This window comes from Pholcus phalangioides, unplaced genomic scaffold (genome assembly GCF_987345545.1).
Source record: "Pholcus phalangioides strain wild (caught in Gottingen) unplaced genomic scaffold, Ppha-v1.0 ptg000021l_1, whole genome shotgun sequence".
NCBI lineage: Eukaryota > Metazoa > Arthropoda > Arachnida > Araneae > Pholcidae > Pholcus > Pholcus phalangioides.
Window position 1 is genome coordinate 5,953,573 of NW_028301614.1, and position 136,749 is coordinate 6,090,321.

General features: G+C 35.2%; 3 protein-coding genes across 4 annotated transcripts; 2 read left to right on the plus strand and 1 right to left on the minus strand.

The window, feature by feature from the left end:
* Positions 1 to 10,898: 10,898 nt before the first annotated feature.
* On the minus strand, positions 10,899 to 70,565 carry muskelin (muskelin 1). Of its 2 annotated transcripts, XM_089249139.1 has the most exons (21): positions 70,485 to 70,561; positions 66,232 to 66,301; positions 63,523 to 63,665; positions 62,909 to 62,997; positions 59,729 to 59,838; positions 58,621 to 58,758; positions 58,415 to 58,469; positions 57,109 to 57,189; positions 56,884 to 56,946; positions 55,691 to 55,803; positions 54,471 to 54,584; positions 51,335 to 51,492; positions 50,609 to 50,783; positions 49,387 to 49,507; positions 46,076 to 46,143; positions 45,881 to 45,954; positions 42,711 to 42,825; positions 25,708 to 25,785; positions 22,094 to 22,258; positions 20,503 to 20,554; positions 10,899 to 13,669 (listed from the first exon to the last, which is right to left on the minus strand). In XM_089249139.1, the coding sequence occupies exons 1-21, from the start codon at positions 70,559 to 70,561 to the stop codon at positions 13,548 to 13,550; spliced, it is 2,181 nt and encodes a 726-aa protein (XP_089105265.1). In that variant the 3' UTR covers positions 10,899 to 13,547. The 2 variants fall into 2 exon arrangements, with proteins under 2 accessions (XP_089105265.1, XP_089105266.1); XM_089249140.1 differs by lacking the exon at positions 66,232 to 66,301 and having other exon boundaries at positions 13,435 to 13,669; positions 70,485 to 70,565.
* Positions 70,566 to 70,796: 231 nt separating this feature from the next.
* oaf (BRICHOS-like domain-containing protein out at first) lies at positions 70,797 to 81,881 on the plus strand. The gene is made up of 4 exons (XM_089249082.1): positions 70,797 to 71,260; positions 74,538 to 74,672; positions 77,625 to 77,808; positions 80,402 to 81,881. Exons 1-4 carry the CDS (start codon positions 71,042 to 71,044, stop codon positions 80,674 to 80,676), a joined length of 813 nt encoding a protein of 270 aa, XP_089105208.1. The 5' UTR covers positions 70,797 to 71,041; the 3' UTR covers positions 80,677 to 81,881.
* Positions 81,882 to 103,734: 21,853 nt separating this feature from the next.
* Positions 103,735 to 104,238, plus strand: LOC149070539 (uncharacterized). Its single transcript, XM_089248880.1, has one exon. It carries the CDS (start codon positions 103,735 to 103,737, stop codon positions 104,236 to 104,238), a length of 504 nt encoding a protein of 167 aa, XP_089105006.1.
* The last annotated feature ends 32,511 nt before the right edge of the window (positions 104,239 to 136,749 follow it).

Here is a 136,749-nt window from a genome sequence, read left to right on the forward strand (position 1 = left end):
AACACTAGATACTCGCTCAGACTGTTAGGCACACACTAACAGTACAACTCACTAGGTAATGAGTAGTAGTAAATTGCCCATGGCGATAGACCTGAGTTGAGCTCGGTTTGAAAGAAAGAAAATTATGGGCATTTGTAATTATGGTTAGCTATGGCAACTGGCAACTCTAGCGATCAAAGAAATTAGAATATCAATATCTAGGACAATGTTTCTCAAAGTGTGCGTCGTGAGTGGCTCCTAGGGGCGTTGGGGTGAACTGTTGATTTGTGTGCCTATCGATGCTTGGAAGTGGTGTTTTCATAACTGAAAATATGTACTAAACTGTGAAACTACAGATGAACCATGAATTGCGTAAAGGAGCCGCGGGTGACAAAAGCTTGAGAACCTCTGTTTTAGGAGATTGTAACAGTGTTATTGGGATCTCCGGCCAATTTTAGATATTGGGCGGTTCAACAGGCCAACCAGTTCACGATACTATCCTCATTTCGTGTCCATTTACATAGAGGAAAGGTCCCAGAATTCTTTGCGTTATGTTCAGTGGAGGTTACCAAAATACACTCATGTCCATAAATTAAGGATAATGCCATCTCCGGCAAGTAAAGGTTCATAAACAAAACAAACGTTACTTATTCATAAAGCCCATTTATTAAACAAAAGATAAAGAACGAAAACGATGGTGTATGTATGATGCCATTCATAAAAACTACGATTTTCGCTCCCTGGAGCAATTGTAAAAAATATCTCCTTTACAAAAATTTACTATTAAATGGTTGGTATGATGGTTAATACATTGTATGTCTCCCATGCGATGAAATACAGTCCGTACAACGCTTAGGCATGCTGAGTATCAAATTATCGATCTGATCTTGGGGAAGATCACTCCACTTCCAGGACGGGCGTTGTCATCCATAAACACAAATTCTGCGCCCATGGCACCCCTAAACAAACGTACATGTTGTTCCAGAATGATGTCCCGATAAATATGGGCTTTCATGGTTCCGGTTTGAACATGCAGATCTGTTCTGGAACCCAGTATAATTCCACCCGAAACGAGCAATGCTGCACCACCGTAACGGTGTCGTTCAATGATGCTGTGTTGGTGGCAACGGGTACCTGGCGTTCTCCATATGAAAGTCAGACGTGAATCAGACTGCAAGTCTGCGAGCATATAGACCAATATCTCTCAAACGTCTGTACACGGTTTGCCTTGAAACTGTGGTACCCGTGGCTGCAGATAGCTGACGAGACAGGTCGGATGCTGTGCTCCGTCTGCTTCTTTTGGCAGTTACTGCCAAATACCGGTCTTCATTCGGCGTTGTAACTCGGGGGCAACCTGTACTGTAACGTCTACTGACATTTCCGTTATCTTGGAATCGGTGCCAAAGCCTAGAGATGACACTTTGGGCAATTCCAAGTTCCTCGGATACTTCCATCTGAGTACGCCCACATTCCAGGCGGCCGATAATTCTACCACGTAAAAAATCATCCACATGCGTCCTCTGTGTCATAACTATTCGCTTATGGCACTGAGCGCCTTACAGAACTCTTGTGAACAATTTTACTTCTTTGCCACCATTCCTTCTATACCCCCCATCTTACACTCTAGTTATTGTGACGTACTATCGGCATCATCTGGTGGCTTCCTGAAATTTGCATATCATTCTTGCAGATGGGTGTGATAATTCTACAAGTGAAATTATTACTTTAGATTTCGATTTCCGTGTGATTCTGAATTATCCTTAATTTATGGACATGAGTGTAAATAGCTTACCACATGAACTTTGACAACTTATCGCCAAACACCAGGGTTGATTAATCCCTTCACATTCAGGCTTATGGCAACAAATTTGGAGATCTCTATTTGAAGTATCAGCGACAAATTTTGCAAAACTGATTTTATTGTTCCCATGTTAGAAATAGAAGCGGGGGGGGGGGGGGAGGGGTACGGCCTAGGCTGGGGCAATCGGGTTGGCTGCCCCAAGCGGAATGAGGGCCTCACAAAAAATGTACACTTATTTTGCATAATGTTTTCTTTTTTAAGCCCCCCCCCCCCAAGAAAATGTCTGCCCCTGGTCCCGAGTAGGTACGCTACGGCCCTGGGGAGAAGAGTACAATCATGGCTCCCACATGCTAGTGCCGGCCCCCCATCCCCTCGAAAAATTTTGTGCACCTCCCTTGAGAAAAGAGTATGGTGTATTATTTTCAGTAAAAAAAAGAAACCTCTTATGGGAAGAAAAAATTTTTGAATGCCCCCACACATGAGAAAATCCTGCATACGCTACGGCATTTGTATATGCAGTAAAACATCGCTACAACGATAATCGATAATATATATATATAAATACATCTACAATATTTTTTTTCAAATCTTGTTCGGAGTTGCCAGGTTTAATGTTAAACTCTCGGTATACCGATATCCTCTACTATGATAAACCCCTCTATAATGATAATTTTAGGAGATTTTTGAAGTCGCTACAATATTTTTTAGATTTTGTTCAAAATCGTTTTGAATTTAATTTTAATTTCGTCACTTGTTCCCGTTCTTCTGAAGGCGTCTAATGATATCAATATTTTGCACTAAATAAGAGATCACCGAAAGCTAAAATTATTTGTATTGCTACACTCTGTGCACGACACAAAAGCACTATGCGGTAAACTTCTTTACAGGGACAATACACATACATCTAATTGATCATTGAAGGGAAATCTTTTCACTTGCTACAATGATAGGAGAGGAGATATGATCGAAGTGTTCAAAATTTTCAATGGGATGGATAGGATGGACCATGAACTTTTAGTACACCGCCAATCGACTGCTTTTACAAGGGGACACCAGTATCGATTGGTGAGGAGCAATGCAAGGCTATGGTGTCGCAGGGAATTTTTCTCTAATAGGGTTGTTAATAAATGGAATAGCTTACCCCCGGAGGTAGTAAATTGTAACACAATTGACACGCTTAAAAAGAAATACGATAAACATGTTGGGGTAAATCGAGAAGCAATCCATACTTAGAATAAGACAACCATAAGTATTGTTCCGGGTAATTTTCCACAAGCCTTCGGGATTGCAAAACAAGAAGCGGTTCGATGGACAAACACAGATTTATTTACAGAACAGCAATTTACACTTATTTACAAGCTAATCAGAGAGTTAACAACTTTCTGACAAAGTTTAAACGCAACTGACTTCAGCAATAGAGTCTGTCTATTCGAGTCTCTTTTAGCCTGTCTAGCCTCTCTGAGTCTCTCTCAGTCTGCCATCTTGTGAGCGCCACGGTATTTATAACTCGGATAGAAACTTCGAGAAAAAGAACATTCCACAACATTCTATTTCACAGTTTCCTAGTCGGCGGCGCTACCGTATGGAGGGGCGGGACTTTCTAGATTTTTCTCTACACGCCCTGCCAGTTCTCCGCCAATCGCATGTCTCTGCGCCTAGACCAAAACCGGTAACATCGATATTTCTGATTTCGACATTTTGAGAGCCATCGAACGAATCGCGCCATCTATCGTCGAAAGTTCGTAACATTGCCCCTCTCTTAGAATTGTTTGTCCCGACAATTCAGTCCGGCGGGTTGTCACTGTGGTAAGGGGCCAGTCTGTTGAAGTGGACCACCTTGCACTTCGAGGATGGCGTCTTCTGGATCCGAGCTACGACGTCGTTCAGTCTCTTAACGACGCTGTAGGGTCCTTCCCATGACGTCTAAAGTTTCGGACACAATCCTTTCCGGCGCTTCGGGATCCAGAGCCAGACGAGGTCCCCTTCCTTGAAGTCATGAGACGGGGCCCTCGCATCCTAGCGGTTCTTCATCTTTTCGAGGCCGATGTCGATCCGGTGCCTGGCGATTCGATGCATGTCCTCGAGGCGCTCCTGGAGTCCCTGGACGTGTTCTTCCGGTAGAAGAGCAGCATCTATCGGTCGCCGGAACATCAGATCACCTGGCTGGCGAAGGTCCTCTCTTATCGACGATGGCGAGTATTCGGTGCTCACGTGAACGGTCCTCGGTAGCGGTCGCAGGATGTTCGGGGCGATTCCTTTGCGGGCGGCGCAGGCGTCACAATTCTTGCACCACTCGTGCACATCGGTCCTGGATTTGTCCCAACAGAATCGTTCACGGACCTTCTGGAGAGTCTTAATCACGCCGAAATGTCCACTGGTCGTGCTTTCGTGCAATTCTTTCAGCACTTCTTTCATACGGCTCCTTGGCAGGACGAGTTGCCACCGGAACGTCTTTCCATCCTCCGACTCCCATCTGCGGTACAGCACGCCATCTCTCATCGCTAGAGAGTCCCATAGCGCCCAGTATCTCTTGGTCGTCGGACTGGAAGAGGCGACGTCTTACCATGCTGGTTTACTACCGGTGGATTCTTTCAAGTCCATTATCGGCCGTATGTCGGGATCTTCTAGTTGGGCCTTCCTGGTGTTCTCGTCGCTCCAAGGATCGTCACTTGAGACTTGAGATGTTATCTGTCTCACCAGAGGGTTCACCGGTCCGCACTCCTCTTCTGCCTTGGGACAACGACGACGGTTCTGTGGACCCGGTCCTCTCGTCAGGGCATCGGCATTTCCATGCGTTTTTTCTTTACGAGGCTGGATCGTCCTCTTCCTGCCATCTGACCCTCGTGAGAGCACAGTTCCGGTCCTGCCATTGGTCTTCTTTGCATCGACGATGCACACTTTTTCTGCCCCGGGAATGTCCATCACTTTCCTTGGAGGTACTTCATTACGACCACATCCGAACAAGGCGATTCGTTCCTTCGGCGTGTGCAACTGGTCGTTCCTCATGTCCAAGGAAAATCGGTATCTCCTCAAAAAGTCCACTCCGATGACGCACGGATCCCTTATGTCTGCCACGAAGACGGTGTGTTGGTAGGTGACCGTGGCGAACTTCAGTGAGACTCTCAATTTTCCGCGCAGTCATTTTCTCACCCGTGACTGTCTGCATCGTCAACGATGGTGGTACGTAGAGAAGTCGTTGTTGGAATTTCCGAGCCAGGTCCGTCCTGACGATGCTCACGTTGGCTCCGGTGTCGATGACCATCCTGCACGGCAGTCCATCAATCTCGCCTCTTACGTGGAGTCCGTGGTCTCCTCCGTGCAGCTGTGAGACGTGGTACACTCGGCATGGTGCATCTTCCGTACCGGTAGCTGTGACTGAGCATACGCTCCGCAGGTGGCCTTTTTCCTGGAGTTTCCAGGTTCCCAACGACTTCTCTCTTCGGTTCCCACGATCGTTCTTGGCGCTCTTTATGAGATCTTTCAGCTCTCTGATGATTTCCGCCGCGGCATCCTCAGTAACAGAGCCTCGGGCCACTCGTCGCTCTCCCCTCGAAGCTTGACTGGCTGCCTCGTACTTCATGGCGTAGACAAGAGCACTTCTCACGTCTTTGTACTCGCCCAGACGCAGCGCCTGCTGGATGTCGGGGTCTTTGACAGAGTCGACGAAGGCTTGTAGGGTCAATCCGTCCCTGATGTCCGGCGGGCAATCGGGATATGCCAGCTGCGAGAGTCTCTCAATGTCCATGGCCAATTCTTGCAACGTCTCACCCACTTCCTGCTGCCGGGTCTTGAGCTGAAGTCGGTGAAAGTCCTTAAGGTAATTTTCTCCAAACCTCAGCTCGAGTGCGCTCGTCAGGGCTTCATAGCTGGATCGGTCCTCGACTGCGAGCGTCTGAAGCACCTCGGCGGCTTCATCTCGGAGAGAGGCAGCTAGGTGGAAGTCCTTGAGCATACAGTCCCATCGGTTCGCAGAAGCGATCATCTCGAACTGGGTCCTGTAGATCGTCCACGAAGTACTGCTGTCATACGTCGAGGGCTTGATGTTCGGCCGATTGACGTCAGCTATGGCTGGCAGGACCTAGTGAGCGTCCGGGAAAAGCTTAGCTGGCTCTTGAATTTTCTTTTCCAGCTCTAGTATTCGCTTTGAAAGCTTCTCGTCGACCGCGCTCACCCTCTCAGTGACGGAGTTCATCTCCTGGGAAAGCTCTTCTTTTACTTCAGCGACGGCAGTGGCAATGTCGTCCTTTACTCCAGCGATAGCAATGGAAATGTCTCCCTTCCGCCGGCGACATCTTCTCTGACTTCAGCGATGGACGTATTGACAGCGGCAATGGAGTTTGTGACATCGTCTTTGACGGCAGCAGTGGACGTGTTGACATCGTCTTTGACGGCAGCAACGGACGTGTTGACATCGTTGATGCCTGATTTCATTTGGCCCATCACAGAAATCAGTAGATTCAGCTGTTCCCACATTTCATCCATGTCCTCTCTGAGTCTCCCTCAGTCTGCCATCTTGTGAGCGCCATGGTATTTATAACCTGGATAGAAACTTCGAGAAAAAGAACATTCCACAACATTCTATTTCACAGTTTCCTAGTCGGCGGCGCTACCGTATGGAGGGGCGGGACTTTCTAGATTTTTCTCTACACGCCCTGCCAGTTCTCCGCCAATCGCATGTCTCTGCGCCTAGACCAAAACCGGTAACATCGATATTTCTGATTTCGACATTTTGAGAGCCATCGAACGAATCGCGCCATCTATCGTCGAAAGTTCGTAACAGTATTCTTTATGGGCATTGTATAATATTTTATCTTGTGTATATATTGTTTATAATTTGTGTTAAATGCATTTTTAATTGGGTTGCTGTTTTGTTTTTTTTTTCAAATATATGACATCCATATTTTTATGGGCATCTTTTTCTCAGCCACCTCGTTGGGCGTTTTGCCTGTTGTGGCGTTGTTTTTGTATTTGTATAATGACCGCAAAGTTTTGAAATAAATTGATTTTCACAATTGAATTTTTATTTGAATATACAAGAAAGACATGAATAGAGAGATTACTGAAGTTTTTTTTTTATTTATTTATAATCTTTGGCTTCAAACATAAACATAAAAATTACATAAACTATTTGAGAAATGCATAATACAATTTGAAACAACAATCCAGCATTTAAATATTCTTTCAAAAACATTTTTAGAATGATACAGCATAGCAGACAACTTTAATATTTTTCCCAGACACACACACGTGCAAAATTGCTTAGGTATTAATTTACTATACATGGGTAACTTTTCAAAAACAGTGAGGAATAAATTTAATAATCTTCAGTTATGTAGATTGAATACCAAAACATTTGAATTTATAAATGAAAAAATAGTAGTTTAGTAAAGAGAGCCTTCATAAATGATCAAAGGGTTTAGTAAAATTTCAAAGTCATTCCACAAAAAAGAAAAAGATTCTCAAATCGTTAAGTGTAAAAACCAAATATGAAATACAAAAAAAAAAAAAATCGTAAGGAAAAATAACATGTAAAATAAAAACAATAAATTTTCTCATACATCAATATGGAAAAAGTCTTTGATGCAGCTTCGCTAATTAGAGAGAACAGCTAATGTATGATAAAGTGACTGGCCAAAAACATGCTATGGCGCAAATCCCGGTGGCTTAATGAAATGTCATTAAGTTTTGCACTCGACTCTAATCATCATTTTGAAAACCCTACCCTTATACTTGGAACAGTGACACACAATTTAAATTTAAATAAACAACAAGCATTATATTCAAGACTTATATTTGTTGATATGCAGTGGCACATCCAAATATGAGAGTCTCGACTTTCACGTTATCAACTTACAAGTAAAAACTCATTCAACACACATAAGATTGAGCACTTTCAGCAAATTGGAAGCCAACAGCAATTGCTGGACTGAGGTGTATGATGCATTTATTTTTATTTTGTAAGCAAAACTAATTCTATTCTGTATGATAAGAGTATCAATATTTTCAGGGTGTGGAATGAATTTAAAATAATCCTCATTTTAAAATGAGAAAGTTTGCTTCAAGATATGAGTAATTTGAAGGAGCAAACTAAACTCATAAACACAATGCATTACTTAACCCCCTTACGTATGGGCTTTTGGCAACAAATTAAGGCAGTGTGAAGTGCAACTATCAGAGGTAAATCTCAAAAATTGGTATTTTGTTAATACACAGTAAATGAAGACATAGGAGACAGACTTGGACACCTGGGGGTGGGGGGCATGATGATGACAATGCCAGTTCATATATGAGGGGTTCACAACCACAGTAGACTAAGTCCATTTATCTTTATTATGGGTAATAACAGATTTAAGTCTTTGATTGGTAATTAATTCAGTTTGAGTGATGTAAAGAAATTCAATATATCAAAATTCAATTAAAACTGTCATTTTTTAGTGCCCTGCTTCTACAAATTATATAAAGCAGGGTTTTAGAGTTTACAAAAACTTTAAGATGCTATTATCCATAACAAAGATAAATAGACTTGATCTATTACGGTTGTTAACCCCTCATATATGTATATACCATATTTTAACGTATATAAAGAACCTTTTTGTTTTTGCTGAAAATTGGGTCCCAAAAATAAGAGGGGTTTCTTATTCATCGATATTATTATAGATATATCTTTTCAACTTTTCTTTTTGAAATTTTAAGCCCAAAAAAAAAAAATCAGGAGGTTCCTCATACATGTTGAAATATGAATGGTATTTCAACATGATATTACATATGGTACATTAGATAGGTCGGCTCTGCCTTTGATCCCCCCTTCCAGTATCTCCACCCATGACTGAAGGGGGAAAAGATTTGAGAGGAATACAATTTTTTATTATTTCTCTTTTCTTTCTTGGTCACCCTTTCCCTATATATGTATGTAATAGTATATTTTTTTACTCGTAAAACCATAGCAAGGGAGAAAAGGAAAAAAAGTAATGCTGAGGTAAAGGAAAATAAGGAAGGGGGGGGGAACAGTCCTCATTTATAGGGTTACCAATGGAGACCCGATGGAAGGGTGAGAGTACTGGAAAACATTTCTTTCATTTACACAGGGCCAAGATATCTTGTTCCTGTATACTGGAAGGGTTGATTAGATCAAAATTTTTCTTGAAAATAAAAAAGGTATTTAATTATAGTTTATTGTACTCAAGTTGATATACTTAATCAAAATCAGCCAACTGCACTATAAGCTAACTGGATAGAGAACTTAATAATCTCATACATCCACAGTTTATCCCATCTAAAAGGAAAAAAAAATCCTATTTTATTAACAGAAGTATCGAAAGTAAATGCTACTACACCGGTTTTACATCTTGGCAATAAAAAAAAAAAGTAAAATCAGCAGTTCATTATGTCCTCTCAAAAAAGATACATCATCTGATAGAGATACATCATCTGACAGAGATGCATATGCTTTTACATTAACTGTTACACCAAGTATCTAAGACATGCAGTGGCTTAGACCCTTGCATTTTTTTAGACATCTGTGAGACAAAGCCTTCTTTTGCTTACTGACAAAGTCTGTTATCAATTATATTACAATTATCTATTATACAGGCAAAGTTCTATTACCAGCTGCTTGTAACATGATGTCATGCAAGAAGAAAGTATATATAATTTGAAAAGAAACAAAACAAAAGCTATCAACAAAAAATTAAGTAACACTTCCTGAATAGACAGTTAAATAATGAGTGAATTTTGATTTGGAACATGGATAAATTCCCATATAGATCAATCTCTCAAAATAGATGATGTGACTCCCCCCCCTTCCCCAGAGAGGTGCTGGCATAGATTAGGGGGATTGCAGAAAAACCATAGGTATCCAATGAGTTTTCTAAAGATGGACATAGAATTTTTTTTTCTCACTAAATACATGGGCAGAGGCAAAAACCTAATCATAACTCTGAGAACCTTAATTATTATCGAGATACAGTTGTGGCCAATCCGTGTCCAGCATAAAAGATGTTTCAATTTTATTTACCTATAACTCGATCATTTTTCATTAATTTTTTTTCTTATTCACCTAATTAGTGCACAAAGATTTTTTTCCTAAATATGACTTACTCAGAGACAATGTAAAAATTTAAATTTTGTAACTTTTTAAGAAACAATTTTTTTAAAAATTCTTAATTAACATGTTCAGTGTTGAGCAATTTTCATTGTTTTGGCTGGATACATTTATTTATTGGCTCTTCTCAGCAAGATGGATCTTTGAACTTTGTTGTAAAAGTTCTTATTTCAGCTGAGGCAATACAATAAGAAAGATGAACAGAGGAGCAAAAAACAACACAGTGTCTTCAATAATGTGTGATGTATTTCTGATTCAGTGCACAGCCTCAAAGCAGAATGTTTTGCATTGTTCTGCAACAAGCCAGCGGCCAACTGTAAATGTTCTGTGGTAAAAATTCCCATGATAATGTTTTCTACACTTTTCTAAAAATTCTTCAAGACTAATCTACAGAATTGATTGTTCTGTGACATATGTCAGATTTTGGCATATTCTGCTTTGGGGTTGCAGAGTGAACACAGATAACTATTTTATATTGAGTTGCCATTGGAAAACTCGAGACGGTGGCACTTGAAGTATGGATCATTTTAAACTGTACATACTTTTGGAAAAAATAAAAATTCCTTAAATAATTTATACACAGATGCATATGAATATATATTTGAAATCAGTATATATTTTGCTTCTGATTTGTTAATCAAGTCCTTACTTGATTAGGAAAGATAAATTTCATATCAGAAATGAACATATGATATTAAAGCTGTACCACTTGAAATCACATTGAAAACTTCAGAGATTTGCTACTGTGTGCAATGATAAATATAGGCATAAAAAATCATTATATAAATTTGATACTCGCATAAATCAACACAAATTTGGGAAAGTTATTGTTTCATACAAATCAAATGACCAGCCGCTATTATTTTTTAAAAGTCAGCATGAACTTTGTAAAAAGAGTGTAAAAAGTGTTTCAGTTTTGCTAAACTTATGATAGTTCACAAATAGTGAAATGTGTGATCAAAATTATAAATATGATTTAATTACTATACAAATTTAAAGACAAACACATAAATTATAAAAAATGTCAATTTGTTTATTTGGACAACTGATAAAATTTATACATTTCACACACTTTTTTTTCAGGCTTTGAGATACTAAAAAAATCCCAGTATAAAACAACTTCTTTATATGAAAATATGTTTTGTATCAATCGCTCAAGAAATACTGAATTTTACACTATATGAAATACAGTTGTTCAAATTTCTTTATGGACATTGAAAATACTATGATAAATGTATATGAGTGACGGGTTTGAAAAACTGATCCAAGTAAAAAATGAAAACATTATTAAATAAAATGTAAAGGTGTTAATGAAAATTCCCTCTAAAAAGAAAATTCTAAACACTAATGTTAGTTACTGATCATTTTCAAAACAAATAGCATTTCGTCCAATTCTAGTTACAGAATATGCAGCACATCATTGCAAATAATGTGTAATACATGTTTTGTCAATATTTTTTTTTTTATTAAGTGATTGTTATAAGTTCATATTTTCTTTCGCCACATCTTTACTCTCACTTCTGTACTCAAATTTTCATTGACTATAAACATTTTGTGAATTCTCTCCAACCACAGAGATATTAAGTATTTTTAATATTGAACTGATTCCAGATACAAAAAAAAAGTTTAAAATACAACCTCTTAACACTCTCTTGATTTATTTTGATTCATATAAAAAAACAAACCAGCCTATAATGACATTTTTTGTTTTCTTTAGTATGATTTCATATGTTTCTAAGATATACAATATAAAATGCTAGTACCATATACAAAAATTTCTCTGTTCACAATAGACATATAATGGGTCAAGACAAGTTTTTGCATAAGCAAAAGCTCTCGGGGGCTCTCTTTCCAAAGCAGCTGCAAATTTTAAAAGCCTCTTTACAGGATATGTAAATCCTTTAGTTGTCAATCTTTGAGTGCCACACATACATGAATGTTGGAAGAAGGAGGTCAAAGTAAAAAAAACCTTGAGTGTACAAAAACTAAAAAAAAAAAATTATGAAATTTAAATTTGGCCAGACATCAAGTATCAGGTTTTCTAGCAAAATAATTAATTATAATGATTTTTCATTTGGATCCATGCCCCTAAACAAAACTTCGAATGGAATTTTTTTCACAACGTATATCCTCCCCAATTTCTAAAATATCTTTATTTAGAAAGATTTCTTTTATCTTTTTTTTATAAATATTTTTATTATTTATGTTTCTTTTTATACTTGCATTATTGTAATGCTATAACACTGTACCAATCATATTCTATATAATTCATACATAAATAAATTACTGTTGTAAACGCAAAACTATTAAACAACTAAGTGCAACATACAAAAATTTACATGGTATATATATAATGGGTAAAACACAAAATATAATTCCAGTTTTCAAAAGCAGAGAAGCATTTTTTTGTTTATATGATTAAATACATATTCATCATACATTGACCAAAATATATAAAATTTTAAATAAAAGACTAATTTAAATTCAATTTGAACTTATTTAGAATTATAATTGAGCTACCCAGATTGAAAATTTTTTGCTGTAAAACTTGCAGGTGAAAGAAATGAAAAACATTGACTTCAGTATTTTGCAAAGATTTAGAAACTATTTATATAGCTCAAACTATTTGGAAATCTCAATTTTGAAGAAAACTCACAATTCGTTTTTGTGTTGCTGACAAGTGTGACATTTAGATACACTGACACACAATTAGCCTTAAATTTATTTTTCTTTCAAAAAATGCATAAAAACTTCAGTATGGACTTGTATTAAAAAAAAACCACTTGCTATTAACATGGAAATTTTTGACCTAACATATAAATAATAATCCCTAATTAACAAAACGACTAGGAACTGCAAATAATTGATAGCAGTTTCATTACAGAATATGTAGTGAAAAATATAACAAGAAAAATTGTAACAAAAGATTTACAGGAAACAGCACAAAGATTAGTCCAACACAAAAAAGGGGGGGGGGCATAAGAAAATATACATGCAAATAATATGTATAAATATGTATATATGTACACAGAAAAAACCATATCATAACTAGTAAAATTACATAACATAAGTGCAATAAAACTCATAAAATCATTATATTGCAAATAGATTGTCATTTATGGACAGCGATAGTTTAACAGGTCGACAGGCTCTGTTCACAAAAATTATATTACAAAGCAGAGTGCTGAAAAAAATTTTTTTTTCATCAAATAAAAAAATAAATGAAAACCGCAGATTTTAAAATTTATACTAGAAACTGTAGCAATTTTTTTAATAAATACAGACAGCCTCCCAGAGGCAATTTTTGATTATGTAGATTTTATGTACGAAACATTTTTTTGTAAATACATTTGTACAAACTGTTGAAAATATGTCAAAAAGCAAAACAACAACAAGAAAAATTTAATTTTAAAAACTTCCCCCATTAAGATATATATATATGTCCACATATATAATGTACATCAATACATTCAATCATTAATCATTATTGTTTCTTCTTCTGTAAAGTAAGTGAAGGTAAACAAAAACATGTTCAAGGCACACATACCTTTTTTGTTTAATTACAGCAGACACATCAACTTAATAACCAACACATAACAAAAAGATATAATGTTCTACCAGGGAAAAATCAAACTTGTAGCTATGAAAACCAAACAAACTAGTCACTCATAGATTTATCAAATCTACAAGATTGCCCTTGGGCTGAGTCATGTGTTCTGGAAAGTACTCCACAAGGTGGTCAAACAGCTGGCTACGTCGCTTGAATACTTCATCTACACTTAAAGCATCTAATGATAGAAAAATCATGTATTTCTAAAAAAACCACCCACAAATAAAAATCAATTAAAAGTTTACTGATACTTATTGTAAAAGATACATAGAAATAACACACTGATATTAGAACCCCTGAACTTTAGTTTATTTGCCTCAGTTAGCTCAGCAAAGTAAATTCCAAAATACTAATGTAGAAAAATTGTCTGTAATGACATAGAGGGTGTCGCAAAATGACATCTACAAATTTTGAGGGGTACTAGAGAACATTTAAATCAATGTTTCCTAAAGCTGGCAATATCGTCCCCCGGGAGCGGTAAAAGCTGTGGGTCTAGTATAAGATTCTATGGGTTGGGCTGAGTTGAGGGGCAGTGAGGGAAAAAAAAACCTTTGAAGTAATGAGCAATCAAATAAAAAGTTTGGGAAACTATGATGTAAACAAACCATATCCGTACAGGAATGTGTGACCACAAATACAACCTTAAGTTGTTAGAAGATACCAGATACAGAAATGACAGTATAGTCAGCAGTGGGAAAACATTAACAGTAGATCCATCTACATGTTGGATACATTAACTCTAGAGCTACTGGAGTGTTCTTACCCGTAGCCTCGTAGTTTACTGCAGCCATCCGTAGAAACAACAGACAATCTGCAGCAGTTGGCAACTCTGAAATAATATACAATGCCCACAAAGAATACTTATGGTTGTCATATTCTAAGTATGGATAGTTTCCCGATTTACCCCAACATCAAGGAAACATTTTATTTTCTAGATATTATGCTGAGGTGAACTCGGAAAGAAGGATATCCTGGGCTGAGAAAAAGCTATCTATCTCTCTTTACCCCAACATGTTTAGCATATTTTCAAACGTGTCAATTGTGTTAGCAATTACTACCTCCGGGGGTAAGCTATTCCATTTATTAACAACCCCATTAGAGAAAAATTCCCTGCGACACCACAACCTTGTATTATCCCTTACCAATCGATACTGGTGTCCCCTTGTAAAAGCAGGCAATTGACGGTGTACAATTCATGGTCCATCCTATCCACCACATTGAAAAATTTTGAACATTTTGATCATATCTCCCAGACACCTGTGTTCATCCAATGTAAACATATTCAAAAAATCAAGTCTCTCTTCATAATCATAACTCAAGCCCTGTGTGCCAACAAGGACATGCGTAGCTCTTCTTTGCACCCCTTCAACCAAGTCTATGTCCCTATGTAGGTATGGTCTCCAAAACATTACAGCATACACCAGTCCCAGATGAACTAAGCCTCATAAAAGCGGAAGAATGACTTTAGGAGAACGCGAAGAGACCATTTTAAAAATAAAACTGAGCATTCTATTTGATTTTTTGACCACCGCTGAACAATGTTCAGAAAACCTAAGCAACTCCCCATCGCTTTGATTCCCCACTACTCCCATTAGCTTCACGTCATCTGCGAATTTGTTAGCAATCCTATCCATACCCTGATCGAATTTATTGATAAAAGGGAAAAAGTATGGGCAAAGGACACTTCCTTGAGAAACTACACTTGTGATGCCTGTCCAATCAGAGAATTCCCCATTCCCCATAACTTGTTCTGACCTATCTCTTAACCATGAATAAATCCAATTACACAAATTGCCCCTAATCCCAATCTCGGGAAAACACCTCAAGAGTTTACCATGTTGGACCCGATCGAATGCCTTCTGGAAATAAAGATAGACAACATCAACATTCTTGCCCTTACCCAAAGGCCTAAAGCTTTGCCTTAGTCACGTCACGTGATCATAGAAGCAGAGGAGGTTAGTTACACATGACTTCCTCTTCCTGAACCCATGCTGATTATCTGGCAATACATTATTCTCATCTATCCACTTCACCAATTGCCTTTTTATAATAATTTCCAAAATTTTCAAAAGGGAGATCATCAAACTTTCTGGATGATAATTGGACACAGTTTCTCTGCTATAACTTTTAAATATTAGAACAACATTAGCTAGCTTCCGATCCCTTGGGATGATATCCTCAGCAACTAAATCTTGGCGACTGGCATCAACAATTCATTAGCACATTCCCCGAGGACCCTGGGATAGATATCATCTGGTCCTGGTGCTTTACTTGCACATATATTTTTTACAAGATTCAGGACCTTCACGTCTTCCACTTGAATATCGTTGAAGATTTTATCACCCCATGCAATACCTGCATATTGAATATAGTTATCTCCATTCAAAACCTACGCAAAAAAGTCATTGAAAGCCCTTTACACATGGCTACATTGCTCTCTACCCTAGACCCTCCTATCGAGAGGGAGGCCAACTGTTCCCTTACATCCATTATTGACGTATATTTCTTGTTTTGATACAGATGTATTTAGTTTTTCTTATATTATTTTTAGTTTATTTTTCTTAAGCCAGGTACTGATTTTCAATAGGTCAACTTTTTTTTTATTAAATTTGCAATTTCAATATCTTCAACATACAATATTGTATTGTGTGTTAATGATGTTAATTTACCATTTATGTAAATGAAGAACAATATCGGGCCGAGAATGGATCCCTGGACACACACACACCTTTTTTAATTCTAAGAATGCACTGATTTCATCCATTTTAAACTGTTTGTTTCTTGCTAACTACTAAATTACTTTAAAGCATGAGTTCTCAACCTATGGGCCGTTTTGTGTTCTTGCTGGAGTTGTCATCTGTCTTCCATATTTTGAAATGAAAATAATAAATGCTTGAATTTTTATGTTATGTAAGTATCCTGATGATCAGGAAGACCTTTTCAAATGGGAGACAGATTAGCATTCACATCTCAAAAGTTGGAAAACTGCAGAAAATCGGCTTCACCCGACCACCACCACTGTGCCGTCAATGAGGTTTAAACATGGATCCTCACAAAGACAGCCCAGAATGATGACCGCACATCTGCTTGGGCTCTTGAGCTATGAGGCGTGGTCAAGATCGGATGTACGACCCATCTCGGAAACCCCTGTGAATAAAGTTTGGGTCATGACACATAGGTGAACACCCAGAATTTTCTCATGGGGCATTTAAAATGGTTTTTTCTTCTAGGGATGGGAGGAGGGGTGACGTTTTTCCTTCAAAATAACACTATAATCTCGGCTTGGGGAGAGTTAGAACCCCAAAAACTAGCACTTTGTGTGGGTGAATAAATTTAAATAACCTAATAAATTTATCATAATGCCAATAGTCACTACCCACAGCTTTTAGTGGATTTGTGCGACAATTCTCGGAAGCCCTTGTGAATCAAGTATGGGGCTCCTTAGCTTTGACACCCGACCCAAACTTGATTTAAAGGGGTTTCTGAGATGGGTCGTATAAATCCACTCACAGCCAGAGATTCTTGAGCACAGACTATAGATTTGCTAGGACTTCCTGGATGAGCCTTACAAATCCACTTTCAGTCCTGCTATAAATGCACTTGTGTCACTGGTTTTACTAATTTTAAAGAACAAATAGTCCCATGAGTCATGAAGAAAATCTTGTTGTTGATTTTGGGTCACGGCTGCAAAAGGTTAAGAACCCCTGCTTTAAAGTAATATGTTTTAAATCAGCTCAATATGTTTACACGTATACCAGCTGATGAAATTTTTTTTGTGTTTCTAAATTCAGGCCTGTCATTTGGGGGGACCGGCTGAAGCCCCCAGGCTTTAGAAAATACACTAGAAATGGTGTATATATACATATATGCACAAATATAGATATATACATACATTGATTACATGTTCTTTGTTCCTCCCCCCTGGAAAAAGATGAAATGACGACCGGTCTAAATTCACAGTCAAAAGCTCTTTTTAAATCCAGAAAATTGTTATAGAATATTTATTAAAGTTGAACCCAGTGTGTAAGTGATTGCTTAGCTCTAACATGGACATTTAAGCATTTTTATTCTTCTGAAAGCCATACTGGTTAGAAGCTAAATAGTGCTAATAATAAAGAAAACCCGCGAGCTGTTCTATTACTTTTGAAAAGATGGGAAGAATTGATATGGTATATAGTTTAGTATAAGTTATGTCTCTCCTGCTCTATAAATTGGATGTACTATGGTATACTTTAAAACACTGTAAAAGAGTCCTTCAGTTATACACTCATGTCCATAAATTAAGGATAATGCCATAATAAAGGTTCAGAAACAAAACAAACGTTACTTATTCATAAAGCCCATTTATTAAACAAAAGATAAAGAACGAAAACGATGGTGTATGTATGATGCCATTCATAAAAACTACAATTTTCGCCCCCTGGAGCAATTGTAAAAAATATCTCCTTTACAAAAATTTACTATTAAATGGTTGGTATGATGGTTAATACATTGTATGTCTCCCATGCTATGAAATACAGTCCGTACAACGCCTAGGCATGCTGAGTATCAAATTATTGATCTGATCTTGGGGAAGATCACTCCACTCAGCAAGCAATGCTCTCCGAAGTTCCGGTACACATGTAGGAGGTGGTTGACGGGCTGCAACTCGTCGGCCAAGCATGTCCCACACATGCTCTATCGGATTCAAGTCAGGTGAGAATGCAGGCCATTCCATACGGGTTATACCCTCAGATTCAAGGCATTCGTTTACGATGTTTGCTCGGTGAGGACGGGCGTTGTCATCCATAAACACAAATTCTGCGCCCATGGCACCCCTAAACAAACGTACATGTTGTTCCAGAATGATGTCCCGATAAATTTGGGCTTTCATGGTTCCGGTTTGAACATGCAGATCTGTTCTGGAACCCAGTATAATTCCACCCCAAACGAGCAATGCTGCACCACCGTAACGGTGTCGTTCAATGATGTTGTCTTGGTGGTAACAGGTACCTGGCGTTCTCCATATGAAAGTCTGACGTGAATCAGACTGCAAACTAAACCTGGACTCGTCGGAAAACATCACACAAGCCCACTGTGACGATGTCCACATTGCATGTTCTCTACTCCAGCCTAATCGCTGCCGAAAGTGAGTTGCCGTGAGCGGAACACATCTGACACGCCTGTGAGCATATAGACCAATATCTCCCAAACGTCTGTACATGGTTTGCCTTGAAACTGTGGTACCCGTGGCTGCAGATAGCTGACGAGACAGGTTGGATGTTGAGCTCCGTCTGCTTCTTTTGGCAGTTACTGCCAAATACCGGTCTTCATTCAGCGTTGTAACTTGGGGGCGACCTGTACTGTAACGTCTACTGACATTTCCGTTATCTTGGAATCGTTGCCAAAGCCTAGAGATGACACTTTGGGCAATTCCAAGTTCCTCGGATACTTCCATCTGAGTATGCCCACATTCCAGGCGGCCGATAATTCTACCACGTAAAAAATCATCCACATGCGTCCTCTGTGTCATAACTATTCGCTTATGGCACTGAGCGCCTTACAGAACTCTTGTGAACAATTTTACTTCTTTGCCACCATTCCTTATATACCCCCTCTTACACTCTCGTTATTGTGACGTACTATTGGCATCATCTGGTGGCTTCCTGAAATTTGCATATCATTCTTGCAGATGTGTGTAATAATTCTACAGGTGAAATTTTTACTTTAGATTTCGATTTCCGTGTGATTCTGAATTATCCTTAATTTATGGACATGAGTGTAGATGGCACTATAACTGAATGATAAAAATTTGGTTTTTTATTACACCCACGTGATAATGGTAGATTATTTTCCTCCTCTCGGGGGTAATTTGGTCATATCCACTTGATTTATTAATCTTAATTCTGATAAAATCTCATTATCGTTAATTTCGAAAAAATATATAGAGTTGTTATAATTTGTTATTGTTTGCCCATCTTTTGCTCCAGTTCTATTGGATTCTGAAAGAAGTCATACTTTTTCCAACTATATTTTACTTTAAAGCTTGATTTCTCTACATCCAAATTCATTTTTACACAACTCTCTGTGGCTTCCTCTTAACCACTTGTCATGCCCCCCCCCTCCTCCATTTAATTTCATCCGTGGCTCCCAGTTGAGATTATAGCATGTTGAGATTAATGCCTCAAGTTCCATTAAATGATGTCATGTCACAATGTGTGTGTGTACTATTCTTGAATGCTCACATAGCTGCACAGAGTTTGATGTAAAAGCACAATCATTTAGCGGTCCCATACATGTCTGCTTCGGTACCTTTCTCTATAAAGTTGTATAGAGAGGTATGTTTATTCACAAAACAAGAACAAAGAAAAGGCAAATACACAGAAAAATATGAAATTACTCAGTATGAAAGAAGGAATTTTATATATTTAAGTGCACTTGCATTTTTCATTATTTTTGTTTTGTGATGGTAAAGGATTATTTACTCTTCCATACAGGTATGGTTTATCGATCTCAGCAAAGCATACATAAGAGACATTTCTATCACATATGGTATTTATAGACTAATACTTATTTTTCCTGTGATGGCAGAAGGTTGGATAAAAAAATCACAAATCTCTGAAGCTCCATGAACACCACAACCTACCATTTTTCAAGAACACAACACTATGCATTTCCAATATGCTTTCTATGTGAATATGATTCATATATACGTCTTTTCCACCATCCTTTAACATTTGTAGGTGCAATTTTGAGACATGTTTTTTAGACTAAAAAACTCACAAAATCTTGGGAAATTTTGAATTTATTCATGAGGTTAAAAAACTGTTTTGACAATGATTATGAAACAGGAACATTTTCAAGATTTCAAAAGTGATGAGTCGTTAATCTTGTCCTCATTTTTAATCAAGGAATCAGAAAATTAGAAAGAAAAAGCATTCGTGTTTTAAAATTTCTTTTAAATGTTTATAAAAATTTTTACACTAAAAAAATATACAAGAGCATAGACACAGCTGAGATGCCTAAACTTACCTTCTACCTCTTGCTCTTTTTCTTTGAACAAATTAGAGGCCATGAGTTGAAACTAAAAATCATGTGAAGCAAAAAAATACTCAACAAGGTTTAATACAAAAGAGTTTTTACACAAACTGTTTTCTAATAAAAAATAACATAATTTACATATAACCTTTATACTTAACCCAAGAATTTATTTCTATTTTTCCAGCAGTTTTTTTTCATTTGAAACAAATTTTTCTGAATATCATATTTTGTCAATATATACTTCATATTGAAAAAAAAAAAATATATATATATATATATACGATTTATATATATCGGAAGTATATATATATATATATATATACTTCCGATACAAAATTTTTTTGACTGAACAAAGTGACTTCGGAATAATATGGGAATCAACTGTATTTGATGAAAGGAAAAAAAAAAGTACTACAGTGAAACCTTGCTATAACGATACTCAATATAGCGTACCGATGAATCTTTATATACTTTTTTCAAATCTTTTTTTTTCCTTTGATGTTCAAATTTTTTCCAATAGAATGATATCCTTTTTTGTGATAAATCCCACTTTAATAAAATGCTTCCATATTATGCATGTTGAAAAAAATCACTATCTAATTATTTTTAAACTTTAAACTGCTCTGTCTATAGATGATAATAATATCTTGCTCAATACCTTTCTGATGATTTGAGGTACAAGGAAAAAAGGGGGAATTTTTTCTTGCCCGTTAGGAACAGAATAATTTCAACAATTTGCACAACCAAATGGTTTAACACTTTGCTAGTGTTTGTTCTTCTTAGGGAACCTAGTGACATAAGTATTATTCACTTCCAAAAGTGAGAATGAAATTGCTACTGTAGCTACTTTCTGTATAAGATCCAAACATATAGTGTGGCAGGGTCCCCAGAAAAATCTGCTTGATCATTTTTTCCTGACCAAAACTCAAAAATTTCACAGACTTTCCCTGACCAAAACTCTGGAAGAAATATAATTCAGAATCTTAACCTTTTCCGAATTTCAAACTATGGTTTTTCGAGTTTTTCTCCCCCCTTCATAGAACTTTCTCTTGACTTTTATCAAATATTTGCCAAATTTTTCACATTTTCTATGTCCATTTCTCGTTTCTCTCATTTTCCAGGTTGCCAGGAACCCTGTGCAGTAACCTAATTTACAAGGTGAAAAAATTCCAAAATGTAAGCGATACCAACGATCAAAGAAACACTATTCAGTGATTGAATTTTTTTCATGAATTTTTTTGAAAAAAGTGCATACTGTTAAGAATTTGATAGTCTTTCTACCATGGTTGTCCTGCCATCACTACAGCTTTACTGTTCATTATCAGTCACTGCAATAGTCAGCCTACTGAAAAACCATTTTATATATATTCAGGATGAGGTTCTAGTGGAACTTTTCTAAATGAAATTAATATTCTGGTGAAAACAAAAATACAATGTTGATCATTTGAGCACCCAGGACTAAATCCCTGTCGTCTTGTAGGGCCGTCATCTAACAGAGATCCAAAATGTTGGAAATTGTTTAAATCATACAAAAGAAACTACCCATTCAAGTGAAATTTAATTTGATCAGCATTTTGCTCACCTCTCTTTCTTCTTCTGGATTATTATGGTTCACCATTAGAGACAGTTCAGTTTGTAGATAATGCAAAGCAGATATGGGATTTTTTTGTGTGATTTCATGAAACTTGAGCTGGCGTATGAGAAGGAAGCATTGTCTCAAAAGAGCTTTCTTAGTAGGACGGCACAACTATAAATATGCAATACTGAATTATGAACAAATATGAATAACTGTATTTTGGAACATACAATTTCCTAATCAAACCTTTTAACTAAAAAAAAATAAAAATAAATTTACAACATAGGAGATTAATAGAAAACACACCAATGCCAATCAGATTTAAAAAAAAATTATGTATACAGTAATACTTCAGCCAACAAACATTTTTATTGATATGGATGTATTGCATTAACATAAACAGCTAAGCTGAATTTTAACACCAATCATAATCAGAGTTACTGTCACTTGTGCCCTGGACCTGGCGCTTGGCCACAGAGAGGAACAGGGGGCTCGGGCTCAATAAAGCTGGAAAGGACATCAGAAGAGCTCATCGGAATAAATTGTATATTGTATAATAGAAATATTTAAATCTGTATATACTTTTTTTTTTATTTTTTTTTAAATAATGTGTTTTTATATTCAATGTTCATGTATTTTATATTTTATATGCATAATAAAGCACCCGACATCGCCCAGCCCCTCATCCGGGCAATGGCTAAAATTGACAATGGTCGATAGAGCCTGGGCGGTGCACGGAATGAAATGAAATGTCACTTGTGCCCGATTAACTAATGTTCACCTCAGAATTGTTTTCCAGATCTCTTTCTGAAAGTTTTTAACCATTTCACGTAAAATGAAAGATTCAGCCAATAGAAAATATATTTAAAAAAAAAAGGGGGGGGGGCATGTTTTCAGAGCACACACTTTTTTAGTGCAAGACTTTTAGCATCAAACTGAACAGTCTGGACATTCTAAGAACTCATCTTTTCCATCGGCATGCATTAGGCACAGAAATGAGCTGATAAAACCACAAATGGATGGGGACACCTATGAACTCGACTGGGTTGTATAAACACCATCATTAGTAGACTGGTGTTGGTTGTGTACATAGTGCAAAATAAAAAGATGTCTTCAGTATCTCATCCCATAAATTTTCATTTATCCAACTTAGATGCTGTTAATTTTAGCCTTCTGTAAGATTTTATCTTTTTATAACACTCCTTGGTGTTTTAAAAAACTTATCTTTAAATTTTGGGCAAATTAAAAGCTTTCCCCATAGAAACCTACAGAAAATCACATTTTGGTTTATGAAGATTTCAGCTATAATGAAGAAGATTCCAGAACAAGTTATCTTCGTTAGCCAAAGTATCACTATACAGCAAATGTCTTTCATAAGAAAAGCTCAAAATTATTGTTATACTCTCTATCGTTGTTGTTATACTATACAGGGTGATTAATAATTCCCTCTGGGGTTTCGGAATGCTATAGTGGAGAAACTATGACAAGTGCAGCGGAGGAGAGCCTTGCACTGAATACAGAAACAATTCAAGTTTATTTACACACCTTACAGGTGTTCGATGCGCGAACCCTTGCTCACATGGCATATATCAATTCAATAATCCAGTTCTTGCCATACTCCTCCTAACATGGCACGATCCAGGGTATAGACAACATGTGTGATGCATCCCCACAGTTCTGCTAAATCATGCGGCAAAGGGGGAACGGACAAAAGATCTCTGACATAGCCCCACAAAAAAATTCTCATGATGTTAAGTTTGGTGAGCAAAAAAGGAAGCTCGTCCAATCCAACGATGAGGCAATTCAGCATCAAGGTACCCATGCACATTCCATAGGAAATTGGGGGAGGGGAAGAGCTTCATCTTGTTGAAAAATGAAGTCATCACGATGTTCCTGTTATTTTAGCATATCCAGGTACACTGCAACACGGTAACAGTTCGCTCTGTAAAAAAATGGCATGTACACATGTGGGTCAAACTGCAATTTAGAAAATTCTAACACAAAGAAAGTTTTTTGTTTGCTTATGAATGCCATTTTACTTCACTAATTGCTTTCAGTCGAATGCGTACTGCCATCTACGGTAACTGGTGTTATAAAAAACGAATTGTTTCTGTATACAGTGCAAGTCTCCCCATCACTGCACTCGTCAAACCTTCCCTCACTACAGCATTCTGAAACCCGGAGGGTATTATGAATCACCCTGTATATCCTACTCTTCATTATAAGCAAATTTAATATTTTTGCTAGGTTGAGTGATATATTGTAGCACATCCCAGATTCATGCAAATTATTTATTTATTCAATATTGCTTGGCCGAGGTCTATAGAAGGGAAGGCAATGGTGAAATTTGATAGAAGACACAGTTACAAATAAAATTGGAAACTGTTGGACAATCAATAATGATGATGGGAAATTGTTCCAATCGGTTATTCTTTGAGGAAAGAAACTAAATTTGAAACGTTTATTAGATCACTTCGTTCTAATAATTAACAATTCAGCAAGATACCCATCTGAAAATGTTTCATTGCTCGCAATCGACAATTCTCCAAAATGTTTTTGAATAGAGATGGCTTCCTTATTTTCAAAACTTAGATGACAGTTGATCAATTAAAATTTTTAATTTTTATTTCTTTGCTCAATCCCATGGCTTTAGGTAGCCATCAATTATTGCATAATTATGAAAAAGAGCTTCGCATATCAATTTACAAAAAATTTTGCAATAGATAAATGCCCAAAAATTAAATTAAACCAATGGAATATGGTGAAAACTCACTTGCTTAACTGTGAAAGCCTACGTCAAGTGATAAAAATTTTTGGATAATTCATGCAGCCAAAATTTAGTTAATTTGGCCATTCTTTGCTTTGCAATTGTCCAAAGTTCTTTGACTAACATTTAATTCTATTGAGTTGAAGAGTTCTTCTCCCAAAAACATTTTCTTTTTCTTTCAAAAGTACTGTTTCTTGCATATCTGCATTTACCAAGTCTATCTGCCTTAAAAAATCTTAATTTTCTTTGAAATTTCAGACCTAGGTGATAATTTCCTTATGTTAGAAAAATATCAATTAGCCGAGCTTCAAATAAGCAATGGTCATATATACATCCATACTTTTATGGGTATTTTTTTTAGCCACCTCATTGGACAGTTTGCCTGTTGTGACCTTTGTAATTGAGGTTCAACTCCATTTTTACCAGATCTAATGAATTAACATTTAAGTGAAAAATGAAAGTTAATGAACAAAACACATCAGCTTGAAAAAAAATTTGTAATTTGTGATTTCTTATTTCAGCAATTCTTACAACCAATCCATTAATAATTATAAGGATAAAAAATTATTTTTAAATATTGATATATTAATTAATTGATGTTTGATTTAAATTAACTACCTAATTTCAAAATATTTAGTCTAATATATATAGAAATGATAGACATTTTGACTTATTTTGTTCACCAACTTGTCCCACAGCTATCATTGACTTTAATTTGAATACTGTTTTTTTTTAAGAATCCGAGATATTGCATGAAGTAAATTCCAAAAATATATGCATCTAAATGTTAACATCAGTGATATTGATGCTAACCACTGCCTGATGCTTGTGAATATGAAATATATTTACTCACATGTAAAGACCAAAAATCATCTAACCGCATCTTTGGCGAATTTGATTTCCCAGGATTTCCTCCAAAAAGATAATGAATCTACAGATTATAAATAAAACACCCATTTTGACAGATTAATTATATGGTAATAGAATGTAAATAATACATTGAATTATAACTCATTGAAATATATATATCTTGTCAGAATAATTTTTCACCTTTTTCCTCCATGAATATTTTCAAGATGATTTAGATCCATACAAAAGACTTAATATAATAATCAAAACAAGAAAGTAGTTTTCATTTCCGGTCTACAGCTGGGGTCCATCTATATGGACGGATGCCTCCAGGTGACATAGGCCACACGCCATACCCACTTTCCCGTCCTTCTAATTAGGAAATGGTACTTGTATTCAGAAAACCTGCATTGAAGCAGCCAAAACTGAACCAATGCTCTTCGCCAGCAGCGGAGGGTGCGGCCGCCTTTATCGCGAAAAGAAAAAAAACTCATACATGAAAAAAAAAAAATTTCAAATGTTTCGAAGAATTTCAGAATGATTTTTTTTCTTTTCTTTTTGTGCCTTCTCCCAAAATTTTTTGCACTTGGTTCTCCCCCCCCCCCCCAAGAATGGAATTGACAGGGCTCCAGCCCTGGGGCCATGGCTGTAGCGAGCCTTCTCGGAGCCAGGTGCATACTTTTTCATGGGGGCTTCCTTAAAAGGGTTATGCTTAGAAAAGAAGGAGTTAGTCCCCCTTCTATTTTTATTTTGCAGTATGAAAACTGTCAAAGATTTTAAGAAATGTGTAAAATAAGTGTAAATTTTTTTTGTTCTGAGCCCTTTGGCTCAGGTTTCTGGAGCATTGTCCTGGATGTCCCAGCCTAGTTACGAGCCTAGGACAGTTACCATCATTTTTAGTTTTTCATGCTATGAATCCATTATAGAAGGACCCGTGAAAAGTCTGGTTTCGGGGGCCCGCTAAAGATCCCAGGCTAGAAGCCCTTCTCCGGTATGTGGGGGGGGGGGGTATGGATCTGCTTATAGCCCACTGAGCACCCTTCCCCCCTCCGATAAACATGTCACTAGATGCCACGGATGGGCTGTAACTAGGAGTGAAGATTATTTTTTGTCGGTGGGAGGGGGAGGAATGTTTCCTCGACTGAGATGCCACAAGATATTTAAAATTTATGAGTCCTACGAACGTAAACGGTATGTAAAACTTGCGGTCACTGGAGGGACAAAAAGGAATTCATCCGTAAAAAAAAAGTGACAGTGAAAGGAGAAGAGAGAGAGAGAGGAACATTATTAAAACCTTGAGAATAATTCTTCATTTTGAAATAAATACAATTTTGAATAACATAAGTAAGAAGTACTACATACTTTTTAGAAATTCCCCGATTTAATTTACAATAGAACATAGAAAAAATTACAGTAATTTTCAATAAATAAGTCGCATCCTGAAAAATGGCTGGAAAAAAGTTTTTGTGGATCGCCACTTTTTACATGTCACAGCTTCGCATAAAGGCCAAAACACACTGTACTGAGGTGACGTGATTATTCCGATGATTCCGTGATCATTAACATGTGGAAAAACGTTATCCATGCGATTTTTTATATTTTTTTCGCCAATGGGGTGGGGGGCTTGATCCCATTGGCCCGATACAAGTTTACGCCGATGACAGGTTCCAAGTACTTCCCTGTGAAAAATCTGGGTCTTCGCGAAAGATCTGTCCAAAAGCCCGGTCCAAAGATGTGTAATCGGAGAGACAGGATCATTTTAGTCGTTTAGGGAAGAATATGCAATTTTTTCACCCTCTCTCCACTGACAAAATTTGGTCGAAACAGTATTTTTCATTCCTCCCCCCCAGAATTAGCAGCTCCCCTCAAGATTTGCGCCTGTGAAAACTGCCTTCTTCCCTAGTTCCGGCCCTGGCTACCCAAGTGTGCTGGGGTACTAGAAACAGAGCTGCACCTGGGGGAGGGGTCAAGTGTCCAGGGTGCCGGACTAGAGGTTGAGAGCAAATTTCACCCTCTAACCCCCTTCAACATTACTGGAAATATTAAAAATTTTTAAGGGTGCTGCAAATATAAATAGTTTGGGAATTTCTGATTTGTAAGGAGGAAATTCCATATTTCTAGCATTAGAATGCAATGGTGCTCGGCTCAGGGACTTTGAAATTTTCCATTCATTTCTTATTTTCTTTTTTTTAAATATTAGTTTTATTTTACTATTATTTATTTGATTCCTTATCACAGGCGCCAGAACTTGGGAGCGGAGGATATTTGAGCCCCACCCCCAATAAATTTTGTAAGGGGGCTGAGCCTCCCGCCATTAATTTTTGGAAAAACAATGCAATGCATCCTCAGTTTCCAGCATATGCACTTGAGTCCCGTATATATGGGATGGCCAGCAACTTTCAGTGCCCTCCTCCACCCAATGTTAGTTTCCTCATGTCTGCGTCTCTATTGTGAGGGCTCGAAAAATTTTACAGGCCTTCAAACTTGTTAATAAGCTTATTCGTTGTTCACTTTACCTCCTTCCACTTTTTTTCTGTTGTCTCATGTCCCCTTCCCCAAGGGTTACACTCAACAAAAGGAGGAGAGATGCTCTTGAGTTTACCTACAGTACAAGCAAGAGAAAGCATCTCCCCCCCCCCCCACTTGCGAGATAAGACTACTATTGTCAAAGAACAAGTGGATTGAGATTCTAAAGAAAAGTAAAAAAATAACACCAAATTATATAAATAATAAATTTACACCTTTCGTTCTTCTGCAAGAATCAACTCCACCTATTTACTCCCTAGAATCGATTAATCTCCCTAAAACGAAAGAAACATTTTTCATATCTTATCCCTAAATTCTATAACTCTTTGCCTGATCAACTCCTTAACAATAATACTTCATTATTAGTATTAAAAAAAAAATTAAAATGCTACCTGTTTCAAATAAATAATATTGAAGAGTTTTTTTTAGGATGAATTTCCCATCTATTTCATCTTTTCCTCAAATGAAAAGAAAAAAATTTAATTTTTTTCCCCTTACTACATTTGGACTTACTTTACATTTTTTTAAAATTAACTTCTTCCCCCTTACTTATTTTTTTTTTTTACAATCGTAATATTATCACCACATGCCTGCGGCCACCATGACCTATCATATTATATTGGGTTTAGTTTTTTTTTTTTTTGTTTTGTTTTTACTTTCTGTTCACTCATGTTCTGTCAATTATTTTTTATTTATTTATTTTTATGTTTATAAGTTTCATATCAAATTGCAAATTGTGATTGCCAGTAAGGGCCATTTGGCTCCTTGGTAATTTTTTTCTCCCCTTTTTTCTGTATTTCTCATTTCTGACTAATAAAGTATTGTATAAAGTTAAAAAAAAAATTTGAGCAGATGACTTCTATTTAGAGAAATTTTTTGTCAAAGTTTTTTCTGAGCCAAGTGTAAGAAACAAATCCACCCATTTTTTTGGGGGGGGGGGGGTTCAGGCCCATGGGCCAGATACAAGTTTACGCCTACATCCTCCATCGTTATAATTGAACTGCTAGAAATTTTCAGGGGTTTTACGGCTGGTCATAAATATCAGAAATTCCAATCACTCACCAGTTATTCTACTTTGAAGTAATGTGGCCTGGGGGTGTACCACCTCCGATTCTTAATAACCAATCATCCATACGTAAGAATCATGTTAAGAATCGAGCTCCGAATGCAACCACGGTGTGATTGTTAAAAGTTATTCTTAAGGTCACGTGACGATGGACAGGCCGATAAATTTCCCTTTTGGGGAATTTCGCCATTGGCCAATCAGCGCCCAGCTAAAAATTAACAACAACTTGTTGTTGACAAGATGGAGGAAAAGAAATTTTAGAGCGATGCTAGCCTGAAAAAAATGGCGGAGATTATTTCATCAAATGTGAATACGGTTTTGAAGAAATGATAAATACATAATATTTTTTTAACATGTTGCAGTAAAAAACAAACATATCCATACTTAATCATCCAATATGATTCGAATCAAAGATTCATCCCACGTTCACTGGGATGGATCCCTGCCAGCCTCCATGAAGAGGGGCCATGCTATAGGGCCTATATGTTATGGTAAAAGTGATAAAGAGCTGTTATTATATGAATAATCACCGGCCATTTCGGTAAGTTTGATAAATTTTGCTCATATATCGTGAATCCATCACATTTGTAGGTCATTATGCATAATTGTCAAACCATGGTTAATGTGATGAATGAGTCATCGTTGTGTTTACATTACGTATGTAAGTGAAGCTAAATTATAAGACTAACAATAATTTTTATAATATGTTTCATGTTTCTTTAAATTAATTGTCATGGTGAAATGAACGTGGTACTGTGCATGTATTGCATAGCTGCTTCGTGGTCAAATATCAATAATAGTGATCAGATAATACATCAATATTAAAAATGGTCATCGCTTTTGTAATGTTGGCTTTTTCACGTACAACGAAGCATGTGAAAAAAAACATGCATCAGCAGGTTAATAATGATTTTTAATTTATGTGCAATTATATTTCCGCCGATTATAGTTTTATCTCACATATTTTGTGGGATAAATTCAGTTTTCTCTCAAGTTTTAAACTAATAAAAAATTTCAAATCTACAAGTTCCCATAATATGAAAAAAATTGTATTTACGACTCATTGATCATGATATTTATGGATTGAAAATTTGAGAATTATGCATAATCACTGATAAATGTGATAAATGTAGCAAAATTTATCAAACTTGATTGAAATAATCCGATATTTTATCACTATTATCAACATATATGTGCTGTATATAGACTCTAACACTGTTTTCAACTCTCCCACACAGCCTTCAGATAACTTTTCGATAACTTAAAAAGTCTGACGAATTTCTTATTTGGAAATAAAAATGCATTGTTAATTTTTTTTTCCATTTTTTAAAATATGAATCATAAAAAAACTTCTATTAAAGAAAGAATTTAAGTTATCTCGCGCATAGAAGAAAAAAAATTGTTTCCTAAGAATGAAGCTAAGAAGTGGGTAGCCTTGATTCTTAACTATGGAACAAAAACGATTCTTAGTTAAGAATGTGGTAGCAAAGTTCTCTCTCGATTCTTAACTAAAGATCAAATCCATAGTTAAGAAGCGGATTCTTATTAAGAATCAGAAGATGGTACATCCTCTGGCGAGTAGCACAAATGTAAAACGTGCATCTGGATCCTAGATCCCTGTCCTATTGATGCACCCACTGCATCCCTGGGACAAAGCAAGAAAGCCTCTACACAACCGAAAATTTAGAGAAAGAGAGGTGGGGTGTGGGGGGCCCTACAGGAATGACTCTTTATTGGCGGCTAAAGACAATCAATAGTTTTAAGGGGGAAAAAATAATTCAAAACGCATAGACGACAAATGCAGATTTTTCATTCTTCTTTTGTTAAATCATGGTCCGCATGGGTGGGGCTGACAGGGCTACAGCCGTGGGGCCTGGAACGATTCGCATCATTTTTTGTTTTTTCACACTATAAATTCACCATAATTGGCCCGTAAAAGATCCCAGCCTAGGGCCCTGCCCTAGGATGTGAGGGCCATGTGTGTTCAATATTTGCGGAAACAATTACAAATTTATGCTTAAAACAAATTTTTATTTCTAAATCTGCGGGTGATATGGTCTTTGCAACAAACTGCTTTTCTGAGTCAGACGCCATTTCATCAGACAGACCTCGGTACAACATCACACTTAAGGACCGAATAAATATGGCTTCTTTAACGGAGTAATTTAATAACGAGTAAACATTTCGCCAGTTAAGCTATAGCAGGACTTAAAGAAACTGTTGGGCGTGTTGACGGCGACGTTAAGCGTAGTCAAAGTTATATCGAGGTCTTGCTGTATATCGTTGATTCCCAGAGGATGAGCCACCCATGAAAGGAAGGTCCCACAGTGCTCCTGTCAAAAACCTCAAATATTGCTTTTCGATATAAAAATTCCCATTGAAAATGCACACGTTAATTCCATGTAATGTTTAAAGTGACTATGTTATACAAAGAATAAATATTTAATAAGATTCTAAAATAATTTCCTACTGCCGACAGAATTATTTTGGACAATATATGTTTTTTTTTTCTTATAAAATTTGAATAAAGCATAACATGAACATTGAATGGAAAACTGTGGAACGATTTGACATTCCTTGATTCAAGATGATTCTTGACCTTCCAAAATTTCTTCAACTGCTTATATATATGCATTGATATAAACTATCTGCTGTACTCTTTTTACAACAGATAAGTGTTTAAAAAAGTTTATTACATCATGTATGTAATGTTGATTTCTGTTATTATTAAATTATCTAGATAACCACTGATACTTAAAACAATACTCTTATTGCACATAACATTGAAATATATCTAGCGATCAAAATACTAAATTGTAGGACTAAAATGTCATTTAATTTGGCAATGCTAGCTTGTATATGTCAAACTTGGTTTATTCTTACTTTTGCACTATGATATGGTACATTTACTAGTATTTATAATGCAATGGTTTTCCAATTGAAGCTGTATTCAAACGTGCAAAACAAATGCTTTGGGTATCAAGTCTTGTCAGCTCTGCTTTGGTTGAAAATACTCTTTAAAGCTGTGTGAATTTATACACACTGATCTAAGAAATTTTCAGGTGAAAATAAATGAGTTTAGTTAGTGCATTAACAGATGCTGCATCAGAAATTTTATATGGAATCAAATTTTGGGCAGATCAGAAAATTTAAAATATCAAAATATATATTTTTCCTCAGTAATTATAATTCTGAATATAAAACCCTTTAATCTAAATAAAATTAAGTATTTTGTTATTTAACATATCTATCAAGTTAACAAAAACTATTTGACATCATTGACAGTAAGATTTTGATAGTTTTAATACCGAGCTAGTTTCTGGGGTCAAAAACATAACCCTGATGCCCTATCATACATATTTTGAATAAGCAGCTCTAATTTACTTAACAAATTGAACACAGGTAATGAGTAGCTTAGATAAATAAACCATAAAATTATATTTTATATGTTCTAGACTAGATATGTTGAAAAATTCAAAAGTGCAAATTATAATTAATATTTTGTTTTAATTATTGTAATAAATTAATGTTTAAAAATAAAACATTGTAATATGCCAAAAAGTAAGTTTTTCATCATGTTGTACACCTATTATGTTCAAAAAACATTATCAAAAGGCATTCATTTAGGTTTTTGACGGTTTCGACAGTTTTTGACGGTTTAAACCAGTTTTTGACAGTTTAAACCAGTTTTTGACACTTGTCATATCAAAAACCAGTTTTTGACGTCAAAAACCCAACCCTGTTGCTGATAAATTATATTTAATGTACAGTATACTGTACTGTATTTTTATAGGGCTGTGATTCCCAATCTGTTTGTTGTAGCACTTTCTGGGTGCCGCGGACAGGGCCATAACTAAGAGTGTAGATTATTGTGTCCGAGTGAGGGGGGGGGGGGGCTGAAACAAATGTAGTTTTACATCACCTCCTCAGTGTAAAAGTCGATGACTTTGGAAGACAGTTTTGTATCCCCTAAAATTTCTGCAGTCCTCTCAAAATTGCTGCCCAGGGCCAAAAGTTTTTGTGAAATCATCACAGCGTTTTACATGCTACACGTTATGTCCCTGCAATGAGTGATGAAATACTGATATTCAAATAAAAAACTTAATTTCTTTCAAACTAATTCCTTAGGTCGACGGAGCCATTTGAGGCCCCTCCCAATAAATTTTGTGAGGGGGGGCTGAGCCTCCTTCAATAGTTTCTGAAAAAACAAAACGAAGAACAAAACAGAGACTACCAGCAACTTTCAGCCCCCAATTTTTTCTCCACGTGGGTGCCTCTGCATGCCCCCCTCCCCCATTGGTGGGGCTGACAGGGCTCCAGCCAGGGATGATTCTTGTCATTTTTTTTATTTTTCACGATGTAAATTTACTATGTAGGGGCATAGGCGTAAACTTCTATACGGCCCATGGGCCCGAGCCCCCCCAACATTTTTGAAGAAGCGGCTCAGCCCCCCCAAAAATTCGTATGAATATGGCTTATACATTTTGCAATGATGAAAAATTTTTTTTTAACCAAAAGTTGTCCTAATTATGAATTAGTTAATGGAAACAATCTGCTCAAAATTTCAGTTCTTTTAAAAAATCTGGACGGTCTTTGGCTTTCTTGTTCCATGACAATACGTTTATCTCATTTCTTCCCTGCCGTTCAATCCCCAATTGTACCCTCCATCGGTTCCAATCCTTACTGCCAGAAGGCACAGCTGAGTGGAAGATTCTTTGAGGTGTTGAAGGGGCTCTTTCTTCTTTGCCTGTGGCAAAAACTGAGTGTCTCTTCTTTTGTTCACTGCGACCGGAGGACGGCCATGGCGCCGACATGAAAATAAGCCCAAAGATGCGTGGTGGGGGGAGGTTGAAAATTGGGAAGCAATGATATTGAAACCGAAATAAATAACACTCTATAAAGAATAGGTACCAGAACCTAGAGGTAATTACTGAAAAAAACCATTGTGCAATGCATTCTCCCTCTTCTTCGTACAAGCTTGAGTCCCGTATATGCGGGAGGACCAATAACTTTTAGCCCCCCCCCAATGTTTTTTTGAAAAATATTGGGGAAAAAAGCACATTCTAAATGCCCATTCATAACAGATCTTGAGGACCGATGCCGAAACATTTTTCAAGCCCCTTTACAACAAAATTTGACTAGGGGTGGGGGTAGAACATAGAATCAAATAAACAAGTGAATTATAATATTGATTTTAACAAAGGAAATGAAAACTAAATGATAATTTTTCAAAGGTCCAAGACAAACCCCTCGACCGGGCTTTATTGGCCCATTCGTTAAGTCACCACTACATTTTAACAATTAATATAAAATATTATCTTTATAACTAAGGGATTCCTGAACTATTTACGTTCGCAGCACTCATGGAAATTTTAAATGTTGCCCAACACCTCAGCCAACGTCTTCCTAAAGAGTGTAGTCAACACCATAACCCTTGTTTTGTGGAACAGATTTGCACCCTCCACTAATATAATTTGACTGGCTCTTCGTTTTCGTAAGAATGCTCATTTAGGAAAGAAAATTAGAATTTTTTTTTGAATTTTTGAGTAGGAAAACTGAACATCCTAATCTAAATTGTGCATGTGTATCAATAAAAATTGTACAAACTGTATAATTTTTATTGATGAAGTGACTGAAAAGGCAGTGACAGCAACGCCAATGAGGTATGTGATATCCTCGCCTTCTCAACGTTATCTCCCCATCTGGTTGGGAATTTCGAAGATGAGAAACGAAACTAAAACTAATTCAATAAAAAGTTATCAATTAGGTCATTGCAAAGATGGCCTACTACACATTATCGGTGAGGGGGGGGGGAAGGGAGATAGCCTACAAGTTGGCTACAAGACTCATTCATTCATAAGAAAAATATCGCTCACAAATTGAAAAGAATTTCTTCAATTTAAAAAGTAAAAATTAATCTTCAATTACCTAAGGAAGCAGGTTGGCCACCCCTTTATAAATAGTGAAATGCATGCACAATATCGGTATGTAAGTGCCGCAAAATGTATCTATTTAAAATTCAATAAATCATAAATAGTCAGTCCTCGGTATAACGTCACTCGGGGACCAAATAAAAATGACCGGAAGGTGCGATAACTTGATAACGAGTAATCCCATTTCACTAATTTTGTTGGCAAGGACTATAAAAGAGATGTTATAGGCATCCCCTATCCTGCATCAGGGCCTTTGGTGGATATAGTGAATTTTTCGTGTGAAAAACAAAAAATGATAGGGGGGGGGAATCGTCCCCCCGCACTGGAGCCCTGTTAGTCCAATACCTTCTAAAGCAGCTTGCTCTAGAAGGTGTTGGTTAGTCCCACCGTTGAGCGGGGGGGGGGGCATGTTTATAGTGCAATGTATGTCTGATGATAATAGTTATGACTTTACAACGAGATCTTTGGACGAGAGATCTTTTCAAGCCCCTCTCTCGGTCATCCGTTTATAAGATTTCAAATTGAAAATTAATTCAACAAAGAAAAAATTATAGGTTTTCTTTCCATGTTTAGCGAGAAAATTCTTTTTCTATGAACACAGGACCATAGCGTGCCTTTCAGGGCCCCCAGGGCACACTTTCTCTGGGGGCCCTTGGAAAGGATTATTATTATGCAAAATAAATGTACATTATTTTGTGGTGCCCAATTAGGCATGTGGCCCTGGTGCAATGCCCCGGTTGCCCCAGCCTAGTTAGGGGGCCTGTATGACCATATAGTAGTTATTCCAGACAACCAGCTTTCGCGGGTAGATAGGACAAGGCAAATCGCTTTGGGACAAGATCAAAGAAAAGCATTGGGTCGCAATAGGCAGGATTAACCATTGAGGACAACAAAGCACGTACTTCTGACACGGGCATCAGAAAAGAGCAATCACTAATTTATTTTTTCTTTTAGCTGAGGATTTCTTACTGTCTCTGTAGATCGGCTGGCGACAGAAGTAGAAAATGCCATCAGTGAATCCTCTTGAATGCACTTCTGTACTATGCCTGTGACAGATACCCATTACAAAAAAAAAAGAAGAAAACTGTTCAACAGAATACACCCCCCCCCACTTGTTAGCTTGGGAACTGGTTGACGGGTCTATATCGCTTCCTGTACGATCTCCTTCCTCATTGTTTGTACACCCCTCTCAATACCTTCTAAAGCAGAGAAGCTTACTCTAGAAGGTGTTGCCCCTCAGGAGGTAGCAATGTATTATATGATAGCAATAATGAGATGGATGTTGTAGTTTTCCTGTCAGCGGCGTTTTGACTATTTTTGTTCCACTGTAGAAATTTAGTAGCCTTTCTAGAATACAACTGCCCTGAAGCGAGGCGGAGCATACACAAACACACACATATATATAGGCGAATTCCGAACAAAGACGCACACGAATGGGCAGCCAGATGTATTGGAAATTTTTCCCTGAGGAAGCGTGAGAACTTTCCCGAAATTTTCAGTCATGGATACCGCCATCTAACTGAATCATGTGTTTATAGGTGTTTAAGTAACACACATCTATGTGTCCCTCCTTCAGGAAGCTAGCACAATGTTACATTTTTATGTTGTCCTGATGTACTAACCATGAGAAAAAAACGAAGAATAAAAGACATCCGAAATGTTCACAAAAGATGAATTCGGCTGGTCAAATCACCATTTGACCAGCAGAACTATAGTAGTTACAAAAGGTAATTGCCGACAAATGGTTGCGCACGAAGACGTGAGAAATTTTTCTGTACAGAGTTGACAATACCGAAAACACGATTGTCATATTCACTATAGCATATAAGAAGAGGAAGAAACATCCAGTTGTTTTTGAATACAAGTGTCATCGTTGAGTGTTCATGTTACAAATTTTCAAGTCAACGCTGATCGATCGTTGCATCCTTACTCATCCTTCATGATGAAGGAATCATCATCAAAGCCCAATTTGTAGCAGAGCAACAATAATCTTGGTAAGTACAATCTCATTAGCAGTTTCTCTAATTTTTTGGGAATTTTGCGATTGCATAAAATGTTTATACAGATATTCTTGAGGCCAAAAGCTTTTACGACAAACATTGTTTGGAACAAGATTGCTAAAGAAATCTAAAGTACAGTAGAACCTCGATTATCCGAGGGTGGATTATCCGGAGTTCAGAAATTACAAAACTACGAAAGGTGAAAGAAAACCGACCATGAAATTATTGATCAGACAACACAAGGGATTTTGGTAATAATATTCGGTGATAGTGATTAGAAGAATGGGAACAGAGATTGTTATTGAAGTTATGATCAGTTAGATCAGAGTATCCTATAATGGGCAATATCGCCCCTTGGGGGCATGGAAAGGTCCGGGGGGGGGGGGGGATTGAGAAAAAAACAAATTCTGAAGAGGAGGACGATGAAACAAAAAGTTTGGAAAACTGTGAGTTGGATTATTCAAATTTGTTTTGCTTAAACAGTGGTCTCTAATAACAAGGAACAAAATAAGTCGAAAATAATTTGTGTAAAAAAAACATCTTATGACACCCAAATTTTTTGGTTTTTCTGCAAGTCAGGACCTTTGATTTGAAGTGCCCCTAGAAAAAAGTGGACAATTATAACCCTGCATAAATAGGGTCAAAGATGTTTAGTTTATTAGCGAATAGAGTAAATACTGTGCTGTTTAAATTAAATGGGCCACTTCATGCAGAAATTAGGACAGGTTCAGAAACTATATAATTGTATAACTAGGTTCTTGTGTGTATTTTTTGCGTAAATTTAAATGTGAGTATTTGACATGAACAACATGAGGATACAAGAAATATTTATTTTAAATCAACGAAATGTATAAATATGCGTTTCATTCGAACTGTTAGCTATTGCTGCTATGTTTGGTTATTCCTGGTGATTTAAACCGTGGTTTTCGATAGGCCGTGGTCAGCATTACATGATTGAAAATTTTTATATCATTAGATTATTAAGTTATTTTTGTGAAAATTAATTTTTAGGATAAAATATGAATGGCATATCTATCACGTGGGTGTTTATGGTCAAAACTGATACCAATTGATTTATTGAAAATGATTGCAAATAAGATAATGCTTGACCAAAAATAATTACCGGTCCTGCAGGTCCTTCAACGTTGAAATTTTTTACATACATCAGTAGTATATGAGCAAAAAAAACACTATACGTTGAATATAAGTGTTATACAAATACTAAAATTTCGGTTAATAAGCATTCGCTCAGACGTATATTATATGTAAACAAAGATTTTCCCCCTTCTGATTTATGAATTAAAAAAAAAAGTATTTATACTTTTACTGATATCAGTATGACTTCAGTATTATACTAATACTAAAGTGTTTGTTGTTAACAAAAATAAGCGAGCTGCTATGCCAATGGATTTTTAAACGTTTGCTATCTGCGGCACACCTTAATATTAATAGCAACTGATCACCTACGTTGGCCAAATAAAATCGAAACCAATGTTTTTATACCCTCTATGGTTCTCCATAAAACGTATTGAAAATTATTTTTTTTCCAGAAACCGATGTAAATTGGCACTGTTAGCATATTTTTAACTGAAACAATACATCATCACAGCAATTTAATTAATTATACTGGATTTAACTAGCTAAAATAATTAATTAAGGGTAAAATATAGTCTGTTAATTTTAATGTTATCTATAAACAGATAGAATTTTGCTCAGTAAAGTTGAATAGTTTCGTCCTTGAATTTTATTTCCATTTCCCTCAATTTGGTGCTATAATATAAATCTCTGAGCACGTAAAATTGGGACAGCTCTCAAATATGACACCAACAAGGAATCAGCTTTTTCTAGATAGACAAAAATTATTGTACTTATGTAGCTGTACCTTGTACTGAAATGACACTAAAGGATGTACTTTCTGAAATACCAAAAAACCTGTTTGTGTTTTTTGACCATTTACCATGTCTATTCAAAAATCAACGGGACTATATAGGATTAATGCGCAAAAAAGTTGCTCTTCCTTCACATTTTTTTAATTGATGCAATAAAATTATTGCATCATCAGGCATTTTAATATTTTTGCTTTGTTTATTTATATTTAATTTTTTGCAAATCAAATACGGTACTCCTGTACTATATTGAAATGCACATTATTGAACACAAATGAAACGAAATTAAGTATTTCTGCTCGAAGAAATGCCGACCAACAAAATACCAAAATATCAAATCGTAATATTTTCAATGATTTTGTCCTCTTCCCCCCCCCCCACCTCTAAAGAGAAAAAGAAATGAACACGAAGTAAAATCATTTGTCAAACATTTTATAGGATAGCGGCTCTGGCTGCATAAGCCTATATGACCATGCTTTTTGAATTTTTCATCGAGTATAAATTTCAATACTGTTTTAAAACATTGAATGATTCCTGTTTTGATGTCATTTGAATATAGCCGATCTTGACAAATCAAAAACTATGTAGGAAACAGCCATATTCCTGAAGAGCCAAGCATGGTTTTTGCTGAAGAAAAACGGTCCGAAATGATGTTTTTTAGATTTTTTCAGGAATTACGGAGACCCCCCCCCCCCTCCCATGTTGAAAGCCACACTGTTTTCGTCATCCTATGATTCCACTCTAGCAATCACATGCAGAGAATGTTTGGTGCCGATACCGATTTTCTAGTCGCCATGGTGACCTGGTGCCCGAGATTTGTCAAACCCTGATATATAGGGACAGGGTTCGTACCCTCCTTGAAAATCCTTGGAGAAAAAGTTCATTTTCAAGTCTTTAAAAGTCCTTGAAAAAAATTATAATCATTTTCAAAGTGTTCCTGCGGATGTGACCACGGAATGGAGGTGGCTTCAACAATATCTGTTGCAAGTTCCGAAATGAACTGACTGCTAACGGAGGTTGATTGTTGACCGTAGATGCACGCAAAAACAGTTCTTTTAAACAGAACTGATTTTTTTTCAAAAGAGCTGAACTCGATGCTCTATTGACTTTTTTCTTGAATATAGAAATCGAACAACACAGACGAATTTTTTGTTTAAGTTTATAAATAACGCATTTTTGTATTTCAAATCTTGAAAGGAACATCATAAGAGTGCTTGAGGTTTATGAAACAGCAATGCTATGTCAATCTTAGTGCTGTATTTCGAGTAATTTTTTTTTGTAATATAATTTTTTCTTGATTTCAATTTCATGAAGTATGGTTTTGAATTACAATAATTTTTAGTTTTCTTAGGGAAATTTTTGCGGAAGAGTAAGGTAGAGATAACGTTTCAGTTATACGACTTTTGCATTTATACGACGCTTTGACCAACTGTTCGGCGACGTGCTTAAAACCTCGTTTATACGACGCGACGAATAAACGAGGTTCCATTGTTTGGGGCTTGAGCCCCCCCAACATTTTCAATAACTTTACGCCCTTGTGTAGGGGCCCTGTGAGAAGTCTGGCTAGGGACCCGCCAAAGATGCCAGCCTAGGCGCCCTGCTACAGGATGTAAGTGCCATGCCATGGCATATTGCGATTAAGCTCTTTACAGGGGCAATACATGCAAATGAATTTTATTAATCAATTAAATTATTTTTGCGGTGAATTGATAAATTATATTTAATGTACAGTATACTGTACTGTATTTTTATAAGGCTGTGATTCCCAATCTGTTTGTTGTAGCACTTTCTGGGTGCCACGGACAGGGCCATAACTAAGAGTGTAGATTATTGCTGCCGAGTGGGGGGGGGGGGGGCTGAAACAAATGTAGTTTCACATCACCACCTCAGTGTAAAAGTCGATGACTTTGGAAGATAGTTTTGTATCCCCTAAAATTAAACTCAAAAGCACATTTTTTCTGGTGGTACTAACAACGCTGATTCAGAAAAGATGCCAACAGCAACAGAAATTTCAGGGCATGTGATGATAATGTTGCCCCTCGATATAACGATAATCCCTCTACGATGATATTTTTTCTTTGTCCGCAATCATTATATAGAGGTTTCACTGCATTTCATTTAGCAATTGTTTATTTGTCTTAGTGTTATTAGTCATACAGTATTTTGTCAAAATGTTTTGGCCCGGGCTCCTGAACTTGATAAGTGAAATATGGCTCTCAGTGTGTACTTGTTTCGATTTCAATCATTTTATCGGTCTATTTTTTAACCTTTCTTTTCCTCCTGCATTGTCTGGAAGCCTCTTTCCAGAAGGGCCACGTTCAAACAAAAGAAGAAGAGATGCTTTTGAATTTTCTGACAGTGGGAACAAGAAAGGACCAAAGCACCTCCTCGTCTCCAGATGCCACCCAGACATGCATGCCTTCGGGCAGCTACGATTGACACCGAGAGAAAAATGATAATTTGAGATCGAGTGTCATTGTTGACCGTGAGAAAAATACTATAAATTGTTACAAAAAAAGAAAGCAGGGATGGGATTGCTGTTGACTCTTTTCGGAGCAGTAAATTTAGTGTTTCAGAGCAGCAATCTGTGAATTTGGAGCAGTGCGCAGAATCATTATTACCTTTGTCAAAATGAAAATTTTTAGATAATCAGATTATTAAATTTTGAACATTTTAACCAGTTATAGGGTTTCGGCATCAAAAATCAGTTTTATATATTTGATAAAACTTGAATCTACTTGTAGGGATGTAAAAATTAGTCATAATCCAAGCTGGGCGTAAGAAGAAAAAGTATACAAATCAAACAAATAAGCATACATTAAAAAAAAAAACCTCATAACATTCTGTTGACTATTTTTCTGTTGACTCAAGACTCTGTTTTCCTCCAATTTCTCAAGAACACTACACATTTTCACATTTTTTTCTTTCAGTGTTTTCAGACGAACTTGCCCACTTTCGATGTCTATAAAGTTTTTTCTCTTTATCCACACTTCTATCATTTTTTCTGTAGTGTTCAGCACAGTTTTTGATGATGACAACTGAATTTCCAATTCCCTTTCTTCTGCCTTTAGTCTTTGATTCTCATCTAATCAAATAAATCGTATCAAAAGTTTTTTGGTGCCGAAGTCTGTCTTGGTACTTTTGATGCTAGCTGTGAACAGCTTTCAGAAGATTTGCATCGACATCAATATCTTTAGCATTTTGAGAATGATGTACATAAGATTTTATTTGCCCAATGCCATTGATACTTTCAATCAAAAGATTTGATCTATGTTGCAGGAAATTTTTGTTTACACTAAAGCCCCTCTCGCAGTCAAGATCTATCATTTCTGAATCTTCAACATATAAGCTTGTGTCATCTGCAATGAGATTGATTTACTGTTCAACTTTTTAAATTTTTTCTTTCATCACACCCCATTCCTTGCTTTAAACTGAAAATTTTGAATAAGCTATATGTTTCACTATCAAGGTATTGTGCTTGTGTTTAAGACATATCAATGTACAGAATATAACCTACTTGTGAATAATAAATAACAAGAAATGAGATTATACCTCCAAATTTTAAAAAAATTTTCAGAGTGAAAATGTATTTTTACCTTTCGAATGTGATCATATACAAGTTGGTGGGCAAATCTTGGACAGGGCTCAAGGGGCTGCTCTGGTTTACTCTCACTTTCTAAGTCTTTTTCGTCTGTCTGGTAGACACAAGACCTTAAAAAGCAATATATCATAAATTTAGAAATCAACACCTTCATTGAATTCAATATAATGGTGAAGGTTAAAACCCCACCTGGTTGACAAAGGTACTCCTATAAAGAATAATATAGATATTTTTCTTCCTTTTAATTGATATTAGTTTCAAATAGTCACAAAATTATTTCACCATTCAGAAAAAGTCTTAAGAATTAATTACCTCATGTGATTATGGACATTAGAAAATAACTGCATCACAATTACATATTTACAGTATACAATGAGACCCCTCTAAGATGGCCATTCAGCATTCTGCAAAAAAGTGGCCATCTGAGGAGGTGACAGCCGAATAGGGGTTGTATGACAGAAAAAGCACATTTCAGAGGGCATGTCAAAATAACGGTTTTCAATGTCACAAAAAAATCTTTTGCTCAATTTACTTACAATGCCCACAAAACAGATACATCATGCAGTGAAACCTTGCTACAACGATACTCGATATAACGATAAATCGATCTAAAAAGGTATTTTTTCAAATGTTGTTTGGAACAGCTTGTAGTCTGTAATGTTAAATTTCTCTCGATACAACGATATCCTTTACTATAATAAAGTCCTCTATAATGATATTTTTAGGAGGATTTTGAAATCGCTACACAACTTTTATTATTTTTATTTTTCACTCGAAATATCCTTCCATATATTCTTTTTGTATATAACTCATGTCACATGTTTCAGTTCTTCCATGGATGTCTAATAATATCGGTATTTTGGCATCACCTAATCATATAAAGTATTCGGTACTGCTACTTTTTGTGCAATACACCAAAGTGTATTGCGATAAACTCCTTTACAGGAGCAATACTCATCTAACTGAATTTCTTTTATCAGCTAATCAATTAAAATATTTTGCAACGAATAAATACTAAAAAATACATTTTTTGGTGATACTAAGAACGTTGATTTAGAAAAGTTGCCAACAGAAGAATAAATTTGATGACACGTGATGATAATGTGCCTCTCGGTATAATGATAATTCCTCTCCAAAGATATTTTTTTTGGTTTGGTATCGTTATGTATATCAAGGTTTCACTGTATCTTAGAGATGTGAGGTGAGAATATTCTCCTGGATGTAAAAATTGGAGAATAATCGAGAATATTCATTTTTCTTTTAAATAATTTAAATTTTTTTTACTAATTTTGTTTATATTGTGAAATATAAATAAGTTTTCATTACCTGAAACACTTAAAACAAAACAATTTTTGGTATAATCACTACCCCATGACAACTTTTAGTTCGAGAATATTCTCCAGGTCACGATGAGAGGTTTTAAAAGTTTGGTTATAAAGATTTTAGAAACCATTAAATTAAAACATTAAAAAATTATTTAAGTTCACAACAAAAGAAATTAAAACAAAGTTGGTTGGTAAAGGAAGCAATTATTATACAATCACCTTCATTCTAAGAAGATACAGAACTGTTGTTTTTTCAATGCACATATACTTAAATTCTGTATCACTCACATTTCTTTAAAAGTTGTGTAATTCAGCCCCGTTGGTTTAATTTTCTTGCTCTCAAACTTTAATATTGTGGTCCACAAACTTCAATATACCTATCTTCTTGACAGGAAGAGAGACGGACATTCTTCAGAGAATATTCTCTCAAAGGACTACTATTATAAATTACTAGAGAATACTTTTATTAAAAATAATAATTATTATACAAAAATAATAATTATTATTCTCAAGTTATTTATCGAGATTATTTATTATAATACATGTTATTACATATATTCTTGATAATACTCTCTGGAAAGATTTCGGTAACTGAAGAATATTCTCTGGAAGGACTATCATTAATAACTTCAGAATAATTCTTATTTTCTATAAGAATATTCCCCAGTAATTTATGAAAGTAGTTCTTCCAGAGAATATTCTCAAGGATAAGAATATTCTGAAGTTATTTATAATAGTAGTTCTAGCAGAGAATATTCTCCTGCAAAAGATTATTCTCAAGAATTTTACATCTCTACTGTATCTTATGCAGAACTTGAAATATCAGATCATCCGATCGATTCCTTGATCTGTATTATCCCGGATCTGTTCTTTCTTTATAGCCAGTACTGTACATGTTCTTTCATCCTATTTCTTCTACTCCCTCACTGTTGTTCTACTGAATCCCTGAAGAAAGTATCCTCAAAGCTGAAACTTCCACATCCTTTACCTATTTAGTCAAAATCATAGACTATATTCATCTGGCTTATCCTGTCACCCTGGGAGCAAATTTTTAAACTGTCTCACCAGCTAGCAGCAACCATATAGCATTAGCCTTTGTCATCTTATTTACAAATGCTTCCAATCTGATAGTGTCATACATGAACAGAAAATTTCAAAAGATATTTATGCTGATGTATAAAGATTATAAAGTTATACAAAAAGAACTACCAGCTCTGAATGCACTAGGAAGAAGAAAAAACCTGCACAAAAAATCTACAAGTGGCTGCGGTCAGGTTGGCCACTGATTGAATACAGAGGTGGCAGAAGAATGGGGGTGATTTTTGTATCACGTCTGTGGAGCCTATTGTTCGTTCCAAAGAAAATTGACCACTAAGAGGGGTGGCCGGGAAATAGAGGAGTTTCACTGAATTTTATACTTGCGCCCTAGAACACAATCACAGAAAACAGCAGACAACTTTGGACTATATGTTCTCTTTATGCTTATTTAATATGTATTTATATCCTATCATCATTTTAAATTTAAAAAAAAAGGCAGAAACAAACCCTTGTTTTAATAGTCAAGCCCAAATATAACAAAGTCAGAAAAAAAAGAGAACCAAAGGATTAAAGTTCACCATTATGTGATAATAAATAGAAAGGATAGGATGATATATATACTAAATCATATAAGCATAGAAAATTTGTTTCAAGGTCAGCATAGCATTTTAGATACTGTCGTTCCGTCATAAAACAAAATTAAACATCTTATTTTTAAACAGTGATAAAAAGTGTCAAAATAAAAAAAGGCACTCTATATTTTACAAAGACCATAAAAATTCCAGAAAATACTACAACTCACCATTTATTATGAGATATATCATATACCCAGAATGAATTTTTTACATATTCCTCCCGTTTGTCCTTGTTTGAGCCCTATACAGAAATTACAATAAAATTATTGCAAAACTCATATACAAGCATAACAAAAACAATTGACTAAAATTTGAAAAAATGTAAAGATAATGTATGATAGAGATATGTAAAACAAACTCACAGAAAACACATAAATTTCATTCAACTCTGGATCTATCGTTGCCCGCTGAGTGAATCCTGCTGGTGGCACTGCATTAAAAAAAAGGTTCATGTAGATACATTTATGTTTCTGGTTTAAAACTTTAGCATAACCATATTATGATATGTGACTACATTTATATGAAATCATTGATCCTGAAATAATAATTTGAACATATAAATCATATTTATTTCATAAAAAAATATTACAACCCTAGGAGAAAAGTATTTAATAATGTGATGTGAGGAAAACAAAATGAAAAGAAGAAATGTTTATTGCGAATGATTTGAATACAATGAAATATTATTAAACTCATGGGACTAACATGTTAAAATTACACAGATAGTTTTAGTTTCATTTAAAATAATGGCAGAAAACAAGTTCTTAATTGGAAAAAAGGGGTTCAACATAGAACTTACATGGAAAAAGTATCTAGTGTTCAAAGAAAACTGTGTTGAGAAAAAGTTTGGTTGGTAGTAACATGCATGAAGGGAATGTTCTAGCACTAGCTGACTGCTCACAAGTCATTTGAGTCATTTTTGTAGTGGAATGTTTCCAAATGTAAGGAAATTAAGAATAACTTTCAACAAGAGCATCAAATACAAATACAACGCCACAACAGGCAAAATGCCCAACGAGGTGGCTGATAAAAAGATGCCCATAAAAATATGGATGTCATATATTTCAAAAATACAGCAACCAAATTAAAAATGCAATTAATACAAATTATAAACAATATATACACATGATAAAATATTATACAACACCCATAAAGAATAATTATGGTTGTCTTATTCTAAGAATGGATAGCTTCTCGATTTACCCCAACATGTTTATCGTATTTCTTTTTAAACGTGTCAATTGTGTTACTCCGGGGGTAAGCTATTCCATTTATTAACAACCCTATTAGAGAAAAATTCCCTGCGACACCATAACCTTGCATTGTTCCTCGCCTTGTAAAAGCAGTCGATTGGCAGTGTACTAAAAGTTCATGGTCCATCCTATCCATCCCATTGAAAATTTTGAACACTTCGATCATATCTCCTCGACACCTGCGTTCATCCAATGTAAACATATTCAAAAAATGAAGTCTCTCTTCATAACTCAAGCCCTGTGTGCCAATAAGGACACGCGTAGCTCTTCTCTGCACCCCTTCAACAAAGTCTATGTCCCTCTGTAGGTATGGTCTCCAAAACCTTACAGCATACTCCAGTCAAGGACGAACTAAGCCTCGAAAAAGCGGAAGAATGACTCTAGGAGAATGCGAAGAGACCTTTTTGAAAATGAGACCAAGCATTCTATTAGTTTTTTTTGACCACTGCTTCACAATGTTCAGAAAACCTAAGTCGCTCGTCAATGAGAATTCCCAAATCGGTGAACCTAGTTGCATCCGGGATAGTGACACCATTCAACTCGTAAGAGAACCGTGGGTTGCTCGAACCAAAATGAGCAACTCCCTGTCGCTTTCATTCCCGATTACCCCCATTAGCTTCACATCATCTGCGAATTTGCTAGTAATCCCATCGATACCCTGATCGAGTTTATCTATAAAAAGTGAAAAAAGTATGGGGCCAAGGACACTTCCCGGAGGAACTCCACTTGTGACGTCTGTCCAACCAGAGAATTCCCTGTTCACCATAACTCGTTGCGACCTATCTCTTAACTATGATTCTATCCAATTCAGCAAGTTGCCCCCAATTCCAATCTCGTGTAAACGCTTCAAGAGTTTGCCATGTTGGACCCGATCGAATGCCTTCTGGAAATCAAGGCAAACAACGTCGAAATTTTTGCTCTTACCCAAAGCCTTAGTCACGTGATCATAGAAGCAAAGGAGGTTAGTTACACATGACTTTCCCTTCCTGAACCCATGCTGATTATCCGACAATACATTATTCTCGTCTATCCACTTCACAAACTGCCTTTTGATGATAATTTCCAAAATTTTCGAGAGGGAGCTCGTCAAACTCACTGGACGATAATTGGACACTGCTTCTCTACTACCCTTCTTAAATATCGGAACAACATCAGCAAGTTTCCAATCCCTTGGGACAATACCTTCAGCAACACTACTCCTGTATATCTGTGCGACTGGCGTCAACAATTCATTAGCACATTCCCTGAGGACCCTGGGATAGATATCATCTGGTCCTGGTGCTTTGCTGGCACATACATTCCTTAGAAGATTTAGGACCTCCACGTCTTCTACTTGAATATCGTTGAGGGTTTTATTACCCCATGCAACACCCGTATATCGAATATCATTATCTCCATTAAAAACCGACGCGAAAAAGTCATTGAAAGCACTTTAGACATGGCTACATTGCTCTCTACCCTAGAGCCTCCTTTCGAGAGGGGGCCAACTGTCCCCTTACATCCATTATTGACATATCGAAAAAATGATTTTGGGTCAGAGCCAATGTTATCTGCCAACCTAGATTCAACTTCCTTTTTACTATCCCTTATCGCTTTCTTCAACAGTCTTCTTTTATCAGTAAACAATGATAGGTCACCTCGTCCACTTTTATACTCTCTGAATGCTCTTTTCTTTTCAAGATAAAGGTTCCGCACGCTATCCGTGAACCATAGAGGGTGCGATGTACAAACACGCTTTTTTCGAACAAAGGGTATGACAAAAAACAATTTTTATCTAATGATGGCCGCGAAAACCTTATCAACTATTTACAAAGGATATGACGTCGTGCAAAACAGAGGACAGCTTCGTACTAAATTCTTCCCATTGACTTACCACCCCTACTGATTCCAACCGGTCTTTGAAAACTTCCGCTAACCTTCTTCTCAAAATATCAAAGTTAGTTCTCCGAAAACAAGGAACCAGTCTTTTGTTATCAACCTTACCCAAGGAAAAGTTACAGTGAAATCTGACGATACGATGATCACTGGAAGAACACTCTTCCCCCACCGAAACATGTTCAACTAGATCCTCAGAACTAGTAAGAACTAAATCCAAAATAGCAGTACCCCTAGTGGCTTCTGATACATGCTGATACAAAAAATTTTCAAGCACCAACTTAAGAAAGTCTCTTTCATACTGATTTCCAGATGAAAGGTTCTCCCAATCAATACCTGGGTAATTGAAATCCCCAATCAAACCATGTTATGAGATAAAAAACACAAATACAAGAGCAAACTGATGAATAGTTGACAAAACTGAATGTATCCAGGCTCAAATCAGTCAGAATGGTTCCCAGACCTACTATGAACCATTCTGACACATGAATACACACCCTTATGAATATAGCAAACATTTATTTATTTCAATAGTCATAACTCACCTTTGACATCAACACCATCACATATAATTTGGACTTGATCAGTATCAACATTGTACGTAAAAAAATCACATAAGTATTCTTTAGCTCTTTGCCCTGCAAATATGTACAACTGCCGCATTTTCTGAAAAAAATTGAAATAAAAAAAAATAATCCTATTTTAAATCCAAACAATGACACTTGATCAAATGCTAATAAAAAAAGGCAATTAAAATATTCATGAGAAATAGTTGAATCTTGATTTAAAGATATCCAATTGTATTATTTTCTATATTTAATGACTATATTATATGATTCAGACAGAAATTTATTAAAGTTCATGGTTTTCTATCCTTAACATAGCAATTCATTTGCTTGTTTGAATATAAAATTGAGAGACTGGTCTAAAAACATTTTCAAGTACCAACCTTTGCCTTATTTCAAAAGATATTATTTCACATCTAATTTGAAGAACAGTTTCAATAATAAAAAGTCCAGCATCACCAAAGGCACACTTTTCATTGGCTATCCTTAGCAGGAAAAAAAAAAGACTGCTAATATTTGATCATTTGTGTTTTACCATTATGCACAAGGTGGCTCAGTAGATTGGGATCTACAGTCGAGATGATTATGAATGATTTTTCTCCTATGAGAGGTTGGTACCATAACTACTCAATGTGGACGACCTGATTTGGCTGGGCAACATAGGCATGCACTAACAAATGTGGCATGTATGCTTATTTATTATTTAGATACCTTTTACTGTCAGATGGATTTGAAAAACTGGTTAGATTACCTGTAAGACAAAAACCCTGATTTATGGGGAAAAAAGCTGTAAATGATCTGCAGTGATTCAAAAATAGAATGTTGTATGTGGTTCAATCTTATCCCACAATACAATTTTTCCCTGTTTATAATAGATAAGGCCATTTTTCACCACTATTTCAAAGAACAAAAAAGGTGGAATAGCCTCCTCTTAGTGAACTAACAAATATTTTTAGCATCGTACGAGTATTAGAAAAGATTCCCAACCAAAAAAATCCTCAGAAAGAAGTATGTGAAAAATTCAAAATATATTGTCATGTGCTGATTTTTTTTTTAAAGATCTCATATTTTATGATTATTTTTGTTGGTATAAATCATAGAATTTTGATTTCATTGTAATTTTTTTCAATGAAAAATTTTCCCTTTTAACATATTTAAACAACTAAATGTTTCTAAATAGAATAAAAAAAATTTTTTTTACTTCATTGAACAACATGGAGTGTCCAATACGAGATTTGATTTCTTGGCCCCCAGATGTAGGCTTTACACAGTCTGCCCTCAATATTTGCCATGTATTCGTTGGAACGTGATATGCATACAAACCACTGAAAGTTGGCTCAGAACATATTTTCTCATCACCATTCAGACATGTAGTACTGTAAGAATAAGGAATAGAACTTGGACTAGCAAGAAAATCAAAATGAATGTAATGTGTTCAGGTCAAATTCAGACACAAGATTATCACCTTCAGTGATTGAGCTTAAAAACTCATTTAAAGTGACATGTAAACATTAACAGCAGCAATCATCCAGACAACAATATTGGGTTATTAAGCCACAGTCCAAAGTTCAGAGATGATCAATCAAATCTGCTGCAGCAGCAGATGAAACATCTGGTATTAATTTCTGAATTTAATGTTTTTCTACATTTTCTACTCATAAAACTCAATGTATTTCTTTATGTACTTTTCCTAAACAATGCATTGAAGATGCTTATGAACAAAACTTCACGCCATTTTCAGGAGGGCAAAGTAGAAGAAAATAATTTGAAAAAATCACTTCCATAATCGAATCCTTTACCTCGAAATCTATTGACAATTAATGTAAAATATTTATAAAATAATTCACTACTAAAATAATCAAAATTCAATTTGAACCAACATACAATCACATAATTTTCCTGATCACGAAATACATTATATACTGACCAGCTCAACACACGGCCACCAAATACATAGATGACATTTTTCTTTATATCCATGCACATTTGATGATCGAAAATTAGACTTGGTCCTCCCATTGCACCTGTATCATCTGTTATTAGAGTCCACCGGTTTGATTCAATATCATAAACATAGAAATCACTCTGTGGAAGGGAAAAAATTCAAACCCATTGTTCTAAAACTTTTTAGGATATATACGTACAAGGAACAAAACTCCAACAGAAAAAAAAAAAACTTATCCTTCAAATTTTATACATGTTAATTTAAATCATAGCGTTGAAACAATATAAGTTTTAACAAGTAAAGTAGCAAACAGCTTCATGAAATTTGTAACACTTTTTTTTTCTGATTGGAGTAAACTTTTGAAAGCTGAAATTTCTGTTGGTGAAATTTTTTTATGCTTGATGAAAGGCTAATACCAAAATAATCGTTAACTCTGTAGCACAAACAAGTGATATATCGGACCCCATAACCTATTACGAGGATTCATCCTTTTAATCTTTTAACCCATGCAATTAAAGTTCTTACTTTTCTCAGTAGCTGAGTCTGAGGCAGCTACTGTGTTAATTTAGTAATAGATTTTTTCTTAAATATAAAACAAGTTAAAGTCTAGTAAAGACCCATGCACATTTTTGCTTGATTTTAAAATGCCCAAAATTCTGCTTTTCAGAACCAATTACATGCACCTATGAAGACAGAATGTGGTGGTTAGAGGTCATTTTGGCCAACCTATGTCTATGAGTCTGAATTTTATCAAGTTTGCTGCAAGGTTAAACCTAATGACTCGATGGCTACTGCTAGACCAGGAATTGCAAAATTTCATGTTTTACCCTGGATACCTATGTGGCAACTTTTTCCAAATTTGTAGCACTCTTAATGACACCCCTAAACTAGACATACACAAGTAGGGAATCACTACTTTAATAGCTAATTCTTATATGATTTTATCATGAATTATATTCAATTTTATCATGCTTATGTGGGCGATTTCATAACACACCATTTAGGATTTACCGTACCAAACACTCATCGACGATTGGTGTGTGTCTCAGTTTTCATTTCGGTTAAATATATGGCTGAAATTCAACTTACAAACACTTTGGCATGTGAACTAGTGTCTGGAATGAAAAGTGATTTTAAGTGAGAGAGTGGATGAATACACATATACACATGGTGATAAAGTTGTATCATAGCTTATCCTTACCTACCCCCCCCCCATTACAGTATATTCACTGAATTTATATTAAAAAAATGCTTTTCTCATACAGGTGTGTTGTCTCATTGTCTAACAAAAATATTATATACAGTCAGACCTCTGTATAATATCAACCATGGGAGACTGAATAAAAATGACTTCATAAGCAAGGTAACTTAACAAATGAGCACAATTTAATAACAGCACTGTAGGGATCCTTAAAAACTGTCATTACAAGAAGGGCAATGTTGAAAGTAATCAATGTTATATTGAGGTCTCACTGTATATATGAATTACTATTACACTAAACCACACATACACCCACCCATATTCTTTTGCAGAACTTCTAACGGATTGGTGCATGTTGGAATGTGAGTGTATGTGTTGTGAATCTACCGTGAAGATTGTTTCTGTGTGATGATTTGTGTCTGTGTACATATAAACAGTAAAATTCATGAAAAAACACAGTGAAAACTTCCATATCTGGAACTAAATAAATTTTTTACAAGTGCATACCACCATAATACTTTCCTGCTTATAAACCATACCACCATAATATTTTCCTGCTTATAACGTACTAGCTATAATACCCGGCGTTGACACGGTTTTCTTCAATGAGGCTTTTTTGGATAACGTGATATCTCCCTCTTTCTTTGAGGGGCATGCAAACCGTGTCTAAGTTCACCAATATGGCGACTCCCAGCACGACTCATGAAATAAACAAATCTAGATTTAAAGAAAAGTGGAAATGAATACTTTTTTTCCTTTTTTAAGGGGCGCTAGGTATTTCGATCCCCACCCCCACTTTGAACTTCAAGTTATCCATCTCTGCCAGTTTCTGCTTCAAAAAACGCTTAATTAAAGCTGTGGAATTTTTTCGATGTACTTTTTACGGGCCCATAATTAATTTTAAAACATCCTAAACTATATGAATTTATGCAGTTAGACAATACTGAGACATTAATTTTCATGCTTGAGAATATATAAATAAAAAGTTGAAATCAATGTTATTGCATGGGTATCCAACTCGAACGTAGGTCCGGCTAATTACTTCATATTTAATCTCCTAGGCTTCGTATATCTCTAAGCTAACTCAATATTCCAAAAATCAAGTATTTAATACAATTTTTTAAATTATTGATGTGACAGAAAACACCACTAAATTTCCGCATTTCTACATTAAAATCGGCAATTTTAACACTGATTTCTATGAGGATTACCCTTTTCCTGACCATCAAAGCAATGCTGATGATGATTACGACGTCATTCAAAAACCTCATTACTGGGAGTATTGAAAATGTGGCAAACCATTATAAAGGCATAAATATTATACATATACTGACAGCGTTGAAGAAATGACAAACCATTGTAAAGGCATATACACGTCTTAAACGTACGTATATGCAAAATTTGGCGACGATCGATCTAAAATTGTAGATTTGTATAGAGAACACACACACACACAGGCAGACAGACAGAAAATCAATTTTATATATATAGATTTTTGTGGTCCCAACGTTTACTAATACTCATCAAGATTTCCTGTTTAAAGCATTTTTCCACTTACTTGGTTTTTCATGATAGTTTTTTGAGAACCATTATATGTAGGATACACTATCCAGTGATATAGAAGACCTAGTTAAATGTGCATGCAAGTCAATGATCAAAGAAATGGGGGGTGGGGGGAAAGTGTGATAAATTTTGTTAGATTCATTTAAAATTTTATAAATTGAAAGAAAACTACCATGTTCAGCTCTTTAACAACTTTAAGCAAACCTTGATGGCTTCAGATATATCAAGACATATTAATTACTTATTATCAGAATTACTCATATCCAAAATGAGCGCAGCTCCCTTTATTTTGGATGAGAGAGGTTCTGCTATATGTTCAGATTATAAAGTTAAATTCAAAAAGGAAATATGTACCTTCATGTATTGTGGAAGCCTCATGCTGGAATCTAGATACCTTCCTAAAGTGAATATTTTTTTCCTTTCTGGATCAAGGCACATTTTATGACAGGAACGGGGACTTGGACCACCCTAGAAAATAAATGATTTGTCAATAGATGATTAGGTTTGTGGCAGCCATTCAATGAATAAGATTTGCTTGGGCTAAACAATTGTATGTGTGTGAGTATCGACTTAACACTTCTCAAACACCAGCAGTTGGCATCATCGAGGCATAACATTTTATTCATCAAATAAAATGCTTTGCATTTCTTGAAACTAACATGCAACTGATGACATAAAAATAGCCTATCGTGAGACAACTCCAGCATCTTTCAGATGATCCACTCAACTCAGATGCCAAATACATTTGGATGGCATAGTGACACTGAGCTATTCTGTGAGGAGGAATAACTATCAGTTCAGACTTTGGGGAGTAATCAATGACTAATGAAAGGCTAAGACAAAATCTTCATTGACAATGAATTACAATTAAGATGAACTATTTGCAAAAACTTTTATACCAGATTTCTTCTTCTTGGTTGTTTATCTTCTATTTTGATTTTATATTCAGCTTATTTAAGATGGTGATAGATCACAGGCAATGTCATAGTACCTGCCCTCGTATTGCCTTATTTTTTTTCATGCAGCTGGTAAATACAGGCCTTGTTATTCCATATGATTATTGAAGCTCCAGTGACACCCAAGTCCCCTTGGGATAACAGTTCATATTGCCTGTGTGACAGAGCCTAGTGTCTCAGTTTCTTTAACCCTCATCTCTCGTTACAAAAAGTTGGTGGAAGAAGATACACAAACCACTCAAGAGAATTATGCAACAGTGTTGGTTAGATACAAATTTTAGAGTGCGGTTTCTGTTTGGTCTATACAAAGGAAATTATGGAATTGTCAACTTCAGCTTTGTCAGTCTTGAATCTGCTTTGAAATTTCACTCATACTTAAATTATTTACTCAGAAAAGGAGGAAGGGAAGACTAATTAAATTATTATTTTTTGAGTGAAAAACATATTTTTAAAATAAATTTTTTTTTATAATTCATAAATCATGGAGTTCTACTTTAATGCAGAGTAAACATCATTATCACAATACAACTCCAGAAACCAATTCTATAATGTGTTTTAAAACAAATTTCAACTCTTAACTAGATTTATGTGGTTTTAATAAAAAAAACTTATTCTCACCTCAGCATTTGTGTCTCTAGATATGCATGTCCAACTAGCAGTAGGGGCATGATAGCACCACAGATCTGAAAGGTCAGCTGATCCATCCCAACCACCAAATAAATAAATATTTTCTAAAAAAAAAAAAAAACACATGATAAAAACAAAGTAATATGATAATTACAATTAACCAGATAAATAAATATCAGTAAATAATGTTTTTTGAGAAAATACAACAATTTTAATTACTGAATATCCTATAAAGGTGATTTTAGAAAGGACTTTACAGTCCCTTGAGGTCACAAAGTGTTTGTTTGTATTATATATGTGTGCGTGTGCATTTGTGTATTATACAGTCAATGTTTGATTTTACAAACCTCTGATTTATGAACTGCACATTTTAACAAACTAGTCCTAATCAATATACCATTTCTTTGAATGTCTTTCCTATTTACAAACTATTTTTCATATCCATAAGAGCTCGTAAAAATGAGCGTTGGGTGTATGGTACAATATATATGATAGGGTGGATTATAGAAATAATAAAAAATAAAGATCACTTGATGATATAATAATGGCTGCTGTGGTTGTCGAGTGGTCATAGTGACGGACTCGCATCGCGAGGATCCGGGTTCGAACCTCACCGGCGCCACAGTGGTGGTCGGCTGAAGTTGGTTTTCTGTGTTCCCAACTTCAAGGTGCGAATGCGAGCCGATCTCCCTGTTAAAAAGTCTCGCCACAGAGAGCAAAAGGCATACAACGTTACAAGTATTCAATCATTACACTTCACTCACAATTTGAAGTATAGATAGCAGCACTGAAATATCATACACAACACTAGCTACACACTCAGACTGTTAGGTGCACTCACTTTGTTCCAGACTCTGCCACGAAGCTGGGCTGGAAGAGATCTCGGCAACGGGATAAGTCCGGTGGCAGAGACCCTGGCGTTCATTCATTGATGATATAATAATGAATGAATTGTGATAAAATACATTAATACAGGCATGTGCCAAACAGGAATGAAATTTATAGTGCAGGAAAGAATATCTTCACTCTAAAATGAGTCATGGGTTTGCAGGCACTTTCTGCTCTTGAAATAAAGATGATTTTTGTGGTTTTTTAATCTTTACAGTATTATGTATGGGAAGAAAAGTATTTTCCCCTTCATTTGATGAAAACTCGTGCAGAGAAGAAGAAAAATAAAAGTTTACCTGTATGTACATCTATACACATTTGATGACCTCCTCTCATACCGGGTCGATTATCTTCATTTTCTATAAATGAAAAGAAAAAAAAATTGTGTAATACACGCATATTTATATATAATAAATGCATATAACATATAAACATAAAAAATAACTTCTTATGAACTTCCAGATTTCTAATGTTCATTCTGTATAATCCACAAGAATACAGGAAATAAATATTTAACTCACCACAACTTTTGGGAGGGGGAATTAGAGGAATCCACTTTGGTATATGCTGCTGCTGTTCAAGGTAACTATCAAAATACCCATCTGCAAATATTATCAAGGCATTATCATATCAAAAAAAAAAAAATTCTTTGCAAATACAGTGAAATCTTGATAATAGTTTTTTTAAAGGACAGAGAAAGTTACTGTTATTGAATCCTGATTAATGTACATTATCACTATCACAAAGTCTCCTGGACCAAAGAGTAAAATTGTTATAAAGATCAACGCTATGGATGGCAATCGCTACATGGGAGTTTCACAGTATACACAATAATTATGAATACAAAAATTAACTAAGTTTTCACTGATGTGAAGTGTGCAAGAATGCTTAAAGAGCTAACAAGGGAAATACAAAGGTGTCATTCTCAAAACGTTTCAAAAAAATTACCACTAATTCTACTCATTTAAATATGCACAAAAATATCTGGCAGAATTATGGGTGACTCAGAAAATTGCAAATATTAATATTTTGAACGCCAATAGAGGACAAGGATGAAATTAAAAATTCCACAACCCTGATGTCTTAGAGCGACTTCATTCAAACAATATAAGATTTGATACAGCACAGACAGAGAAAGAGAGAAAAAAAAGGGAAACAACTAGTTTCTAGGAAAAAAAAAGCTGGAGAAAATGAGTTTTTATAGATATCGCCAAAAAGCGTGAGAGATGAGTAGCCAACCATTGCAATTTTTAAATAATTTTTTGCAGCTTTAATAATTGCATTCCGTCACTAATTTTTGTTTTTATGGGTGAGATGAATATACTTAAAATTATTCATAATTTTTTGAGGATAACACCTTTGGACCCTTTCCTTGTATGATATGCAATGTGTTTTATACCATTTATAACATTTTTCAAAAACTGTCATAAAAGCATTATAAGCAGGAAAAACACTTTAAACAGGAAATCTCTATGAGTATTAGTGAGAAATGGGAACAAAAATAAGTCAAACTAAGCAAGAAAATGTTCTTTTCAGTAAAGGAAATTTAGAGAAATTAGTACATTAAGATGTTTATGTTATTTTTCATCATAATATGGGTGATTCAAATGTGAAGTATTTAATTTATTTTATTCAAAAAATATTTTAAATTTAAAAACTGCAATAACAAACATGTGCAAATAAAAGGGAAAACAGAAAGAAAAAAGATCCTTTTACATACTTTTCAAAATACTTATTTAAAATTTCACTTCCAGAATTTAAGCTAATTGCATGGATATTTGTTTTAAATGAATATGTCCCAACTATAAGCAATATATCTGTATTTACCACTAGCAGCATTTTTCAGAAGATCCTCTGCAGCTTTAAAATCACCATCAATGACCTGTATAAAAATTGATTAAAAAACATATTCCAATTAATTTGTAATCACACAAGCTGCGAAACACAAAGCTTCCAGATTTACAAACTTCTATATTAAAAAAAAGGAAAATTTATCCCTCTTTCCCAACACAAACACATTGAAAGAGAATTACCAGCTTCTGGTGTAACTTTGTTAGCAACTCATCTTCCAACTGTACACGTGTACGTTTTTGAAGAGATTCAAAAGCTTCTGAGTAGTTATGCTGACGAAAATGTTTTAGACAAAGGCGAACAGCTTCTCTTTCCCTGTACTGAAAGTAAATTACAACAGAGCCTATATAAGCATACAAAAAGATCAACAGATCAATGAGAAAGGCACAGGAAACAAACACATTGGACTACAACAGACAAAATGCCTAGAGGTGGTAAAAAAAGTAAAAAAAAAAAACCCGAAGAGAAAATTTAGAAAATAATTACAACACAACAAGAAACTCACCAAAAATTAAATTGTTATTCCTAAAGTAAATAATGACCCAAATGCAATTATACAGAAAACACTCACAAATCGAGCATGTGAAGCAAAGGTTTCCAACACTTTGGTTCCAAAAGAACCCTTTATGGTTGCTAGATTATTCCACACAGAACCCAAACAAATATAAATATTTCTTCAGCATAGATACTTTTATATCCACACCAAAAAAAAAAAACAAAACCTTTTAATATCATGGAAAACCAGAAAAGATCTCACACGGGAACACAAAGTTCCACATAAAGCAATTTGAAAATGTATGGTGTAGTAGTATAGAACAATAGTATATACACCATAGTAGTATAGAAAGTCTGCAGGCCAGATATAAGTGATAATATAGATATAAGTAATAACTACTGCTCACAGTCCATAAACTAATTTGTATTTCTTGTGTTTTGGGTATTAAGTTTTTTAGAAGTACCTTTCATGGGCCATATGGAACCTCGCTGCTGGCAGGAAGTTTTGCATTCCTGATATAGATAGTTGCCATCATTTGATGACTGCAGTTGCCCCTAGTCATTCAACTCACTGTCAGCTGTAGTAGCTACTAGTGGAAAACCAACCCAAGTCTCAAGAAAGAACAACAGTGTCCCAAAATTATTAATTCTAGTTCAGCTGAGTTATTTTTCTGAGTTTTAGTAGCAGACAATGCAAAATTGAGGTATTCAGTTTTAATTAGTATTGATTCACTTGACTGGTAAAAATCAGTTTTAAAACAAATAATAAAAGATAGCATTTAATGGGATACTTACATAATTGAACCAACTAATACATGGTTTAACCATGCTCCAGTTGTCAATGCCCTGAAGTTCTACATGCCATATGCTAAAGTTAAAACTAGGACCCCAAGACTGCAGAGGCACTATTCAATGAAACATCAAAGTAATCTTTAGAGAGAACTCAAAATCTTACAGATGTTGAAAAAATACAAACAGATGTTGAAACATATTGCGATGCAATAAAACCAGGATATAATGAAGTCAAATAGGACTATAAAAAAGTATTTGTTGCATTAAATAATTGTCATAACCCATATAAGATGAGAATTCAAGTAAAATAAAATGAATCCACTATAGTTTATATGGATATAGTTTCATATGAATCCCCTCAACTCCACTTACTGTGCTTTAAAATGATACAGACACTATCTTTTAATCTCGAAAAGTTGAAAAAAACTGGTGAAAATTTGTTTACATAATGTCTTTAAACAAACGTTTTCCAAAAAAATGCAACTTCCCATAAACTTATTAAAAAAAATAAAAAAATAGATATGTTAAATGATGTACAAAATGCTTTGCATCACAACCAGCTGGTTCAACTGCAACCACAGCATGTAGAGAGAGCTTTGCAAATTAATGTGAAAGTGGAGGATGTTTAAGTAGACAGTGAAAGATTATTTTCAAAGTATGTACAGGGCATCCATAATTAAAAGACCATATTTTAAAGTAGCCTACAGGTGAAACCAGTCATCAGAAAATTATGAAATTTTGTGGAGGACTTTATGAAGTGATGGAAATTTATGTCAGGGGGAAAAAAATTAGTTGCACACATAGGCGTACGCAAGGGGGGGGGGGTTCAATGTTTTCTTCTTCTCGGGATGAGGGGGGGGGGTTTAAGTTTCTTCTTCCAAAATAACACTATAATCTTGGCTTGGGAGGTTAGAACCCCAAAATTCCCTTTTTGTGTACGTTAATGGTTGCACATGACACATTTAAGCAAACATTTACAATTTTAACAATTGTTAAATACTTTTACAAATGTTACTGCAACAAAGCATGTTCACATGATGGCAATCACTTTCAGATACCATGTGAAATTGCAAGATGGCATGTTCCACAACTGACCAAAGTGTGTGGGGGGAAATGTTCAGCACATGGCGTGCTGCCTTTAAGGTCAGGTATGGGGATTATATTAGATTGTTATGACTTACCAGACGTTTCAAATGCCCCCAAAGCCAAAAATCGCATGGATTAAGGTCCGGGGATTGGGGAGGCCACAGCTTAGAAAAGTGCAGACTGATGAGACGTTCTTCTGTAAAATGTGTTTTAAAACATGCTTAACACCCACTGCAATGTGTGGAGGAGCTCCGTCTTGCATAAAGATTGTGTCTGCAAAGCAATGATGTGCTTGCAAAGCAGGAACAATTTCGTTCTGTAACTGCAATGCATATAGCTTCCCGGTGATTGAACATGCCACTGTAATGGACCTGTAGAATGTAACTCCCAATAGATTTAGGGACCGAGAATAAATGGTGCAGTAAATCCACTCAATACCGTCTCTTTTGGTGAATACAACAGAACCTCTAAGTTAGCATGCAGATTTTCTGGTTCCCAAATTTGGCAGTTGTGAGTATTGACTGCACCATTAAGTGAAAATGCTCTTCATCTGTCCAGGCCACTCTGAATTGATCTCAACACCAGCTCGAAACTGCAGTGAGAACCAGAGTCGAGCGTCATAATCATGAGGAAGCAACCGTTGCACAAGCGAAAGTTTGTAAAAATATAATTGGAGGATATTCCACATGATCTTATGGATAGTTGAACGTGGCCTATCCAGCACCTGTGCTACAAGCCTGACACTATTGCTACCACGAGAATTTTAAGCTGTCCTCTTCCACCTGAAGCGAAACCTCATGTACTGCATCTAGATATGGGTTTTCTTCCTCTTCCAGGACGAACAGGCAATGATACTGTGGTTTCAAATTTCATTATAATACTCCGAAGGTTTTAACATTTATTGGACCTTCTCAAATCCTCTTCCAAGTCCAATATTTCCGTGGAGCAGTTACTGCAGAATAGCTGCTTTGGTGAAACAATTTGACCAAGAAAGTGCGATCTCATAAACTTATCGTCATTGAGAGCAGCAAACACATTAAGAAACAAGATCTCAGCGAATGTGTTTCTAGGTTTTATAACAATTGCTGCGTGACATCACATAAATTTACATGTTTACTACAGGTATTCAAAGTGAAACACCCTCTGGTGGCGACATTTACAACTAATTTTTTCCCTCCTGAAACAAATTCCCATCACTTCATGAAGTCCTCCACAGAATTTCACACTTTCTGATGACTGGCTTTGCCTGTAGGCTACTTTAAAGTAGGGTCTTTTAATTATGGAAGACCTGTACAGTTATAAAAATACCAAAGTTTAAGTATGTATTACTGTGTATACATAAAATATCATACTTTACTGAATATAAATTTATAATGTATTCATAAATTGATAAATGATCTTTGAGCAAACACTATTCCCTTAATTTATGTGTTTATTTCATTTAAACTTTAAAATCCAATAAAGTACTTATTATTTTAGTTTTTGGTTATAAGAGACAAGTCTGGACCACTTTCAATTGGATAATCAGGGTTGTAAATTTAAAAAAGTAAATAAAATAATAATCAGAATAGAAGAAATGAAACAGTTTTAACATGAACAATGTTTGGGTTTTCATTAATATTCCTGTTATACTGGTCAAAAAAATAGAGCCGTTTATGATGGGAGGTAAGAATTAAATGCTTTTACTGCATGAAAAATTCCATCTTTGTTTTTTGATTTGATTATTTTTCAATTCGAAATATAATTGTTTTAGAAATCACAGTATAATTGTTTTAGAAATCACAGTATAATTGTTTTAGAAATCACAGTATAATTGTTTTAGAAATCACAGTATAATTGTTTTAGAAATCACAGTATAATTGTTTTAGAAATCACAGTATAATTGTTTTAGAAATCACATACATATCATTTAACTAAAAATTTAATTTTTACAATATCATGTTGATCACTCGCAGATGGTTCAGAAATTAAATGGCAAAAAAGCCAAAATAATCCTCTCATAGATTCTCAACACAGGCCAAAATGTTAGGATAAAATCCAGTTGTAAAAAAGAAAAGTAAAATTATTAGTACTTTGAATTGAATGAATAGATATTACCTATTTTAATAAAGCGACATGCAAACATGTTGCCACCTGCAGTATGTCTTAGATCAAATGCTTCCTGCTGGCTATCATTTTTCAAACCTCTGCAAAAAGCACATAACAGGATACATTAATTGACGGAAAATTCATAGTATCAAATATAAAATACTTATTAAGTTAGCCTTCTCCTTAACTACTCTTGTACTTTACTTTCAGCATGGGAATGCTCCTAAAAGTCTCTACAAAACTTTCTTTTTACAATTGTCTACTGGAAAAAAACTTTCTTGCAAACCAAGAGCAAGTTGGTTCTATCCCCATGGGCAACTTATTGAGTTGTGCCAGAAGTGTGCATATGTACCTAACACTCTGAGGACATATCTAGTGTCAAGTATGAATTTTTCACGGCCACCATCTATTTTTCAGAATATGAGTGAAATGTAATGATTGAAATATTTGTACTATTGTTATATTAGTCCTATTCTGTACTTGGTGAAAGTGATAACAATATCTAAATGATATTATCCATGATTTTAATAAACAGCATCTACTGTATAAAATGACGCTCTATCCTTTTCAAGTTGAATACACATAAAAGTTTTGAATTCAGATTAAGAAAAAAAACTTTTTACCCATCACATAGTTCTATCATGCTGTCATCAGTGAGTCCACCATGAACTTTGAATTTTTTAACATTGCAAACATGAGTTTTTTCATACTTTCCAAATGAAATTGATTTCACTATTGCTGGCTGTAATAACTTTAACGTTATAAACTGAAATGAAAAAAGAAAAGAAAAAAGAAGTTTAGATGACATATAATAATTAATCTCAAACTATGCATCACATAACAAGATCATTTTTGGGTTTTCCAAAACTTAAATGCTTAGCAGTAAGCAGAAGCCAGAAATTGTTATATGATTAATAAGTAATAACACATGCAGACATCAGTCTCGTAGAGCATCAAACCTAAATGAATATCCCTCTGGAAAAACATTTCTTTCTATTTTATACAATGCTCATCATTTATGATCTTTTCCTTATTTGATACAATGGAACCCATTTGTATGACTTTCAGGAAAGAAACTATGTTGAAACGTTGCATGAATGAGAAAGTCATATAACTGAAACATAGTTTGAGATGAAATGAATCCTGTTCTCCTTTCTCCTGCATTTTATAAAATTGAATGCAATAAACAAATCACCTTATATCCATTCTGAAGAAGTCATCAGTCTATTCAATGCTCATTATCTTAAGTATCCAAAACTCATGGCTTTTGTGCCAATATATACTAAAAGAGAATTATATTGATGTGTTCATGGTCCTACAAAAAACTACAAAGGATTTTGAATTGAAAATTTGACATTTGAGTCAAGGTGAAAGTGTAATAAGTTGCATGCTGTATCAATGGAATATTTCATCATAAAAATATATAGAGATGAATCTGCACCAAATTTGAACAGTGTACAAATGTAAAAGTTGTGCTAATGAGAGAAGTATAAACAGGGTTCTACTGTGCCACTGTAATTTTGAGTTAGAAAGTTACGGCATCAATTGTGGAATTCAGCAGGTTTATACCAAAATGGTAGAACTGATATCAATTTTTTGTTGATTTCTATAAACTGGTTATCAAAAATGACACATACTGGCAATTACTGATTACCTGGGTTAATCAGGGTTTGCCTTTAAGGTGGGCGCCTGCCCAATATGTTCGTAGGTACAACCAATTTTATATATGGTTTGAAGCAAATCAATTGTTAAATTATTTGACTTCTACCTATGCATGACATACACCATACATTTTTAAAGTTAATTTTAAAGTATATTGATTACTATACATTTAATATACACTAATACTATACTCACTAATTTCAAAAATACGTAACAGCATACACAAAACACACATCTCTGCCCATGCACTTAGATAAAGTATATATTATTGTTAAGACACACCCACTACTTTAAGAATGAGAAACTTATCTAAGACTATGATGATCTAAGTGTCAAATGCATGGGTTCACTGTATTGCTCTAGGACAGTGGTTCTTAACATTTTTTTCCATCCTGCATCCCCAGTGCAATACATTACTTTTCTTTGGATGATCAGTTTTCTATTTGTTCAGTTTTTTTTTCTATTTCTTTCTGTAATCAATTACATTAATTAGTTTTATTAATTCTTTTTTATAAATTCTTTCACGTATTATTTAATTTGTTTTTTTAATTTTCAAAAATTAAATTAAAAATATTTTTTAAAACATTTTTTGAAATATGGGAAAAAGCTCAATGTGAGTTGTTCTTCACTTTTTAATTCCAGCCGGTAAAACAATACACAGGGTGACCTGCATTCATCTGTAAAAAAAGGGGTGACCGTTAATCAGGGTTTTGAAATGTATACTTTTATTTTATAATGGGAAATTATTATTTACTCGCAAAAGCGAGGTGCGTCCGTTAAGAGGAATTTTACAGTATATAAATTCAAAACTCAAGAGAAAAGTTGGGAAAGAACAGCACAAACTAATGGACAATACGCTTTTCCCTCATTTATGTGGATCTTTCCCTACTTTTACCCAATTTTTAAATTCAAATGTATCAGCAAATATTGCAATCAGGAACATGTTTTTTTTGGCATCAGAAGAGAAGGCAATAACTTTCTCTAATTGGGTTTTTTAAGGCAGACGTCCATATAAAAATTTAGAGTTTTATTTTGTGACATATTGTATTTTCACTCTGAAAATGGTACAGGATGTCAACAGTACAATTTTTGAACACATTTAGAGAATTTTTCAAATTGAAACCATTCCTCAACAATGAACAATTGATAAGATGAAGGCTGCATTGGGACTTACAGGACATCCTGTATATAGGCCTATGTTTGTTTGTAACCTGATTGAATTTTCTGACATATTTTTCCTGAGTCATGCTCATGACAGTATATCAAATCTAAGTGCAGCATGATGAGGTACAATAATGTAAGTAAACTCTCTGTGACACATATTTTGGGCATTAACAGTGGTTTTTCTCAATCAAAATGGAAAACAAGTACAAAAACTAATCGGAAAAGAAACTTTTGCAAAGTTAATTACGTATGGTATATTTCTATAAGCGAAAATTAAAAGATAAGGTGTCCAAAATGTCTATATTCGGGTTTTTTTTAAAATCCAAAAATTGAATTTTTATCATTTCAATTTTTCCTAAATAAGCAGTCATGTTGTAATTTTGTTTCTCTTCCGCCACAGCAGTTAAGAGCCACTGCTCTAGGACCTCTTTTGTGTTGCAAACAACAAAACATGAACAGAAAAATAAAAATGGGATGGAAGAAAAAAAAATGGGGGAAGCAAGTACCTGTGGAGGGTTATTTGATTCTGCAGACCATCGTGAATTCGAATCTGATGGATTATTGACCAATATATTCCTATGGAGAAACAGCAGTTAATACAACAGAGAAATGTTTGTGTGAATATGTAGATAAGGCAAATAATTTTTTTTAGTTCGGATACTATCAGAATAAATTATTTCCCAATAAACAGTTTGAATATTCAATAAATATAATAGAGTTCTAAGTCAAAACAAAGTTGCTTCCATTCATACCACCCATAAAGAAAATAGCCATTCTTTGCCTCAGAGCTTTACCATAATGTTTTCAGTGACATGAGTTGTAATGTTCTTGCTATTTGAATCAAACAAAGCAAGACCTATTAAAAAAACCACTCAAAAGCATCACTGTAGCAAAGCAAAGATTCGTTGCCCTCCTCATTATCAGAAGGAGACTTGCCACAACAAGCAAATTGCCCAATCAGGTGGCTGAAAAAATTATGCCCATAAAAAATAGGGATGTCAAGTACAGTTAAACCTCAGTGCATCAGCCAGGTAACACATCACTCCGCTTAGCGGGTTCCTTTTTGGAAATCTCAATTGTTCTGTATTGGGGGGATTCTGATGTTATTAAACTCCTCTGATAATGCATCACCAAACTCTGCTTAAGGAGTAACTTTTGTGAATGCACATTTTCAAAAATTACCATTCAAATTGGAAACTCTTCATGCAATATACATGATATGGGCAAAGTTTGCTCTTACGTCAAAGATCTACCTAACATTTCAAGCAGAAGCCACCAAAACTTCTACTTCCACCACCACACTTTCACTGCAGGTTTGTTAACAGTTTCTTTCAACACTAGACTACTTCTTATTTGGGAATGGATCAGCTGTAATTATTTTTTTAACTGGCAAATTGTGGTTCTTGGTCAACTTTTTCTAAAAAGTATCCATGGCAGAAATTCAGTTTTTTTAGAGAGAGAAAAGAGAAATGTTTAGTTTATAAGCTGCTCAATATTTTTGATGTCTTCTTGACCTCTTAAACAAATCATAGCTAGGCGTTGTCAAGCATCTATAACCCTTGGTGTTCATCCTACTGTCAGAATGTTCACCAAATTTGAAAAAAACTTTGTTAACCGTTAAAGGCAAAGCAGTGTTACAGTGGAGGAATATGAATAATCAACCTATTAAGAAAATTTATATGGAGACCAGAAAGCACAAGACACAAGTTAAAATTTCTCTCTTCTTTGGAGAAAAGTATTGCTTCTTCAACACCAATTCCACACAAACAAATCTCGATAGTGTTCTTTTCAATGAAAAATAAAAAATTTTCAAACTCATAAAGAATATTTCATTTATGATGTTCCAAAAGAATTAAACTCCCAAACAAGACAACAATACTTTGATTTCCATAAGCAGCAGAAAAATTTGAGAATTTTTAAAAATCGAAAAAGTTAACATTTTGTATTATTCAATTGCATTGTATTATTATTTAGCAATTATATTATTATTAGCAATTATATAGCATATAAACATTAGTCATTAATTGATTATGAAAAACTTGAGTAATTAATTTTCATGACTGAACTCGTTCGTATAACTAAAATTTGTTTTTTCTGCATGAATGCATCAATAGGAAGACAGGAATCGGTGCGGCCATGGCTTACTCTGTTTAAGGAGTCACTCTGCTTACAAGGTAATATTTTTGGTATCCTAAGAGTGACTCATTAACAAGGTTTGACTGTATATAACCAAAATACCCAAATGCACAATAGTTTCATTAATTACAAAAAAATTATTGCCAAGGGATTGAGGATGTCAGTTAAGAGAGTTGTTGGTTAAAAAATATTTTACCGTATTTAGGGTTTTTTAAAATTATTATTATACACTTTATTAGTTATTCAAAAACAATTACAGAAGAAACAAAAAAAAAAAAAAAAAAAAACTAAAGAGCTAAATTGCTCTCACTGGCTATCACAACTTCGAATGAAAAAAAATTACATGTAAGAGGAGAAAGAATAAAAACAAAAAAATTTATATGAGAAATATAAGTCAATAAAACTTCATACAGTCAACGCGCAATGTTGTAATGGAATGGTCGCTATAACGCAGGATCATTATAATGAGCATCAACTGTACATATAAAGTAGTAAATCATGGTCGCAGGCAGGCATGTGTTAAAAAAATTGATAGAGAACTAGAATGTGTTCAACTTCATGTAAATGTGCAGAGGAGAAAAGAGGGGAGGCAAAGGTATAGAATGAAGTTGTGCAAGAAGTTAAAAAATTAAAAAAAAAAAAATCTATATTACTGATTGCAAACAGATATAATTTCAATTTTTCTTTAAATGTTAGAAATGAAGTTTTGTTGTTAAGGAATTGAATTGGAAGAGAGTTATAGAACTCATGGACAACATAGGAAGAGTGATTTTGCCCAATCGTTTTCTTGGTTTTAGAGTCTAAATAAGTTTTTTAGGCCATTCTATGTGGTTTTTAACTATTTTTATAAATGGATCTCATATATATTATTTATTACTGTACAATAATTCTGTAATACAGCCAGTTTGCAGCCCTTGTACCACAAAGTTGAAGATTTGCAGAAAACCAGTACCACCTAGAATGATGGTTTTAAGACACAAGGTCTTTAGAATTGGGTATCATGTTAGAAAAACAATGTTTGAAGACTGAATACAAAAGCAAGCATAAATTGAAGAGTTTCTTGCTGAGATCGACTCGAAAAGACTGAAAACCAAGAACTCTGCAGTCATGTTGTTATCTGAACCAAACAAAAACTATTACATCAAGCTAGTCTAATCTGTTTTTTCTTTTTCAAAGGTGTATTATATTTTCAAAGCCTTTTAGAGTGAATCTCAGCAAGAAACTCTTCAATTTATGCTTGGTTTTGTATTCAGTCTTCAAACATTGTTTTTCTTAATACAATATTCGATTATAGACAGTTAATTTGCAATAAATGGTATACATTTTTGCCACCAATTTTTGACTACATCAAAACAGTGACATATCACTGTTGGTAGGCTCTGGCACATTTTTAAACATTAAATACTTCCATCGTTTCAACAGTAACCCTAGCAATTGCCACAAATCAGTTCTGGCAATAAAAAAATAGTTGCCAAGCAGTGATATACCACATACTAGGAATCAACCAAGTTTTTATATCTCAAGCCAGTGAAAATTTTAAACAAATATCAGGTGATGACAAGTAGTATTCACGGAAAGCCAAGGTTGGCTCTATGAATTCAAGAAGCCTGCAGTAGTAGAGAACTCAAGTTATAGAACAAAAAGCTACGACTGTAAAAAAAATGAAGTCGCCAATGATAATTGTAAGCTCTTACCAAGGCTGCCACAAGGGTAGGGCTGATAGGGCTCCAGTCCTGGACAATTCCTTTCTATTATTGTTTTCCTACACTATAAATTTACTATAGAGGAGGAGCCTATGAAAAATTTGATCAGGGCCCCCGACAAAAATTCCAGCCTAGGCACCCTGCTGTTACTTTAACGTTTTTAAGGATTGCCTATGTTAACTGAGGTTCTCCATATTTTTGAAGACTCCTGAAACCTAATTGATAATCAAGATTCCATTCACAAACTTTATTTTCTTTCAAATATTGTGAAATATGTATTTTGATTGTAAACTCTAATTTGGATAGTTTTATCGTAATTGACTGGGGGCAAATACTGTTATAAAAAAGTAGAGATGGCAAGCCGATAAATATGACTAAACTTTTCCCAAATGTATTATGTAACACAGGAAATAAAAATGAAATTGTCAACTTTTGCCTATTTTTTAAATGAGATAATTCTTAAATAGCATTCATGCAATTTTATTTTTGCCAATTCCTGATCTAATAAAGAAATCACCACAGGAACTTCTCAACATCAATGACATTGAATGGCACAGGCTCTAATGCTAACAATGCATGACCTTATAATAATGCAGCTTTTTTATATAATTTGTGTCAATGCATTAGGAAAAAAAAAAATTTTATTAAAATTTGATTCATAACAAAGTTAATAGGCATTACCTAGTAGGTAAGCCACAATATATGTCAGAGAAATTAAAAACTAATTTCACATGATTGATTTCATCTACAATCTGTTTAGTGATTTATAAAAACATTAAATTTTTAAAATTGAAAAAAAATTTAACACGAAATCAATTAATTTGCAAATTTGACAGTTGAACAAACCGTGATGAAACTTTAAATCTAAATAATCCAAATAATTGTGGGGGAAATTCTAGATAGGTAAACTGTCAACCTACTCCGGCACGAAATCCGAAGAATGACTAGAGCATTTATGAATAGCGTATTTCAAAACTTTAACTGGGACATCGGCCATTTTTAACGATTTGGTAAAAGTAAACAAGGTAGAGTTGTTTACTTCTTTTTTCAAAAATAAAAACAGACATTTGTAACCATTCGGAAATCTCGGTAGCTAATTGAGGAAAAAAATATATAAATGTTTCTGAAAAATTAGAAATTAATCCACTGAATGCTTTTCGAAATTTTTTGCTCTTCACCCACATTTTGTGCGTACCTTCACTGGTACTGTTTATCTCCTCCCTAATTGCAACGGAGCCTGATGTCTAAACATGGCTGCTGGTTAGATCCCTCTCCTCAGCGACAGATGCTTTCCAGCATCGCTGCTGACTCGATTTTCAGTAGTCTTTATTGTTGCTGTAAAATTTTTCCTAGGGAACTGATTGTTGTTGTTGTTATAATTTGCCCCAAAATGTCGTAGAATCCCAATTCGAGGGAATTATTATTATTATTGTTTTTCTTTTGTTGTAGTTTAAAGGGGGAAAACTCGATCTTAAAAATGTTACAACAGTGTTTGTTTTTAAGTTTGAAGTGCACATTGTGGTTCTTGGTTGTTTCTTTTAAAAGCACAGATTGCCAATTGGTGATCAACGTGAAGAACCAAGGCGGCGACATCCTACAAGAAACCATAACGTCTAATGTCACGGATGAAACCATCACCTTGGAGTTTCAGAGACCCGAGGGAACTCTGATCACGCAATTCATTGATTTTAAATCGGTAAACTGTGTTTTTACTCTCATTCGAAGCTTATAATTCATGTAGAAAACATTCGGGAAATATACAAATACAACACCACAACAGGCAAAATGCTCAGCGAGGTGGCTGAGAAAAAGATGCCCATAACAAATATGGATGTCATATATTTCAAAAATAAAGCAACCCAATTAAAAATGTAATTAGAGACATTGTAAACAATATATATACATGATAAAATATTATACAATGCCCATAAAGAATACTTATGGTTGTCTTATTTTAAGTATGAATAGCTTCTCGAATTACCCCAACATGTTTATCATACTTCTCTTTAAACGTGTCAATTGTGTTACAATTTATTACCTCCGGGGGTAAGCTATTCCATTTATTGACAACCATACGTATTTGTTTTAGGATTATACTGTTTAATTTTAAGTGTTTACTATGAGAAGTCACAAATTCTTTACTATCTGTGTGCTCCACACTTTCTAGCCCCAAAGCAGAATGTGCCGAAATGTGCGACGTACGTTGCAGAACAATCTGGAAGAATTTTAAGAATAGTGTAGAAAAACGCTATTATGTATATGCAAATTTTTACCGCAGAACATTTTCAGTCAGCTGAGGGCTCGTTACAAAACATTGCAAAACATTCTGCTTTGGGGCTTTCTAGTAATCTAAAAAGTACTCGAAAGTACTTAGCATGCCCCCCCCCTCATATTTTGCAGTAGGGCCCCTTCCCCAGGCTGGGAGCTTTCTTCATGGCCCCCCCATATAGTAAATTTATAGTATGTGAAAACAAAAAATATTGTCTGGGGGAGTGAGCCCTGGGCTAGAGTCCTGTTAGCCCTACCCTCAGGTAGACCATGCTAGTGAGTGTACAAGATGTGGCTAGCAATCTCAAGATAGCGAAAAACTGACTAAGGGATTTTTGAATTTAAACCTTACACGCTGAAGTTGGCAAGTTGTTGAGGCTTTTTTTTCTTTCTTTCAAACCAAGCATAACTCAGTTTTATTGCCATCTATGGGCAATTTACTATCTAGTGAGTTATGCTGGTAGTGTAAGTGTGCGTATCTAACAGTCTGAGTGTGTATCTAGTGTCGTGTCTGATTTTTCCAGTGCTACTACTACTAAACCAGACATGCACCTCATCCATATTCCTTTGTGGAACTTCTAACGAATTGGTACATGTTGGGATGTGTGTGTGTATGTATAGTGATCTTCTGTGTAATGCTTGTTATGTGTAGTGCTATCATCTGCAATCAATTTTTTTTAAATTATTAGTTTTTTCTCAACTCATGTTGAGAAAACTGTACTCTCTGCGAGTGAAGTGTAATGAATGAATAATTGTTACGTTATATTGGCCTGTATCTCTCTGCAGCGAGAATTTTTAACAGGGAGATCGGCTCTCATTCACCCCTCAAAGTTGGGAATACTATGTGTAGCGCTGCCGTTTGCCATCAGCTTTTCTAACTACAACCTCTGACAATAAAGTTCGGTGAATGAAGTCAGAACGGCCGATCCAGCAACATAGGCGAAGTAAAATGCTGCACATGCGTAGCAGCAGGTGTTGACCATCTGCCGCCACCGTTGTTCAGTTGAGCGTCGTTTGTGTTCCATGAAAGACTTGTTTTACTAAGTGCTTGTTTAGTGTTAACCAAATGTGCTTTGGTTCTTAACTGAGAACAGGAAAATCCACAAGGAATTTCTATCTGAGGGAATGACGATGAATGCTGCAGGGTACATTGAAATTTTGACCTGTTTCATGAAATGTCTACGCAGAGTACGACCTCAGTACCCACAACAAGGTTCATGGTTTCTTGTTCACGACAATGCTCACCCTCACACAGCCAATATCGTCAAACAGTTCCTGGCAAAAAAGGGGGTGGTGCAAATTGAACATCCACCATACTCTCCAGATCTCAAGCCTCCAGACTTCTTCCTGTTCCCACGACTCAAACTCGCTTTGAAAGGAAAGAGACTTGACGATATTCCTGACATGACGAGGCTTTTGAACTCCATCCCAAAAGAAGACTTCTTGCAAAGTTTCCAGGACATGTATAGCAGATCTCAGCGGTTCATAGTAATGGGAGGTGACTATTTCGAAGGACAGTAAGGTAACTTTCGTTAACATTTCATCTACGTTAATGTTACAGGACTATTCACCAAACTTTATTGTCAGAGGTTGTATGAGTGAAGTGTAATGATTGCATAATTGTATCATTGTAGGTCTGTTGCTCTCTGTGGTGAGACATTTCAATGGGGAGATCAGCTCGCATTTATGCCTCGAAGTTGGGAACCAGAGGAAACCAACTTCATCCAACCACCACTGTGGCAATGGTGGGGTTCGAACCCGGATCCACACGATGCGAGTCCATCACAATGACCACTCGACCACCACAGCTGCATTTTTCAAGTGCTGCCACCTATATTTCAGAAGTTAAGTGAGGGAAGTGTAATGATTGAAATACATTTGTATTGTTTGTAGGTCTGTTGCGAGACTTTTTGAAAGGGGAGGTCAGCTCGCATTTGCTCGTCAAAGTTGGGAACCACAGTAAACCAACCACCACTGTTGACGGTAGGATTCAAACCCATGCCCTCGCGATATGAGTTCGTCAAGTCAAGAATCCTATATTATATCCATAGCTTCCATCCCCGTACCATTCCATCAACCCTCGGGGGAGGGAAAGCAATGTATGTGTGAGTGTATGCAGGGCTTAATAAATCAAAAAAAAGATTAGATGCCAACCAAATTTCTTAGGAGCAAAGCATGGTTTTTTTCCTCTGAGAAAAACATTACTGATTTGTGGTAAGAAGAATATTCATTCCATTGAATATGATGTATGATTATTTGAGTCCTTTTATCTCTTAAGGAAAAGAAATTGGTTAGGCTTACATGTTTATTAATTTATTTTAAATTTACATCATGCTGGGTTAGAAGATTCCTAGTCCAGGTGGATTACCAAACGGTTCGTCCACATCTGCAGTGGTCTTCACTTTTAGTCGAGTGTTGGAAAAGACAGTAATCCAAGCTTGGTTTACTTGAAGGGCTTTTTCTTTCTTTTGGGTTAATTCTCAATATATGGCTAGCAAACTTGATTTATTCACGAATGAGTTATATTTATTCATTTGAACAAATTATCTTTGCTCATCCCAGCTAATAATGTTAATATTAAAAATTATATAAATTAAATAATTGACTCATCTGCACCACAGCTGTTCATCCCAGAATCTTCTTACATTGTCATCAGCTTCAGGGGCCTGTATTTGCCTTTATTCAGTGTTATTTTCTAATTTCAGGAAGTACAAATTTTTCGTGTACTAGTGTTAGGAGAAGAAGAAAGAGGTCAGAGTCAATACCAAGTTCTGTGTTTTGTGACTCGATTAAACAAGAATGATTTTATATCTGCTGATGCAATGTCAAAACTTCGCCAGGTAAATATGTCTTTTTTTTTTTTGTAAATCGACGTACTAAACTTTTTATTTTAAAAAGGAGATGTAATAATTGCAGATATTATACATAAAAAACAGTTATTATATTCACTATAAAAACATTATTTGCTATTCCTGAATATAAAAAAAAGAAAAAAAAAACAAATAAAAAATAGAATTTACACTTTAACTTCATTTTAGTTGAATCACACTCAAGTACACTTTTTTTGGTATCTGCAAAAAAAAAAAAAAATAAAAAAAATAAAAAAAATAAATAAATAAATAAAAAAATATATATTAAAATAAAAATGTATAAAGTTGTATTTTTTTTGTATGTACAATTTTTTTCCCAGCATGAACCATTCTGTAGAAAATCCTAAAACTTCAAGAGCATTTGATTGTATGGTCAAAGATCATTATCAAAAGGGTGACATAAAAGAAGAGAAATTGATAATATTGCAAACTAGAGTTCATGTTAATGGCAAGTTTCTGGAATGAGATTTCACATGATTTCCATGAAGCAAGCTCAGGGCCATCTTAACAGCATCATAGGTTCCCAGGCAAAATGATTTTTCTGACCCCCCCTCCACACTTCCCCCTCCAACTAACTGAAAATACCTGCCTACCAATTTGTGTATTTACTATCAAAAATTGTAAATAGATATGTCATGAGGCCCTGTAGGGGCTGTGTCCATGCGTTAGAGTAAGCCAAGTTTTATAGAATAAAAACAAAATCAAGGACAAAGATTTAGGACAAAGACAAGGAGTCATTATATTTATCAACTGTGTAATTTGATCAACCGTAGATGTAAAAGAAATGCCACCAAGTACAGATTAAAAAAAAACAAACAAAATATATCAAAGAGAGGGCATTCAATGACGGTAATTCAACACAAATATGATATCTGTGGGTAATATTATGGCCATGCTAAAATTTAGTGGTTTCTTCTAAAGCTCTTTTGGGGAAAATGTTAAAAAGCAGTCAATTGGAGAGAACACTTTAGAATGTTTCTAAAATGTTAAAGAAAAAAATAAGTAAAAATCGAAGATCTGTTTTTATGGTAAACATAAATTCATTCGGGCATGCCTAAAACAATTAAAATGATTAAATTGACAATCATCTTTTAAGCTTATTTAATTTTTTCAAGTAAACATATATATTTTTCACAGATACATTTTTACAGTTTTTAATTAGAGATACAATTGCATCAAGCAAAATTTAATGAAAAACAACAAAAATGTAACTTTTTTTATGTCAAAGCCAGGATTAAAGCACGTGTATGAAAATGTGAAATATACTTTGATTAGTTAAGAGGCAAAAACGGGGGGGGGGGGAAATTTTTGGTTGAGTGCCCATTTTTTCATTTAATCTTTTTAATGGCCAATGCATCCAATTGAGAACATGGGTTTTTTTTTATCAATTAGAGAAAATATTTTTCGTACATGCAAGCACTTGATTTTTTTCCCTGAATGTGTGAGATTCAAAACATAATTTACAAAACAAAAAATTTCATTCATTTCAGCACTTATGCCATAAATTTAAAGTTTTTGCTTTTAATTTTAGTGTTGTTTCTATGGACAGGGGGCCAAGTCCAGAAAACATACAGGAATTTTTTTTCAACGAATTTTATGGTCGATATCTCTGAACTAAAGTATCAGAAAGGAAAATAAAAAAAATAAAAAATTAAGAAAATCCATTGAAATCTTAGTTTGGTCAGTAAAAGGTTGATGTATGTAAAAAATTTCAGCTTAACAATGTAACAAGGGAGACTAATGCTTCATCGCTACTTAAGTGTAGAAGCAAATGTGATATGTATCATTAGTTTTAAGATTTTATTTAAAAGTTTGAAAATTCTATTTAATGTTTTTTTCATTAGTAAATTCAATACTGAGTAAAATATACTAATGAGGGGCATGGAAACTGTTAGCACCTTCTTAAGTGTTAACACTTCTTAATCTGGTCCTGAGAAGGTGGTTACACATCCAACAAAATTGTTCAGTTTTGTAATCAAAAATCAGTCTTCCTGTAAGAAAACATGTATATACAGTGGAACCTCCTTTAACGAATACTCCCAATTAGCACACTCCTCCTGTTAATCGACACTTTTGAAGCCCATTTCCATGGGCTTCAATGTATTTAGCGCTGCATATTAACGGTCAACCTCCCTTTAGCAGACAGAAATTTCAGTTCCATGGGTGTTGGACGATCGGAGATCGTTTTAATTTTGTTTTCTTCCCTTTTATCAATTATTTTCATTATTACTGTTTGTAATAATTTATTTATTACAAACGTATTTTGTATTATTTTTGAAAATAATCCTAGATCTAAAATGTCGTTTCATAATTCCGGACAAGTGGCCATGAAGCAAAGTCCCAAAGAAATCAGCAGGTGCATATTGTGAAGCGCCAAGTGTCCATTATAAACAGGTTCTGCTGCTAGTATTATGACTGATATGCAGGGCTGGACAAATCGCAAAAAAATCTAGGTACCAAGACAACTTTTTAGGTGGCAATAAAATTTTTACCCCAAGAAAATTGTCCAAAATAATGCTTCTTTTGACTTTTTCAGAACATGGTGATTTTCTTTCATGTTAGCAGCTATGCTGCTGTAAATTCCATACCTTTTTGTGCTGCTCTCAGCCTGCAATTTAGTAATCTCACAAAGAAAATTTTAGGCGCCAATATATATAAATTTTTTAGTCACTATGGCTACCTGGGATTCGTCCAACCCTGCTGACATGTGTCTGGGCTTGATGCTTTTGCATTGAAATGTGATTCCATTTGTGACCCTAAAATGATAAATTCCTTTGGTTGTAAAGTATTACGTAGAGTTTTTACAAGTTTTTCAAGTAAAGTACTTTGAAGTTATGTGATTTCCAATTAGAATAAACTACTTTCTGGGTTTGCAATGGAATTATTCATTGTGCTTACCTGTATATGTTTATACCAATTTAGAGAAATCCTGGTGCAATCAGGTTGCCTGAAGAAGAAAAAGTCAAAGAAGTCCTAGAGATGGATTTGAGTGTCGAACTTGAAAAGTCTTCCGTTATCTCTCCTCATCTTCCACGCCTTTGTGATGAAGCTGCTCATTCCGCTTACGCCAGGGAAATAGACTTGCGAACCTGGGCAAGTCCAAAAGGTTAGCAAATAATTTTGAAGAAAATATTTTGTGTTCTTTTACTAATTTATTGCTCATCATAAGGCAGTTTATTAGCTGGTAAAACTATAACACTTGAAAATTTAATTTGAGAAGGTTAAATTCTATTTTATTTTTTATATTGAAATGGTACTTTCATAATTAATTCATAATGGTTATGGTAATTAATTCATAATAGTGATTATTCATAATTAATTTAATCATTTGGTTTCACTTACCAAATTCCCTAGTATTAGCCGACGTGCTGGAAGCATCGAGGGAGATCAGCATACCTGTATTTCCTGGCATACTGGGAAATTCAAACCACAGATTCTGGAAAATTCTTAAATATTTTTATTATAAAAATCAATTTATTTGGCTGAATGAATACTATGGCTCTTATTAAACTTTGCTTTTCCCCAGCATTGTGGGAATGGAAGAGATCCCAACATTAAAATGCTAGTGTCCATCGAGTTTGGCATTATGCCAGGGAATAGGGTAAAATTTTTTCCTTGGTATCGAGAGAACTAGAGATATCTGCTTGTGACTCATTTTGGACAGACAAGAATTTTACACAATCTGCTTTAAAGCTTTACCTTATTTGTCCAGTGTTTCAGAAAATTTTGGTTGTCTCAAATTGAAATTGTTTTTCCATGGTGCCCACAAATAGAAGATTTGTTTTACTAGATTAGGTCCTGCAAAAAATTTTTGTACAATGCCCCACTGAAGAAATTTTCCTATGGGCGCCAAGTTTTGTGAATAATGAGCTAACAAAAAAATAAGAATATGTGCATGTTAATGTCCACCCCCCCCCCTCTGTTCACCAGAGTTCCTTGAGAGTTGGAGTTCTGCCAAATTAAAAGATATAAAATTTTAGAAGTAATGCAATAAAGATAACTATATTGCAGAAATATTTGTGTTTCTTTGGGTTCCCGTGAAAGTTTTGTAACCATCAAGGTTTATCACTCAAGTTAAAACTTTGGAAACCTGGGGTCCAGCACATTCATTCACCTCTGATCTCTTAATTTTTTTTATAGGAATTGCGTACTGAAAAGATAACTTTTTTGAAAATCTGAAACATGTGAAAGAATAATACTATTGTAGGACACAAAGCATAACTTTTCTGTTCAGTGGAAAAAACCTTTCTAAGGATCACATTTAAAACTGTTTGAACAGTTCAAGAAGAAAACCCGGGCAGTGCTGAGTATTATAGATATCGACCATCGCCGCTCACTGTTGGCAAGAAGGCCGCAAATTCAAATTTCAAGAAGCGAGAGTTTTTCACAAAGTCAAGTCCACAGTTGATCTAGATTTCTACGAAGGCACATATATTCGGGCCTTCAAAAATATACTAGTGAATGATAATAAATCTACACCCCCGATCGCAACACCATGGCTTAAATTCATTTTGAGCGGGAATTACAAGAAAATTTGAATGGACCAATCACATAGCACTATTCCGCAAAGGTCCAATCAGGACGCTGCATTAGTATCTCACGCAGGCTCACAGCTTCATTCTGACCACGACGTTTGAAGTGAACAGACGTACTTCTTCCGCTGAGCAACCGAGCATGAAGGTTTGGTATTCAACCCAAATGGGAAACTCGGTCAGCGAAACTAGTGGTTAAATTTTTCATCTGAAGACGGCAACCATTGGTGTTGAAATGCATTAGGACTTTTATTATTTTTTGTGTATTTGCCTTATTCGTTGGTGTCTTCTAAATATTATAGATAGTGTTAAAAAATGTCTAATGAACATATTAGAACACAATATGTTCATATTAGACATTTTTTAACACTAGCTATAATACTCGGCGCTGCCCGAGTTTTCTTCAATTACTGGGAGAGGATTGAAAAAGTGACAAACCATTATAAAGGAGTAAACTATTGTACATAATACTGGCACAGCATTAAAGAAGTGACAAACCAATGTAAAGGCATATGCATGTCTGAAACGCCTTGCTAGGGAACCACTGTAACCAAAGTAAACATTCTGAAAGTGATTGTTGAGGCCCAGGAACCATTGTTGTTTGACAGTTTTTTGCCCATTTTGGGCATTTGTCTTGCTCTGACAAACTTTTAAAGTAGCCTATCATTCAATCTGGACCCTGTTTGGTATATATATGCAAAATTTGGCGATGATCGATCTAAAATTGTAGATTTGTATAGAGAACATGCACACACAGAAAATCAATTTTATATATATAGATTATATTGCAATCTTGAGGCAGAAAATTTCTTTTGTATCAACTAGAATTTTGTGGTAAGCAGGTTTGCGTTGATGAAGTTTGACTGTATTGTCTGATATATTTTTTTAACAAATGATAATTGTTTTTGGTAATAACGGCAAAAAGAAAAATATGATAGAATTTTTCAGCTGGGAAATTCATGGCAACACTGATCATGATCAAGTGATTTCATTATTGCTAATAACTTTTTTTCTTCAAAAATGCAGATTTAGTATTATTTTGTGACTGGAAATTCATTTCGTATCCTGGAAGTAAAAGTTTAGTGCGTACTTGAAGAAACATGATAACTTGTGAGAATTATGAAATTGATTGTAATTGTAGATTTATTTTCTTTTCAAATTTTGCAGCTGTCAATAGAGATATTGTCAGCCTCACGTCTTCTGTGAAGAGATTTTCCCCTCCTAAACCCGTCCGTTGTAGGGAAAACAACAACTTGTGGCAGCCTTGTCAGTGCCGGCTTGAAATATGCATTGGCTGGTATCCATGTGGCTTGAAGTATTGTCGTGGCAAAGACTCTGCCGGTAAAGCCATTAACTACAGATGTGGCATCAAAACTTGCCGCAAGTGCCGTGCTTTCGATTTTTTCGCTCAGCAGAAGCAGCAATGTTTATGGGACGAGTAAAGATCAGTGGACACAGATAAGTTCATTATTTTTCCTGTGGATTTTGCTTGAGAGTTCCTTTTAAGCCAATGTGTTCACCAAGTTCAAAATAACAGATTGCGTAAAAAAAAATGGATGGTCTTTCAATGCATGTTTATGGTAATATTTGCCAAGATTTTTTTGATGAATGTTCAAGTGTTGTTGTTGATGCATATAATGGTGGTGCAAATGAATGGCTCAATCCGTATAATATGAGCAGAATTATATAATATTTTATAATAGTAACTTTTTAAAAATACACATGTGCTCAAATATAGCTTTAAGTGTGTGCATTTTAAGTGTCAGGAAGAGATTTTCATAAAAGTAATAGCTAAAATATACATATACACCCAATGTTCAAATTATTTTAGTTGAAAGCTTGTGATAAAAATGCATAAAAGGTTCATTTTTTTTCAGGAAATACACATTTTTTTATGGACTCTTTGTAAATAGCTAAGGTGAGAAATTAAAAAAAATTGAAATACATATTGAGCATAATGCTTTAACATGAATTTTGGTTTTCATTTAAATATTTTTTTTTAGTAATAGAGAACTTCTCTTTTGTTGTTCTTGACATCCAATATTTCAAGATCAGATTTGTGGTGAAGAATTTTGTATTTTTTTCGTTTAACTTTGATTGAAAAATAAACATCAAGGTTTATAGTTCGTTTTGGTCATCTTGGTTAGTTTGACAGGTTTGGGGTGGAATTTAGGTGAGTGACATGGGAAGTTCGAAATGTGTCTTTAAACTGCTGGTCTCACTTATTGTGTGTGTGTGTGTGCTGAAATGACTAAGTTGCTTCAGAATGATCGATTTTGTCCTTTGCATTATAACTTCTGTATTTTATAAATAGTTCTATATTTTTCAAATTTATGGCAGAGACCTAATAATAACTGGATCTCAATTTACCTTTAGGTCAAATTTTGCAAGGGTTACAGTTTCTTAATTTTTGAAAATTGTTTTACAGCAAAATTGTGTAAAATAAGATTATGTAAAGCGAGGGATACCTGTATAGCTATTAAATGAATTTAAATCTCTGACTGACCTCATAACCTTGTAGAAAGAAACATCGTACCATGACATGTCCCCCCACATCCTGTATTGGGGCGCCCCCAGGCTGGGATCCTTTGCGGGCCACTCGGTTAGACTTTTAATGGGCCCCTTCTGTAGTTAATTTATATCGTGGAAAAAGCAAAAAAATTATGATAACCGTTCCGGGCTCCAGGGCTAGAGCCCCTGTCAGCCCCCCACCTATGTGCGGGCCATGTACCATGTTAATGTTGAAATCCATGTGGCAACCTATAGTTGACGTAGTTTTGTGCAATTGCTGTGACTTTCATATTCTTCCCGAGACATAATTTGAAAGGATCAGAATATAGATAATTTGAAACAACTTAAGTTGTATTTGAAATAAAGGTGTGTATATGTATACATATAGCCATCATTTTTAAATTTTCCAAAATCTAGAGACATTGTTTTTATTAGAATAATCTGTGGTTTTACATGATTTTAGTGAGGTTTTTCTTAAAAAATAAACCCTCTTAACATTTAGTTTCTGCTCATTTTATATGGAATATTGAATGGTATATATAATGGTATAATTTAAATTAGAGAATTTGTGATTTTTTATATTGGAAAAGGTAATTATGCAGTTGTTCCTAGATTTAAGCAAAAGATGAATTTTACATGAGCGTGATAAGTTTTTCAGTAATTTGGTTCACTGTAAAGAGTTTTTTTAAGACCCATTATGTTGTACATCAGGGGTTGGCAACCAAACTTGACTAGTGAGCCACTTATGACATTTTTGATGACCGAAGATTGACTCCAACTTATGATGCAAGCCCTGTTATTCGGTCTTCCCATATATTATCACTACACATACTCAAACATTATTTAAAATTTTGTCTTTACTAACAAAAAATTAAAATTTTAAATATCTTAAAATTTTAACCAACTGTATTAGTGCAACTGCAAATATTTTTATAATTTAAGCATTAATAAATTTTTATTGCAAGAATTTCCAATGAAAAATTGTTGAGAAAAATAAATGATACTGTATAATTCATGGTTGATTGGTTGCTGACCACTGTTGTACGCTAATCAAATATATACTGAAAATATTTTACAAGCTGGCTCTATCTTTTTTTGCAGAATACTGCATTTATTAAACTGAAAACATGATTAATTTTGTGCTTCACTTATTTGAGGCTTTGTGTGGATGTTAACAAAAGTAACGTTTCTTTTTTCCATGTGTCCCATGTTGTCTTTTTTTTTTCAGTTTTATTATCTTTTAATTCAAATATTCAAAATTAATATTATTGTAACAATCAAATATATTAACTCTTGATAGTATGTTTAGACCTTTTAAACAAAGAAACTATGAATGAGAGATTTTTTGAATCAATTTTCACAATTTGGGAACAAATTCAATCCATCTAATCACATAATTCATAAATGATGGGAACTTAAGTATAACGCCAGTTATTTATTTTAATTATGATCAAAGCAGTGGTCAAATAAATATTTTTGGTGATAAATATTCACAAAAACAGTTTGCAACCAAAATTGAGCCTTAAATAAGTTATTGAATTTAAGAGTATAATTGCAGTATTTTTGAAATATGTTCTATGTTTCACAAAATGATTGATTTTTGAATTAAAACAAAGTAACTGAAATTTTTTCAGGTAATTGACAAATTTTAATAAGGTGATGTTATACAGCATTTAACTTTTTGTTGCATGTTGTATATCAACATACAAAAAAACATCATGCTATTTTAATATGCAGGTTTTAACACTTTATTTATTTATTTTTTAAATTCCATTCTTTTTCATATACATATAAAAGTAATAAAAAAAAGTAGAATCTTATACAGTAGAGCATCAATTATCTGAATACTGATCACCGAAACATTGGTTTAACCGAAAGCAGTGCAGTCAGCAAATTCAAATTTGCACGCCATGTAGAAGTTCCGCTAGTGCTTTTAGTGAAGCGAAAGAAAATTTTGGGACTTCTTTTCCTAAACTGCAGGCCTACTTTAATGGCCATTTTGAATTTGTCAAACTAGGCTAGTGTCAGTTCTCTGTTATTTGTAAGATGTGATACGAAATATATACAGTTTTGTGTTTAATATCACTGTTTCTTTGTATAATATTGCTCCTATGACACTGGTACTATTTCTTTACGTGAATGATCGGTTACCTGAAAAATCAGTTATCTGAACACCCCACGTCATCAATTGTTTCAGATAATCGATGCTTCACTGTACATGCTAAAATGAGAGACATCCAGCTTTAGAGAGCCAATATATCATGTAGTGAAACCTCCCTAATAACAACTAAAGTTATTAAGTAAACTGAATATTTCAGTCTGTAAATAAAAACTATTGATAAAACATTGCCTATTGATACTAAGACAAACTATAAGAATTTGTTGTCTTAGTATCAATAGATAATTTGATTTATCAATTTGATAATTTAATCTATTGTAATAGATAATATCAAATAATCTATTATAATAAATAATTTTATTATCTATTCAACTATTAATGCTAAAGAGTACTACTAGACTGTTGATATTGAACTGCTATTAGGGAATTGCTTTGCCACTTTGAGAAAATGCTCATTCCTCAATTGCTGAATTTTATCACAGTTTTATTCAGCAAAATAACTCTGATAAGAAAATAGTATACTTGATTATTATTTTTTTTAACTGACAAGTTATTTTTCAGTTCTCAATTTGCCTTGAGTGAACTTGAACGAAACAAATATTTTTATCATTAATAATACAAACACAAATCTTTTGTTCTTTTGCCACCATGAACATTTTGGTTGCCCACATGGTGTCATTTTTTGATTCATTGGCACTCTAAAGTTGGGCCTACCTACTGCTAATATGCTTGTATGAATTAGCTACAATATATCACCCCCCTCCATGGCTCCCACAAGGATGGGGATGACAGGGCCCGGGTCAATTACCATCATTTTTTGTTTTTCATGCTATAAATTCACTGTAGAAGGGCCTGTGAAAAGCATGGCTGGGAGGCCAAACAAAGATCCCAGCGTATGGGGGCCATGCTTCCCCCCCCCTCCCATGCTAGAAGCAGGAATGTGTAAATTTTCACTTTTTTTATCAGCTGGTTGGATACCTTATTTTGCTATCTAAGTTTTGCCTAAAACGTGAATGTGTATCCCTTATTGAAACACTAGTTAAAAACATTTTAGGAAAATAACTTCCATAGAGTAACATAGGTAGAGTAAACATTCAAACGTCATTCGGTGCACATTCATGCTTCTAGCATAAGGGGGAATTTATAACTATATACTCCTACAGATATAAATGAGTTTAATGATTTTCAGGTCAGAAAACAATTTTTTGGCCGATTTTCAAGCCATTTTCTTAATATATATATTTTTTATATTGCTTATAGCCACATGTAAAGCTGATAATTTTTTTAATGTCTTCATTGTGTGTGAATTTTTTTTAATTCTTAAAATGATAAAATATAGATATGCTATATTTCTTGGAATAGGTGTCATTTTGACATGCACTCTAGTGGCAAAAAAGAGCAGAAATAAATTAGTGAATTCAATGCAAATGCAGCACCCCTTCCATAGTATAATATTATATTTATATACAGGGTGGGCAAAAAGTCAGTAAAAACTTTAAAAATGAATGAAAACAGGAAAAATAACCAAAATAAAAAATGGTTTGCAGGGTTAGCATCGCTAGGTCAGGGAATTTTTTTAAGACAAAAAAAAACAGCTGATAGGTGGCGCTGGTACAAGTGACTTCGGTGGAAATATGAAAATGAGACAGTTATAAGAACTTGCTCTCCTAATCCACAATCAGTTCACTGTTGTAAACCATGTATGTGGACCTGCTGTCTCTGCGGTTGCTGGATTTGTGACTTGCCTGCAATGTGTTATTCCCTGTGGTGGTGGTCATGTGGAACTCATATGGCTGTAATAAATGATTTGGAGACATTTTCTGTTTGCTATTTGCGTATCTTTTCTTTGACTTGTTTATGTCAGTACCACCAATCGGCTGTTTTTGAGTTATTTTTCCTGCCTTAAAAAAATTCCTGTGACCTAGCGATGCTAACCCTGCAAACAATTTTTTATTTCGGTTATTTTTCCTGTTTTTTAAATTTTTAGTTTCTATGGACTTTTTGTACTTGTACATACTAATCGACAATATTTATTTAACAAACATTATCTAACATTATGCTTAATTAAATCATATCTTTAAATCACCTACCATAATCTTGTACAAATTGGCTCCATATTTATTATGTATATCGTTAATATGTTATTCATATTTTTTTTTCTTTTGTGTATTTCGGGTCAATATTAAGTCTATATTAACAACTCATGTTGATATTATTCATATGTAATTTTTATAACACCTCCGCCGTTGCATGAGAATATCCTTTATTATTTATATTGCAATTTTCAACATATTTATTTTTTGTTAATTATACTATTTTTATCTGTAACTATCATCTTTTTTTTGTATTTTTTTCCCCATCATATATCTGAAACTAATATCACTCTACTGTATTTTTTAAACTTATTCATTGCAACAACCAGTATGGGACATTTGTCTCCTTGGTTGCCAATAATATATAGCATGTATTCACAGAAATTGTAAAATAAATTTGAAAAAAAACTGAAAAAAAACAACAAAACAAAACAAACACATTTTTGTTTATTCCATTAACTCTTTTACAGCTGTTTTTCCCCCTCAAAATAGACTCGTCCAAGTTTTGACTAATCCTTTTTCTCTTATGTTTTACTTTTTTGTCCTCGCCCTTCTATGAGACTTTTTTTTCCAGGTTTCTGCTTACGAGATCTTTCATTTTCTTCCTCACTTTTCACAAATCCAAAACTTACCCATACTCCCTATCAGAGCCGTCACAAACTTTATAGAGTTAATGAACTTAGTTAAAAAATAATTGTTCATTACACTTTCAAATACTTCAATGGAAATGAACAAATTTATATTTATAAATGTGATAATAATATGTTTGAGGTACTTTGTCAAAATGGCAGACTATTGAACTGTAAGCTTTAACAGCATGTTTTAAAGTGCCAGACACTTATTCCAAGAAATGCACTGTTTTTTTCCCATTTATTCTTTAAAAATAAATGTTTTTGCCAGTTTTGATAAACATTGATGGTAGATTTTTTTTTAGATTCCCAATGGAAATTTATATTTTTATGGTGGTGATGGAGCAGTGTCACTTTTTATCTTACTTTTCATAAACTTTCCTTAAAATACTAGCTTGTTTGCTTGTAATGTTGTTCAGTGAAAGCATAAATATTATAGTATGTACTTTCAGGGATCCTATGCTTATGAGTAATCTACCTTTTGAGATAAACGTGTGAAAAAAAAGAAAAGAATCAGGCAGAGTTTCACCCAAGATAAAAGGAGGTATGCAAATGAAAACCTAGTCTATTGTGTGCGTTTGAGCCAACGAAAGTGAAAATTTATGTTGAATATATTTTCATGAAAATGTAGACATGACATGACCATGTTCCTTTGCCTTTTATCTTGGATTGATCAGACTTTGTTCATACCTAGGAGATTTATCATTGATGTATGTGAAATTGGATAAATGAAAAATGTGATGAAAATTAGAATCTTTCAAATGGTAGAAATCAAATCAAAGAGTATGAAATTTCAGTTCTAGCGAATTCTTATGTATGGATCTTCTGAAAGTTCACTGTGGTGGATAAAATACTTGAAATATAACGGTCACATGTTATTGTCCTATTTGTTCGATGAAATAAATCATGTTTTTGTGACCGGTGAATGTGAAATAATTTTGGGCACAAAATAACAGTTGTATTTTTATTTATACCATGTAATTAAGAGAATTTTTTTGGTCGAAAGGTGTGATCGATACATGTTTTGTTGAATTTGCATTGTGTACCTGTAAGTTGAAGAATATGGTGTGTTGAGAAATGTTGAGTTGATGTTTATCACTATTATAAATTTTTTCCTAAGGGTTTGAATAGCACTTAAACAAGTTTTGCTATGTGTGGGAATGAAGAGCTGTTGTAATGAGCTGATAGACTGTCTGCTTCCAAAGCTTGTGGGGGAAAAAAATACTGAAGCGATTATTGTAAGTCACACAGTGTCTGTGTCATGTGCCTCTCAAGCCAAATTTTGACACGTGTCAAAAGATTGAAAAAAAAAAATGCCTGCATGTGCTAGGTGAACAATGATACATATCAGACTTTTTCAGGGTGTGATTTTTTTAGCCAGAAGTCATTGATTTCTGCAATTATTTTTCATGCATTTTTTCAAATTTTAGTTCAAATGTTTCGATAAGATCTTCCATGCTTTCATGTCATTGTAGCTGAGAATTATTAATATGTTGTGTCAAAGGAAAACAAAGAAAGGCTTTGACACTGTAATGAAAGTATAATATATATATATATATATATACACGTTGTATGTATTAAGGATTCATGTATATATAACCTGTAATATAACATGTTTGAATAACAAAAGAAAATTAACTGTTAGCTCATTTATAAGTGCTGTTTGACTTTAAGAAAAAAATGCAAGTGATCATTTGACACTGTACCTGTATCATAAAACCTGTTTGTTGAAAATATTTTCAGTTGTTTATTTCTTGTTTTCACTAAGTTTTTTCTGGTGCTTGCTTAGCTTTTTAAAACTTTTTTTTTTGTAGGATAAATATTATTTATTCACATATCTTCAGTTGTTGTCTAATATAAAAATCAAATGTGTTTTACTACAGTAATCCATATTTGTCATAAAATTGTCAGTTTAAGGAAATTTACATGATACAGTTGTGAAATTACTATTGAATTGGGATAAATAAGTAGAGGGTATAGTTTTTGATGGTAAAATATTTTTAGTATATATATTTTATTTTGTCCTATTCTAAGCAAGCTAAGATTTTTTTCTTGTCTATATGTGACTGTTTTAGAATTCGTCCCAATGTTTTGGTTTTTTTCCCCTTAAATATACAAATTTTTTACTATTATTATCATATCAATATACAGGATGCATAGTAAATAGAGGGTGACATTTTACTGGCAAACTGTTGATCCTAGAAGTATACTTACAATTAGAAAAGTTTCCACATAATGTGTAGTACTTAGATATGTCATTCATGTTTCATGAGCAGTGTACAGTTATTGAAATAAAAAAATATAACTTTTTATACAGTACCCGTGTGTCCCAAAACCCAATTAGAAAGTTGTTGCTTTATCTCTCCTGAGCCCACTAAAAAAAAGACATGTTTCTAAGTCCAATATTCACTGAGATATTCAAATATCAGAGGAAAGTTGGGAAAAAAACAGCTCTAATTGCAGAAAACCCTTTTAGCCACATTTAATGGTTTCTTCCCAAATTTTCTCCAGTTTTGAATTTGAATACCTCAGTGAATATTGCACTTAAAAAACATGAAATTGTTTTGTTGGCATTAGGAGAGAGGGAAACAACTTTCTTATTGGGTTGTAGGACATACAGCGGCTGTATAAAAAGTTATTTTTTATTTTAATGCCTATACAACCTCTTGAAACATGAATGACATATCTGAGTACTACATATCCAAGTCTTCTTGGAAGTATACTTCTAGGATCAATGGTTTGCTAGTAAAATACTTACCCCCCCCCCTCGTTTGCTATGCACGCACCTTGTATGTATATGTGAAACATATATTTTTGAAGTATTGAGACACTTTCTTTGTGTTTAGTTCCTTTCATCCGTTTTTATTTTGTTTTTGCCTTGTGCCTTTGGAAGAATTCATGCAAAAATCTCTAACAGTAGCAGCTTGCCATTTAAAAGTACTAGAGGGTTGGGAATGAATTATTTGTTTATTTATGCTGAATTCAAAATCTGGCAGCATGCCATACATTATTAAATGAGGGCATGCTGGTTTTTGTTAACTGCAACAAGACAATCTGTTGCAGTTAACAAAAGAAAGGGATAAACTTTTGTGCCATAGGGAGTTTTTTCTCAAGAGAGTGGTTAATGATGGGAATCACTGTTAAGAAATCTGATTACCAGTTGATAATTAAATTATGATCACATAAGACAAACTTTAGGTATATAATTTATGAAGGAAGGAGGCAGAAAGTTTCTCTGAATTATTCTTTTTATACAGCCACCTAGCTGGATCAATAACCTCTTGTGACTGTGTTATATTGCATTGTATTATATCTTATTTATCTTACTGCAGATGTGGTATGGTAAAAAGTACATTAGAGTATCTATTATCCGAATACAGATCAACTGAAACATCAGTTAACTGAAAGCATTCCAGTCTGCAAATTCAAATTTGCACGCCATGTAGAGAGAAGTTCCGCTAGCACTTTTAGTGATGCAAAAGAGAAAATTTTGGACTTCTTTCTCTAAACCGTAGGCCTACTTTAGTGGCCATTTTGAACTTGTCAAACTAGGCTAGTCAGTTCTTTGTGTTATTTGTAAGGCGTGTGATACAAAATATATGCAGCTTTGTGTTTAATATCACAGTTTCTTTGTTTCATATTGCTCCTATGACACTGGTACAATTTTTTTCTGTGAATGATCAGCTATCTGAACACCCTCAGTCCCCAATTGTTTTGGATAATTGATGCTCTACTGTAATAGGAATTCTTTCTCAATGAGGGGATGAAAAAATTTTCCAAGTGAGATTTTCAGAGCCATTTCAGTTTCTGTGGATAAGCTGCTACTGAATTAGTGTGATTGAATTGAAATTTTTTTGAATGAAACATGCAGTACTATATATATATTCATATTTCACTGCAAAAAAAAAAAAAAAAAATGTTGGTTTAGTTTTTTTTATGTGCAGTTACAAACAGTGATCACTATGCATGTTTTGAAAAGTAAATTTAGTATCCAGTTTGAATTGTAAGGTCAGCACTGGGCTTTTTCTTTTTTATAAAAGAAGATTAAGATCTTTACTCAATATATGTAAAAAAAAGCTTGGCTTTGATGTATGTTTTCTTTTGAAAAATGTCAATAATGATAACATATTTTTATTCAAAATAATAGCTATATGGACCAATCGAGCTGATGGGACTGTTCCCTTATATAATTTTGTAAAATAATATTTGAAGAATACTCACACAATAAATGTAAGGCATTTTTCTCCTCTGCAAATTTAAGTTGTGATGCGTGATTCAGGTTCAGTGGGGGCAGGAAGATTTTATTCTCTTCATGATTTATTATTTATGTCATCCCTTGATTCTTTTTTTTTGCTTTATACTATACTTTTAAAAGTTGTTTGCTTTTTGTAAAATATTCACTTTGTCGTAATGCAAAAGAACAGCATTAGGAAATTGACAAAAGGAACTAAGATTACAGCAAGCTAACAAAAATTGATCAGTAAAAAATAAACTTTATGACAGCCTAAATTCCTAATGTTCATTTCTAAGTTGATTTTGTAGTTTCCTAGGGTGATGGTGTAATGATGTTTGAATCATTTCATAATTATATACTTGCATTTAGTGCTCTAGTTTAGAGGTTGTTTAATTACAGGTTCTAAATTTTGTGAGAGTTGTTGCCAGCAGGTTTGCTTTTTTATATGTATATAAGCAGGGCTGGACGGATCCAGCATGGGAAAGGACTCCAAAAGTCCAAGTAAGTCCTCCAAGTAAGATCCAGAAAAAAATATTTTAGACAATTTTTCTTAGAAAGAAAATGTTTGGTGCCCTAAATTTTTTTTTTTAATTTTTCAAGCCCTGTTAATAAGTTTCAGAACCCTATTTTCACAAATTAGTTGACTCGAGACTTTTTTCCTTTATTTCTATTCAAGTTCTCTGAGAATGTATCCAGAGTAAATTAAATTTCTGAACCAGAATTCAGGTATCACAACTGAAATTTAATTTTTTCACCTAAACGTTCAGCTACAATACTTCAGTATTGAAAATAGCCGTTTATCCTATGTAAATTCTGTAGATATTGTGATTCCCAAACATTCAAAGCCAGCATTATCATTTCAACATAACTGAAAGCTACTTTCCATTAAGCACTGTGTTGACCCTGCCATAACTGTTTGCAAAGTTTTCAGTGTTCATATAAGCCATTATTATGTGTATTGAAAATAATGAAATTGAAGTTTTGTCCTTAATATTTTTGTGACATTTTACCAAAAAACAGTAGATAGCATTATGCAATTCTTTTTTGTTTTCTTTTCATGTATGTGCGTCAACCAACCGAGGGCTTCCATTATAAAGAATCATGATGTTGTGATTCATGTAGAATTGATATTACACATTAGTATGATGAAAATATGCACTTTATACTTTCATTTGAGAAAAAAAGAAAAAAAAATGTTTTCTTTCATGAGGTGTTGATGAAGCTGCATGGAATGAGAAAGAATGTGTCGATATATTTCACAATCTTCTAAATTCACAGATGTTTTAATTTTTGTGAATATATTGCTTTTTCTGTAAGTTATCGATATCAATTTTGAATATAATTATTTATGTGACAGGTTTTACTTATTTTGCTGCAAAAATAATAGGCCCATCCATAGTTTTTTTTATTTGACATAAAGCAGCTTTTTAATAATCAGTTGCATTGTTATAATTATTGCCATTTTAGGTATTACTTTAGAAAAAAGCAGCTAACTTTGTGCTCATTGAATTGTTGAACTTCTTGTGTTGGTGATTCAAATTGTTTTTTTTTTAATCTGTAATAATGATTTATATGACGATAATTTTTTTGTTGTTTTTATATGTATGTTTTTCCCCCTTTAATTGATTTACATAGTAAACACTTGTATCTTTATAGAGCACTTCAGAAAATGAATTGATTATGTGCACATAAAATAATTTCAGAATTCTCATTATTTTTGTAGTTAAATAGTTTAACATTTAATCATGAGATACAGATGTGCATTTTGTAATTTTTTTTTTGTAATTTATAAATGAAAACTTTGATTGAAGAGTGTAGTCCTTTTTACAACCATGCGAAATGATGACTTCAGGCTTAATAGCTGGTCCAGAAGAAAAATTTGAGTACTAAAATTTTGCTTAAAACTGCACATAGGTATTTTCAGGGGTAGACATGAACAAAGTAGATTTTTAATTTTGGTCATATTCTGGGCAGCTGAGGAAACTCCCATTCAACTACTACTATCTTAATGAACATGTGTACCATAGTTACATGAACAGAATTTTTTATAGAGGAAAAAAGAATACAAGGCAAAAATATACTCCAGCAAACACAAAACTACTTATCCATCACTGGCTTATGCAAATATAGTGGCATCTCACTTATCTTCATACTGAGCAGCTAAAAAAAAATATAAGGAAAAGAGGGCTGTGGACCATTGCTATTTAGCCCTAAATCATCAATTGTTAATTTTTAATGCTGCATTAATTCAGGAGCACTCTATTATTATTTTTATTATGTTTTAATCACTGAGTTACATTGTAATGGTTATTTCCATGTCTTCAATTATAAGTTTAGTTATTGATTTTTTTTGTCATTGAAAATCAAATAATGCATGTGAAGATAAGTACCTTCTGAATGGAATATAAGATTATGTTTGAGAGTATAGCAAAGCGCAACAATTCATTTGATGGTTGTTACATATTTGAAGTAATTTTATTGTTCCCTTTTCCCTAATGCACAGTTTAATCATAACATGATTATAATGAATGTTTTTATTCAAATTTGTTTTAAAAATTTAACTTCATCCTGTCAATATTAAAACATAATTGAGTGCTGTAACTTCATCGGCCAAATTCATTTATTAATCTGGTTGTTACATTTATTTGGATTTGACTGCTGTACCAATTTTTTTAACTCTGTTTTGGTGCAAAATATGTGGATTGTATTCAGTGTGGGTGTTTGCCATGTTGTATTGTTACTTTGTTATATTTGAGATGATTTCCCATGCAGCTCTGATGCTTGAGGTACTAACACACCTCCAAGCTTTTTTTGTTTTCCGCTTTATTCTATAATCAACATTACTCAAAATAAATTTCATATTTTTGTAAATGTTGTTTATTTTGATTACCATCAAAATTTTTAGTGTCCTGTTTTCATACAAATTTGAAGAAAAAGTATTGAGGATTTCAAAACTTAATTATGGATTTTTCATCCTGATTGTGACACATACATTTAACTTAGAGGTGGCCAACCTGGGGCGTGCCTTATGCCATAGTGTGCCACAAGTGACACGCAGATGCTTTTTAAAAATGAAAGAAATTCTCTTCTATTAAAAAAAAAATACAAGAGAATTTTTTTTTTTTTTAAATTCTACCCAACTTTTAAACAATTCTCTTCTTATGAGGGTATTGTAAGCTGTCAAACCTATATTTAGTATGATAGGCACTCTTAAAATAACAGTTATGTGATGGCTTTCTTTTCAATGCGTTTCTTTTTGGTTTTTCATCTTTGGGCATAGTTTCTTGACATCCCATGCGTACCAGATTTAGGATCATCCACATGGGGTGACATGCATTGTATTTCCATAAATTCTTAGTGGTGGAGGGAGGGGAGTGCTAAGCCCACTTACAAAGTTTATTGGGGAGGAGGAATCAAAGCACATTTAAGTCCTCGAGTTCTGGTGTCTTATGCCCAATATAGTGTAGTTAAGATAAATAAATACACAATATGCATTCGAATATCGAATTTGTTACTCAAAAATAAAAACAATTTAGAACTCAAAGGAGTGACAAACTGAATATTTTTATAAAAAGAGGACAGCTAAACAACATTTTGCAGGAACGGAGAGAATACTTGTGTCCCGTGTAAACGTGTGGTCTGCTTGTTAAAATTCGTAGAATGGCACAGCTTGGAAAACAGTTGGCTACTCCTCACTTATACCTGTCGTATGATAAAATTTCAGACATTGAGGTATGACATATTATACAATAAAACTTGAAGAAATGATCGTCTTTGCAAATTAATCACCTGGCTAAAATGTCTGCTATATCTTAAAAAATATATGTATTAAATATGGTCATCTAGATATATATATATATGACATTTTTATAGTAACCAGATATGCAGAGTCAGAGGGTGGATAATTTAGAAAGGTTTTTTACTATATATAATAAAATATATCTACACAGCAGGGAATGATAAATGGAAACAAATATTTTAGTGCTAGCTAAATTTCTTAGGAGCCAGGCATGGTTTCCCCCCAAGAGAAATGGTCCTAAATGATGATTTTTCAACATTTGGGACGTATTTGACTACCGTATAGACATATGTCGTGCATCCCAAGGTGGATATATTGAGCACTTTTAATTTGGTTCGTAAAAAAACTTTATGATTATCCATGTAATACAAAATTAATCTTAAGTGTCTATGTTGAATATTTTTTTTAATATATGCATTTAAAATCGGGTGGTTCTTTTAGAAACACCCTGTATTTTTTCCCTTTTTTAAGGGGCGCTAGGTATTTCGATTCCCCCCTGAACTTCAAGTTACCCATCTGCCCGTTTCTGCTTCAAAAAATGCTTAATTAAAGCTGTGAAATTTCTTCGATGTACTTTACGGGCCCATAATTAATTTTAAAACATCCTAAACTATGTGAATTTATGCAGTTGAATATTAAAAGACAATAAGGAGACATTAATTTTCATGCTTGAGAGGATATAAATAAAAAGTCGAAATCTATGTTATTGCATGGATATCTAACTCCCAAAGTTGGTCCGGCTAAGTACCTCATATTTAATTTTCTGGGCTTCATATATCTCTAAGCGAACTCAATATTTAAAAAAATCGAGAATTCAATACAATTTTTAAAATTATTGATGTAGTGGAAAACCCCACTAAATTTCCGTATTTCCACAGTTAAGATTGGCAATTTTAACACAGATCTCTATGGGGGATCATCCTTTGCCTGACCCTCAAAGTGATGATGATTATGACGTCTATTCAAAAAGCCTCATTACTGGGAGGATTGAAAAAGTGGCAAACCATTATAAAGGCATATACATGTCTAAAACGCATTGCTAGGGAACCACGGTAACTAAAATAAACATTCCGAAAGTGATTTCCCAAAAACCATTGTTGCCCGACAGTTTTTCGTCCATTTCGGGCATTTGCCTTGCTCTGAGGAACTTTTAAAGTAGCCTATCGTTCAAGTCGGGTCCCATTTGGTATATATATGCGAAATTTGGCGACGATCGATCTAACATTGTATATTTGTATAGAGAAAACACACAGAAAACCAATTTTATATACACTCATGTCCATAAATTGAGGATAATGCCAGCTCCGTCAAATAAAGGTTCAGAAACAAAACAAACGTTACTTATTCATAAAGCCCATTTATTAAACAAAAGATAAAGAACAAAAACGATGGTGTATGTATGATACCATTCATAAAAACTACGATTTTTGCTCCCTGGAGCAATTGTAAAAAATATCTCCTTTACAAAAACTTACTATTACATGGTTGGTATGATGGTTAATACATTGTATGTCTCCCATGCGATGAAATACAGTCCGTACAACGCCTAGGCATGCTGAGTATCAAATTATCGATGATCTTGGGGAAGATCACTCCACTCAGCAAGCAATGCTCTCCGAAGTTCCAGCACAAATGTAGGAGGTGGTTGACGGGCTGCAACTCGTCGGCCAAGCATGTCCCACACATGCTCTATCGGATTCAAGTCAGGTGAGAATGCTGGCCATTCCATACGGGTTATACCCTCAGATTCAAGGCATTCGTTTACGATGTTTGCTCGGTGAGGACGGGCGTTGACATCCATAAACACAAATTCTGCGCCCATGGCACCCCTAAACAAACGTACATGTTGTTCCAGAATGATGTCCCGATAAATTTGGGCTTTCATGGTTCCGGTTTGAACATGCAGATCTGTTCTGGAACCCAGTATAATTCCACTCCAAACGAGCAATGCTGCACCACCGTAACGGTGTCGTTCAATGATGTTGTCTTGGTGGTAACGGGTACCTGGCATTCTCCATATGAAAGTCCAACGTGAATCAGACTGCAAGCTAAACCTGGACTCGTCAGAAAACATCACACAAGCCCACTGTGACGATGCCCACATTGCATGTTCTCTACTCCACTCTAATCGCTGCCGACAGTGAGTTGCCGTGAGCGGAACACATCTGACAGGCCTGCGAGCATATAGACCAATATCTCCCAAAAGTCTGTACACGGTTTGCCTTGAAACTGTGGTACCCGTGGTTGCAGATAGCTGACGAGACAGGTCGGATGCTGTGCTCCGTCTGCTTCTTTTGGCAGTTACTGCCAAATACAGGTCTTCATTCGGCGTTGTAACTCGGGGGCGACCTGTACTGTAACGTCTACTGACATTTCCGTTATCTTGGAATCGTTGCCAAAGCCTAGAGATGACACTTTGGGCAATACCAAGTTCCTCGGATACTTCCATCTGAGTACGCCCACATTCCAGGCGGCCGATAATTCTACCACGTAAAAAATCATCCACATGCGTCCTCTGTGTCATAACTATTCGCTTATGGCACTGAGCGCCTTACAGAACTCTTGTGAACAATTTTACTTCTTTGCCACCATTCCTTCTATACCCCCCTCTTACACTCTAGTTATTGTGACGTACTATCGGCATCATCTGGTGGCTTCTTGAAATTTGCATATCATTCTTGCAGATTTGTGTGATAATTCCACAGGTGAAATTTTTACTTTAGATTTCTATTTCCGTGTGATTCTGAAATATCCTTAATTTATGGACATGAGTGTATATAGATAGGTTAAAACACTTAAATCTTAGACAAAAAACACATTTTTAGAGGACATTATCTGAATGAAGGTTATTAGCATCTATTTTATTTACATTTAAAAGAGTGAATTCTACTACGCATATCATGTTTTGCATTAGAATATTTAGAGTATAAATAACCCCCCCCCCCCACCATTAACACAGGCTAATATGGCCCTGAGGTCTTTCTTTGTCTCAAACCCGTGAAAAAATACTATAATTACTGAAGAAATCCATTTTTAAACTAGCTTCTGTAGTACCTTGCAGAAACTAGTTTCGAAATTGGTTTTTTCAGTAATTAGAGTATGTTTTATTATTTTATCGTTTTGGGGCAAAAAAGGATCCCCAGAGCCAAAGTAGCCCGTGTTTATGGTACAAGTACACAAATAAATTCCTAAAAAATTATCAATAATATCGTGTCAGTTACCAAACTTACTAAGTATCTATTAAACACATATTCTTTATTGAAAAACAAGCCACAGCTACACGAATGTCAAAATGTCAACCTCTGTGAAGCTGTATTAATATAATAACCAAAGATCAACGAGGTTATCACAGTCATACAATATTATACGCGCGCGTCGTTAGAAAAAAGGAAGCATCAGATAATAATTCCTATTTCGTTTATCTGCCATAATTCAGGTGGTATCGGGATAAGTATTTATAAACGGTTTTCTTTATTCTCCTTATATAGAAGAGAAAGTACTATTTTTTACGAAGGATATGTTTCATTTTTTGAATATACCATTTCTTTTTTTTTTTTTGCCCAGCCACTTGTAAAAGTAAAAGCTGTTGGGCTATTTGTTGTGATTTCGCGATGGTAATCTTTTTTACAACCTCTTAACTCTTTTTCTTCTGTGAGTTTTTCCCTATTACTTTCTATACCATGTGTTTCAGTTTGGGTGGTCTTACCATCCCGCTCACATGAAACTAGACTTACGGGCATTCACGGGTTTTTATGCCGGTCCTTTTCCAAGTTGTTCACGTAACCGAAAGAAGAAAAGGACCACAATATATTTCCTGTGTCCGTTCGTACTTAGAGACAAAGTTTTTCGTCCTCTGGACATAAATTTACTTTCTCCTCAGGCAAACTTTGAATGGGTTTTTATAGCTCTTTATTTTATCTTCAGCTGTTTATTTCTCCATGAATGACTCATTTTTTTTGCTTATTTACTCCTTTTACAATATTTCACTTCCCTCCCCCCCCCCCCTTTATTCCACCATCATTTGCCTTGTTTTTTTCCTCCCCTTTCAGGTTGCATCAGTTCCCCGACACTTTTTACCAGTCCTATGGAATGGTAGTCCTCACAATCGCATACACTTAAAAGTAGTTTATTTTCACTTATTTTGACGTGATTTTCTTATTTATTAGGATATATTTCGTTCGATTTATTGAACACTTTATTGAGAATTATTGCTCAGTTTTTATTATTTACAACGTCGTAAATTAACAGAATTATTATGTAATACTGATGCGAATGACGGTTTTTTACTTAAAAAAAAAATAGCTCAGTTACGTATTCCGGGCATTCACTCGAGACTTATTGACCTGCCATAGCATTTTTCCACTTACAACTATTTATATATGAGGATTTCCTCTCAACGGATTTTTTTACGGAAACGTGTTGAGAGAATGTTTAATGACTTTCAATTAAAAAAAAATATGATAAGGTAATATAAATAAAAAATGAAATGTATCAATTTTTTAAATAATCAAAATATTGTTTTGTATTCCTTTACTCTGAGGAAATTAAAAAAAAAGCAAAAAAAACTATTACTTTGATGGTTAGAATTATTAGAATATTACAATGAGTATGGAGGCGCAAACACTTTTTGAAGGCCCCTGACTTATGTATATTTCTGGAGAGTAAAGTCCAGTAGTATATACATGATAATATCTGTAGCAGTGGGGATCTCCCAGATATGATCATGTCTCCTCGTTTTATTAATGATAATAAACAAACTTTATAAGCCCTCTATTGCATGATCATGTATATACTACTAAGTCCTCTTCCAAAAAAGATATACATAATTGAAGAATCTACAGAAATTCTGAAACATGCTGTTAAGAAAGAAATGATTTCAGAATTTTCGAAAAAAATAATAATTTCACAACTATTATGAATTGACTTTAATTTATACTTGATGAAAAAAATATTTCATGCATCTTATGAATTGATGGAAATTGATGAAAAAAAACCATATTTCATAAATATTATGAATGGGTGGAAGTCCATATTTAATGAAAAAATTAATTCATAATTGATGTATCAATGATTAAATGATTAATGAAATAAATAATTGCAAGAATTAAAGAAAGAAACAATTTCAGAATAAATGGAAAAATAATTTCAGAATTCTCAAAATAAAGTATTTGAGAATCATTTGAAAAAAACCCCTCAGAATAAATAAAAGAATTAATTAATCAAAAACTTTCAGAATAGGCGAATGAAATGATTTCGGAATTGATCAAAAATAAATACATAATAATAAATCAAAATAAATAAAAATGATCAAAATATATATATATATACACACACACTAGTAATGAAACATATAATTTGGGAAATAATAAAAGTTATAATGAAGAGTCTGAATGAAAAGTTGTAATGAATAAAAGCCCTGTTCACCCTTTAAGACGCCACTGTGTATTTAATAAAGGTCTTTTTCAATCAAAATTGCATCTTAGAATTCTAAATATGACCTGGTGACCCACGATTTTTGCGAGAAGTTTCAATTTGGCCCATAATGTCTGATAGGTTGAAGACCTCTGAGGTTTTTCTTCAGGCCTTAACGTATTTTCTCTGCATGGACTGCACAGAATTGCTATTCTTGGTATTAGCTGGTGCTGATGGCACGTTATACAAAGTGTATAAAACATGTAAGCCCACTTATTCGAGGATTCCTCCGATTGTCGGCGCAAGCGGAACAGTATATAGTGACAGTGATAAAGCGGAAATATTTGCTGACACATATGAGAGACAGTTCTCTCCATGTGACAACACTCCTCAGCTTATTGCCAGTGTTGACAGAGTAGTTCAAGTATTCATTAGGGATATTCCCTCAGAACAACCCTCTGCTTTATTTCCTACGAACACTAAAGAAGTAACAAACATTATCAAAAACCTCAAGAAGAAAAAAGCACCTGGTCAGGACACCATCACCAACAACACTATCAAGAATCTCCCCGAAAATATGGTTCGCCAGCTGGTTGACATATTCAATGAATTACTCCGCACAAACCACTTTCCGGCAGAATGGAAACTCGCTAAAGTTAAGGTCATCCCCAAAGCTGGACATGACCTACACTATCCACAGAATTGGCGCCCAATCTCACTTCTCAGTTCATTAGGGAAACTTTTTGAGAGAGTAGTAGCCATCAGACTACAGAAATTTGTAGAGGACAATAACATTATAGGTCCAGAGCAGCACGGCTTCCGCAGCAAGCACTCGACCACCACTCAATTATTGCGGTTCGTAGAACGAATTCAAGAAGCCAAAATTTATAAAGACACTGCAGCAGTAGCCTTTTTCGATTTAAAGAAATCTTTTGATAAAGTTTGGCACAATGGGCTGCTGTTTAAGATGATTCGCATGGGAATGCCGTATAACATCATCAAATTTGTGAGCAATTATCTCGACTCGCGCTCCTTCCGAGTACAGATAAATGACTCAATATCTAATTCTAGACAACTTCGTTCATCAATAGCTCAGGGAACACCTCCTGTGTTAGGTCCCATCCTACACAATTTTCATATGAATGACTTCTCAGTTGCCCCTAAGGGTTTCACCGCTCTTTATGCCGACGATAGTGCCCTTTGTTGCACAGATAAGGACCCTGGCAAGGCCCTTTGAAACTTGCAAGAAATGGTAAGATTGGTCGAGCGCTGGTGTGTGCGAACCCGTGTTGAACTGAATGCAGATAAAACCAAATTCATGTGGTTCACTAACAAGTCCTCATTACCACAACCAGCACACATAGAGGTACAAGGAGTTATAATCAACCCAGTCATTTACAATAAATATTTGGGGGTGATAATGGACAAGAGATTCAGTTTCTCCCGGCAGTGTGTTGATGCCATCCGTAGGGCGACCGTGGCCTCGGTCATGCTCAACAGACTGAGCCACAGGCACTCAAGTCTTTCAATTCGAAATAAAATTATTTTGTATAAGATGGCAGTTAGACCGATTCTTCTGTATGCTGCGCCTGTCTGGTTGTTCTCGAAGAAAATGAATATCATCGCTCTGGAAAGAGATTTCAGAACAAGACTCTGAGGAGATACACCGGACTACCTTGGTACGTTAGAAACGTTAATATCAGACGTGATTCCGGAGTAGCTGATGTAACGTCATATGCAAAGAAACTGGCAAAGAACTTATTTGATAAATTGAACGATTCTGAATTTCCACACCTTGCGGAGATTTCATCATACGACAGTAGACACAAAGCACGATTAAAAAGACCAAAAAATTTTCTACACATGCCTCGACCTGTGTTGCCAGGTCTATGAACATTTGAAAACTACGAAATTATTGAAAAAAAAAAAAAAACCCTTGGGTCTCAGGTGAACCTACGTCTTCACCCACCTTATTAGAATCTAACTATCATTGCAAAGCGCACTACTGCACAGGAATTGGCAGAGTCATGATGAAGGGGGTTTGATGGATTATAACTATCCATTGGAACTCCGTTCCACCAATTACGGTTTTCGGTTGGTATTAGCTGGTGTTCATATTAATGTAGCTCTGTATACAGGGTGATTCCCCTTGCCGTATTATACTGGCAAACCCTCATTCTTAGAGGCATACTTCGAATTAGAAAAAGTATCCAAATAACGTGTAGAACTAAGATACGTTATTCATGTTGCAAGGGATTGTATGGTTAATACAAAAATTAACTTTTTATCACGGACACCTTGTTCTAAAAAAAAATTAGATAGTTATTGCCGTGTCTCTCCTGAGACAAAAAAAAGGGGGGGGGAATCGACGTTTCTAAGTGCAATATTCGCTGAGATATTTGAATTCTAAAACAAAAGCGGCGAAAAGTTGAGATTGTGTCAGTGGTCATCAAGTGTCGAAATAGTAGATGCAGGTTGATTTCGGCCTATGTCCCTCCTAATAAGTCTTGCTCTACTGACTATTGGTCCGTCTTTTGGAGTGAGCTTTCCCAGCTTTGTTCAGTGCACTTTCCGGTGGTTCTGCTTGGGGATTTTAACCTGCGTGGCATTGATTGGCCGACCGGTAGGTGTTAATCTGGTGGGGTGTCGCTGTTCCTGAAATATTCTACCGAACTGGGTCTTGTCAAGCTGGTCTACGTTCCTACAAGAGGAGTCAACTTCTTGGATCTCCTCGTTGGCTCAGGACTTGTTTTCATTCCCCCCCCCCCACCGTTCTGCTACAGTGACAACCCGCCCCATTTTCATTCCTCGTTACTTATTACCTCAGACGTACAACCCAATTCATCGTTTAATTACTTTACGTCAACTACTCTGTTACCTTCTGTCGTCACCGAGGTCTACAATCAGGCACTGGCTGGACTCATCCTAGATGTAGAAGTCCTCCTTACTCTCTATCGTCTCTCTCGAGATCATATCCCACCTTGTAGGATCTCCCGTAGATCAGATAGAGTTCTACGTACGTGCAACAAAAGAAAAATATATGCCTTGGTGCCATTTTAAGAACATTCCCTCCAAATTTTCCAAAGATCATTACAAAAATATGTCATGTATCTACTCCGACTATGTGCGGTATAGAGAGCGTTTGCACCTTCAAAAACTTTGCATGAATCACGATCGCAATTATTTCTATAAAGATGTCCGATATAGACTTCGCGCATCTAGAAGTGTCCCTGTGCTGTCTCTAAACGATATTCACCAATAACTGAAGACCTCGATAAGGCTAATACCTTTATTGACATCTTTTCTCTCTCCTACAGTTCTGTTCGACAGGGGTATGACCACTCCTCGAGTGACCTAGCGGGAGACCATCCGATTTTTAATGACAGGTTCAATATCCAGACAATACAGTCCATTATTTTCTTTTTTTTCCACTAGTGCATCCCCGGGTCCTGATGGAATTCCAGTCATTTACTTCAAACTCCTCTCCGACGTTATATCACCGCTCCTCAGTTTTCTATTTTCCTACTTTTACATCCAAGAGATTATCCCTCATTCCTGGCACTCCGCAATTATCATTCCGGTCTACAAAAAGAAGGGTTCTGAGTCAGATCCATGCAATTATCGCCCGATTTCCTTGACTGACATCACCTACAAAATTTTCGAAAGATGCATTGCCAATCGCCTCCTTCCATATGCAATTGAGATGGGTCTTATACCTTCTACCCAATATGATTTCATACCGGGCCGCTCTTTACCTGTTCAGCAACTAGTCGCCCATGACAGTTGGTCTAGATCTATCGACGTAGGCCACAATGTTGATGTCATCTATGTGGATTTTAATAAGGCCATCGATAAAATCGACAGCTCAATTCTCTTAAGAAAGCTAACCGGTATGGGTGTTTCTGACAAAATAGTCAGGACGATTCATGTCCTACTGTTAGACAGAGTCCATCATTCCTGGGGCTGTGTCAGCGAGTCGCCCCGTACCAAGCGGTGTTATTCAAGGATTGTGCTGGATCCTATTCTATTCACTTTGTTCACAAATGACATAGCTCAAGTCGTCTTTCCCATTCTACAATTCGCAGACAATATAAAGCTATTCTCAACGACGGACAACACAATGGGCCTAGAGACTGTCTGCTTTCGTCTATTCCGTTGGAGTAGCCAGAACAATCTTCCTATTTCTAGAGTGGCTTTATGCGTCTAGGCAGACCCACCGACCCTATCTGCTATCAGATGGGTCCTGAAGTCTTGCAACACTTGACCATATCTGGGTATTTCGATATCCGGTTCTCTCGATTGCACTGATCATTATCGTAATATGGGCTGCAGGGCCAATAGAGTCGCATATATGATACGTGCAGCGTACAGTAGGTGCGATGTGCTTGTACATACCCTGACTTTCGCTTTTTGCACATATGTCCGACTGATTCTTGAATACTGCTCGCAGGTGTGGTGGCCACACAAAATTAAAGGCACATTACTCATTGAGAGTCCCCAAAGGGCTTTTACTAAATGACTTCCAGGTATTGGTGGAAGTTCATACCAAGAGAGACTACAGTGGAGGCCAGTGTACCAGTTTATAGCGCATTATTGTGTACCAGTTTAGAGCGCATTATTGTGTACCAGTTTATAGCGCATTATTGTGTACCAGTTTATAGCGCATTATTGTGTACCAGTTTATAGCGCATTATTGTGTACCAGTTTATAGCGCATTATTGTGTACCAGTTTATAGCGCATTATTGTGTACCAGTTTATAGCGCATTATTGTGTACCAGTTTATAGCGCATTATTGTGTACCAGTTTATAGCGCATTATTATTAGGTCAGCTCGAGCCTCCTCCACTCCTATATATATATTTGCCTTCCGACAACTTTTTTTTCGAAATCTTGTACAGACGACTTAACCTTTGCAGACGCAGTCTTCAATTGAAAATTCCAATGATCAGAGGCGACCGCTATTTTTATGGCTTTAGATGCCGTTCAGCTAGAGTAGACTGTGGAATAGCCTTCCACGTTTCTGCTCCTTATGTTGGATTTGTTTCTTTCTTGGACGATTTTAACTTTACACCTTATATGAAGTGTTTTTCAATTTGATTTATGTTTTTTTACGTTTTTAGTTTCGAATCTTACCAGAGTAAGTGAGTGCAATCTTGCCTACTGGATTGTGTGATAAATAAATAACTGATAAATATGAAAGAACAGCATAAACGAGGGAAAGAAGCATTGCCTGTTAGTTTATGCTGTTCTTTCCCAACTTCTCTACGATTTCTGAATTCGAATATCTCAGCGAATATTGCACTTAGAAACATGGAATTTAGTTTGTTGGCCTCAGGAGCGACGGGCAACAACTTTGTAATTGTGTTTTTAGGGCAGGATGTTCGTATAAAAACTAAATTTTTTTAATACATATGCAGCCCCTTGAAACATGAATGATATATCTGAGTACTTCACGTTATTTGGAAACTTTTTCCAATTGGAAATATGCCTCTAGGGTTAACGGTTCACCAGTAAAATGTAGCAAGGGAAATTATGGAATCACACTGTATAATAGATTAAAGGAAAACATAGAAGTTATGTCGGAAATTAATAATAAGTTTTTATTGTTTATGCCAGTGGTTATCAAACTTTTGTCACCTGCGGCACGCTTACCCAATTCATGTTTCATCTGCCGCTCCTCCGAATAGTTTGGTAGATATTTTCCCATACAAAAGAACCACTTCAAAGAACACATAAATAACCACACAAATCAGTATCTCCAGCTCACCGCGACGCTCATCTTGAGACACTGGTTTAGGTACAGTGAACTGGGGTGACTTTGTGCAACTTTTTTGAGGTTTTCCTTAATATTTTTCCTTATACTTTGCCTAGGCTGCTGAAGATTTTCTAAAGGTAGCCTCACATCTGAGCTTTCGATTTCTGGTTAAAAAAAAAAATTGTAAAGAGACAAGGAAGGGGACAGGGAACTTTTTTCGCGTGGCACATAGTCATCCCTTGGGGAGGGGGGGGGGACTATGTGCCAACACTTTTTCTCACCTATAACTCCCCGGAAACAAGTCGTGGCACATTGTCGCACCCAGTTTTATTGAATTCCGAGTGTTAACTTTTTTTTTTACTAGGAACCCGTTGAAAAAATTATTTCTGCCCAAAATAAGGCCATTTTGGAATTTTTAAATAAAATGAGGTCTCTGAAATCTAAAAGAAAAACAACAGTTTATAGACATTTTCAAGTAAAGAAAACATTTATTTTTACTTTTTTTTTGAAACATTTTAATTTGCTGGAACATAAACAAGAATAAAGAAGACTCAAAACTTGAAAATATAAGGCTCCTCTTAAAAAATAACATTATAAATATTACATTAATTTCTTCAAATCCTCTACAAACTTGTCACTGCCTGTTGGTCGAGGTTTCTTGATTTTTATTATGATTTGGCTCCTCGGATACCAAATTTCATCGGCTGGGTCATGAGTAAAATTTTTCAACTTTCTTCATGGCCCTTACACACGCTTCCCCAATATAATCAAAATTGGTGAGCATCTGCTTGTTTCTTATCGCACGAAGAGTCTCTTCTAGTGTTTCATTTGAGTAATTGCGATAGGGTCGACCACCCAGCTTCAGCACGTACTTGCGAATCACATTACTGGAACATTAAAGAATAACAAAGTAGTGAAAAACAATCAAAAACGCAGGAAAAACAGGTGGCACAAAGTCGCCACCTGAATCCCCATTTTCTTGTTATGTGTCCTATTTCTCCAAAATGCAGTATTTTTAATAATTCAAATTGGTATTTCTAATCGTAAGTAACTTCTACACAGAGATATTAACTTACCTAGTTTCCACGAAACGCGCACTAGCTGCACCAGGAGAGGTTTACACGCACTTGAAAAATTTCGTGTAAATCAGAATACGATCAAAAATTTCTACAGAAAACAGCTGACAGAAGATGGTGCAATAAATGCTGTCGGTGAGTCACCTAAAGTTCCTGAATCGGAATGACAAATCTTGAAACCGATAGTTCATCCATACGCTCTCAGGAAGCGCTTGCGTCCTGAAATCCGTGAATGGCACATAGTCGGAACTTTGACACAAAGTCACCCCAGTTTACGGTAATAGCGGAAATTAAAAAATTGATTGAAATTTGAAGAAAATTGAACAAAAAACGATCAGATCAGAGAGAGAGTACAATTATTAATTTCATCAATTATTTAATCACTGTTACATCAATTACGAATTAATTTATTTTCATTAAGTATAAATTTCCATCAATTCATTATGCTCATGAATTTTTTTTTCATTAAGTATTCATTTCAGTCAGTCCATAATAACTATGTGAAAAATATTATTTTTTCCCGAAAATTCTGTGAAATCATTTCTTTCATTACTATATTTTTCAGAATTTCTGTAGATCCTAATTATGTATGTGTTTTTTTGGAAGACGACTTTGCTCTAAAGACATATATAAAATCGGGGGCCTTCAACAATTGTTTTGACCCTTACTTACATACTTATTGTAATATTAATTCCTCAAACGCACAACGTCACTGATGAATCTAGGAATCATCTAAAATGATGCTTTATATCGAATTAATACTATTTTTTTTAAATTTTAATCTTCTTTCAATGTTTTTAGCTATTTTCTAAAAACGGTTCGCTGTCCACGGAAAAAAAGGTCTGAGTACCAAATGTGGCCCTTGGGCCAGCGTTAGAGATCCCCTGCGTTAGGGCAATGCATATACTGATACAACACTTGGTGGCATGTACCAATTCACTAGAAATTCCTCAGAGGAATGTTTTCCTAGAGAGAGAGAGAAAGAAACTGAATTTATTTTTGAGAATAACGTAAAAAGCAAAAAAATCACTTCCTTTAAAATTCAAATAAATTGGCGGCGGTCACTGAAACACATTGATGATCCAGTATCGAAAAAAAAAAAAACGATTACGAAGCGAATAAAAAAAACTGAACTCGTTTTTACCTGTGATGAAAACAATCACCTAGTGATATTTTTTCTTCCCCGAATTTTGGTTAGAAGAAAACATGTAAATAGGATCCATTTTCACCGCGAACATACAACTAATTACAACTTTGATCGAGTATCATCAGGATAAAAGAAAGCTACGTTAAAGTAAGTATAGTACATGGAGAAAAGCAAACTGTCTCTCTTGTCAAAAAGAATTCATGCACGAAAATAATAATAAAAAGAAGAGTTATAATTTCACTTCATTCGAATTTCAGGCATCAGTAATTCTTGTTGAAAACAAACTTGATAAACGTAAGGTGCATTTGCACATGTAACTTCACACCAGAGAAAGAGCATTTAAAAAGAAGGCATGAAACTCGATATTTCATTGGCGTAAACTAGAAATTGCATTCCGTAGAATTCAGTTTGTTTTTTTTATTTCCCCTTCACCAGTGAATACGTGACATTACCGTGACTCTGAGAGATTTCATTCATTCAAATAAATTGATAGTTTTTTTCTCATGGGGTAAATGAGGTCGGGATGGCGATCGCAGGAAATCAAACAGAAATTTCAGGGTCGTTGCTTTATATTCCCTACCGCCAAACGAGTAGTTCAATGCCTTGTAAAATACGGTCATTTACTTACGTAATATATTCCACATGTTTTGAATATGTATTACTATAATTTTAGGTAAAAATTAATTTTGAAGCAATTTCAACGATAAAAACTAATTGATAGACCTACAGTTGGAATTTTTTTCAATTATTCTTCGTTATAGATTCGTATTTTTGTATCAAATTTTTGTTCATCTGTAAGTGTAATCAGTAAAAAATTACTTCTTTTTTTGTATAAAGTTTAATCAAATTTAAATTACAGGCTTAATCTCTAGCCGACTCACACCATAGATAATTAGAAAATACTTCTGTTTCGGCAAACCAATTTCAATTTATTTACATGCGTTTTTCAATTTATTTCCCCAAAGCAAAGGGATTTATGTTATTTAAGTTGATTATAACAATTAACTACTTATAAAACTATGGTAAGTTATATGCTGTGCGGCACAGTATGTGAGTATTTTTTGGCCTCTGTATGCGCATTGCAATAAGGCAGTGGTGCGCAAACCATGGGTCGTGACCCCACGGGTGGTCACATGAAAGGGGTCGCGAGAGATTCTTCAAAATAAAAATTCCCAAATAAGAAATTCATTTTTATTTAAAAATATGTCAAATAAATATTTGAAATAAAGTGTAGACACACAAATAACTATCTCTCAATTGAGGTAGTGATTTTAAGGGCGTCACTCTGTCCATGTTCATGGGGACACGATTTTGGGTTCATTGACCAACCCCGCAACAATGAGACAGTAACCTCGTCCTATGCCATTCCCCCGATTCTGAAAAATACTAAAAGCGAAGAACCGCAAGAGAATGCAGTGGCAAATTGCAAAGTATGCATGCCATCATAAAAAAATGAGCAGGATACATGCACCGAAAACACACAAAAGAAAAATTAAAAACAGAAGTAAATGAAAAAAACTTTGATCATTTGTGCTTGATCACTTTTCTTTTCTTGAACCAAGTCCTCACGCGATCAAACTAGAATATATGCCTCCTCTTTTTTTCTCTCCAAACATCCTTACACAGCGTCGGCAACGATTTCCCATACCGAAGTAAGTGTGTGTGTCTCACGTCAGTATACTTTAATTTGTGGGTCATTGTTACACGTCTTAACAATCCTCTTCAATAACGCTCGGCAATAATGGGGAAGGAAAAAATGGTTCTAAAATTTTGCTGCTATGTCATAAGTATCTTGATGCGGAACAGGATCGCCCTTATCAGACGTGAGGTCCGGTGAGAAAATAACCTCGAGACTCCTTAGCCCCCCCCCCCTCCGTTTCATATATTTTGTGGGAGAGGGGAATCGGCATCCAAAGATTGATGCATTATCACAGAATATACTAGCATGCTGAAAAATACCTAGTCGTCAGTGAAAATCCATTAATTAACGGAAGAAAAACCCCCGATTCGATGAAAATTGAGAATTAACCAAAGAAAAAATCCCAGAACTGATTGAAATCCTGAATTAATGAGAGAAAAAATCCCAGAACTGATTGAAATCCTGAATTAATGAGAGAAAAAATCCCAGAACTGATTGAAATCCTGAATTAATGAGAGAAAAAATCCCAGAACTGATTGAAATCCTGAATTAATGAGAGAAAAAATCCCAGAATTTATGGAAATTCAGAATTAATGAGAGAAAAAAATCCCAGAATTTATGGAAATTCAGAATTAATGAGAGAAAAAAATCGCAGAATAGATAAAAATTAAAATTGAGAGAAAAATCGCAGAATAGATAAAAATTAAAATTGAGAGAAAAATCACAGAACTAGAACTAATGAGAAAAAAGAAATTCCAGTGTGATGAAAATTCAGAACTAATGAGAGAAAAACCCCAGAATTGAGAGAGAAAACCCTAAAATCGATGACAATTCAGAATTGAGAAAAAAAAAATTCCCAGAATTGAGAGAAAAATCCCAGAATTGAAAGAAAAAATAACAGAATTCACGAAAATTCGAATTTAATCAGAGGAAAAAAAAAAACCCGAATTGATGAAAACTGAGAATTAATCAGAAGAAAAATCCCAGAACTGATTGAAATCCAGAATTAATGAGAGAAAAATCCCAGAATTGATGAAAGAAAAAATCCCAGAATTGATGAAAAGAAAAAAAATCCCAGAATTGATGAAAATTCAAATTTAATGAGATAAATTATCCCATAATTTATTGAAATTCAGAATTAATGAGAGAAAAAAATCGCAGAATTGATGAAAATTAGAATTGAGAGGAAAAATCACAGAATTGATGAAAATTAGAACCAATGAGAGAAAATCTCCAGAACTGATGAAAATTCAGAATAAATGAGAGAAAAAAATCAAAATCGCAGAATTGATGAAAATTCAGAGGTAATGACAGAAAAATTCAAGAATGACTGAAATTCAGGATTAATGAGACAAAAATAATTCTAGAATTGATGAAAATTCCAGAGTAAAATCATTAGAAGCTGACAACTTGTTCACTAAAAAAAAATATATTTTCTATATATGTATATTTTTTCACCTCTTCCGCCATAAGTGTGGAATCACAAACCGCTGGGCCAGGAGCGACCGCATCTGCCACACACCCCTGAGGTCGGCTCTGATGCGAGAAGAACGTCTAACCGAAATATAAAACCTCTACAACTCAGCCCATTTCATAAAATATATCAATACGAATTAATTACCGAAAAAACTTCGTAAACAATAAAATTACGAGCAAAATAATTTTCCTGGAAAAGGTCCCATCAGTATTCAGAATAAAAATTGATATTTTAATGTGAAACGTGTCACAAGGGGATCTACTGGAAGGCGAATTCCAACAGATTATTATTAAGTTTATATGCTGTTACCAGTCGACGATTTGCCGTTTGCATCATTGATCGTTGCCATTCTGTTCAGGGTGTCCCAGAACTATAATGCCACAATGAGAGGGGTGATAGTACACGTAAAGGCAAACAATTTTTATGATACGACCCAAGGACACAAGCCACTTATTCGGCGGATACGTGCATTAGCCCACTTCAGAAGTAATCAGAAATGGGAACCTTGCTCGAATCATCAGAAGCGACAGGGAAATTTAGTCCGTCCAGTCACAGGTAATTACAGAGGAGGAAAAATATGGTGCACTTTTTCCTCTAACAGTATTATGGATGTGTAGAAAATATTTTTATTTCTCCCCCCCCCCCAGACTTACTTTAGTACTTTAGGACCATTTTTCCTCCCTTGTTTGGTGTCAGTGGCTTCAATTTATCACCCAAGTGGCAAGATGCTCGTCTTCCACTATGAAGGCTACCGTCAAGGTCCACTTGTTCCAGACATAGGACGTTGAAAGACTGGGGCGACCACTAATAGATGGCGCTTTCATTTACCACCCAACTCCACTGGTTGGAAATTGCTGTATGGCGATCTGTGGTATATACCGGTGTGCGATAAAGTAGTGGCTTCAATTAAAAGGGTGTCACGGGGCCATTGAACATGTCAAAATGCGCATGAGCGTGACTATCCAAAGGATTGCTTTCAATGTTGGTTTCCGTTATAAAAATTGTTTGTCTTGATGTGTATTATCACCCTCTCATTTTGGCGGTAGAGTTATGGGAACACCTATAGATCAGTGGTGTCTAATCCAAGGCAGCATGTGGCCTAGTGCATCTATTGATTCTGTCTAAGATGCAGCTTTGAGCAGGCATAAATGTTTTATAAAAATTTTAACATTATTTCGGCAAGATTTCGAATGTCTTTTATCATCAAAGCGTGCGATTTTTTCCTCGACTTAATAAGGTAAATTTGTCTCATTAACCACGATCACAAATGACATCAGTTATCATTTGTGTTTTGAGTTCAGCGCAAAACAATTTTTTTCTTCCAATTCGGTCTAGGAAACGTAAAAAGTTAGACACCCGTGCGAAAAACCATGCATTGAAAGCCATTGGTTAGCCTGAGTATTGCAGAGATGAAGTTTTTCGAGTAAGTTGTGGAGGTCAAATACAAATACACATAAAAATACAAGGCCACAGCAAGCAAAATATCCAACAAGGTGGCTGGGGAAAAAGATGCTCATAACAAATATCTAATATCCCTAAACAGTCAGTCACCTTAATTAGAAGGAAGCTACGTGGTGTCTCGTTGGAAGCTGCACCATCAGGAACTCCAGGATACAAAGTAGGGTAAAAAAACAATTATGAGACAATGACTGCAACGTTATGTCACTCTTGTTTTTTGAGGCGTAATTTTTGTCACATGAAGAGGATTATATATAGGTTTTGTCCAAATAAAGTTTTTCGGAGTATTTTTTTCCGTAAAAGACACCGTTGTCCTAAATTGAACCTAAATTGAACCTAATTGTATCATAGCCTTTTTAATATGGTACTTTCCCTTGAGATATCTATTGTTACGGACTATCGACGATAGATGGCGCGATTTCTTCTGATGGCTCTCAAAATGCCGAGATCAGTTGATACCGGTTTCGGTCTAGCGCATAGGCATGCGATTAGCGGAGAATTGGCGGGAACATTCTAGAAAGCCCGCCCCTCCAGACAGTGGTCCAACCCCTCCGTACAGTAGCGCCGCCGACTAGGAAACTGTAAGATAGAATTTTGTGGAATGTTCTATTTCTCGAAGTTTCTGTCGGGGTTATAAATAGCGCGGTGCTCACAGGCACAAGGAGATTTAGTCAGTTGTGTTTAAACTTTGCGAGAAAGTTTTTAGCTCTCTGATTAGTTTGTAAATACGTGTAAATTGCTGTTTTGTAAATAAATTTGTGTTTGTCCGTCGAACCGCTTCTTGTTTTTGCAATCCCGAAGTCTTGTGGAAAATTATCCGCAACACTATAAATAAATTATGTTTCAACTTGGATATTTTCACCTGGAAATTTATGAGTACTTGCGGCAAACAAACGAGTCGAAATAAATTTGCTTTTTGGATAATTATGAATTAATATATATGTTTTCTCATAAGTTTGGGCTCCGGTAAAGTATGATTTTTGGGACCCCTTATATATTCTTTGAGGCAGAGGCGTGAGGAAGGGAAAGGGCCCGTCCCCATAAACAAAAAGAAACCAATTTCGGGGCTTTGAAAATTTGTGAGCCCTGGCACGTGCCCCGTTTGCCCATGGGAAAAGCAGGCTCTTGTTACCGCAGTTGTTATTTTAAATTGGAAGCTTTATATAAACCAAAAACTGTTACAAGATGAATATATAATCAAACCATTTGATTTATTGATTTCAATTCAATGTACAGATATATAGTTTCCATTCGGTCTCCCATTTCAAAAAGTCACTCCGCAAAAAGCAGGCAGTTCTTTAACATGGTATTTACATACCAAGAAAATTCACATATTTACCATCTTTACCTCAAAATATGGAAGACAGGTGGCAACACCAGCAAGCCCACGAAAGAAGCACAACTGTAACAACATAAATGCGTTAGGGCTATGAATATACATATACTCACACAACACGTCTCGTAATGCATCGATGCATTAGAAATTCCGCAGAGCAATGTATACTCGGTGCATGTACGGTTAAGTAGTAGTAGTAGTAGTAATCATAATGGTTTGATATTGATAGTGTACTGAATACTGACGAACCCAGAAAAAGCACTTCTTAAGTGCTTCAGTACACGCATATATTTTGTTCATTTAGTCAAAGATTGCCAGTCATGACTGTCCATTGATGTTGGTAGAAACGAGTGAGACCTCATCTTGCGTCTGTAGTAACTAATAACATTTAGAAAAAGTTCAAAAGGAACCGCAAAGGCGGAGCTCATATCATAAAAAAGTGTCCAGGCATTAATTTTAGCTTGGGTTTAGCGGTTCTTTTTCCTTTTCGCGAGTACTTTCCTACCAACAAAGGAAGTAAAAGGGGAAGAAAAAAAAATTTTAAGTGTGACGCGTTCAGTGACTCTGACAACCGTTTCACAAACACACGCCCTGACAAAAACAAATAACAAACCCCGTTTAAAAAAATATAGTCGTACGGATTCCAATGTTTTCCGCGTTGGATCCTTTGTCCCATTCGCCAAATACTAATAGGTAAGGTTCGTTCATAACGTATCTCTCCCCATACATTCTTTTATTCCATTTTAATATTTTTTGCCAAGAGCTTTCTATCTCCATTACTTATTTCAACGTCAAGGTAATCAGCGGCAAACTAACTTGCAGAGGTATGGTTCTATTTAAAAAAAAAAGCTCAAAATGTGCTAGCTGTACCAGTTTCGAGAGTGAAAAATGTGTGTCATAAGAAAAATCTAAATTTTTAAACGGCCCCCCCTGTCCTCTAACTTCCAATTAGAAAGTTTCGCCCTGTCTCCTCTGAGGCCAACAAAAAAAAGGTTCCATGTTTCTAAGCAAGGCCCGAGTTTAATTTGATGGGGGCCCTGTGCAAAAGAGGTATTGGGGACCCCACAGACTGTGGTTGAAGAGGTTTGTTACGTCAGCAAATAGGGCACATGTTGTTTGCAAACACATGAAAAAAAACGATATAGCAATATTTCTTTTTTAAATGAGAAATGCAATGCTCGATGAAATATCTTACGATAAATGTGACTCTACATATAAATATATTTATATATACAAATATATATACAAAAATACTCTCGTGTGAGCAAAATTATATGACATCAAAATCTAATTCTTGAGTTATCTCGGTTTCAATACACAACGAAGCTAAACAGATGACAGTTTTTCTTGTAAAAAAGACTTTAGAGAACTGATGATTTTATTTCTTTTAATAAGAATGATGTTTAGAACAGTTTGATATTGGTGATGATGTCAATAAGGATTCAATGATGTCTCAACATTTGGAAATGAATTTTCTAAACCTCTAGCGTTATTTAACATTTGTGGCATTGAGTCACCAAATTGTATGAAAATTGCTGCAGATATCGACTAGTGCCTGTAGAAATCAACTGGTGCCGGTAGAAATCCATTGGTGGATGTCGAAATCATCTGACGAATTGAACGAACTGACGTATTGCAAATCTCTACTGCGTAATGTAGCGATAGTTTGTCAGTGCGATGCGATTCCATCTTATCAAAAATCAGGCTCAATTTAAGCTATTTAATCAAATTTACTGTTTTTTTAATCGGCTGGAATGGCACGAAGGCTAGAATAATTGTAGCTCATGATTGATGGTCAAAATTAAAGTTTAACGATAACTTCAGTCAAGAGAAATCGCAATTGACGCCACAGGCACATTCATGTCGTTTCTGAAGAGATCCTAATTTTAAAAAGAGAAGCAGAACCACGTCTATGCAACTTTCGCTGATGAAAGTCGGAATTCCTTTAGGGCTCTATTTACAATGGAAGAAAAAGGATAGACCCCCTACGAAAAAATAAAGTAAAAAAAGCAAGGGAGAGAAACACACGGCCACAGAAAAATATGCTATCTACCCGTAATTTACGATCATCGTCAGATTTGAATGCCAATGACATGTCAGCAAGGTCAGAGAGAGGTAAGGAAGACAAGTAGAAAAATATAGTAAAGGAGAGAGGTAAAAGAAAACCCCAAAAGGGAAGGGTTCTCTTTGGTGTGTGGTGTTCGGGAACAACCAAGTTGATGCACACGGCTGGCAACAGTCATCAAGAGGTCATGGAGGAAGGCCGGGTTAAAGATGCTAAGAGGTCAACCAAGGCCTTGAAATAAAAAAAAAAGAGAAACAGAAATTACACGCATATTCATTCTATTTCTCTTATACACATCAAGTGAATCCTTCTTTTTCCAAATAATCTTCCACGGACGAAATTAGTTTCATTCCTTTTCTGATCTTCTCTTTTTTAAAATGACGTCAACAAGTTTATGGTGGATTCGATTCGGACATTAGAGACAGACACCCACGCTCTTTCGGTACGTCCCGTAAATGATTCTGTGTATAAAATCCTCACAATATCGAAAACCTCGTTCATTTTTGCGTCTCGTTTGAGTCGTAGTATTCGATGATTTTGAAGGATAGATGGCACTTCAGTTCTTCATTTGATACGGGTCGTACGAATCCATTTACAGCCAGGGGTTCTTGAGCTATGGGTCACGACCCGAACTTAATTCGCAGGGCTTCTGAGATGGGTTGTACAAATCCACTTAATAGGGACATGGGCGGAGATACGGGGAACAATGCTCTTCCAACGTCAATGGTAGAGTCGACTGATATAATGTACAGTATATGCATATATAGGGTGCATAGGTAACAGCGCTTATGGTATTTTACTGGGGAACCGTTGATCCTAGAGGCATACTTTCAATTAGAAAAATTATTCAAATAACGTGTATATAGTACTGAGATGTGTTGCAAGGAGTTGTATAACTATAGGAATAAAAATGTTCACTTTTTATACGGCACTCTCTGTCCTCAAAAACCCAATTAGAGAGTTGTTGCCCTGTCTCTCCTGATGCCAAAAAAAAAAAAAAAAAAGAGAGAAAACCACTCTACTTTTTCAAGTGCAATATTCGCTGAGATATTTGAATTGAGTTAGGAAAGAACAGCATAAACTAACAGAGAACGCTTCTTTCCCTCCATTATGCCATTTCCAACTTTTCCGATTTTTGAATTCAAATATATCAGTGAGATAGAAACGTGGATTTTTTTTGTTGATATCAGAAGACACGGGACAGCAGCTGTCTAATTGGGTTTTTGAGGATAGGGTGTCCATATAAAAAGTTAACATTTTTATTTTAATAACTATGCAACCCCTTGCGACATATCTGAGTACTACACGTTATTTGAATACTTTTTCTAATTGGAAGTATGTCTCTAGGATTAACGGTTCTCTAGTAAAATACCATACGCTCTGTTACCTATGCACCCTATACATAAATTGGCATGAAGATGCCTCCCAGCTTTTATTATCGTGCCCTCCAGCCTTTCATGTCTATTTGCGCTTATGGCTATGGCTCTCAAACTTTTTCCATGGTGCCTCTTTCCCGGTTCAAGGTTTATCCATGGCTTCCCCGAACTGTTTAACAAAGAATTTCTTCGAAAAACCTTTGTCAGAACCGACGCTCCTCGGCGCCCCTAACAGAGGTTGGATGCGCACAGTTTGAGGACCTCTGGGGGGGGTCTTCATGGTTAATACTAGCTAAGAGGTCAACCAAAGACTTGATTGAAATAAAATAACTAGAAATAAACGCATATTCAATCTTGATAACTTTATGAAAACTGCTGGTAAAGGGGTTCCAATAACCCATCAAACTCCTTCTTCATTACTCCGCCGATTCAGTAGCAGTAGTGCGCTTTGCCATGACAATTTGCATTCATTAAGAGGGCGAATCCCTCGATTCTCCTGACACCCAAAAGGGTTCGTTTTTCAGGAAATACACAAGCCCAACCAGGATCCGTAGATAATAACTTTCCAAATATGATTATTAAGTAGTTGTTAATTTCTTTTTTTTCCCCATTTTTTTAAAAATGACTTCAACAAATTTATGGTGGATTCGATTCGGACATTACAGGCAATCACCCACGCTTTTTTGGTACGTCGTGTAAATGATTCTGTGGATAAAATCCTTACAATATCGAAAAACCTTTATTCAGATTCATTTCTGCACCTTGTTTGTCTGTTGCATAGTATTCGATCATTTTGAAAGATAGATGGCGCTCCAGTTCTTCATTTGATGCTTTCTTCTATCTCATTCCCATTTTTCATCAATTTTTTCTTTAGTTTGAGGTTTTGGTTTTTTAAGATAAGGAAATTAGATATTCGGAGGAACTTCTCTTGAATGGACATTCACCGCTTCGTTTTGATGCCTCATTTAGTTTCAATTCTACTCGAATTGCGAAGCCAAGTAATCTTTCTACTTACTCATATTATCGTGAACAATTGTTTTCTACGAAAAACAATTAAAAAAAAAGACAACTTTGCTAACGTTTTAAGTGAATACAGATTAACAATATCACCAACTAGAAATGCCATTATAGCTTATCGAACTATGTCGTTTACGTTCGTCACGACCGTAAGTTGGAAATTGAAAGGAACCCCCAAGAAGCCAATATCTTGTGTTAATATAAAACTTATAGAACGAACAGGTTATTATTGAAAAGAAGCAATGTTGTGTGAATGTGCGTTAACAAGTATAAAGAAACAAATACTGTATTGCAACCGTTTCACGCGAATAATGAATAACTACCAGAAAACTCATTTTGTTCAGTTTTGCGTGAATATATGAGTGGTCGCGTTCGAAAGAACGGGAGTGGCTTATTACAAAGAAAGCTAATATTGGATAAGATTTCTTCTTTTTATTTTAAATAGGTATAGGAAGTGTAGGGATTATGGAATACTATTTTTATTTTTTGATTATTCCAATTGAGAATACAAAATTTGGATTCTTATCGTTGCATTGACAGATGAACTAAATCGTATTTGAAACTGAATCATGTCCTAGAAAAAAGGTACAAAAAATGTGATATTGGGGGGGGGGGGATATGAAATAGTGGTTTTAGGATGAAGGAAACTAGAATTGATCGAAGATAAAATTTAACGAGTCTATGACTAGGTTAAATGAAAAATTCATATTTTTTTTCACAGTTTATGATTTGGGGGGTGGGGGGGGGGGGCTCAAAACTCATAAAAATGTAACTTCAAATAAAATGTACTTTCACAGATTACTTCTTTTTCCTTTTCCAAGACAGCCAAGGTGGACTCACAGAGAACAGGGCATACATTATTCCAAGACCCCCCCCCCCTTCTTCCATCTTCCAAAACTTCCGTCTGAGATATTCCAGCCGGACTCGGATGATATTTATGTACTTCATTTAACCCGACGCATCATGTTTGAAAATATTTTGCCCCGTCTAGCCAAATAGAATCATTTAGCTAAAAAAATGACCACAGTACAATGAAATCCATCCCTGGTGATTCAAAATGTGCACCATTTCAAATTATCAGGCATTCTTCCAATAATTAATTTTTTTAAAGACTTTTGAAAACTTTTCCCGAGTAAATTAAGAAAAAAATCTTCTCCTAAAGCAAACGTAGTGATGATGACAATTCAGCGACAGTGACTGTAGAGCAGGGGGTGTCAGACTCAAATGGACCTTGGGCCACTTGCTTTAAAATTCTCTCTCATCTGGGCCACAAATTGTTAAAAATTAATAATTAACAGTCCTTTAATTTATAACAAATGTGGCAATTAAAAACTTCACCATTTAGCAATTAAAATTAACAATAAAAATTAAAAAAAAACGTTCAATTGGAATCCAAGAAAAGGGAAAAGTTTTACCACGTTTTATGTTAAAAACAAAAATTATATTTAAATCCTTACGACAAGACAAACAAAGAATTTCTGTGTTATGAGGTAGCCCCCCTCGAAATAGGATCAACAAGTCTTGAAGAAATTGCGGGAATAAGAACTACGTATTTAGGGCCTCTGAATCGGATGAAGTCCGAAGTGATCGTCACAGGCTTTAGAATGCAACTTATTTCCAACAGTTTCCCATTAAAGGACATACTCATAAATGACGCAATGTAACGATTGCAGTTTAAGAATGTCTGAATACATTTCTTTCAATTTCGCTGTAATTCTTGAAGCAAAATTTACATTTTTGTCTGCCATTGCTGACTAAAACTCTTTCTCATTGCTACGGGTTTGTTCGAAGGAAATTAATATTTTTCTAAGGTGCATAACTTGATGCAGTTTGCCACGATGTCAGAAATATCCCCCCCTTTTGTTGTGATTTCGTGAATATAAAAACATTTCTAAAAATTCTTCAGTGATGTTCATATTAGCTTGAAGAAACAGTGATCAACACCTGAAATTTCGTCGAGTAGCCTACTATTGAAAAGCAATGTGCATTTGAGGAAATTACTTCCAACAGGCCACGCAAATTATTAGTTATTGCTGTTATTCTTTCAACTCCAATATGTCTCTATACACAAATATGAAATGCTTGCATATATTTCAAGACTGACATTTTCTGCGCGTTTATCATCCATTCCTTAACCAAGGAACCGTCGCTGAAAGGCTTGGAATGTTTTGCGAATATGTAGCTGTTTTTTTGGATTTTGTTGGTACATCGTGGGCTGCCTCTAGTTTCTTCGGCGGCAGCGAGTTTGAAACCACAGCTGTAGAGCAGCATCCTAGGAGGCATTTTGAAGTAGTTTATCACCATTTTCACTTCGAGGCCATATCTGAAGACGGAGTAAACACAGTATTCCATATTACTCGACTATTCCTTAATCCTCGCACTTTCTATATATGTATATATATAGAGTACATTCGGGTAACATGGAATACCACTTTTATTTTTTCGATTAATCCAATTTGGAACATATTCAAAGCCTAAAACCTGTATTTTATAAAATTTTGTTTTTCGTCTTTGCATTTACAAGTGTATAGTATTTAAAAATAAGTATTATAACTATGAAAAAAAGGCATTGAAAAACATCATTTTCGTGGGACAATGTGGAATAGTCGGGTAATAAGGAATAGAGGGGGTTCAAAATGAAGAAAACTAATTCGAGTTAATCAAAAATAGGATTTAATGAGTCTATGGCAATGAAAAATAGAAATTTCATCGTATGTTTCTTGTAGTGGATGATGCGGCGGTGTCATAGTCTATTTACAAGAGTCACATATGCAACCTTCCTATTCTACCCCAGAAAAAAGTCAATGTTGGCCCACATGCAACAGGACACGCATCATATTTCTAGAACCCCCTTACTCTTTTTTCTTACTAAGCTTTCCATTTTGAAGAGACATTCTAGCTTTACTCAGATAATATGTATAAACACAATTTTCTCATATTATCGGACGCACCATCTGTGAAGAAATGACGTTCAATCTAACCGGAGAGAATCGCAAGCTGAAAATTAGCGCAGCACAATAAAATAAAACACTTGTGATGTACAGTGCTTAGTTTCAAATTAATGGAAACATTTCCAATACTTAACAAATACCTTTGTGAACTTGCTTGAGTAAATTTCAGGAAGTAGAAAAACAAATGTTCCCCCGTAGCAGCCGTGGTGATGGTGACAACCGAGCAACACTGACTCTATAGCATCATGGGTCATTTTCAAATAGTACTTTATTACTTCTCCATTTGGCGGCCATACATGAAAGCGAAAAAACCTGGCATTTCATATTACCAGACTATTCCATATAGCACCCAAATTATATATATATATATAATACATAATAATATATATATATATATATATATATATATATATCAATTTCATTAACATTTCGCTCGCATATAAATAATCAATTATAAAGTCGGCCTGGTGAACGCGTGTTTGAATATAAGTTAAGTCACAAATATATTAATAATAGTAACACTTCCGCGAATAATATGCATGAATATGAATTGAAAATTACAAGAAAAAGTGAAGTTTACGTTTGTACAAATACGAGTTGCATTCACAATTACAAAAACAAGAATGTAATTTTTAGTGACAGTCTCAATGGTGCCCCTTTGGTCTTCAGCAACCGGAGAACATGGCAACGACCTTCCCATCTTAGAGAGGATTCAAAAGCCAGAATTTTTGGTGGGCTCATTGCTACTCAATGAATGTATTTTTATAGTGAATTTATTTTGCAAAAGGAAATTTAAAAAACCCCACAAAAAATGCTGATTCTGAAATGAGTCCTGTTAGCCTTTCCCTTAGCGGTGGGGGGCGACATACCTTAAACACACGTTTCGTATAAAAAAAAGGTCTTATCAGTTCGAAACAATGCATATTTGGCATAAGAAATGTGCATAACCGCAAGTGAATCACCTAAAGTGAAGTACAGAAAAAAATAATGGTAACAATGAATTCCAGAAGTGGATTCAATAAACTCAGCTCGCCCCCCTCCTCCCATCCCAAGGACGCCGCCTCGATGCCTTAAATGTGCATGTGCACAATTTGCTTCTCTCCAACCTCCAATGTTATAAAATCATTCATTTGTTTGTGGTGAGCGATAAGAAAGCAGTTTCTTTGCTCTATAAAACCCCAACAATCATTATAAAGCGGCTATTGTTATTCAAAAGAAAACAAAAAACCTCCTAATTATTTCTGATTGTTTTTCTTTTCCTTTCCAAGACGATCACCTCCTTCATTTATGTGTTGCGTGCGTCTGTGTGTGCTTTCACGCATTCCTACTGCACTTATCCCATTCTCTTTCTTTCCATGTGTGTGTCTACGGGGGTTCAAAACGATGCCATCAGGTTACTGTTAAATTGAACAGAAAAGAGATAAAAATAAAATATAATACTTCGATAAGTGGGGATAAACGGAAATACAATTAAAGGGTGTTGTCCCATTGCTCTGTTTCTTTATTTCGGCCATTGCAGAAGATGGGAGAAAGCAACGCGCTTGCTGTTTGAAAAAAGAACAAACGAACAAGACATACAATAATTTTAAATGTTTTTTTTTCACTGGATTCGGGATGCTTTTCTTTTGCGCACCATTGCTCAGCGCTACGTATCACAGTGCACACGCGAACCACATGGCAAAAACAAAACAACGCTTTTACGGATTTTTTCATTGGTGAAGGTGAAGCGATGTCATAAAATACGGGCGGATAAACTCACTCTCTCTCCTCATTGTTCAGGCTGATATGCCATTGTTTCAGATCATTTAACTCTGTATGAAGTCTTCGAATACTTTCTCTTGTTCGAAAGTTAATTACTATTGGTTTATGAGACAGTCTAATTTATATGTGCAACTATCCCAACCTCGCAAAACGTTCCGTGTCAAATTTAACGTGAGTCGGGAGAGTATATGACCTTTCACCTACAATATTCCATTGAGCCGAAAATAAAAAAACGTCAGATAATCATCACCAGTATTAGTACAGCAATTCATCAGCGATGTGCCAAGTCTTTGATAGGCCCCGAGATCGACCAGTTATTCAGTGAGACATATGGGGGGGGGGGGGAATAAAATCACGTAGAAAATTAACAATTATGATGACGTTTCCCGATCGCTGTGCGTCTGCTTTTGACCCCTTTACGATCACAGACGTAATATTGCGTCAAAAACAAGTTCAAGAAAATAAATTCAAATAAGTTCTCTCTGTGATTTTCTTTCCCCTCTCTTCATCATTGCGGATCTTTATAGAAACCCTATCAACTGAAAAGTTGCTTTTTCTTTCGCTCTTCTCTTTCAATACTCCTGTTAATGATTTTTTCCCCCACACATACACTGTTTCCAGAAAGCCTGTCCGTTTTGGGAGTATAGACATTTTCTCGAATTGCTAGAAAAATATCGGACGAATCATTCTGAAATTTCGGTCATATATATACACTATATTGACCGAATACTGTATGTAATTTATCAGAGGGAAAGGGACCACAGACACAGATGACCATCTATACTTTAAGACAGTGGTACTCAAACTGTATGCTGGGGTGGTGTGTGGCACCCTGGGGTGCCTCAAAATATTTTGGAGAAAAATTAAAAGTTATATTTAGGATAGTCAAATGAACTGTAATGCCCATGAGTGTGTGATGTCATTTCATGGCGTCTCGATATCATGGTGGGTAATATTCAAAACGCTAATCTCATTCCCAAGGGTGTCGCGAACGCAACAAGCCTGGGAATCAATAAAAAATGTTGGAATTATACATTATATGATAGGCGATGACTACTCATAACGTTAATTGACGCCTCGATATCAAAACCACGTGGTTTGTTTAGTAAAAGGCACAGGTGCTGATGCGTTCGGATTTCCATTGAATATGCAGTCCACACCGCTTAATGCAATCACGTTGTGGTCCGGGGTTTATGATAATAATAACCAAATGGTAACTAATAATGGTAACTCGTTTATAAGAACGGTAACCATACATCCCGTTTGGTGAAACAGAATGTATGGTAAATTGGTATTGATAAAACGGAACACCTTTCTACATAATTGGTTGCAATATGATTCCATTCCATTTTTTTGTTAATTCTACAACGGGACCTCTTTTTTTTTTGCCTTAAAGATAAAATGTTGAATTTTTTTAATTCAGCCATTGTGAGGCGTTAGAATGAAACTGTCGAATGTGTATTACGAATCACGTTACATTCTATAATCTACGGTACTTTCCATAAATTCCCTTGACAAAGTCTTTCGGGGAAAAGAAATTTGAATCTGGCCAACTGAAAGAAACTGATCAAGAAATGAATGTAAAAGGTTTTTTTTTTTGTCATACAAACTCCACACGCACATGGATCGCAGCGAATACTACGGACCGATTACGTACGGAAATGTTTGTCAATGGGGTGGGTCAGAATTCTTCAACCTTTTTCTAGTCGCGAGCACTGCCTTTACCCATTAGAAAAAGAAGAAAGAAAAGCACCCTTACATACAATACGAATGCATGAAATCAGGATGATTTCAATCCTCGAATGCAATTTGTACAAAGTGTTTAACTGGAACGCTGATCAAGTGTTCGCAAGCACCAAATCGGACACGAGCATCGAGCACTCTGGGTGCTGCAGGGAGAGCACCATGGTGGTCGCGAGCAGCGGGTTGAAGATGCCTAGGGTGGGTGAAGGAGAACACCTTCCAACCTCCTACACAGTCTTGCAGCATGATAACGATAACTTTCAGGAAAAAATATGTTTGGCTAAACCTTGGCTTCAGAATGCGCAAAAAAAAAACAACTTTCAACGGAAAAAAAATGATAACATTATCCGAAGTCCAGATAACAAAAAACGAATTTTACTCCCGTCATGTCCCGATCTGTTCCGTACTTCGGAAAAGTGATAATAATACCTAATGATAACATTATCAGTGATTATAATAAACGGTGTCGACTGTGTAAATAAATGAATAAATAAATAAAAACTGTGTGCTAAAGAGCGGGGGGGGGGGGGGAAGGGGTGAAGAAATGATGAATGAATCGTCAGAGTTGATTGATTCGGACTTCCTTGCGCTCAAGGCGAAGCGGGAAATCATGTTGAACGGATGATTCGTGAGTTCGATTTCCGCGAAATTATCAACCGCATACGAACAATATGCATAATGGGAAAGGTATGTTCGCTTATACAAACAAATAGAACCAAATAAGGGTTCAATCACGTTGAAGGACCTAAAGATCCGTAGGTCAAGGTACAAGCAAATACCTATACGCATTCGCCTAATACATATTTCTATGGACAATCTTGTCAGATCATGTCGATTTATATTCTGTAAACAAATTTTCCGCTTCATGTTCACCTTTTCGAAACTATGAAATCAGTTCGATGTTTCTCTCGGCCCGTGGGAAAAGAAATTTCCAGGATGTTTCGAGTCAAATGCCGTCATTTTCCGACACCACGATCAACAACTACCCGAATTTCTTTCACAGTTCATGTGGCCGAGGGTCATGATCTCTGGGAAGGGCATGTAAATGAGCGTTTCTATCAAATCTGGATAGAGCCCGGCTTATCCTAACGTTTATGGACACTGTGATGAAAGAAATCATCATGATATTTTTCGTGATTATAGTGATAAGGTCTGTGGATCATTTCGTTAAGAAATGTGTTCGTGGACGTCCCATTTCTTCAGCGCTTGTTTGGGACTTTTTTTTTCCCAAAGTTTATAAACGTGCGTATGGCAATGAATGTGGCAGCACCAACACATGACTATAATAATTTCCAGGTGAAAAAAAGAAAACCGTGAAGGTCAATGCTAACGGAACTTTTCTCATTCGAATTTCTCCATTCGGTTACTAGTCAAATCTTCCAGATCAGTGTTTCTCAACCTCTGGTCCGTGGACCATCAGTGGTCGTGGAGATGGAGTAGATGGTCGGCAAGCAGACTTGAAAATTTATTCAAACCAAGTGAAAGCTATTCGATCGTATGTTATTATTATTGATGATGTTTATATACTGGAGGTTCGAATAAAATAAAAATCGGCCCTACAACTGAACTTGAAGAACCAAATATATCCAGGTTCCCATCACTCATCCCATTTCAAAGCCCATGGATCCATCTACTACAGCAGGGCCGCCTAGACTAGGATCTTTGGAGAGCCCTGATCAGATTTTTCCCTGCCCCTCGCAGTAGTAAATTTTAGCGTGAAAAACAAAAAAAAAAATTGACAAGAATCATTCCTCGCCCCAGGGCTTTAGCACTAAGTTCCGCAGAGGAATGTGAACGAGGTGCATGTGTGGGTTAGTAGTAGGGCTTCAGCACTGTCAGCCACATCCTTGTGGGCCATGTCGAAAGCCCAGGAAATAGTAATGTAAATTAGTGGTGCTTCGCAAATTATTTCAGAAATTTTAGTGGTCCTTCGAAAAACTTCAAAAATAGTGATCCTTCGGTTCAGAAACGCTGCTATAGGTTATCACGATTAGTGTTATCCAAAAATATAATTTTTAAGAGTAATTAGACAGTGAAGTAGAGGACATCGACATCTTACAACCACCTGAGAAGTTCTGAAAGATTAAAGCGTCGATTTAATTGTCGATCAACTAATAATTAGTGATAATATGAACAGAAAATTGCGATGCGGTTACAAATTCCGATTGATTGTTAGTATGGCGATTGTGGGACTTGTTTGCATTCGATTGCATGTGATATTTACTCAGTTTATATTATGCATGATTTTATATTTGCGCTTGATTAAATACAATTATGAATCTAATGATTTATATGATTAATGTGATTTGTACGCAATTTTAAAGTTTTATAATAAAGTTCTGCCATGGGTCGTTAAATGATTAAATTGAGGAGGCAATGTAGCTTTCACATGGAAACTTGTGATTCTGGTCCATAGTCAGTATTAAATGTCAGTGTGGTCTGTTACGCTCGACAAATTTTACATTAAATCGTATTCTTCTTGTTATTCGGCTTTCTAAACTCTAGTGTTTCTATGATTTTCAGTTTTACAACCAGTATTTCGCAACCATGATTTCATAATGACTAGTTCCCATAGCCAATGTCAGAAATGTAATTAATAAATAGCTTTCATATCAAATGAGTTGATTTTGATTAGATTTCTCTGAACTTCAAATCATTTGATGATTTTCTCAAGTTTAATAAATATGGCCAAAAATGATTAATAAATAATAATGCGATGCAAAAAAATTGCCATCGCATTATTTTTTTAACAGAGCAAATCTCTTCATACTGCTATACAAGGCAAACTTCATCTTCTTCCGTGGTAGCCTATGGTTAAAAAAATGTAAAAAAAAAAAAAAATTAGAATGGACAAACCATCATTGGGCATTACAAACGTTAAAGATGTAAAAGTAATCTAACAATAATCCAATCCAAACTAATGGGACACAACACCGACAAAAGACCTCTTTTTTTGGAGATTTTATTTTTTTGCAGCCAAGAAACACTGATAAGCTGCCAAACTTCGAATGAGGATAAATAACGACTATGTTTAATAATAGTTATGGCCGTAATTACTATTATTAAAAATTTCGTGGCCAGGTCAATAACACACTCTAATATCCATTCGAATATTTTTCTTTTTCTTACCTCAATAGTTATTCATGACGATGTTATTCAATGATCGTTAAACCTTAGATGACCATTTGCTGGTCATTGTCAATAAATTCGTGGAGACGACTCACGTCTTTTTGCCTTCTTTCTCCAATTCCTTTAATTGTTTGCTTACGAGAAAAAAAAAATTCCATCTCTTTTTACCTCTTTTATGTAATTTTTTCTTTTCTTCTTTATTTTTTCCCACAATGTATTCCTGTCTCTAATGTTTAAGAGAGATTAGTAGCTTTTTCTATTCCCCCAATTTATGATCATTAGCGATTTTTCTTCTTTTTTGTATCACAGAACTGGTATTATTTGAATCAAAAACGATCAGTGGACAAGTCGGAATAAATAATACGAACAGCAAAGGCTGCACTTCATTCTTGATTCCAACGAATTCAGTGGGATAAGAAGATAATTATTATCATATAAAGCTTAGATCTTAAAAAAAAAGAGCTAAATTGAGGATTGATGATCTAGGATGTTTCACTATTTTGAAAAACTCACTCAAATCAATTCCATAAGGCTGTCATCAGAAAATATTCATCCAAAATTTATTGTAATTTGGTTGTCTGTTTATAAAATAATTTTCGACATTAAATAATCTTGTGTACGGTAGCGTTTCTGATTCATATCCTCCGTTTCATATAGGGCGAAAATTTTAGAAATTTCTTTTCAACCTCCTTGGTGGATAAGCTGAAGTGATCTGCTGAAGTGACTTAATTTAAGAGATGGGTGATTTGAGAGAATAACCAGGATTTCATCCTAGGTAAAGGAATATAAATATTCCAGTATGGGGAAATATTGGAATCCCTTCTCAAAACCATTCTGTAACCATTGAATCATCAAGAACATTCATTGTTAAATGCTGATATTAAAAATATCAATTGAAACTTGCAATGTAAAGTTCAACTTTTAGCAACATTTAATTGAATTGAGCCCCGTTCTTAAGCCCAGTATGCCATCAAGAGCACGCGTGGCTCTTTCCCGCACCCTCTCGACCAGGTCAATGTCCCTCTGTAAATATGGTCTTTAAAATCTAACGGTACACTCCAATGCAGGATGCAGGACGAAGTAAGCCCCGGAAAAGCGGAAGGATCACTTTGAGAGAAAGCGAAGAGAACTTTTTGAGAATGAAACCGAACATTCTGTGCGCTTTTTTGAAGCTCGCACTGCTGAACAATGTTCAGAAAACCTAAGCCACTCGTCCAACGAGGATTCCCAAATTGGTGACCCTAGTTGCAACCGGAATGACACCACCATTCACCTCATAAGTGAAACGTTGGTTGCTCGAACGAAAATGAGTGACCATGCACTTGTCAATGCTAAAAGTCATGCTTCAATCGTTAGCCCATGTTGCAATCATATTCAAGTTTGTCTGGAGCATCTCCAGATTCTCTTTGATTCCCGACTACCTCCATAAGTTTTACGCGATTTGCGAATTTGCACACAACCCCATCGATACCCTGATCGAGCTTATCGATAAAAAGTGAAAAAGAATGAGACCAAAGACAATAATTCCTTCAGGGATTCCACTTTTAACATATGTCCAATCAGGAAATTCCCCGTTCACCATAATCCGGTATGACCTATCTCGCAACCCCGATTCTATACAATTCAACAAGTTGCCCTCAATCTCAATCTGATGTAAACGCTTCAAGAGTTGACATCATTCGATCAGGTCCATGTTGGACCTGATCGAATGCCTTTTAGAAATCAAGATAAACAATGCAGGCGTTTTTGCCTTTTCCCAAAGTCACGTGATCATAGAAGCAAAAGAGGTTGGTTACACATGAATTCCCCTTCCGGAACCTATACTCATTATTTTCGTCTATCGACGAATTTCAAGGCAGTTTCACCAGTTGCCGTTTGATAATAATTTACAAAACTCCAAGAGGGATCTCATCAAACTCACTGGACGATAACTATACACGGTTTCTCTCTGCCATATGAGTGAAGTAGTTGTACAAAAATGTAGTAGCTTTAAAAAATACAAATATAGTGAACTGTAATCTGTAGCAAATGTGAATTGTAACTTGTAGCAAAGTATAAATTTCAACTTCTAACACAATTTATGCTCAAACTGCATTTATAATCTTTTATACATCAACAAAATATGAGTTATAACTCCTGACAGCATGTAAATTATAATACAATTGAACGACTGACGTTAGTTGACCCAAAATTGCAAAAGGAACCACGGTTATACGCGTTTCGGAACTATATGAAGCTCCTTCATCAGCAGCAGAAATACTGAAAAAAATATTTATTTATATATTTTACACTATTTCTTTTTGCAATTTTTTGAGTCAAATAACGTCGGTCGTTCAATTGTATTATCTAACCCAAAAAGTAATTCATTTCTATGTAAATTATACTTTGTAGCAACTTGTAAATTATAGTTTGTAACAACATAAAAACTAACTTTTAGGAAATTTGAAATTTTAACTTGTGAATAGAAAGAAATAATAACTTAAACATTTTTTTGCTTCAAACCAGTAGCAAAATGTAAACTTACATTTGTGGAAATAATAATAATTTAAATTATGAAAAAAAAATCGATCTAAATTTGTAAAGAAAATACAATATTTGACTTTAAGGAATGTAGCTATTATAACTTAACTTCACAAAAACATTTGGTGTTATTCGAAGAAAATGAAAGACGCATTTTCAGAGTGTAAAACTGGAAAGGGATGGTTAGAAAATAGCCTGGAATGGGCACCTTGAGAAATTCTAGGTCCACTACAAGTTATGGAGCCATTGAAGAAGAAGGAAATCGTAAACTTTCATTAGTTAAAAAAGTCGTATTTTAGAAGAGAGTTTAGAGCTTAATGAATTGCCATGAAGTGGAACTGCAGCTGTAAAGATAAAGATAAAATTTTGGCTAATGTGTGTATGTGTGTGTGATAAAATTCAGTTTTTTATTTCGGCGGACTTTATCCTCGGGGGCAACAGGGTTAATTTGTACATTAAGAAGAGAAGTCAATGTTTGATGATCGACCTCTGCAATATTTTCAGTGGAATATATATATATAACTGCACCATTCATTTTTTTTCCAACTCTTTTCCTTCGAGCAGATATTTGATGAATTCTGACGATGAGTCATTTAATAGACGCTTCGGTGGTATTTCATTAGCAAACTTATTTGCATATCAACAGTCATTTTTGCCGAAACACTTCATATGTCAAGAACATCGAGGATAATGACAGTACGTATGCTTCAAAACCATCTCTGGTTCTTGACATTACTTCAGAACCCCGTCTTCAGTTGTTTGCTTCCGGAAATCCTGGATTTATGAATAATTTTATCGATGAAGACTCAATTATACGTAAAAATTCTTATAATAAATAACCACACACGGCGTTTCTTTTTTCCCCCTTACCTGAAAAAGTACAGTGAAGTCGTTGGTAATTATGGCATTTTCCTTGTTATTATTGCATGTAAAATGATGATGATGATGCGTATGTGTTTAAATGGATTGGCCTTCTGTTCAAATAGACATCACAAGGGCGATTATTGTAGTCCGGAAAATACGTTGATTCATGAGAGAAAAAAAAAAAAAAAAAAAAAAAAAAACACAGAAAGAAATAAAATTTTCTTTTTTCCCTGTTGTAATTTTTTTTCATTTGTGGTGGAGATTCTTATTATTCACTCAAGAAAAATCACTATTAGTATCTTGGGGTTCTTCATATAAAGATTTTCTTTTTCATTCTTATACGCCCACGTCGTATTTTAAAACGCGTATATCATTGCCTTATCGATGTAGCGTAGGCGTTACGGTAAGTCGCATTCAAGAAGTCAGGGCAGAAGTCACAAGAAGTAGTTGTCAGAGTACATAGTTCTTAAAAAAACATGAATGGTGTTAACCACTTTTTTCTTTCCCCCCTCACGATCATTTTTTATTATTAAATATTCTTGTTTTCGCGAGAATTATTTACTGACAATTTATTAATTGTTTTCCCTTGAACTCTCTAAAACGACGCGGACTCTCGCGTATATAAATTTCGCAATTTTTTCATTACTCATAAAGGACGTTATTGCTACTGATGCTTGAAATTGAACAACACTTTTTTTTTTTACAAAAAATGTAAGTCATTTCCAGAAATATCGTGATGAGATGTAGTCATCGGATCATTTTTTCGTATGAGAAACTATGGCCTTTTCTTTAAGCAATGAAATTTTACAACCCTTTAGAGATGAAGACTATTGAGTGATCACGCTGTTTTTCCTAGTGATTTCTACATCAACCAACTTACAGTCAAACCTCGTTTAGTCGTTACTCTGATGTGTTGTTACTCCGGTTAAGTCGTCGTTTTTCTTCGATCCCGTCCAGCTTTCATAGACAACAATGTTCATAATCTCTCATTTACTCGTTATTAATTTCGGTTAACTCGTCCCAATGGAAAAATTTTGAGAGAGAGGAACATATTATTTCTGTGCTCCCCTTTAAAGAAAGAGCTTGTTAACAGCATTGCCATATATTCAAAAGTGACTATAAAAGCCTCATATACTAAATAGAACAGCTCAAGTAACAAAAGTTACGTGGAGAAAGTCAATTTGTCAACTAAAAAACAAAAGTTGTTGAAATGTTTTTTTGAATCAAATAATATCAACCAATATAAAAATTAGCGAGCAATAAACAAACCAGATCCTTGTAAGACGTCAAGGTTATATGATTCAGACTCAGCCAGTGGCAATACTGCGGTATTCATCTGCTTGTTATCACGTTACTTAGCAAAAAAAAAAGAAGCAAAAAGGCGTAATTTATCTTATTGATCTCTTCAATATACAATGCGCATACAACGTCTCGAGTGAACTTGGCAATGAACGTCATTTGAATACCGCGGAAAGATTATTCGTCTCCTGGTCTTCATCACGATCCGAGTCTCGTTCTATCCGAGTTGCTTCATTTGTATGTGTTTTTTTCGCTCGACAAGGCAGGCGCAGGTGGTTTCCGAGGATCTGCTTCGGGTCACGCTTTCAATTAGCGTCGTCATAATTAATTATGTGCATAATTAAAATAAATAAAGTGATATACTCGTGATGGGAGGCCGCAAATTCATCGAAATTCTCTCAACTTTCATAATCGACGGAAGGTCACGGCGATAAACGCGAACGTCCTTCCCAGGAATGAAAAGTTCTCTGAATGACCTTCGGGAAATGAAAATAGTACCGTAATTTCCTACGTAGGATTCTGAACGGCTTTTAATTCACAGACGCGCGAAATTCCGCTATTCTGAGAAAAAATATGATCCTTTAGCACATTCGTCCTAGGCGAATACGGGGAGGGGGGGGGGCGAAGAGGGCATTTTTTCCCCCATGTTCATTATACACATCGTTGGTGATTCACCACCTCCCCCGTTCTAGGAGTATGTATTCGCTTAGGAGAGGCGTACGCAGGATCGACCGTCGGAGGATGCACACCGGGTTTGGGAGGGGAGATTTCGCTGCTTCAGAGAAATCTTGAGATACTGACCTCAAAAAGAAAACATTAAATTAACAGAAAATTGATTAAGGCAGCAAGATGGTATTACCTTTTGATGTTTAAATTTATTCACAAAAATATATTTAATTTTTTCCGCATTCGCTTCTGTCGCACAGTCCGCCGTGGAATATAATTCCTATGTGAAAACTTCATTCACCAATGATGAAATAAAAAAATACAAATAAAAATATATAAATAACAAATAATGGAATATAAATAAAATAATAAATGAATTATCTAATGTTAAGATATAAAATTTTTTTGTCAAGTTTTTTCAGAAAAAAAATGTATAGATGAGAGCAGAAAAATCAACATCACTTATAAAACTTAAAAAAATATCTTTTACGAATCAATTTTTAAAATATTTCCTTCTATTTCACCCTCAGAAAAAAAAGCTGCAGATCAGATGCTGCATCACACGAAATTTCAGGTATCTGCCATTTTTGCCTTAAAATATGGAAGACAGACAGCAGACTTTTCGGATATGAAACACGCATCACACTGACAACATAGATACATTTGGGCGCCACATACACTCGGAGCACACATTTTGGCATGCACCAATTCATGAGAGATTCACCAGAGGAATGTTTACAAGTCGCATGTACGGTTGAGTAGTAGGATAAAAAGCGCGGTATATAATCCGCACCAAAGAAATTCTAATGTTTATCAATGTATTTTCTCCGGTTTATGATCGGAAAAATACAGCAATGTATAGGCTGTCCCAAATCGTTTGCACAGCGTATGTCTCTACAGCCGTTGACTACAAAGTTTTCAAATGACGTGCAGTTACTTGAAATCTCAAAATTGGTTTGGAAGATCATATACATGAAAAAATGAGTCTAGTGTGCTTAAACGTTCAGTTATTAAAATGTAGATTCTGCTCTGAGAAATCATTTGCAAAAAAATTTCATATTTTTAAATGAAATAATTTATCGAGACATTTAATATATGAAATCACTGTTTTTGCAACTTATCAGTGTTGGTAAGTTTTTATTCATTGAAAAGTTGCCATTTTTAGGGAATGTACACAAATGAAATGAACTCAACCATTTTGTTTTTTTATTCACAATGAATAGCAATTAAATTTTTGACAGCAACAGAATTTTTACAACTTTGAATTCATTTACGTTTTGTCACACCCTCAGTCATTAACGACAAATGCTGAAAACTTCGAAGTCAAATACCTCCGCTAATATTGCATTTAAAAATACGCAGTTTTTTTGTAAATGACTTCTCAGAGCCGCATTTAGATTTAACCAACTGGAAGTTTTAGCACACAGGGCCACACATAATAAGATAATTTTTCTATTTTGTCATGTGTACAACCTCATGGGAAAAATTTAAGATATCTTGCGTAACCACACGTCATTTAAAAACTTTTTGTGATGGAAAGTATGTTTCTAAAGTCAATGGGGTTGCAGAGATATCCGCTGTGCAAACAATTTGGGGCAACCTGTATATTCATTGGCCGGAATTTTTTATTCCCACTTTGAATTGGACGCGTGCGTGTGCGTAACTTCATAATACGAAAACGAAAAAATACCAGTGGAATTAAGTTTCCGACTTGATGAACACTTTTCACCTTGATGTTTTGAAACACGTGTTTTAAATTCCGCACATTTTCGAGTGTATATAGCGAGGGAAAAACACAGCGGCTATATGAAGAGAACGGCATATCTGACCGCTGAATAACCGATGAATAAATCAGTAATTTATACAGTTGGCAGTAAAGAAAAAAATTACCCCCGTGATTTTATCACGAGCAATCAAATATCGCTGATGAAAACGACCATAAAGACCAGCGATAAAAATCGATAAATAAAAGATCATTCCCTAAGCACACCTGTTTACACGTTGTTTTGAATCATCAGAATTGAGCACAATTGAGCGTGTAATTGATCGCTTAGAAGGGGAGGGGGAATAGATTACCACTTGATCTAGAGAATCATTCCTTCCCCCTCCATTCTTTCAGCTAATCCCAATAGTTTTTTTTTGCGATGGCGATGACAAGTGGTTTTCTTTTCCCCTGTTCAGAGATTGAGAAGTCACCCGCCAGTGACCAGTGAGAATCCAATCACCTTTTCTTTCTTCTTTTGACGATCAATCTTATTCACGAAACTTTTGTGACTTCTGTACACCTGCGTGTGAGATGTTTAGATCGGGTGTTATTGAACACATCTCGAAAAAGAAACTTTTATTCATAACTTTCTTTCAGTTACGTGTATCCTTGGGTCATTTTTATGGCCCCGAAACATTAGTCATGCAATTTTAATATAATTTTATGGTGCCTTAAAGGAAGGCGATTTTTATCCATTTGTCTGAATTCGGTCTTTGTAGAAGCTCGTAAATTATCTTCGGTGAAAATATTTTTTTGATTCTATGGTGATAGAATTGGCGGAGTTTAAGTGATGAAAAGGACGATTGCATTGATGCCGTAGAATACAAGAATAAAAATCGGCCTAAGGTCATCACGAGGAAGAGGTTGACAAGCCGGGCTCTAACCTCATTGTTCTGAGGACAATATTGTGCATTTGTGATTTTTTTTGTACTATAAATTTACTAAAAAGATCAAAGCTCGAGCTCAAGGAGCCCGCTTTCTGAGAGTGAGGTACATCAGTTATCGATGAAAAGGTTGCGATATGTTTTATCTTTTCTTAATTGTTGTCTTGTATACCGTACCAGAGAATAAAATTATATTGAAAGTAGAGCAATTACAGCAGTGAGTTACAAACAGTATGTCGAGGTACGTTGATGTGTCATTAGATCACATACATGCTCACTCAACCCATGGTCCGCGAGCCGAATAAGGCTAACAAAATTTTTGATCGAAATCAATTACATTCTAGACTAAAAAAAATTATGATCGTATGACACTCTCAGCGAACGGAGAGTTATTTCTTCACACTTCGTTCAGAGTGGATGATGCCATCGAATATTCTATGCCTGCCGCACCATCGGTACGAAAGATTCACTTTGAAAACAATTCTAAAAAACCGGGACTACACTATAAAAGTTCTTTTACAAAACTTGAAAAAAACTACCAATAAGCTTATTGGTTACATTCGTTGTACCTTGACCATAACTAACCTTGAAGCACTAGAAATAGTTAAAATAGTGTTGAAATCTAGTTGATGGAGTGCAAGAGATCACACACACGCACAGTAATGCATCATCTTACAATTGAATGTTGTTTCAGCTCTTCGTCTTGAGATTTTTCAAATAGGCACGTTTTAATGAAAAAATTGTGCGCTTATTTAATCGCGTTTCTTCTCAACACACACATTGCAAGTTT

Excerpts from the sequence above, each read along its gene's own strand:
- muskelin (XM_089249139.1), bottom strand. The coding sequence starts at position 70,561 with ATGGCCGATGTCCCAGTTAAAGTTTTGAAATACGCTATTCATAAATGC. Across the intron at positions 58,759-59,728 it reads GTATTAGTTGGTTCAATTAT|TACAGGGAAAGAGAAGCTGT; the intron begins GTAAGTATCCCA and ends ATTTACTTTCAG. Across the intron at positions 22,259-25,707 it reads ATGATTTTTGGTCTTTACAT|TTGTGCCGTCCTACTAAGAA; the intron begins GTGAGTAAATAT and ends GCATATTTATAG.
- oaf (XM_089249082.1), top strand. The coding sequence starts at position 71,042 with ATGTTACAACAGTGTTTGTTTTTAAGTTTGAAGTGCACATTGTGGTTC. Across the intron at positions 71,261-74,537 it reads AATTCATTGATTTTAAATCG|GAAGTACAAATTTTTCGTGT; the intron begins GTAAACTGTGTT and ends TTCTAATTTCAG. Across the intron at positions 77,809-80,401 it reads AACCTGGGCAAGTCCAAAAG|CTGTCAATAGAGATATTGTC; the intron begins GTTAGCAAATAA and ends CAAATTTTGCAG.
- LOC149070539 (XM_089248880.1), top strand. The coding sequence starts at position 103,735 with ATGGGTCTTATACCTTCTACCCAATATGATTTCATACCGGGCCGCTCT.